Source organism: Myotis myotis, unplaced genomic scaffold (assembly GCF_014108235.1).
Source record: "Myotis myotis isolate mMyoMyo1 unplaced genomic scaffold, mMyoMyo1.p scaffold_m19_p_2, whole genome shotgun sequence".
NCBI classification, from domain to species: Eukaryota; Metazoa; Chordata; class Mammalia; order Chiroptera; family Vespertilionidae; genus Myotis; species Myotis myotis.
This window is the reverse complement of record NW_023416324.1, coordinates 84,935,743-85,079,921: the sequence shown is the minus strand read 5'-3', so window position 1 is coordinate 85,079,921 and position 144,179 is coordinate 84,935,743. Positions and strand designations below refer to the sequence as shown.

General features: G+C 42.0%; 2 protein-coding genes and 1 pseudogene across 3 annotated transcripts in view; 2 read left to right on the top strand and 1 right to left on the bottom strand.

The window, feature by feature from the left end:
- Positions 1-47,258, bottom strand: part of ELOVL2 (ELOVL fatty acid elongase 2) — a 78,237-nt gene extending 30,979 nt beyond the window's left edge. For both annotated transcript variants that reach the window (XM_036351888.1, XM_036351889.1), the window contains exons 1-2: positions 46,979-47,258; positions 7,314-7,377 (exon numbers count right to left, since the gene is read on the bottom strand). In XM_036351888.1, the coding sequence (XP_036207781.1) occupies positions 7,314-7,377; positions 46,979-46,981 (67 nt within the window). In that variant the 5' untranslated portion in view covers positions 46,982-47,258. The remainder of the gene's footprint in view (positions 1-7,313; positions 7,378-46,978) is intronic.
- Positions 47,259-84,431: 37,173 nt separating this feature from the next.
- Positions 84,432-119,273, top strand: SMIM13 (small integral membrane protein 13). The gene is made up of 2 exons (XM_036350032.1): positions 84,432-85,019; positions 114,370-119,273. Exons 1-2 carry the CDS (start codon positions 84,944-84,946, stop codon positions 114,555-114,557), a joined length of 264 nt encoding a protein of 87 aa, XP_036205925.1. The 5' UTR covers positions 84,432-84,943; the 3' UTR covers positions 114,558-119,273.
- On the top strand, positions 96,131-98,254 carry LOC118676317 (annotated as a pseudogene).
- Positions 119,274-144,179: the final 24,906 nt, after the last annotated feature.

Sequence of the window (144,179 nt, the reverse complement as noted above, 5' to 3'; positions counted from 1 at the left end):
AAACGCCAACCGCGCCCTCCGCCGCCAGCCCGCTCCGCACACTCTGCACCTCAGAATTTGACTTCAGCACTGCGCCTCCTCTGAGTGTCCGTATGCGTTTCTCTTTCCTCCTAGTTGTAGGACTTCCACTCAGCCAGCGTTCCTGTGGTTCTGGGTGATGTCCCTTCCGTTTTTTGGTTTCACTTTTGAAGTAGTTGTTCAAAGCAGCAAACTCCGGCGTTAACCTATGCTGCCATCTTGGTTCTCTAATGCCTCCTTTTAAAAAATAAAAAAGGGGGAATTTGCCGGGAGCCGGTCCATGCTTGCTGTTTCAAGGGACCTGGCATATATGGCATACTGTTCTTAATATGTTTGCTCACCTTCTTGGCACTATGTGTTTTAACCAAGGTCTCTGAGAAAGGTTGTTTCCCCAGGTAGGGATTTTCCCCTGAAGTTAGGGAGGGAATAAAACCTCTTAGCTAAGTGCCAGGTGGGTAATTAATCACTTTAACTACGAACAATCATGCTTAAGCTACATAATCTTTACTCCCTGGAATGGAATAAGAAACACCCTAACCTTTGTAATAGAGATTGATAGGATTGAATCAACTGGTATAAATACAGATGTAATAAGACAGCAAGACAGAACTAAGAACACAGAACTTAGAACACAGAACTTAGAATACGGAACCAAGAGAGACAGACCCTAGGCACAGAACCTACACAGAACGTTCTCTAGAGACAGAAGAACTTCGCTGGAGAGAACATGGCAAAAGTTCCTGGACAGAAACTGGCCTCAGAACCTAGAGACAGAACCTAGTGAGAGAACATGGCAAAAGATCCTGGACTGAACCTGACTACAGAAATTGACAAGAGAACCTGACTAGAACCTGGTGACTGAACCTGGCTGGAGAACCTGGACAGAACCTGGCTGAAGAACCTAGCAAGAGAACATGGACACAGAACCTGGCTGGAGATCCTAAGCAGAACTTCGCTGGAGATCGAGACCAGAACTTGGCTGGAGATCCTGGCTAGAGATCCTGGCTAGGCTGCTGATCAACTGAACGCTGTCTCCATGTCATCTCTTCTTCGCCGACTCCGTCCACACCTTTGGGGACCCCTGGACCCGCTGGGGCTGGACCCCGGCAGTCCTGGATCAGGAAGGGGGTCCCCACTGGGGTGCCTGGCCAGCCTAGATGAGGGGATGATGGCTGTTTGCAGCTGGTCACATACCCTTCAGGGTGGGGATCCCCACTGGGGTGCCTGGCCAGTCTGGGTGAGGGGCTGAGGGCTGTTTTCAGGCTGGGACTGAAGCTCCCAACTGCTCCTTTTTTCCTTTTTTTTTTTTAAATTCTGGGCCAGCTTTAGCTCTGAGGCTTGGCTCCAGCTCTGAGGCCTCAGCTGCTGAAAACAGGCATCTGGCTTGTTTCAGTTCTATAATCGAAACTCTGTATTAACTCCAGCTCTGAGATCCCAGCTCTCTGAAAGCTGGTTTCTGGGGTTTTGTTTAGCTTCTATATTTGTTACAATGTTTTTTAAACTGCAAGCTCAGAGGCCGGCAAGGCAGGCGGGGAACGTTGCAGTCCTCCGTCACTGAAGCAAGCAAGCCTCATGTTAGTTTCAAGCTGCCTGGCTGCCGGCCGCCATCTTGGCTGGCAGTTAATTTGCATATCACCCTGATTAGCCAATGGGAAGGGTAGCAGTCGTACGCCAATTACCATGTTTCTCTTTTATTAGATAGGACTAGAGACCCAGTGCATGAAATTCGTGCACTGGCGGGGGGGCAGGTGTCCCTCAGCCCAGCCTGCAACCTGTCCAATCTGGGACCCCTTGGGGGATGTCCAACTGCTGGTTTAGGCCCGATCCCACAGGCAGTTGGACATCCCTCTCACAATCCAGGACTGCTGGCTCCTAACCACTCGCCTGCCTGCCTGCCTGATTGCCCCTAACCACTTCTGTGCCAGCCTGATCACCCCATATCCACTCCTCTGCCAGCTTCATTGACACTAACTGCTCGCCTGTCAGCCCAATCGCCCCCAACTGCCCTCCCCTGCAGGCCTGGTCGCCTCCAACTGCCCTTCCCTGTCGGCCATCCTGTGACAACGTGGGGGCAGCTCTCTTGTGATGATGTGGGGGCAGCCATATTGTGATGTGAGGGTTGATGGTCAATTTGCATATTACCTCTTTATTATATAGGATATATTGGCACATACATTTTGGTGGTACATACCAAATTCAGCAGGAGACACTGTGAGGCAGCATTAAGGAACTGAAGGACAGGAAAATTAACGAATGTGAGAAGTAACAGTCCTTGAATGTCTACTTTGAAATAATTACTATGTTTATTTAATCAGTAAATATGAAGTATGTTTGCCACTTTATGGGTAAAAACACAGCTCAGAAAGCTTTAGTAACCTGCCAAAGGCCATACAATAGTCGGCAGCAGAGTCAGAATTTGAATTCACGCCTGATGCCCAGCCCGCCATACCTTGCTGCTGCCTCCTAGGGAGAAGTCTGGAGGAGACAGGAGAGAAAGCTTATTGACACTGTGTCCTATTTCCTAAAACCCATGCTGGCCAGAACTTGCCCTGGATCACTGTGCAGCAACCAAGAGTGGGTTTAAGTTCAGCTGATCCAAAGAGATCAATGAGATTTCAGAATGACAAGCATGAGAGCTGAGCTAATGAAGGCAAAGCCTTGGAGCTGATGATTCAGAACTGAGAGCAGAAAATAAAGCAAGCACCCAAAGCTTGACCAGGGACTAGGAGTACAAACAGCCAGGAGGCAAGAACCTAGGTACATCAAGTGTCCCTTACTCTGGAGAGTGAAAATTTAAAAACCTAAATAAAACATACATAATAGCCCTGGCCAGTGTGGCCGAGTTGTTTGGAGCATCTTCCTGTACACCAAAATGTTTCAGGTTTGATTCCAGGTCAGGGCTTGTAGGGGAGGCAACTGACTGATGTTTCAGTCTCACATCAAGGTTTTTTTCTCTCTCTCTCCCTCTCCCTTCCTCTTTCTCTAAAATACATAAAAACATATCCTCTGGTGAGGATTAAAAAAAACCACACACATATAATAGAGCTATACTATAATGAGTAACACCTGAAAATAATTATGGACATAAAATGATTTTTGTTCTTTATACTGTTCTTTTTTTAAAAAAATATATTTTATTGATTTTTTACAGAGAGGAAGGGAGAGAGATAGAGAGTTAGAAACATCGATGAGAGAGAAACATCGATCAATGCCTCCTGCACATCTCCCACTAGGGATGTGCCTGCAACCAAGGTACATACCCTTGACCGGAATCGAACCTGGGACCTTTCAGTCCACAGGCCGACGCTCTATCCACTGAGCCAAACCGGTTTCGGCTATACTGTTCTTTTTTGTTGTTTAAATAAAGAAAATTATTTAGCCCAGGATTATAAAAATGGCCTGCTGTAAAGAGTTGTAAGGAGCTGGTTTCTCCAGAGATAATGCCCTTTTCTTGATCTCTGTTGTTCCCTCAGCCTCAGTCTCTCTTTCTGTTCTACCCACCCTGTCCACCAGCCCCTCTTTAAACCACCACCTTCCAGAGTGCCACTTCTAAGGAAAGTGTCTTTTCAAGCTCTGTCCCATCACTTATCCTGCAAACTTTCCCCTTTTGTAATAAGGATAAAAAGGTAAGAAAGGAGCATGCAGGTGACTAACAGGCATTACCTTTCACAGACTAGCTCATAATTATTGGTCATAAAAGGCTTTGCTATGTGCCACTTTCTAATTTGTATCTCAACATCTAAGGCCCTGACTTCTGAAGGAAGCTACTTCCTACTGCTCTTTCATAACACAGCTCCTCATCAGCATCAAATAATCACCACTTCATAATTCATGTTAGTATGGCTATAATACTATTATAACTAACATGTACTGAGCACTAATTCTGTGGCAGACACTGTTCTAAAAGCCTTTTACATGCATTAACTTAACTCTCTATCCATCTTATTATATGTGATAATATTTGTAATAGCTTTACTGAGATATAATTCTGACACAGAATCCTATAAATATTTAATATGTACAATGTGATGAGTTTGGACACACGCACACACTGGTGATGCCATTATCATAATCAGGGTAACAGACACAAGGTGATATTGTTACCCTCAGTTTACACCTGAGAAAAATTGAGCTATAGAGGGTAAAAAATTAACTTGCACTAAACGGCTACCCTTCCTCCTACTATGGTTGAATTGTAGTCCCTAAAAAGACATGCTCTAAGTCCTAACTCCTCATATCTGTGATTGTGAGCTTATTTGGAAATTAGGTCTTTGCAGATGTAATCAAGTTAAGATGAGGCCACAGTGGATTAGGGTGGGCCCTGACCAGGTGACTGGTGTCTTTAAAAGAGGAGCTTTGGATTCAGGGACACTCTGAAGATGAAGCAGAAATTGGAGCGATGCAGCTACAAGCCATGGAAGGCCAAGTATTGCTGGCAACCCCCAGAAGTGAGGAGAGAGGTGGAACAGATTCTTCCCTAGAACCTCGGAGGGAACACAGCCATGCCAACATCTTGATTTGAAACCTGTAGCATCCAGAACTGGAGAAAATAAACTGCTGTGTGGTAAGCCATGCAGTCTGTGGTACTTTGTTACTGCAGCCATAGAAAACTAATACCCATGGTTTACTTGATGGCTCTCCAATGGTTTCAGATGTGCTTTTACCTTCTCAACTACAGTATATGCTCCACGAGACAAAGACTAGATCTTATATTTCAATTGTTTCATTTATAACTTACATCCATGTAGTGCTGAGTTGAGAGGAAATATCCTATATAATAAAAGGCTAATATGCAAAATGACCATCACACCCTCACACAAGATGGCTGCCCCATGTGGTCAAAGATGGCCACCCCATGTGGTCACAAGATGGCCAGCAGGGGCGGGCAGTTGTGGGCGACCGGGCCTGCAGGGGAGGGCAGTTGGGAGCGACTGGCCAGCAGGGGAGCAGTTAGGCATCGATCAGGCTGGCAGGGGAGTGGTTAGGGGGTGATCAGGCTGGCAGGCAGAAGTGGTTAGGGACAATCAGGCAGGCAGGTAGGCGAGCGGTTGGGAGCCAGCAGTCCAGGATTGTGAAAGGGATCCCAGATTGGAGAGGATGCAAGCTGGGCTGAGGGACACCACCTCCCCCCCCCGCCCCCCCCCCCCCCCCCCCCCCCAGTGCACGAATTTCATTCGCCGGGCCTCTAGTACAAATATATAATTAAATGTATTCTAATTGGCATACTGAGTCAAGAATATATTGCAAACCTAATACAGCACCTGAAGTTTTTGTTTATGTCATAGTCCTAGAAATATTTGTCAAAATTGTGACAGAAGATCATAACTGATCTAACTAAAATATGGTATGGGAGCAAATACCTGTTGGAATATTAGTATCTTTGGGACTTGAGAGGTGTCAGCTCAACATCTTCTGACGGTACTGATATGGTGTAGGTAAACTGAGAGAAGACCTGGGGATACTTCGAAGCTTACCAGGTGGCTGTCAGCCAACTTAAATTTGTAAATTTGTGCCACCTTTAGGAAGGGGACAGGGATTCATGATGGTCTAGATGTCATTTTGGGGGTCAACTGATCCAGTTGTCAAATGCCAATCTTACAGTCTCTTTGCTACAAAGGAAACTTCCATAAAAATGACCACAGCTGAGTAAATGACTGTAATACTATCCTTAACTGATCCCAGTCATATAATTCCAGATCACCATGATCTTACCAATGGCAAAGTTCAGTGTGAAGTTGGCTCAGAGAGACTGTTCTTTAACTCTCCAGTGGGAGTGTCAACTACTAGTAGAAAGCCACTGTCACCAAGAAGCCTGCATGTGTAAGTTAGGCATCATGCCCTCTACACTACCCACTACAGCTGTAAGCAGAGACGTATTAACTGAGTAGGTTGCAGACATGGTGTCCCACCCTGCCTGTCCCACGGGGCCATCACAAGGATGAAAAGGAAAAAGCAAAACAGAACCAAAGACTATGGGAAAGTATTTTTTAATGTTCTATACAATCACAGGGTATCAATTCATTAAAACTATATAGTCATTCACTTAGAACAGAAACTGGAGAGTGGTCTAAATAATCTCTAAGTGATTCTGTTTAAAGATTTTGAGAAGCAGAAAATCTCTTTATCCCCTCTCCCCTCACCAATAGTGCTGAGGAAATAATTTGCAGATTTTTTTCACAGCTTTGTGATACAGCAAGGCTCAAGTGAAACAAAACATGTTGTTTAAAATTTGTTCATTTATTTGCAAAATAGATAGTGCCTACTGTGTTCTTGGAGCTGCAATAAGCACTGGAGAGAACAGTCATAGTTCCCGTCCTCATGGGAGAAAGAGCCGTTAATAACAATAAGGCTGTTTATGAAGGAAATAAACAGACTGAAATGGAGTATAAGAAGAAGCCTACTTTAGACTGGCAAATTCCCTGACATCTTTGTTAGAGAAAAAGGTAGCATTTAAGCTGATAACCCGAAGGATGAGAAGGAGCTCACTGTATTAGAGGAGGAATGAGGAGGAATTCTAGGCTCAAGGAACAGCGTATGAAAGAATTTTATATATTTGAGAAAGTAAAAGACTTCTGAGGTCAAAGTGAGTGGGGAAGTAGCACTGAGTGTTGGAGAGAGCTGGGGCTAGATATACAAGGGTGTGCAGTCCATATAAGAAAGCTGGCTTTTACCTGAAAGGGCCCTGAGTGTTAAGCTAGAGCACCACATACTAGGACTTAGGCTTTTAAAGTATTATTCCAGCTGATACTTAAAAAGTGATTGGAAGGGGGAGACTAGTTAGGATAACTTAAAACCACTCAGTGCTGAGCTGAGAGGAAAGAATCACTAAGTATACATCGACTGGCACGTTGCAGTAGTCATAGAGGCTGGTGACAGAGGAATGACTGAGCATTTAGAAGCTCAACCTAAGGGGCCTGGGCAGAGAACGCTCAGAGAGCAAGGGCAGAAAGACTATATATGACTGCATGTGAGGAAGGTAGAAGGTGAATGGACAGTACAGCCAGGAGAGAAGCAGCATACATTTAGAAGGAAAGGTACTACCTACTTTGGTAGCCAGAGAGACACCAAAAGAAAACATTGCACGCACTCTAGTTCTGCTTCCTGCTCCCAGAACTTTAATCCTAGGAGAAATGGGGCCTTTGGATGTTCTGGGAGAAGGATGTCAAAGGTGAGAGAGGTTAAGTCTCTAAACAATAGGTACCATACTATTTTCAAGACACTGGAACTGACATAATCCTCTTCTATAACAAAATACTGTGTTCCTTCCCCATTAAGTTCTCGAGTAACTCACTCACCTCGAGGTCCAAACATATTGACCAAAAAAGCATTGATTTCATCATCAAAGGCCTTTAGAAGCTCCTGAAAAGATAAAGAAAACAATGATTAAAGTGGGGTTTTTTTGTTTGTTTTTTTTTGAAACTCAAAACAAACGACTATTAACAATGTGCAGTTAGGAGAATCTCCAAGGGTCCTGGGTTCAAGGACGTTTGACTGCAAAGATTTCAGGAAACTGAACCAGTAAATGTAGCCTCATTTCTCACATGCTTCGAAAGATGTAGAAGCAAGCAATTCCTCTTTAATTTCCTTAGGCAAGAATAATTCTGAAAAACAGGCATGGTACATTTAAACATTGTAGGGTTGTTGGCCTTAATTCCACTTCCCTCTACAATGCTTAGAGGTATAAGCAGTTCCATAAGTAACTTCCATTGTTGCAGTTAACGGAAGTTGTGTGCAAGCAACAGGGAAGTCTACACCTACAGGATACAGTGTAATTTCTAAATGAAAATTCAGTTGAATTGTATTTCACGTAGCTGATTCTAAAGCTTTAAAGGGCACTTCCTTTTCAAATAAGGAAATTAAACATTACAGTGATTTTTTTCTATTATCTTTACATTTTGTTTTCAAAACTTTTTCATACATTAACATCTATTTAATATTACAATAAACAGTGTCACTAGGGTACAAAGATTAATTATTGCCACTTTAACTGGATTCAGATTGGGACTGGAGAATTTCTGCTAAGAATCTTAAGGTTGATAAACCAGTTTCTGGCACTAGACTAGATTCAGCTCCTATTCATGCTGATCTGCTATAATACTGCTCAAAATATCTGCTGAGGTGTCCTCTACCCCTCTCAAGAGAAGCGAACTAGAGACAGAGTACTCCCCAATGTTCCTAGGAAAGGAATCTTTGATGAGGACTCTGGGCCCATGGGTTGGCCCCTGACTATATGTGAGTTGAGTGTGAAGGCCTTCAGTTCATATAGAACATTCTCTATTATCAATAGCTGGACTGCAGTCAAGAGCATGTCATTCTCAAAGAAAATGTAAGTGCCAGAGAGGAAAATTAATTTACTGGTATCTGAAGAGAAGGTGTACATGTTTAGTGACTGGCACATACCATTTGGGTCTGTTCCTTATTCAGATCCTGAGAGAAATTTCTTTTTTTTTTTTTTTTTTTTTTTTTTTTATTGCTTAAAGTATTACAAAGGGTATTACATATGTGTCCATTTTATCCCCCCGAGTGAGAGAAATTTCAAGGAAACTTAGGTTGTTGGAAATTTCGGAAGGAGGATGAGGATTAGAGACTAACATTCATTAGTACCTACGACTGCTGGCCAGTGTATTAGGAACTTCATTATTCCCTGGTATCGATATGAAGAGTATCTGGGATAAACAAAGCTTGAAGTTTTTTTTTGTTTCTTTTGTATGTGTGTGTGTTTTTGTTGTTGTTTTTAATCGTTATCCGAGGACACTTTTTCATTGATTTTTAGGGAGAATGGAAGGAAAGGTTGGAGGGGGAGAGAGAAACATCAATGTGAGAGAAACATGTCAATTGGTTGCCTCCTGCACGAACCCTGACCAGGGCCGCGGCTGGGGAGGAGCCTGCAGCTAAGGTACGTGCCCTTGGCCAGAATTGAACCCAGGACCCCTTTGGTCCACAAGCCGACACTCTATCCACTGAGCCAAACTGGCTAGGACAAAGCTTGAAGTTTTGTTTTGTTTTTTTTTTTCTCTCTCTTTTTTTTTAAAGCTTGAAGTTTTTAAAGTGTTTTTATCTTTGGCTTCTATGAAGGGCATCTCAGGAGACCCCTAGGCTTGAAGATCAGTTACCTAACATAGTGTGACAGAGTAACTTTTGTTGCCCTTAGAATAGGGCAACTCTGTCTAGATGACTAATTCTTGAGCAAAACCTTACTGACGTACCCACCTTCATAACAAATACCAATGAAATCTCTCTTTCATTGCCACACCTACCCACAAATATTTAAACATTTTCAGTTTGTTTGCTAAGGTTCAAAATCCATTTTCCAACATCTGTAAATCTAAGAACACTCTAATTAAAGGTCACAAAGATTTTATTCTTTCTATAATCTTGCAAAAATGTAGTCACAGCAGAAGAAGAGCGGAAACAAAAGTAAATGAGGGGAACCATGAAGAGAGAGCAGAGTGAAGAAAACGAATGAGAAGGGGCATTTCATTCTTTCAGTCATTAATTCACTGATTCACTGACCAGTTATTTAAACATTACTGTGCTGCCAGCTCCACGTTAGATGCTGAAATACAAAGTCAGATGAGATGGGTCCTTATCTTCACACAGGATAATAGAGAATAAAATCTACAATTACCTTGTGTCTTAAGTATGATGAGAAAGGTTTAAAGGGATGTGCTGTAAGAACCCAGAGGAAGGAAATACCATTCAGCCATAGAAAAGAAGGAAATCTTGTCATTTTGACAACATGAACAGACCTTGAGGGCATTATGCTAAGTGAAAAAAATAAGTCCGAGAAAGACAAATACTGTATGGTCTTACTTACATATGAAAAAAACACACCAAAAAACCTCCGAGGACAGGCTGGTGGTTGCCAGAGGTGGGGCTGTGGTAGGGGTCATAATGGGTGAAGGTGGCCTTAAGGTACACATGCCCAGTTATAAAATAAATAAATCATGAAGATGTACAGTAGAGTGACTAAGGTCATACCCTGTGGTATATCTGCAAGTTGCTAAGAGTAGATCTTCAAAGTTCTCATCACAAGAAACAATATTTGTAACTATGTATATAACTAGACTTATTGCGGCGGTCATTTCGCAATATAGAAAAATATCAAATCATTATGTTGTACACAGGAAACAAAAAAGAGAACATAGCGGCCGGACATTTAATTCAGATCTCTTAAAAGGAGAAGCCTCCCAGGAAAATCGCTGCTGCTGCCGCGTTCGGAAAGAGCCCAGCGTCATCCAGATGGAGAGGAAACGGAGCAGCTGAGGGCGAAGGGCCAGCGCATGCGGATACACGGAGACGGGGCTGGGGAAACGTTATGGCCAGGTCTCTGGGGGCCTGTATGACAGAAACAAAGCCAATGCTGGGAAAATCAGAAACCTGGCAACATTACTTCTTTATTTCTGGGTTACTTAATACAGTTAGTAAGAATGTAATGTAAAAAGACAATGGTGAGATGAGATCAGATCAAAGTTTACCCTGGCTTGGTAAAACGTAAGTATGAGTATGGAGTTTGGGTAGTGGTAGTCAGCTAAGGATGAATGCTTAGCAAAGATGATGAGAAGAGCTTGGGTAATGCATTAGTAGCTACAGACTGGATTCTATAGTATTTGTAAATGCAAAAGCATGCAGGGCAAGCTCTCAAGACGAACCCCATAACCTAGGAGCTAAGCAAAACCAATGAACCACCTGCAGCACTTCCTTCAACCAGCATCTTTAACAGTTGTTGTGTACATAGTACTTCGCTGGACATATGACGAAAAAAAGAACACAGTGGTTGATTCAAAAGCTTATAGACCAATTGGGAAAGTGATAAATACAAACAAAGGTAAATAGAAAACAATCGAGAAGAAAGAGACATACAGAACTGCCACAATGATGGAAGATGCAGTAGGAGGGATGACTTACAATGGGTTTTGAAGATGGTCAGAATTTGGAGAGATTAGAAGAGAGAGGAATAGTACTGCCCTTGGACCTTGGCAAGGGGTGATCTCCTGAGCTCCATACTTCAGACGGCCCCACTCTGGTCATCCTTTGGCCATCCCCCTCCACAAAGGGAAACATCCTTTGAACCCAGGGAAATGCCTGTGTATGGCCACAGCTTCCCACCTCCAGACTATGTTCTAAGTACCCCGGGTCACAGAATTCTCTGCCAAACAACTCTCTGAGCCCACTTCCAGAACAACTTTAGTGATTTCTCCTTGCCCACTTAGTGAAGTCCATGTCCTATGACTGTGGATTCAATTTGTGACTACGTACAGCAATAGGTGAAGGAGAGAAAGACTGGAAGCCAGTTGGGCCTTAGTTGTGTATCCCTGATTGTCTACCACATTTGGTGATAATGTAAAATGGTACGACTACTTGGAAAATAGTTGAGCAGTTTTGTAAAAATAAACATTCCACTTTTGGGTGTTTACCCAAGAGAAAATAAAGCATCTACCCATGCAAAGACCTGTTTACAAATATTCATGGCAGCTTTCTTTGTAATATCTAAAAATGGAAACCTCCCAATTACCCATCAACAGGTGAATGGATAAACAAATTGTGGTACAGTCATACAAAGAAATACTACTCAGTAACAGACAGGAATGAACTATTGATGCACATGAATAGATCTCAAAATTTGATGCTGCATTAAAGAAGCCAGACAGAAAAAAAGAATACATATTATGTTTCCATTTACATTAAATTCTAGAAAATACAAAGTTATCTATGTGACAGAAAGCAAATCCTGGTGGCTGGGGATCTCCAGGGGAGGGAAACAGAATATCCTTCAAAAGTGATGGTGAGATAAGGATATTTTCACATATGCACAAGCCAGCAGAACTGCACCACAAAGTATGCTATAGATGTTCTTCATGCCCAAGGGAAATGATTCTACAGAAAAGAATCAAGAGCACCAGAAATGGCTCTATATCATTGAAGAGTCATATTTCAGAGCAAGCTGGCCTCCAGCCACCTTATCACATCAGCCGTAACTGCGATCATCTCTTCCTCCATGCTCATCCTATTCAGTAGCAGCGATCCATAGCATCTGGGTGATGTCCTGTACCTGCTCCTTCTACCTGGCCATGTGACATGCAACTCCCAACACCGATAGATTGGATCTACAGGTACTCCCCGCCTCAGAGAATACTCGGGAAACAGGACAGCCATGAAGGTTTTGGTTGGGACTTCCACCCAGCTCTAAATGGAGGGCAACATAAAGCAGAGGCATCTAATCGGAGGCCATTTCCTGGTCTGTTCTTGAAGGTACAAACTCTGTAATCACTGTGGGGACGGCTTCATCCTGAGCATCTTGATAACCCACGATTTTCTTTAGCAAAGGCAGTCTCTCAATCAGAATCCTTAGCATTGTGATTAAATAAATTCCACTATGCTTTCTCTGATCTTTAAATGACAGGACTCCAGATTCAGTTTTTTCCCTTTCCTCCTTCCCTTCCTCTCTTCTGTTACTTTCCTTATTCCCTTTCTTACCTCCTTCCACTCCTTTCTTTCCTCCCGTTTCTTCCTTCATTCCACCTTTCCCTTCCTCTTTTCACTTCCCTTACTTCCTTCCTTTCCTCCCTCCTTCACTCACTCATCCTTCTTGGCATTCCTTCTTTTATTTATGTTTTAAGTATTTTCTGGTTTTTAGTATTTATCTACCATGGGCATTTAAAAATCCAGTGATTAGATATCTTGTCCTATTTTGTTGATGTCGTTTTATAGACTATTTAAAAAATATTTTTCAATCAAAATAGTTATTTCCCACCACCAACTCCCCTTTTCACTGCTTTTTAAAATGAGCAAAAGCCATTAAGATGACAAAACTGAGTTAAGTTTGGAAGAAGTCATAGTATCAAAATCCTTAACATCCTTTTTTAGAAATCTATTTCAGAGAAAACGAAATCTGAAGTGCTCAATGTCAGCAGCTCAGGAAATGGGATCTGACCAGCTCTGGAATATATCATATTTCACACTCACCAGACATAGCTCTGAAAATCTCCCAGGAACTTCAGGGTCAAGACTGAGAGACAAGAACATGCAATCTCCCCTCGGGGCAAGGGACACAGACTAGAGCGCCATCCCACAGTGAGTCTCCATGCTATTCCCAGGGCTCAGGATGGATGTCCACTATTGAAAGCTCTTTGGTAGACTCCTGAGGGACTGTTCCCAGCCAGTCTCTCATGAATTTGAAATGTGTTCACAATTGCGAGTGCAACTAGGTTTACAGAATGACTAAATGTGGGCATAAAAAATTCTTTGCTTTCTTGCAGCTGACTTTACACAATGTATTCATTCACATTTAACAGGTACCCCTAAACTGCCTTTGTGAGGTCTACCCACTCAACATCTCGACCTCTCACTACTGTACTCTAGAGGGAGCAAGAGACTAAGTTAGACAGAGTGTAGGCAATAGGGAATTATTATTCATTTATGGAAACTCTAAATCTTATAGAGTAATTTTCATAAGATTGAAAGTAAGGTATTGAAGAATCTGTGGGAACATTTATACTTGGTTACCACATCTTCAGACAGATATAAACTGAAGAAGAACAATATGCTACCCCCGAAATGCCACTTTTTAAATTAAAGTTACTTAAGAAACAGCTGGTGCAGGAAGAACACACTGACCCTCCTTCTCCCCTGAAGGCAGGAAACAAATCTCTTCCTGTACTAGGAGGGTAGCTGGCATCCTTATTGCCAGAGACAGGGAATTCAGGGCAAGAAGGCAGTATAAACAAACCTTGTTACTTCTTCACCAATTTACTACCGCAAGCCCAAACTCTTTGTCTTGCCAATTCTTCACAAATTTATTGTTTCCTTGTCTAAAGGGTATAAAAGCTGCCTGCTTTGGATACTTTTTTGAGTCTCATAATTTTTGTAATTTTTATGGCGCTCCCATTCAATTATTTTTTTTCTTCCTGTTCATTTCTGTTATGCCAATTTAATTATTAGGACAGCCAAAGAACCTAGAAAGAAAAAAAAAGGAAAAGTTTTCTGACCCTACAAAATGAACTAACCACAATGTTGGGTAATAATAGCTCCTGTTTATCCAGGTAATATGTGCCAGGCATTTGAGATATATTTGCTATGATTTTTACAACAGCTTTGCAAATTGGGTATTGTTCCCAGTTTACAGATGTGAAAATTGAGACTGCAAGCTCCAGTGGCACCGCTGTGTGAAATGTGAACTAAATAAAGTTCAGTAACAATTAATCAGTGTTTTTATGACTGCATATTGAAAAGTTTCAGGGCTGGACAGCAGAGGAAGGGCACATGTATATATTTCTTGTGCTATAGTCCATCTCAGGATCCTCAGCTGATGAAGAAAGTGGGGCTGCTTATATTTGCACTCTGGGTAATGCTGACACTGTAGGACAGCATAGTGATTATAATTAATACTATATTGTATATTTGAAAGTTGCTAAAGTCTTAAAAGTTCTCATAACAAGAAAACATCCATAATCACACATAGTTAGTTAACTAGACTTACTGGGGTTATTGTTCCCCAGTACATAGAAATATTGAATCATTATGGTGTACATCTGAAACCGATATAATGTTATATCTCAATTTAAAAAAAAAACCTCAGAGCAAATTCTGACTAGAAGGACATGTCTTTAACTTGGTAAAGATACCAAAAACTGACAGCAAACATTTTATTTAATGTCAAAACTTCAGCTGCATTCTCTAAAAAATCTAAAAATAAGGCAAGGATGTGGACTTTCATTGCTATGTCTAATGTGTACTGAAGATACTGGCCAATACTATGAAGAATGAAAAACAAAAGATACAGGTATTGGAAGGGGAGAGATAATATATTTCTTTTTGCTAACAATAGAATCATCAACTTAAAACAACCAAGAGAATCAACAAATAAACTGTCAGACCTAATAAGAATTCAGTGAGATTACTAGACACAGGACTAAAAAACCCATTATCATCTTTCTACATTAGCAATAACCAATTAAAAACCAATAGTAACAAAACTGTAAAAATCTAGAAGTTAACCAATAATGCATAAATTCTTCATAGAGAAAACTTTAAAATTCTATAAAAGACATAGGCAATGGTATAAATAAATGCAAAGACATTTTGTATTTTTTTCTGAATAAAGATGTCAATTCTCTTCAAGTTAATCTATACATTTAATATAATTCCTATCAAAATTTTAGTGAGCCTCTTAAATAACTTTATCTACTTACTCTAAAAATTTTTTAAAATTTAAATTCTTTATTGTTGAAAGTATTACATATGTCTCCTTTTTCCCCCACTGACCTCTCCCTGGCCAATCCCAACCCCCAGCACTCTAAAATTTTTTGAAATGATCCAGCAATTCCACTTCTGGGGATATGTTCAAAGAAAATGAAATCTGGAAGAGAGACCCGCACCTCATGTTCACTGCAGCATTGTTTACAACAGCCAAGACATGGATGGGACCTCAGTGTCCACTGACAGATGAATGGGTAAAGAAACTATAGTATGTCTATACAATGGAAGATCAGTCAGCAATCAAAAAAGAAGGAAATCCTTCAATTTCCAACAAATCGGATGAGCCTTGAGGAAATTATGCTAAGTGAAGTAAGTCAGAGAAAGACAAATATGTGGGCTGGAAAAAAGTCAAAGTCAGAGAAGGAGAGAGTAGAGTGCCCTGCAGATGTTCTTCCTTTTGCCTGGATGGCTCCTAATCATTTTTTGGTTTACCCTGACAACTCTCCTTTTCCCAAACTTGTCAAGATCCTCTGTACCTGGCACACACTAGACTGTAACTCAATAAAGCATTTGGAGAATGCATTTAGTAATGAATAAATTTGCCAAAATCATACTAATACCAGGAATGGGGCTAGCAAACTTCAGGTGTCCACTTTTGACCTCTTTTTCCTTTGATACTTTGATAGTATTTGTCTTTATACATACACACTAGTGGCCCTGTGAATTCATGCACACTGAAAAGAAATTAATTAGAAGAAATATTTCATGCACTAGAGGCCCAGTGCATGAAATTCATGCGGGGGGGGGGGGGTACCCTCAACCCAGCCTGCACCCTCTCCAATCCAGGACCCCTCGGGGGATATCGGACATCCCTCTCACAATCCAGGACCACTGGCTCCTAACTGCTCAACTGCCTGATCGCCCCTAACTGCCTCCCCCTGCTGGCCTGGTCACCCCCAACTGCCCCCCTGATGGCCTGGTTGCCCCACGCAGCCTGCTGTTCGGTCATTTGGTCGCCCCTCACTGTCCCCCCGCCAGCCTGGTTGCCCTACGCAGCCTGTTCAGTAGTCTGGTCGCCTCTCACTGCCCCCCCCCCCCCCCCGCTGGCCTGCACCCCCTGCCAGCCTGGTCGCCCCACGCAGCCCGCTGCTCAGTCATTTGGTCATCCCTCACTAACCCCCATGCTGGCCTGGTCGCCCCACACAGCCTGTTCGATCATCCATTTGGTTGTTTCAGTTGCAATGGTCACTTAGGCTTTTATATATATAGACTGCTATTTGTCCTTTCTCTATAAAGAAGTATCAACCAAATTCATGATTGACAATGGCAGACATGACAAGTGGAAACACATGCATGCGACTGGTGCCAGCGAGAGTTTTATGTGTATCACGCATATGTGAGTCAACTTAGCCTTTAATAGATATAGAATAAACTTGCTTAATTAGACCTGCTTTCTGATTTAGCTAAACTTTTTACAGCCCAGTGAAGCACCCCAACTTCTTTTTCAGGTAATTGTCAGCAACACAGCAGTAAATATTAACACGAAGCAGATTATTATTGTAGATCACGCAGGGAGAACAAAAGGTAAAATATTGAACTGCAGCAGTGTTTGACTATTTTCTGCGCAGTGAGAAAACCTGAAGTCATTTTTAAGGTCCACCATTTCTTCTTTTCAGTCAGGTCAAGTTTCTAAGCTTTCTAAATCTCCATTTTCTGGCTAATGAAAAGAAAATAGGATTCTACTGAGTCTCCTATCTACCTACTCCAGGACTTCTGAGAAGATCAAACGAGATAAGGCACGTGAAAACGCTTCAGACATTTGGTTACAGTGTGAAATGTTTCCACCTGGCTATAAAGTAAGTCGTGTTCCTGGGCTGAAGAAACTGCAAGGAGGCTAATCGCTAGGGAGAGGAAGCTGGGCGTTGCTACGTGATGTCATTACCTGGATGGTCGGACACTTAGCATATTATCCTTTTCTACACACACACACACACACACACACACACACACACACAAACACACACACAATCTTTTTATTGATTTCAGAAAGAAAGAGAGAGGGAGAGAGAGATAGAAACATCAATGGGAGAGAATCATTGATCAGTTGACTTCTGCAAACCCTACACGGGGACCAAGCCCGGGTTGTGGGAATATAACCACGACCTCCTGGTTCATAGGCTGACACTCAACTACTGAGCCACACCGGCCGAGCTGATACTCATCTTTGACAGGTTTAGAGTGCTTCCAGGATTATGTATATATGAATATATACATGGCAAATAAAGAGCATTGGGGAGTAGGAAGAGAGGACAGAGACACTGAAAGAGCTTTGTTAAATTATAACTGTACTTTACAGAAGAGGGATAATGAGACAGCAGTAATTCCAAAAATGGAGAGCCTTGGCTCAGCAGAAACCAACTAGTAGAACACTTAAAATATCTTTTTTTTTTAGATTTTAAGAGAAAAATACCAATGTTTAAAATTACCAATTTCAATCATGTATTTTATTTTTTTTCAATTATGTATTTTAAATAGTTTTCTAATATGCCAGAGGGAGTGCACACATTCAGCCACCTGCTATAACTATACAGCATGAGATGTCTTCAGAATTCTCTGCAAAATGGTGGGGCAGTCTACTAGTACTTCATGCTAGAGCCAGAGCAACATCTTGGGAGGGAGCCCACCTAAGGAGATGCACTGATGGAGTGGTCAGATACTGACAAGGATGTCTCAGTAACAAAGCTTTGGACATGAGAGGAATAACGTTCAGAGGGTAAAAAGCTTATTGCTTGACATTCTTCATGGCTAGTGATACCTGTGAGTAGTGATGAAAAAGAATGGGATGCACTTAAATTGATATGATACGAGAGGCCCGATGCACAAAAATTTGTGCACTCGGGGGGTGTTCCTCAGCCTGGCCTGTGCCCTCTCACAGTCTGGGACCCCTTGGGGGATGACCACCTGCTGGTTTAGGCCCGCTCCCTGGGTAATTGGGCCTAAGCTGGCAGTCAGACATCAATCTGGCAGCCCGGGAGCCCTCAGGGGATGTCCACTTGCCAGCGGGGAGAGGGCCTAAGCTGCAGTCAGACATCCTTAGTGCTGCTGAGGAGGCGGGAGAGGCTCCTGTACTGGCAGCCGTCAGCCTGGCTTATGGGAGCGTACTGACCACCAGGGGGCAGCTCCTGCATTGAGCGTCTGCCCCCTGGTGGTCAGTGTGTGTCATAGTGACCAGTCATTCCCAGTCTTTCTGCTGTTAGGGTCAGTTTGCATATTACCCTTTTATTATATAGGATAGAGGCCTGGTGCATAGTGGGGGCTGGCTGGTTTGCCCTGAAGGGTGTCCCAGATCAGGGTGGGGGTCCCACTGGGGTGCCTGGACAGCCTGGGTGAGGGGCTTATGGGTGTTTGCAGGCTGGTCACACCCCCTTCAGGATGGGGGTCCCCACTGGGATGCCTGGCCAGCCTGGGTGAGGGGCTGATGGCTGTTTTCAGGCTGGTCAAGCCCCCCCCAGTGGGGACCCTCACTCCATGGAGGTTTGGCCAGCCTGGGTGAGGGGCTGATGGCTGTTTTCAGGCTGGCCACACCCCCTTTAGGGTGGGGGGTCCCCACTGGGGTGCCTGGACAGTCTGGGTGAGGGGCTGAGAGCCGTTTTCAGGCTGGCCAAACCCCCTGGCAACAGAAGCTCCCAGCCTCTCCTTTTTTTCTTTTTATTCTGGGATTTATTTGCCTTCTATAATTGAAACTTTGTTGCCTTCAGTGGAGCTCAGAGCTGGCCAGGAAGCTTGGCTTCCTCCATCACTGGAGCAATCAAGCCTCCTGCTCGCTTCAGCTCCGTGGCTGCTGGCTGCCATCTTGGTTGGGTTAATTTGCATATAGTTGCTCTGATTGGCTGGTGGGCGTGGCTTAAGGCATAGCAAAGGTACAGTCAATTTACATGTTTGTCTTTTATTAGTGTAGATTGGGGTTGCAAGAGAAACTTTATGTGATCTCAACAGAAAAGAAGAGACAGGTATTCTCCTCAACTTTTGCACAAAATCCTGTGTGGAATCTGGTTCCTGCATGCTCCTCTGCATCCACAGTGGTGCCCAGCACAGTCTGGGATACCTGATAAAAGCAACTGTGACCCTCTGCCAAGCAGCAGTGCTCAGCAGGCTATCCGCACTCCACACGTATAGTGCAACATCAGCCTCACCCAGCGAGAGGGTATCTGAACAAGAGAGAGAACTATCTGCACAAATGTATGAACTAACTGACCAGTTATTCATGAACAACCCATAAGAAGTCCTGAAAAGACTGTCTGGGTATGAGTATATGTTATGGGTAGAGCATAGTGCAGGGAATTTGTGAGGAGGTAGGGAAAGAACCTCCCTGACACACAAAACGTATACTAGTATATACAAAGTACAGTGAGCTACTGCTCAGATCTGTCCCTGGTTAACAAAGATATGAGTCAAGTATATCTGACTTAAGTCTCAAAAACAGATTTTAAACACTTTAAAATGTATCCACATAGCTTAAATGATTTGTAAATCTATTAGTTACATAGAAATTTATTAAGTTTAAGGAAACTGAAATCTAACTAAACAAATACGTATTCTTAATAATGAGTATTAGTTTCTTCCCAATCATTTTGCAAGTTATGGCCTTCTCTCCAAGAGTATGGAAATAAAATTCAAAAACATTTCTTTTATAACATTCTGGTCTCATTAAAAGATATTAAATAACTTGCCTTAATTCCACGTGAGTAAAAATGAAATCCGCTGTACAGAAAAACAAAACGTGTCCATTTCAAAATTAGAAAATAAAGTCATTCAGTGACTCAATACTAAATATTTGAGGAACAAAAAAGGCTAACAAGGCTGCTAAGGGCGCAATTCAAGATATTTGTAATGATCATTACAACTTCTACTTCCACAGGAAGTAGGGAGTGAATACAAAACTCCTTGGAGATTTAATCCAAAGCCAGATAGCTCTATTCAGGACACACTGGAACTGTACCAGTTTTTGAATTTGGGGACATGGCGGAGAATAAAGCTCTTTCACAATTAACCACAGTGATGAAAGGAGATTCTGTTTGTATGTGCTTTGGTTATCAAGTACTGACCAGAGGGGAAGCAGGTTGGCTATTCTGCATGTACAAGTGGTATCCTTTTCAATGGAAAAACTAAGGAAAGCTTTTAATGATTTCTTGGAAAAAAACATGTGCCAGGTTTTATTTCTAACCTTTTAAGCAATTATCATACCTATCTAGTCTATTTCTATATATTCTAGTTTACCTATTCTAAAATATTTACAGTATTTTAGTATATTCATGGTAAAATAAAAAATATTCTTTTACTGCTAATACAAAGCAAGAGACAATCTGTGAGTCATACGGATAGGCTATTTTATATTTCCCTTCTTTCAAGTTAATAAGACATCCAACATAGGGATTCACTGAGCAGTCCAGATTATTTCCCTGGTGAATGAAATTATCACATACTTTTTTGTTCGACAGCGCATTATCATAAAGTGACAGTTGATCTATACTTCACTGCTTAGTCTTAAGAGGTAAAAGAAAATTATACCTTCCCCTTAGCATTTTAATCCAGATAATGTCAAATCAAATTGAACATCCTTAGCAGGCTCTAAGAGGAAAAGAAATCATCAAATGGCGAAATGCAGCCTGAGCTGTGTAAAGTGGACTTTTTTGATGGCCACTTGAATTTTATGAGTTTTGGTATTTGGATATCATGTTATTTTTAAATATCTTCTGGGATATCACCATAATTCATGTTAATTAATTCATCAACACTCAATCATCAGCCCAAGTGGTCTCCCAATATACTGGACTGATAGAAAAAAAACAAATTTATGGGAGGGGAGGAGCGGAAAGAAAGAGCTGACAAGTATTATCTATTTTACAGATAGAAAGAGGCAGAGACAAAAACAATTTATTACCATTATACACCACTTGTGACTAAGCCCATTGCCTTTGCCAAAATATTGCATCAAAAGACAATTATGTAAATGTAAGTCTCTGACCCCCGTTTTTTAAAAAAATTATCATTGCATGTTACAATCTGCTCTGGGTTCCTCTTGACTACTGTTTTGAATTCTGCTAAATGAGCACTTTTATGAAGTACTACTATCCTTTTTTCTTATTGATAAATCATTTCTACACGATGGAAAATAGAAAGCATTCTGTTGTATTCTCTCAATTTTCTTTCAAGTGCTAAATAATAGAGGTTTCAAGCCCTTCCCCCTTCATCCCTTCCAACCAGACAGCTGTTTCATTCTTTGCCTATATAAAACTTTTGAAGCTACTACTGGAAATAAATATAAAACAATAATAAAGTGATAACTAAATTAACATTTTTTAGCTTAATACATGGTGCCAATATCTGAAGTATGTACAGCTGATGCATAATTTGGAAATGAACTGGGCAGATAGAACTGAAATCAGTGAAACTGAAATCTTCAGCCTTTTAAATTAACACAGTAATTTCTGTTTGGTAAGTTAGGTTACTTCAGTGATTTCATTTGTTCAATGATTTTTTAGTTCAACTGCATGTAAGCAAGTTATTCTTTTGAATGCTTATCTTCAGTGTAATTCTTAGCAGGGTATAAGAAACATGTTAAAGTGAATAAATGTCTACTTAAAACAATATAAATAAAAATTAAAATGGACTTAGAACACAACCATTTTGTCATATAAATAATTTAAGAGAATATTAGCAAATTTTCTTTTAAAAGCAGTATGGGAGGTAGCCAACCAATGTTGCTCACATGGATGTTTCTCTCTCTCTTCTCTCTTTCTCCACTCCACCTCTCCTCCCTCTAAAAAAAGTCAATGGAAAAAATATCCTCGGGTGAGGATTAACAACAAAAAGTGTGTACATCAATCTATCCTTCTGTTAGAAACTAGTTGACTTCTAGAAAATAAAGAACCATACACAAAGTGTATTAATTGTTCTTTTCATGATCTAATAATTGTAAAATATTTTCTTGGAAGAAGTCTTTACCTAGTTTTAGCCTTTCAGCACTCAAAGATTATTTTTTTTCTTTTAAATATAGATTTTAGAATTGTATCATTATAGAGAATGTTAACTACTATAGCTAATGCATCTATAAACCATTTATAGTGTTTTCTCTCCTAACCTCTAAAAAAGAAAGGATAATTCAGTAACACTATTGGGCAGTGACTCTGGGCAGGAGAAGGAGTGGGTGAGAAACACTTCTGAGTTTTCTTTAAGATACAGATGTTTTCAGGAAGATACAGTGGAAAGAGAAATTGCAATAGTTATGAGAGCATGGCTTCCACTTTGTTAGTGATCTCACTTGATTAGTGGAATTTATCGTTTCTCAAATAATGGCCGAAATTAGTCTCAGAAAATAAAGACTTAAATTTTACTGGTCTGATTATGTGAAAATACGTGTGTGTTGAATTTAAAACATATTACAAAAGTTAAAGAAGGAGATGTTAGACTATGAGTTTTTTGTTTGTTTTTCAAAGGAGAAAGTCTCATTTGCGTAACTTTAACACTGCCCTTCGGATGAAAATGTAAATGACTCCTGAGGCCCATAGCGATCTGGGCAAGAAGGTCAGATAATGCTGAGCAGGGCTCCCAAGATCCAACTGGGCAGCATGTGGCAGGAAATCCTTTGTGATCCTTCTTGGCTGTAACAGGAGGGACAAGGCAACTCATACATTAATCCTGAACTTGGGAAAGAAGTATTATATTACAGATCTCTGGGACAACCACCAAGAAACTGATTCTTAAATAGAGAGCCTCCTTTGTTTCACTAGACAAACTAGGAATTGTGAGGAAATGGAAGCTCTTTATTAGTATTTCTTTATGTCCATTGTCTCATTAGTATACACTCTTAAGTCCACCAAGAGACTTATTAGGTAGCAGCTGGTAAAAATCAGAGGGGAAAACCTTACAATAATAAATTATATATTTTTAATTCACTACTTTCCCTAACTCTTCCCTTTGAAGGACTGGAGTGAGGATCAGTCTTATTTTCACCTTCTTGTTCATTCCAGCTTGCTATTCCTTTAGCCTCTGAAATACTCTAGTTCAGGAGTCACTTAAACATATTCACAGAGAAAGCTATATAACTCGATGACAACGATGGTTATTTTAGCTTTTAGAATAAAACATATTCATGTCACACCCATATGGGTAGCTTGCGTGAACTTAGCAGGATGACTGAAAAGAAACTATTATATGGGGGGCAGAAGTAGCTTTCCATCTATGAGTATGCAAAACAGAGTTTATTCTTGTATTATTATTTATAAACTAGAGGCCCGATGCACAAAATTCGTGCAAGAGTAGGCCTTCCATCCCCCAGCACCTGGGACCTGGGCTTCCCTTGCAGCCCAGCCTTCGTCTGGAAGGTAGTCCAGTCTAATTAGCATATTATGCTTTTATTATAGATTACTGTATTCTTTTCCATACAAACTGTAAACCTACTTTTGCCTCACTCTGTATATTAATTAAAAACCCTATTTAACCAAAATGGACTTTCCCAATTCCCTGGAATCTCTAGAAGGGAATGCCAGTACATTTAGCCACTGTAAAGATTACTGCTTCACTACCAAGTCACTAATCATCATAGTAAGGCTGAAAGCACCAGAATGTAAATTAAGAAACTCAGGTGCATCTTGACTCTGAAACAAGTTTTGTGGCTTAGAACCTTATTTACGGGGGTGGGGTGGAGGATGGGGACGACAAGCTCTCTTCTTATGATGACTGAATTAACTGCTGTTGACTTGTCATTTACCTAGAAACAAAGATTTTTATAAGACAAGTATTATAAATATGACATTAATATGCTCAGGATGCTCAATTATGTTTTAGAATCAGTAAAATAAATATACTTTGGTGCTGTTATTTATGTGATTCCAGCATGATCACTGGATTAATATGAAATTTTGTCATTGGCCATACTCTTCACTCATACAAAAGCCTCTATATGTACTCAGCTTATGAAAAATTGAAGAAGTAACAGGATTTATTGACAGTTTACATGCTGTAGTCTAGTGGACAAAAAAAGGGACCACACATTACACCTGATAAGCTCAGGAGGGGCCCGCATGAGCTTTGGACAAACCCAGAGTCCAAAGTAACCACACAGAGTGGTCTGAATGTAAAAATCCTTCACTAAGAGATGGTCACAGTTATGTCCTAGGCCTATAGCTTCCTTGACAAAGGTCAATCTTTAATTTTGGAATTGTCTATTGTCTTTGTGTATCTAAGATAACATACCTTTGCAATGTCAGAGTAATCTTTTCCAGATCTCTTGAAGGCACACTGCAGGCACCAGAGCATGAGATCACATTGTTGTTGCTCATATACCATCTTATATGCTGCAAATGTTAATTATTAACAATCCTGTACCCACCAATGTAAAAGAAGAATTGATGGGGAATTCAAGAAGTTAAAATTTTTAGCTTTATTTATAGTTAACTAGAGGCCTGGTGCATGAGATTCGTGCATTGGGGGGTGGGGGGGGGCGTTCCTCAGCCCTGCCTGTGCCCTCTTGCAGTCCAGGACCCCTCGGAGGATGTCCGCCTGCCAGCTTAGATTATTTACTCTAAGCTGGCAGTTAGACATCACTCTCACAGTCCGGGCCTCTCACAGTTCGGGACCCCTTGCTCCTTACCGCCCACCTGCAGCGGAGGCAGGAGAGGCTCCTGCCAACACTGCTGTGCTTGCCAGCCGTGAGCCCGGCTTCTGGTTCAGCGGTGCTTGCTCAGCCAGAAGCCGGGCTCACTGCTCCTTAGAGCACACTGACCACCAAGGGGCAGCTCCTGTGTTGAGCGTCTGCCCCCTGGTGGTCAGTGTGCTTCATAGCGACCAGTCGTCCTGCCATTCGGTCGATTTGCATATTAGCCTTTTATTATATAGGATAGGCTTGGTAATTAATGCATTTAGAAAGTTAGTATTCCAGGAACCTTTGTGTCTGTCCCAGGAAGACCGGAAATGATCAAAATGGTATCTGAGCTCTTGGTTGATGTGGCTCAGTTGGTTGAACACTGTCCCACGCACCAGAAGGTCACTGGTTTGATTCCTGATCAGGCACATGCACCTGGTTGTGGATGTGATCCTCAGTAGGGGGCATAAAGAAGGCAGCTGATGTGCTTCTCCCTCCCTCCCTCTCCCTCTCCCTTCCTCTTTCTCTGCAGCTTTTATCTGATTATCCTGTTTCCCTGAATTCCAAATTCTTTACCTACTCTTCTTCTCCTTATAAAAATGGTCGGGTTGAGATAAGATGTAAGACTGTCCTTAGAGCACATAACCCACCATCTTCTTAGATCTCTGCCATCTGAATAAAGTGCCCATTAAGATTCAGTTCTTATCTCACTTACTGGTTCTGGTAGTGACAGGTACCATGAATGCCAACTTTTCTCGTTTCATATTCTGGCAACTCTGGTGGGATAGCTTCAGGACTCTCCAGTGTTTGGCAGAAAGTCCCATTGGTTGCCTGGACTGGGGGGCCCTGGAGTGTGGATTTGGAGACTCCCCAGCATCTGCCAAGTGATTTCATTTGGGAACTCTCTCCAACCCTTGACTTTCAATAAAAGATGTTTTTATTGATTTCAGAGAGGAAAGGAAAGGGAGAGAAAGACAGAAAGATTGATCAGGAGAAACACCAATCGACTGCCTCCCACAAGAGGGGGATTGAGCTGGCAACCAGGGCATGTGCCGTGGCCGGGAATCAAATGGGTGACCTCCTGGTGCATGGGACACTGCTCAACCATGTGAGCCATACCGGCCGGGCTGCCTTCACTTTCAATTGAATTGCTGTGCTTTCTGGTTCAGGATTACAGTCCCGGGTTATGACTTAGGTCAGTCAGCAGGAATTAAGGTCCCTTCTGGTTTGGTTTGTGTGATCTTACAGAGCTCCATCAGGTAGGATGGGGGAAATAGCCCTTTCGGGCATGTTTTGGCTTATAAAACTATGACTAAAAAGAAAATGATTTTTACCATATGTGGTGTGTTTTCTGCCTCCAGATGGTATAACTAGGGTGTAATATTTTATTGGCCTAAAGAAATTAAATACTTACATAGATTAATAAGCAGGATCCTGTGGTCTGCACAAAATATTAATATTAAAACCAGTTTTAACTTAACAAAAGGAAGATAAACAATCCAATCAAAAAATGGGCAAAGGACCTAAATAGACACCTTTCAAAAGAGGACATTCAGAAAGCCAAGAGACATATGAAAACATGCTCAAAGTCACTAACCATCCGAGAGATGCAAATCAAAACAACAATGAGGTACCATCTCACACCTGTCAGACTGGCTATCATCAACAAATCAACAAACGACAAGTGCTGGAGAGGATGTGGAGAAAAAGGAACACTTGTGCACTGCTGGTGGGAATGCAGACTGGTGCAGCCACTATGGAAGACAGTATGGAGTTTCCTTAAAAAACTGAAAATGGAACTCCCATTTGACCCTGTGATCCCACTTCTAGGAATATATCCCAAGAAAACAGAAACACCAATCAGAAAGGATATATGCACCCCTATGTTCATAGCAGCACAATTCACCATAGCTAAGATCTGGAAACAGCCTAAGTGCCCATCAGTAGATGAATGGATCAGAAAACTGTGGTACATCTACACGATGGAATACTATGCTGCTCTAAAAAGGAAGGAACTCTTACCATTTGCAAAGTCATGGATGGAACTGGAGATCATTATGCTAAGTGAAATAAGCCAGTCAATGAAGGAAAAATACCACATGATCTCACTCATTCATGGATAATAGAGACCATTATAAACTTTTGAACAATAATAGATACAGAGGCAGAGCTGCCTCAAACAGATTGTCAAACTGCAGCAGGAAGGCCGGGGAGGGTTGCGGGGCAGGAGGTAGGGGGGTAAGAGATCAACTAAAGGACTTGTATGCATGCATATAAGCATAACCAGTGGACATAAGACATTGGGGGATAGGGGAGGCTAGGGGACTGTCTAGGGCGGGGGGATAAAATGGACACATATGTAATACCCTTTGTAATACTTTAAGCAATAAAAAAAAAAAAAACAGTTTAAGTTTTATTGACACCTTTTAAAGTCACTGCCATAAAATATGTGTTTGTTTTACCCAGGTTTACAATAAGTTTATGTTATGATCTTTTGGTTAAGTTTGGCAACCTTCCCAAAGTTTAAATTTTAAGAGACTTTTTTAAACTGAGAAATAACTTTGAAGTATTCCAATGGGGGCCTGGAATACCTTAAAGATTTGTTCTTTCTCCTTAAAAAAGAGAGGTGTTTTTTTTTGTTTGTTTTTTTTAAAAAACTAATTAGGCCTATTTAATATGCTTGAAATCACACGGGAAGTTTTGCCCAATGAAATAATAATAACTATGTTCTATTTGGAGACATATATTTTTCATGAAAATGGATATTCTAGAAATTCCAGTCTGCTCTAGGAAAGAACTTGCAAAGGTTCAGAGACAAATTCAAACACCAGGCAAGCCAAGAGTGATGGTTATTGTCATACTGCTTGGTTTATGTATAATCTGGACTCAGGAAAGTGCTGGCTGCTGAATGGCTCTTTAAATTACTATACTATACTATACTATACTATACTATACTATACTATACTATACTATACTATACTATACTCAATCAGAGTTGTTTGGTCAAAGATTAGGGAAATAGGATGAAATACCTTATGTGCAAGCTTTAATGGCTTTACATAATCAAGATGCAGGATTAAAAGGAAATAGATTAATGGTCCAGAGAAAAGGGAATTTACCTGTGGTAGAGAGTAGAAGCCCAGAAGACAGGGACCAGGAAGATCTGGATGTTATGACTACTGTGAGCATGGTCAGGGTTCCCACGGCCCCTCCAGCCCCTGGGGGGGGGGGGTGGGTCTTCTTCCTTACTCAGCTACGAGAGCCAGAGGAGGTGAGCCTGAACTGGTCTCTCTGTCCTAAACCCACCAGGGAACCAAATTCGGCAGAGGAAAAGCCCCTACTGGACAGGGCAAAACCCTCTGTGAAGACTTCCAATGGAGGAGGCTAGAGGGCCGGCCTGTAGGATATTATTTTCTACATTAGATCTGTTAAACTGGAAAACACAAGTCTTATAGGGATGATTCTACTAAAATGACTGACTTGGTTGCATCAATTTTTTCCACCCACCATCCTAATTGGGAAGATACACAAACCTTACTGAATATTTTGCTTATGGGGGAATGAGTGGAAGTTGGTATTGGATAAGGCAAATGAAAAGGCTCAGAGACTGCACCAAGAAAATCCAGATGGGGCTCCTGACCCTATTAAGGCAATATCATTACCTGAGCCCAACTGGGACCCTAATGAGAATGGCCTTACTCTCTCAGAACATTATAAGAGGTACATCCCTGAGGAACTGAAGAAAGAAGTCCCTAAGCAGAAAAACGAAGCCAGGGAGGGCTAAACAAACCTCCCCTGTTAAAGTCAGAGGCAGGGACTGCCAATAAGAGGCAGCATCCCTTGTGGAAAGAGACCCTAGAAGGAATATGCCAGATGATTCATGAAAGGCAGGATGTTGCCCTCGGAGTCCTCACCACAGGCTTAGTGACATTCCACAATCCATCCCATACTTGTCAAAGAAACCGGATCACTCTGTCCAGGGGTGGCCAGCCTGCTTGAGAGCTATGGCAGCCTCCTGTGAGCTTTTACAGGAAGCTGGAGAGTTTTCCTTGGGGCAGCCTATCGCCATGCATGCACCCCACCAAGGGCTGACCTGCTAGAGCAAAAAGGCAATTTGTGGCTCACTGCTGGAAGAATGGCGGTACCAAGCAATTCTCAGCAATTCCAATGTCTCCCTCAAAACTGTAAGTGAAATCCTGCTTCCATTCTCCTGACTCGGCCGCGCTAATGCACGCCTGTGCTGAAATAATTGTAGCAGAAATGATTTACAGGACCAGCCTCTAGAAGAGGCAGACTATATGCAGATGGAAGCAGTTATGTGGACAAAAGAAATATAAAGCTGGATATGCGGTTGTGACTCTTGAAGGAATAGCAGAGGCCAAGGCCTTATCAACAGTAACTTCTGCTGAGAAAGCTGAACTGACTGCACTGGTGAGGGCACTAGAACTCTCGCACCAAGAGAGGGAATATATATACTGACTCGAGGGATGCTTTCCTAATTTTGCATGCACATGGCTCCCTTTGGAAGGAAAGAGGACTATTAACCTCCAATGAGAAGGAAATTAGCATGCAGCAGGTATTTTAAAATTATTAGAAGCTGTCCAGGTACCTTTACAGGTGGCAGCTACGTCTTCCCCGGCATCAGAAAGAGGACACTAAAGTGGCTAAAGGAAACAATCTGGCTGATTGAGCAGTGAAAGAGGGGGCTAAAGGAACATTTATAATGCATTTGGTACCTCTTCTAGACTTGTCACAATTTGACCCTGAACATTCGACTGCAGACTTAGAGAAAGCTAAGAGCTGGGTTTTTGGTGAAGAAAATCCCAATGGTGAATAGAGAAAGAATAAGAAAGGAGTTATAGTACTTGCTGAATATTTAGTAGAGCCAATCTGGAAGCATTTCCATGAGGCCACTCATTATGAAAGGAAATTATTAACCACCATATTACACGTGGTTATTTCCTATAATTTCTAAAGCCATATGTAAGGTAATAGGGAGATGTGTTATGTGCCAACAACCCCAACACAGTACCCTACCAAAAGAAAGAAGTGATGAAACCAAGAGCTGATTCTTTGAAAGGATAAACAAGATTGATGAACCTCTAGACAGGCTCACCAAGAAGCAAAGAGAGAGGACCCAAATAAACAAAATCAGAAATTATAGAGGTGAAATAACAACAGACCCCACAGAAATACAAATGATTATTAAAAAATACTATGAGCAACTCTACTCCAACAAACTAGACAACCTGGAGGAAATGGACATATTCCTAGAAAAATACAACATTCCAAAACTCAATCAGGAAGAATCTACAAATCTCAATAGGCAAATAACTATGGAAGAAATTGAAGCAGTCATCAAAAAGCTTCCAGCAAACAAAAGCCCGGGGCCAGACGTCTTCACAGGGGAGTTTTACCAAACATTCAAGGAAGAACTAAAACCTATCCTCCTCAGACTATATTCCAAAAAATTCAAGAGGAAGGAACACTTCCAAGCTCATTCTATGAAGCCAGCATCACCCTCATACCAAAATCAGATAAAGACAACACAATGAAAGAGAATTACAGGCCAATATCCCTCATGAACATAGATGCCAAAATCCTCAACAAAATCTTAGCAAATCGGATCCAGCAGTACATCAGAAAGATCATACACCATGACCAAGTAGGATTTATCCCAGGGATGCAAGGATGGTACAATATCCGCAAATCAATAAACGTGATACATCACATAAACAAATTGAGAGAAAAAAACCACATAGTCATATCAATAGATGCAGAAAAAGCATCTGACAAAATTCAACACCCATTTTTGATAAAAACTCTCAGCAAGGTGGGAATTGAAGGATCATACCTCAACATAATAAAAGCCATATATGACAAACCCACAGCCAACATCATATTCAATGGACAAAAACTAACACCATTTCCCCTAAGAACAGGAACAAGACAGGGATGCCCACTCTCACCACTCCTGTTCGACATAGTACTGGAAGTATTAGCCATTGCGATTAGACAAGAAGAAGAAATAAAAGGCATCCAAATTGGAAAAGAAGTAAAACTGTCCTTATTCGCAGATGACATGATATTGTACATAAAAAACCCTAAAGACTCCATCAAAAAACTATTAGACTTAATAAATGAATTCAGCAATGTAGCAGGATACAAAATCAACGCCAAGAAATCTATGGCATTTCTATACACCAATAGTGAACTTACAGAAACAGAGACTAAAAAAGAAATCCCATTTACCATCACACCAAAAAAATTAAGATACCTAGGAATAAACCTACCTAAAGAGGTAAAAGACCTCTACTCAGAAAACTACAGGACACTGAAAAAAGAGATAGAAGAAGACATAAACAGATGGAAGAACATACCATGTTTGTGGATTGGTAGAATCAACATCATTAAAATGTCCATACTACCCAAAGCAATCTATAAATTCAACGCACTTCCCATTAAAATACCAACAGCATATTTCACAGGCCTAGAACGAACTCTCCAAAAATTCATCTGGAATCAAAAACGACCCCGAATAGCTGCAGCGATCCTGAGAAAGAACAAAGTAGGTGGGATCTCAATACCTGATATCAAGCTGTAATACAAAGCCACAGTTCTCAAAACTGCTTGGTACTGGCACAAAAACAGGCATATAGATCAATGGAATAGAACAGAGAATCCAGAAATTGACCTGAACCAATATGCTCAATTAATATTTGACAAAGGAGACAAGAACATACAATGGAGTCAAGACAGTCTCTTCAATAAATGGTGTTGGGAAAACTGGACAGATATATGCAAAAAAATGAAACTAGACCACCAACTTACACCATACATAAAAATAAACTCAAAATGGATAAAGAACTTAAATGTAAGACGGGAAACCATAAAAATACTAGAGGAATCCAAAGGCAACAAAATCCGAAGCAATTTCTTCACCGATACAGCTCCTAGGGCACTGGAAACTAAATAGAAAATAAACAAATGGGACTACATCAAAATAAAAAGCTTCTGCACAGCAAAAGAAACCATCAACAAAACAACAAGAAAGCCCACTGCATGGGAGAACATATTCGCCAATATTATCACCGATAAGGGTTTAATCTCCAACATTTATAGGGAACTCATACATCTTAACAAAACAATCCAATCAAAAAATGGGCAAAGGACCTAAATAGACACTTTTCAAAAGAGGACATTCAGAAAGCCAAGAGACATATGAAAACATGCTCAAAGTCACTCATCATCTGAGAGATGCAAATCAAAACAACGAAGTATCATCTCACACCTGTCAGAATGGCTATCATAAACAAATCAACAAACAACAAGTGCTGGAGAGGATGTGGAGAAAAGGGAACACTCGTGCACTGCTGGTGGGAATGCAGACTGGTGCAGCCACTATGGAAGACAGTATGGCGTTTCCTCAAAAAGTTAAAAATGGCCGAAACCGGTTTGGCTCAGTGGATAGAGCGTCGGCCTGCAGACTGAAGGGTCCCAGGTTTGATTCTGGTCATGGACATGTACCTTGGTTGCGGGCACATCCCCAGTAGGAAATGTGCAGGAGGCAGCTGATCGATGTTTCTCTCTCATCGATGTTTCTGGCTCTCTATCTCTCTCCCTTTCTCTCTGTAAAAAATCAATAAAATATATTAAAAAAAAAAAGTTAAAAATGGAACTCCCATTTGACCCAGTGATCCCACTTCTAGGAATATATCCCAAGAAAACAGAAACAACAATCAGAAAGGATATATGCAACCCTATGTTCATAGCAGCACAATTTACCATAGCGAAGATCTGGAAACAGCCTAACTGCCCATCAGCAGATGAATGGATTAGAAAACTGTGGTACATCTACACAATGGAATACTATGCTGCTGTAAAAAAGAAGAAATTCTTACCATTTGCAACAGCATGGATGGAACTGGAGATCATTATGCTAAGTGAAATAAGCCAGCCAATGAAAGAAAAATACCACATGATCTCACTCATTTATGGATAATGAAGACCATTATAAACTGATGAACAATAATAGATACAGACACAGAGCAGCATCGAACAGACTGTCAAACTACAGCAGGAAGGCTGGGGAGGGTTGGGGGCGGGAGATGGGGTAAGAGATCAACTGAAGGACTTGTATGCATGCATATAAGCATAAGCAATGGACATAAGACACTGGGGAATAGGGGAGGCTGGAGGAATGTCAAGGCGCGGGGGGGGGGGGGTGAGGAAGGAGACATATGTAATACTCTTTGTAATACTTTAAGCCAGCCGTGGGCAAACTACGGCCCACAGGCCAGATCCGGCCCTTTTGAAATGAATAAAACTAAAAAAAAAAGACCGTACCCTTTTATGTAATGATGTTTACTTTGAATTTATATCAGTTCACACTAACACTCCATCCATGCTTTTGTTCTGGCCCCCCGGTCCAGTTTAAGAACCCATTGTGGCCCTCAAGTCAGTGGGTTCTTTGCCCAACCCTGCTTTAAGCAATAAAACAAAATTAAAAAAAAAGAAAGAAAGAAGTGGAACAATACCAAGGACAATACCCATTTGAGGACTGGCAAACAGACTTTACACCAATGAAGGGTCCGAAGGTGGAAATATTTGCTAGTCTTTGTTGATGCCTGCTCAGGATGGGGACAAGCCTATCCTACTAGAACGGAGAAATCCTCGAGGTAGTGAAAGCCTTTCTGAAGGAAATGATTCCATCTTTGGCCTACCTGGCAGCATCCAGAGCTATAACAGACCTGCTTTTGTTTCAGGAATTATACAGAAGGTTAGTAAATTTTTAGGAATCAAGTGGAGACTCCATATGGCATGGAGACCTCTGGCTTCTGGGAAGGTAGAGAAGATGAATCACACCTTGAAGAAAAATATAACCAAACTATGTCAAGAAACTCATCTCCACTGGGATCAAGTTTTACCTGTTGCCCTGCTCAGGATAAGGGCTCCTCAAAGTGGGATTCAATTGAGTCCGTATGAAATTGCATATGGGCAACCATTTTAGGCTATGGTTGGGGTGGGAGATATGTATGTAAAGAAGTGAAGGTAAAGAACTATTTAAAAAACAACAATGCTATACCATCTCACATTTGTCAGAATGGCTATCATCAACAAATCAACAAACAACAAGTGCTGGAGAGGATGTGGAGAAAAAGGAACCCTCATACACTGCTGATGGGAATTCAGACTGGTGCAGCCACTATGGAAAACAGTATAAAGTTTCCTCAAAAAGTTAAAAATGGAACTCCCATTTGACCCAGTGATCCCACTTCTAGGAATATATCCCAAGAAATCAGAAACACTAATCAGAAAGGATATATGCACCCCTATGCTCATAGCAGCACAATTTACAATAGCTAAGATCTGGAAACAGCCTAAGTGCCCATCAGCAGATGAGTGGATTAAAAACTGGTACATCTACACAATGGAATACTATGCTGCTGTAAAAAAGAAGGAATTCTTACCATTTGCAACAGCATGGATGGAACTGGAGAGCATTATGCTAAGTGAAATAAGCCAGTCGAAGAAAGATAAATATCACATCACCTCACTCATATCCTATCTAATAATAGACAAACATGGTAATTGACTATACCTTTGCTACGCCTCCCATTGGCTAATCAGCATGATATGCAAATTAACTGCCAACAAAGATGGCAGCTAATTTGCATACTGCAGGCAGGGCGGGTCAGCGCCATCCTGCCTGCCCTGCCACCATCCGGGCCTGGTATTTGCCACCCGGGACGGTGGGGTGGGACAGAGCCATCCCGCCTGCCCTGCTGCCATCCGGGCCTGCTATATTCGACCTGGCCCGCCTGGGCGCCCGTGTGCAACCCGACCCGGGCGGCCAGGTGGGGCAGCAGGATTGGCCGGCCTGCTCTGGGAATCCTCAAAAAATCCTGGAATTGAGGCCTAGAAATCAGGATTTTTTAAAGATTCCCAGGTGATTCTAATGTGCGGCCAAGGTTGAGAACCACTGGCTTATAGGAAGGCTGTATCATCCTGCCCCTCAGATAGTGATTATTTTTAGCCAATCCTGTGTCTTGTGTGTGGGGAGGTGGTCACTTAAGGCTATTGCTAAAACAGGTAGCATGGCATTCAGTGTGGTTTGTTGCAAATAATGGTAGTTTCACAAGGATTCTGGTCTTTGCCCTGACAGTAAGTAGCTGAAAATAATGGAAGTTTCACAAGGGTGCTAATCTTGGCTCTGACACTAAATAGCTGCATAACATTGCCATCTATAATAATAAAAACATAATATGCAAATCAACCAAATGACTGAACAGCAGAACGACTGTCTGGATGATCTTCCAGATGACCATGCTATGACATGCACTGGCACCAGGCCAGCCAAGGTGGATGCGATGCAATTGGTTGGGGGGCCCCGCCATCACACTAGATCGCCCCACAGAGGGAGGCTCAGGCCACTGGCCAGTGATGCTGTGGTGGGTGTGTGGGGCTGGCCAACAATCGCCCCGCAGTGGAAGGCCCAGGCCAGCCAAGCGATCGCACCCCAGGCACGTCGCCCAGAGAGGGAGGCAACCAGTGGCGGGAGAGAGGAGGGCAGTGTAGTACAGATGGCAAGCAGTGGCAGGGGCAGGGCAAGCTGCCAGCAGCCAGGAGAAGGAAAGTCCCGATAGGCCGTGATCACCAGCCAGGCCTAGGGACCCTACCCGAGGGGCACAGGCCAGGCTGAGAAACAGCCCCGCCCCCGTGTACAAATTTTGTGCACCAGGCCTCTAGTATTCTATAAAAGGAGAAAAATAATCCTGACTTCACAATATTGTGAAGATTAAATGATGTCATGTTTGGAAAAGCATCTAAGACAGGCCTGTTACTAAGTAGAAACTTACTAGACATCCATTCACTGTCCTGCATTTTTAAACTCCAATTCAGTGGCATATCACCATATCCTTATATCTCCCACTGCCGTCATACTTGGAAAATTTCTAGAGAGGCGACATTATACATTATCTTTTCTTTAATCAGTGCTTGTCTCAATAGTGATTTTTTTTTTTTTAATCAGCAGTGGTGTAAAAAGGAGAGTAGCAAAATTACAGTTTGAGGTGTAACACTGGAAATGGATCCAAAAGATATTCGACATAAATATTTTCAAAGACAACACTGGGTAAACGAGGGACTAGAGAAAGAAAAGTGAGAGTATAGGACATGCAGTGGGTTCAGAAGCTTTTCATAACTGATGTTTGATTGGGAAACACAAATATTTATGGTATATAATTTGAGTAAAAATGCTTTCCTTTTATACTTCTTTCCCCAACTTGCCTCAGTTTCCCTATCTGCAAAAAGGAAATGACAGTACCAACTCCAAAGGTTGCAGGGAGGATCCGTGAATACAGGAAAGGTTTTTACAACAGTACCTGGGACGTACTAAGAATTCAATAAGTGTTATTAAATGTTACTAATTGCTATTATTGTTAGTATTTGCTATGCTGCTTCCACACATGGGAAAATACCCTTATTCCTCTAACTGATGTTGAGAATGACAAACACGCCCGTCTACACTGTCCTTTAGTTCTCCAAAACCGCACAGATGCTCAGTCTGACCTCGTAAGGCCTTTCAAATGTTCAATAACCAAGAAGAAAGGATTAGGGGTTAAGAAAACAGTAGAAGGCCCCCCTGTCCCTCATGTGCTACACCTACCAGATCTCTGACCTGAGACTCTAATGCAGATCCCAAATCTAAACCTATCTTAACTTGGGAAAAAAATGTAAAGGCATAAAAATGTAGAGAATAAATACATCACACGTGTTAAAATTGGGTCATATTTGTTTCAAATATTTTAATATTAATTCCATAAATATCTTTGAATATACCTACTAGGTGCTGGGAACTGAGAAATAAAATCTAACTGATAAACTTGTCATTCCCTTTGTCTATCTCCCTAATCCTGTGTCCCGTGTTCCCTCATCAGATATAACTATTGTAATAAATTTGATGTCAAGCCCTCCTGTCCAGATTTTTATACATCTACATTCACAACAAAAACAGCACTGTTTTGTACATGTGTACACATATACCGGTATATAAATTACATCATACTTATCTTTCTGCAGCTTGACCTACCATGTTGTTACTAGTTCGTTTACTGTAACTGCTGTATCATACCCCATCATGGTATGGAGTATATTGTTATATATCTATTTCCTTACTGATATTTTAGGTTGCTCCAGTTTTTTGCTATTACAAAAAATGTTGCTTTTATACTAATCTCCTTGTGTTTATAAGTGAGAATTTCTCTGGGAATAAATCTAGTTGTGAAATTGCTATGTTGTTTGAGAAATATACTTTTAATTTTAGTAAAAACTACCATATTGCTCTAAAATTTTCATGGGACTCTCTGTCAGAATTTTAAATTTTGCCAAGTTCATGGGTGTGGGATGGTTTTGATTTGCAGTTCCTTATTACTACTGCAGTGGTCCATGTCTGTAAAATGTTTATTGGCTGTGCAGATTTCCTCTTCAGTGAGCTGCCATTTAATAACTCTTATCCACGTTTCTAGTGGATTGCCTGTCTTCTGTTTATTGATTTTAAAAGTTATTTGTATATATAACAACCTATATTGCTATATAGATTGCAAATACCTTCTTTTAGTCTGCTGCCTTTTTTTTAAATCTCCACCTATGGTGTCTTCTGTCATCTCAAAATTTTAAATTTTGATATGGTCAAACCTGTCACTTTTTATGGTCTGTTTTTTCAGTCTTGCTGCAAATGCCTAGGGCAGTGGTCGGCAAACTGCGGCTCGTGAACCACATGCGGCTCTTTGACCCCTTGAGTGTGGCTCTTCCACAAAATACTGACTTCTGCGCATGGGCCACGAAGTTTCAATCGCACTGTACGTGCATGCCCGCATGTGGTATTTTGTGGAAGAGCCACACTCAAGGGGCCAAAGAGCCACATGTGGCTCACAAGCCGCAGTTTGCCAACCACAGGCCTAGGGTATCAGAAAAGACAATTGGTATAATGAAGCAAGCAATGGGGTAGAAGACAAGAGACATGGGTAGAAAGTGGGTCTGAATCCCCAATCCACCACTCACTTAGTTGTATGACTACTAGTAAATAATAAAATCTCTGAGTCTCAGTTTCCTCAAACATGAGAAAGCTAATTTACACATCTGTCCATTTACCCAACAAGTATTCTTTAAGTATCTATGACGTGCCGGTTCATCCTAGTGTTGGAATTACAGTGGAAAATATGATATTCAACATTCTTGCCCTTATAGAGCTTACATTGAGGTGGGAGAGATAGCTTCAGATGCAATACTATTCAAAATTTAACTGATCCATACAATTATCAGTTGGTCCAGAGCCTTCAGAAATGTATTATTGAACACCTAATCTATACTAGGCTCTGTGAAAACATGACCTTGTCTATATATTGCTCATAGTATATTGTTCCTCAAATACATCTGCTATTGCTTTCTGGGTCCTTAACCACTTATTTCCTTAAATGGAATGTTCTGCTCAATTCTACATTCCTCCCTTTTCCTTCATATCAAAATCCAACCTATTCAGATTCAGCATTGATCCCAACTGCTTCATGAAGCATACAATAACATTTTTGCCAGGAAGTAGTCCCTCACTCCTTTGAGCTCCCTGAGCACTATTCAACTTTGTGTGAACTTGATTCCTGGCGTGCAGACTTCTAGGCCCCTCACTCAGAGGTCCTGAGTCAGTAGGTCTGGCTTCCCCGTCTGGGAATGTGCACTGAAACATGTCTAATTCCTGAGTTCATGCTCCTTCTGCCCAGGCTGCCTCTCAGACAGCTGTTTGGATCTTTTCTCCTCTCCCTGAACTGACAGCTTTTGAATACTCCAGTGTAACAACAGACAGAGTCTTGATCTCAGCTTTATCAATCCTGATGATTTTGGCTCTTTAATTACCAACCACCGCCTGGCCCTAACCAATTCTTGGAATGATAAAGAAGTAAAAGAGTTTAGTGTCAGCTTTCTTCTTCTTTTTTTTTTGTAATGGCATCATTAGTCACTTTATTAGACTAAGTTTTTATGTTGGATAAAATGGTACACACATGAAAGCACGTTTACTGCCCTGAGTGACTTGAAGGCTCAGCTACTGCTGACTGACAGCGCCTATTCACTCAATAACTGCCTGTTATTGAGCATGTGTTAAATGAGTAAATCAATGAGTATATTTAATCAAAAGTTTACTGAGGTAATATACAGGGTGTCCTAAAAAAATGTATACACACTTTAACAGCTGACAGCTCAATTTTGAAAATGAAATATATTTTAATCACTGCTTTTATAATTATTCAAAGTGTGTGTATACATTTGGGGGTGGGGGGATACCCTGTATTTTCATGTCTCCTTGGTATCACTTTTATAAAATCTGGTATTCTATGTAGAGAGTATAATTCTTTCCTTCAAAAGAAATAGTGCAAACAATTAATTGCAAACTTTGTACTAAGGACTTATGACTATTACATACCTTATTCAAAGTGAGCACCAATAAGATTAGTGTTTTCAGAAATAGAATACAGCCGGGACATTTCCATTTACTTTTTAAATTGTAAAAAGAAGCCCTGGCAGGGTGGTTCAGTTGGTTGAACGTCGTCCTGTACACCAAAAAGGTGGCAGGTTCGATTCTCGGTCAGGGCACATACCTAGGTTGTGAGTTTGATCCCCAGTCAGCGTATGTACAAAAGGCATCTGATGGATGTTTCTCTCTCATATCAATGTTTCTCTCTCTCTCTCTTTCTCAAAAAAAAAATAAATCAATAAACATATCCTCAGGTGAGGATTTTAAAAACTGTAAAAAGAAAAGGATGATATAGTAAACCTCATTTACAAAAGGGACATGGAAGTACTTTAGTAGCAGCAGCAGGACCTTTAAGGGGGTGATGTAATAACCAGACCATTGTTTAATGAAGAGCAGGGCTTACACAACAGTGAAACTGCTCTGGGCTGGTGAGTTAGAAGCAGACTTCAGGCAATAAATCTAAAAAACAAACAAACGTGTGATACATGCCATTTCCTTTTAGGAATCTGAATAGAGAAAGGGCCAAAGGAAAGCAGATAATGCCTTTCTTAAAACTATAAAAGAATAGCAATGACAATTCCCTAGCCTATGGAGAGAGGGAGGTGAAATAGCCTCTAAGTGCCATTTTGCCTAGGGCAGTGGTCCGCAAACGGGGCTTGTGAGCCACATGCGGCTCTTTGGCCCCTTGAGTGTGGCTCTTCCACAAAATACCACGTGCGGGCACGCATGTACAGTGCGATTGAAACTTCGTGGCCCATGCACAGAAGTCAGTATTTTGTGACTAGGGGAAAGTTCAGCCTAGAGATGTGTCACTGAACAATGCAAACAAAAATCTGTCTTCTCAGAGTTGGCATTCAGGTAGGAAGGGACAAACAAGATCGCATAATAAGTAAATTATTAGAAGATTCCAAGTGTTATGTAAATGAGTCATATTCAGGTTATAAGTGTTACAGGGGGGAAAAAGAGAGCTGTGTAAGAGCTGATGTGTGAATGTGGGAGAGCAGGTTATAGTTTTAAATAGAGGGGTTAAGGTAGGTCTGATTAAGAATGAATTAAGCAGACAGCGGTACAGCTTTCTAAGGGAAGATCCAGCCAGTGTGATGGTCAGCCCCATTTGATTGACAAAATGATCTTACAAAAAACACCCCATTTTGCAGGTAAATAAAGTGTCTCAAAGTGACTGAAGGGAACAGAGCTAGTCTATATATATAAAACCCTAATAAGCAAATAGACTGAACGGTGGAACATCCAAACAACCGGTCGCTATGACGTGCACTGACCACCAGGGGGCACGTGTGGAACATGGCGGGCATCAGCCGCAGTGGGATGGTGGAGCAGGTGAGCGGGGGGGTGCCAGACCAAGGCGGGGCACCGGTTGCTATTATTGGGGCAAGCCTCTGGTGGTTACTGAAAACCTTTGCTCCCATGCGCCACGGTCCCGCCGGGCACTTGCACCTGCTGCCAGTGCCGGCCCTGCTCACACCCGCTGCCCGTGCTGGAGCTGCCGCTTGCACCCGCTACCAGTCCCCAGGCCCCGATCACTCAGCGCTGTCAGCTGGTGCGAGGTGTGGCTGCCTGCTCCGATCCCCCGAGGACTTCTCCACCTCCACCTACTCCTGAGAGTTAATCAGAGCTGGCAGCCCCCTCTCGCACCCACTGCCAGCACCAACCCCACTCGCACCTGCTGCTGACCCCAATCGCCCCTGAGGGCTTCTCCTCCTCCCCCTGCTCCTGAGGGGCGATCAGGGCAGCAGCCGCTGCTCGCACCCGCTGACGGCGCCGGCCCCAATTGCTCCACACTGTCAGCACGTGTGAGTGGAGCCGGTGCTATCAGCGCGTGGGAGCAGTGGTGTCAGTGGGGGCTGCTGGAGGGCTTCAGGGGGAGGGGCCCGGTGCGGAAAATGGGCTGAGATCCACCCACGCCCACCACAGCCCCGCAGCCAACAGTTCCTTTCAAGGTGCACTGGGCCCCTAGTTAATAATAAAGCCACTGCCGAAACCGGTTTGGCTCAGTGGATAGAGCGTCGGCCTGCGGACTGAAGGGTCCCAGGTTCGATTCCGGTCAAGGGCATGTACCTGGGTTGCAGGCACATCCCCAGTGGGGGGTGTGCAGGAGGCAGCTGATCGATGTTTCTCTCTCATCGATGTTTCTAACTCTCTATCTCTCTCCCTTCCTCTCTGTAAAAAATCAATAAAATATATTTTAAAAAAAAAATAATAAAGCCAGGACTAGAAACCAGGTTTCCTGACTTTCGGTCCATTCTTTTGTTTTGTGCCTCTATTTACTAGGTACAGAGAAAGTTCTGTTTCCTATAAAGCGCTGAGTAAATGTCAAGTGTCATACTGTTGTGGTTGTTGCTATCATTATTATTATTATTAATCAGGTACTCTATTTCTTCAAAGTAGATAAAATTCAAATAGTTTCATTTCCCCTTTCCACGGTTTATTTTTTTCCTTCCTTTGTGCTTCTTTATTTGGGTGGATCATTTTAACATCAGATTATCAGTTAAAGTAATTATATGTCTTAACTATCTGATAAAGAAAAGGTGTTTAACATAGACATAAACTATAAAATAGAAAGCATTCGGGCTGGAGCTCCAGTGGCGCAATCAGTTAGCGCGCGGTACTTATAAAAAGCATTCGTGACAACATGAAAAAGGGCTGATGAAAGAGTGGAGAGAATGTGGAACCCAGTGAGTCAGAGGGAGAGAACTACATTTGTCAAGAAAGGAAGGGGGAGAATCTTTGAACATAATAGGAGACTAGAGCCCCCCAGCATTAAGTTACTACATGAAAATGATGAACCTAGCCTTGAAAAAATAACCAAGTAAACAAGTTAAAAACACCGAGATCACAAAAGAGGAAACCTGTAGAAAAGGTAGGAATAGTAGAGAGAGGGCTGGAGAGGAAAGGAGAAGAGATTTAATGATATTTTCAGGTAAAAATATGAGAATATTATACAATAAACAACATAAAAGAAAAAAGAGAGTAAGAATCAGATTTCAGACACAGTAGACTTGAGAGCTGGTGGAATTACTAACAGCAAAAGGGAACAGAGAGGCGAGTCTGAAAGATGAGCTTTCTTTTCGTAATGCGAGGTTTAGGGTGGCAGTGAGTTCTCCCGAGTGGAAAGGGCCTAACAGATAAGAGGTAAATTTGAAAGCTGTGAAGAAAGAGGTAAATTAGAGCTGTTTGGTCCAATACAGTAGCTCCTTACCACATGCGGCTATGGAGCACTTGAAATTGTGGCTAGCATGAACTGAATGTGCTGTAAGTATAAATATACACCAGATTTTGAAGATTTCAGATAAAAAAGAAAATACCTCGCTAACATTTTTCACATTGATTACATGTTGAAATAATATTTGCATGAATTGAGTTAAATGAAATATATTAAAAATCAATTTCATATCTTTTGACTTTTTAATGCAGTGGTTCTCAACCTGTGGGTCGCGACCCCTTTGGTGGTCAAACGACCCTTTCACAGGGGTCGCCTAAGACCATCCTGCATATCAGATATTTACATTACGATTCATAACAGTAGCAACATTACAGTTATGAAGTAGCAACGAAAATAATTTTATGGTTGGGTCACAACATGAGGAAATGTATTTAAAGGGCCAGAAGGTTGAGAACCACTGTTTTCATGTGACTACTAAAAATTTAAAAATTACTATGTGGCTTGCATTCTATTTCTACTGGACACTGCTGATATAGATGTGTATCAGCATCACATAAGGGAAGAGAACTTAGAGGTGAATCACAGACATCATTCTGAGGTCTCTCAACTGAAAACAGATGTGGGAGAAAAAGAACACATCATTATAATAGTTAATATTTATTTACTGAGCACTCAAAGCATTGTTTTTTTAAAACATTGAATTGCTTTTCCTTTTTTAAAAAAATATATATATTTTTATTGATCTCAGAGAGGAATGGAGAGGGGGGGAGAGAGATAGAAACATCAATGATGAGAGAAATCACAGATTGGCTGCCTCCTGCATGCCCTCCACTGGGTATCAAGCCTGCAACCCAGACATGTGCCCCTGACTGGAATCAAATCCCAGACCCTTCAGTCCACAGGCCAACGCTCTATCCACTGAGCCAAACCAGCCAGGGCAGCATAATGTTTTTAAAAAATGCATTATCTTATTTGTTTCTCCCAATAACCTTAGAAATATTGCAGTCTTCTTTTATAAAAGAAAAAACTGAGGTCTAAAGAAGTTAATCTGCCCAAAGTCACAGTTAAATGTTGGCCTTGGGATTCAAACTCATGACTGACCCCAAATCTGAAGCTCTAAATTGCCACATCATCAATTCCAGAACAATTTATACCCTGCAATGGTTAAATTGTTAGATTTTTAAATGGTTGTATTTAAACTAACAATTTATTAGAATGGTTCATTGTCATCTGCAATGACTAAATTGTTAGATTTTTAAATGGTTACATTTAAACTAACAATTTATTAGAATGGTTCATTGTCAGAGTCAGTGATATACCAGCGATGTCCTAAAGTTCGATTAAGAAAAAATACAAATGTGTAAATGTGTAACTTTAGAATTATGATAAGCTACTGATGTTGGCATCTTTTCACCCTGCTGGGCCTAAATAAGAGTCTCCAGGGCAACTTCTTGCCCTTTATCAATATCTGCTCTTAAACCCCCCCCCCCAAAAAAAAAAAAAAAAAAAACAAAAAAACAAACCCAGCCCTAGCCAGTTTGGCTCAGTGGATAGAGCGTCAGCCTGCAGACTCAAGGGTCCCAGGTTCGATTCCGGTCAAGGGCATGTACCTTGGTTGCGGGCACATCCCCAGAAGGGAGTGTGCAGGAGGCAGCTGATCGATGTTTCTCTCTCATCGATGTTTCTAACTCTCTATCCCTCCCTTCCTCCCTGTAAAAAGTCAATAAAATGTATTAAAAACAAAACAAAACAAAACCCAAACCCATCAAGTTAGATGGTACAATGGAGATGATTGTGGACACAATCCTGGACGACAGGGCCCTGTTTTCTGTATATAACTAGATAGATGACATGGACCCACTTAAATTTTAAACAATGTCTTTCAAACTATAAAAGTATCTGAAGCTCCCAAACTGTGATTTAACTGTTTTTGGAGAAAACTGGATTAAATTGCAACATTTTGTTGAAGAAACAAAAATTAAGCTTAACCAACTGGAAAATTTTAAAATGGATTTTGTATTCCTTGAAAATGCAACACTTTAAAGAAATAGAAAAAACGGCTTGATTCTTTGACTGGAATCATAACATAGCAAAATCTCCTAGAAATATAAATTGGACTAAAAAAATAAGGTGTTTTTTAATTTGTTTGTTTGGTTGATTTTAATTTCAAATACAAACTTATCTTCCTTTGCTTTTTACCTGTAATTTCTACCACCTATCTGACTAAACAGCAATCATAGCACTGCTGCACTTGTACAGTGATGGCTATAATTATACCATTTTCAGAAACTAGCCCATGTAAATTTTATCAAGCAGTTTGGCTCAAATTTTATATATACATACATATACATATATATATATATACACACACACACACACACACACACACACATACACACATGCACACACGCACACACAGACACCCACATCCATAGGCTTAACACAAAGATTGCCATCAATTTACATTATGGAAATGGAAAACCAAAAGGGAATTTCAAGGGAAGAATCTGTTTTGGAGTAAAACTATTTAGTACAGACATTGTGAGAGTGTTCATGTCGAACATGAATCCAAAGGGGTATCTCTCTCAACTGACCCACTGATTTATGACTTTCACCCCAGACCCTGTATTTTTAAAAAATCGTGAGATGACTTGGATTTAAAAATAGCTCCTCTGAAGACTCAAAGTTACTGAGAAATGCTTATCTACAGAGAAGTACCACAACTGTATAGAGTAGAGCTTATAAGAGCTTGCCCTTAGTTTTGGCTCTTTCAGATTAATTCCCACAACTCTTCCATCCAATTAGGGGGTTGTCCTTGGACTTGTTCCCTTACTCGCTACAATTCATAATAAGTTGAAACAAAGGTTCAGACCTGGAAGGAGAGAGCCAGTTAGCCCTAAAAATGATTTGTCCACGGAGGGGTCAAGGTGTCCAGAGCATGAAGTTGACAGACCCAGGCATAAATGATGGCCACCCAATACTCCTTTCACGGAGGGTCACCAAATCCACGCTCTTCTTTCCAAGAATGTCCCTCCTCTCAAACTTCACTTGAGATTCTCACCAAGTGTCAGTTGGGTAGATAATCCTTATAGTTGCATAGCTGCTTCCCATTAGCACATTTGCATAAAGTATGCTGCTTTATTGGGTTAATTTAAAAAAATATATATTGAGCACTTACTATGTGCCAGGCACTGTTGCAGCTACTAGAAATATAGCAGTGAAGAACATGACAACAATCTCAGTCATACTGAAACCTACATTCTGGTGGGGAGCATATTCAATCAACAAGATAAACAAAATCTATAGTGAGTTAAATATTAGATGAAGAAAAAAAAATGAAGCAGTTCAGGGGAATATGAACTGTGGTGAACGGGGTGGGAAAGGCTGGCATTTTAGATAAAGTGGACTGAAAAAAGGCTTCAGATAGAATCAGATACATAGTGTGCACCTGCACGGGTAGAGAGGGCAAAAATCTAGGACTGATTAGTGTCAGCTGGAGTGGGGAACGAACAGCGGATGAGCATATTTTACCAGCCCCGAAGTGGCGAGGAAACCATATGGGAGGGAGGAGAGAAGCCAAGATAAAACACGGACCACCGGAGACAAACGTGGTCTCCACGTTTTGCCTGGGGCTGGTGTTGGAGCGCGGCACCACACACTTAATCTTTTCTAGCCACACAACCAGGCTGTGCCGCCAAAACCTCCAGGCAGGTCATGGGACACGGACAGGCACGATCCCCCCACCCCGCGCCCCGCCACCACCTCCTCTCTCCCCAGGCGCGGAGCTCCTGTCCAGCAGAGCCCCGTGCTGGCCGGGGACCGGGGCGGAGAGTTGTTGAAAGAACACACCGGCACACGAATGGAAACCTGCCCGACCCCGCCGTGCAAAGCCAGGGAGGCGCGGGCCAGCGCGCTGACACACCCCCGGGACGGCGGGCACCGCGCGGGGAGACCTGAGTCCAACCGTTTAGAGCCCAAACCCCAGAATTTCCCGACGCGGGGTCGGCACCGCGCGAGGGAAACGCCGTTCGCCACGCCGGGAGCGGAGGGCGGAGGGCGCGAGCGTGTGCGGGAGGAAGCCGGGGCGAGGGAGGCTGGGGGCGGCCGCGGGCATGGCTGCGGGAGCGTGTGCGGAGGGAGGAGAGGGCGGTTTCGTCGGGCGTTCCGGGCGCCGGCCGGCCGCGTGCACCCCACGGGGGGCTGACGCGAGCGGGCGCCTCGAGGGGCCGGGACGGGGCCGCGGACCCGGACCAAGTGCCCGCGACCCGCCGGCCCCCCGACAGCGACGGATTCCAGCGGTCGAACCCGCAGCTCCCGCACGGCCACCCGCTCGGCCCCTTCCCGCCCAGCGCGTCGGTCCGGGAGCGAAAGAAAGAAAGAAAGAGCGGCGGCGGCGGCGCGCGGCCCCACTCACCATGATCCGCGGCGGCGGCGCAGCGACCCCGGCGGGCGATGCGCTGTCCAGGGTAGCCGGCGTCCTCTGCCCGCGCTCCCGGGCGCCGCGCTCCCTACCCACCCACACCCACGTCCAGCGCACGCACGCCGCCCCCGCGCCTCCCCGCCCCCTCGGGCTCGCGCCACTCCAGCGCGGCGCTCCGAGCCGCAGGGCCGTTTCGGGCGCCCGCCGCTCTCCGCCCCCTCCCCTGGCCGGGGCCTCGCCCGCCGCCTCGCGAGGGGGCTGGGGAGGGGCGGGGCTGGCCGGGCGGCCGCTCGGGGCGGCCTCGCGCGCCCCCTCGCGGGTGCCCGGTTTCTCCCGCTCGACCGCGGCGCCCCCTGCCGGGCGGGCGGTGCTTTGCAGGCTCAGCGGGCGCCCACCGGCTCGAGGGCTCCACGTTCCGTGTCCGCTCCCTGGGAGGCTGCGATGCCTGCGGGGAGCAGTGGGAGGACGGAGATGTAGACCGCCAGGGCACTGGTCCTGCTGTTAGCTGGGCTCCGTGGCTTTCAAGCTCATGTTCTAGGGAGAATGGTCTTGCTCATGCAGATTTGCGGGTGTAGGTGGTTTAGAAAGACGAATTAGTGGGGTTCCTTTAGGGATGAGGTCAGCAGTAGGTCAGTCTGAGCAGGAGATTCCGTTTCTGGCACTACGCTTGCCTCCAGATTCCGGGGGCTAATGCCGCCAATGGTTATTTTACCACTTATTTGTGAACAGAGAGTATGGGATTTTAGATCTTGGGCTTTAAATTCCTTCCTTCCTTCCTCCCTTCCTCCCTTCCTCCCCTCTCCTCTCCTCTCCTCTCCTCTCCTCTCCTCTCCTCTCCTCTCCTCTCCACTCCTCTCCTCTCCTCTCCTCTCCTCTCCTCTCCTCTCCTCTCCTCTCCTCTCCTCTCCTCTCCTCTCCTCTTCTCTCTCTCTTATTTATTTACTAAAGTCCTGGTACATGAATTTGTGCACAGGTGGGGGCCTGTCGGCCCTACCCAATCGGGGCTGATAGGGCCTGGCTGGCCGCAGGGGGGGCACAGGCAGTTGGCCAGTTGGCCCCACCCCCTGGTCAAACTCCTGGTCGAACTCCTGGTCAAGGGGACAATTTGCATATTAGCTTTTATGATGTAGGATTTATTTACTAGAGGCCTGGTTCACAAATTCGTGCATGGGTGGGGTCCTGAAGGGGGGGGGGGTGCTATCGGCCCTCTGAGTGGGCAGTGGGATGCTTTGCCACCCGGGATCCGGATCTGTCCCACTGATGTTCGCGCGGTTGTTGGAGAGCCACCTGGTGACCACTTTTATATCCTTTCTTCCTTGTGGAGCGTCTAGGGAGGGGAAGCAGCTGCAGTGCCTGAGGCCGACTTACAAGGAGGCCAGGAGCTTGGTTCATCAGTGCCTGGCCCGTTCTCCGGAGATTGGACCTGGAGGACTACTGAGGGAGTGAGTGGCTGCCACCAGGCTGGTGGGCCGCCAGGATGGGTTGGTCAGCTGAGCGTGCTCCTGCTGTGGGAGCACTCTGACCACAAGGGCGCATCTCCTGTGTTGAGCATCTGCCCCTTGGTGGTCAGTGGGTGTCATAGCGACTGGTCATTCAGCCATCAGTCGCTTAGGCTTTTATATATAGAGAGAGAGATTTTTGTCGCCTAAGGAGAAGATGTTGGGAAAAGTAAGAGTGTTACATGACCTTTCCTTAAGAATGTGTATTTGTTTTATGTGGCCAGTGTGGTAAACTGAAATGCAAGCAAAGTAGACATGTTTATTGGTGGCGGGAACATCACATCTGGATGTGCACAGAGGAACTTGCAACATAAACGGAGTAGTCCACACTTGAAGTGATGCAGAGGTACTTGTAGTTTTGTAAAGTAACAGAGTGAATAAATAAGGTGCCATGTCTGTCTTTTTTTAAATACACTTTTATTTTATTTTTTCAAATAATTCTCTATTGTTGAAAATAATACATATGTCCCCTTTTTGCCCCATTGACCCCCTCCAGCCCACCCTCACCCCAGGCCTTCAGCACTCTATTGTCTGTGTCCATGGGTTATGCATGTCTAAGTCTTAATTGTCATATAATCACATAATATTTAGAGTTTTCTATAGAGTGCTAAACATGTGCATATGGTTAACCTTAGACCACAAATAGGTAGATATTTGTTAACCAAGTCTTATAAAATCTCACTACCTGTGAGCTCAGGAGCCAGTCCTTCCACATACTGGCACTGTGATATTGGATTAGTTATTTAACCTCTCTGTGCTCCAGTTTCCTGATCTATAAAATGGGGGCAAAAATGGCACACAACGTATTGTTGTTAGGATTACATTAACATGAGTAAAACACTAGAAAAACTTCTGGTGCAAGAGTACTAGTTATTGATATTGTTATTGATCTGATGCCCGTAGGAATCAGAAAGTGATATTCTATTTAATGCTGACATCCTATACAATAAAAGGCTAATATGCAAATAGACTGAAAGGCAGAACAACTGGAACAACCCAACAACCTGTTGCTATGACGTGCGCTGACCACCAGGGGCCATGTGTGGAACATGGCGGGTGTCAGCTGCGGTGGGTTGGTGGAGCAAGTGAGCAAAGACAACAGACCAAGGTGGGGTGCTGGTCGCTGTCATGGGCATGAGCCTCTGGTGGTTACTGCAAATTCTTTGCTCCCACACACCGCAGTCCTGCCTGGGGCCTGCACCTGCTGCTGGTGCCCAGCACCAGTCCTGATCGCTCAGCACCATCAGCAGGTGCAAGCGGCAGCTCCCTGTGCTGATTGGCCCTGAGGGCTTCTCCACCTCCCCCTGCTCCTGAGGGGCGATCGGGGCAGCAGCCACTGCTCACACCTGCTGATGGTGCCGGCCTCACTCGCACCCGCTGCTGGCACTGTCCCCAATTGCTCTGTGCCATCAGCAGGTGTAAGCGGGGCAGCATCGTCAGCGCATGGGAGCTGCGGCAGGAGTGGGGCTGCCCGCAGACGGGGGCCATGGTGGGAGGGGCCAGGCGGGGGCATGGAGGATGGGCCGAGACCTGTCCCTCTGCCTACTGCAGCCTCGTGGCCCACAGTTCCTTTCAAGGTGCATGAATTCATGCACAGTGCCCCTAGTCTTTTTATAAAAAGTGTCCATATGACCCAAACTAAGTATACAGTTTGATACTAGTTTCATTCATTCATTAACTTTGCTCATTCAATAATATTTGAGTGCGTCCTATGCCAGACATTGTAGTAAGATCTGGGGATACAGTGACAAATGTACAAACATGGCCCCTGCCTTCATAATCTGTGATGATCCATATTATGACATCCAGCAACTGGAAGGAAATTCACCCAAATATTCACCAAATATTAACTGTTTATTTCCCCAAATAAGAGTGTTATGGAATTAGTTTTCTCCTTTTAATTTTCCAGATTTTTTAAAACATATTTTATACTTTTAAAGCCATAAAAATAGTTTCCACATGCTTTGGATATTAAACTAGCAAATACAGGATCTGAATTTCACTGTGTCATTAATCTGATGTAGTAGCATGTGAATTCTTAATCTGGATAGTGATCCTCAGCCATTTTTATGTGTAAATTGTACCTGAGGATTTAAATGCTGGAAACCAAGATCAACAGTAATTAATATAAATGTGAGGAGTCTGGCAGAAGGCTGACCAGGACTCCTTTTGATATTCACAGGGTGAATATTTACATTTTATTACCTGCTGCTGACTCAATGGCCTAAAGCAAACTCCCCCAAAACCTGACAATCTTACTGTTTAGTAAACATTACCATTGATATGTCTGTTTTCATTCCTAAAGGCAATTGTGTATTCTAGTAAATAAAAGCAGCTGGGAACAGGAGACTCAGGGATAACTTGACTGCTATGGTTGAGTTTTCCTCTGGTTTCCCCCAGTATCAAAATTAATATTTCGTCTTGTGTGTCATGTGTGCGTCAGCTCTTCCTCCAAGCCTTTGAACCCCGAAAGCCACGCTGGCCGTGGACTTTCACATTTAAACAATGCAGACACCTTGGACTCATCCAGTTGATCGCTGGTGTAGGCTAGGAATACAAATTTTGAACAAGTATCACAAATAATGCTGATGCAGGCAGGTGGCCCATGGACTACATTTTAGAACACAAGACTATCATCTACTTAGGGAAAGTGTTAGTCTATCTTTTTAACAAAATTAAAGGGGCAGGAAGTATGACAACCAGCCTCTAAGCACCCTGCTGTTTGCTTGCAGGAATTGTACCATTGATGTTATCTATTCCTTGCAAAGCATACCAGGTTAACATGTGGAAGAAATTCTTAAGATTTGAACTATCCCTATACTCCCCCCTGCCATTTAGCCTGATAATCATTGTTTTACATTTATCTAAGAATGTATAGCAACCCACAGGGCCAGAAGGAGGTCTAAAATGTCACCTATATCTTACCTATTTCTTAAAATACTATTTTATGGCTTTCCTTGTCACTACAATAAAGGAAAAAGATGGTCAGAGGATATTTTTTTCCACCAATATTTCATTAAATAGAAAAGGGAAGTTGTTCTTCCTCTATAAATACAGAACTGGGATAGTACCTTAATGTTCTAAACAGATGTAACATGAATTCCCTCTTATTTATCAATAAAATATTTTACTATGCCATCAACATGATTTTATAATGTTTTCTTTATTATTTGTTCTCTTGTACGGATTGCACAAAAGCTGGAATCTACTTGTGTTTCTTAGCTGTAGGCAAAACTGCTTTGAGGACATGTGTCAGTTATCGTGCCACGATAACAGAATTATAGCCTAATCATGTATTAGAAATAGAGATCTCTTTTCTATGTTTATATTTTATAGGTGAAGGAAGGTTATCTCAGAGAAGTTAGATATGACCAGCCACTAATAGATCATAGCCTAATGCATGATCTACTGACCCCTGGTCCAGTATTCTCATTGTCACTCCTGCCTCTAGAAACGGACTCTGGAAGTCACATCCTTCCCTTGGGCATATACTTTGCCTCTGTGTAAAGAAAGCTCTGTACCTATAAGCTTAAAAAGGAATAAAGCCAGCCCTAATTGGTTTGGCTCAGTGTATAGAGCGTCAGCCTGCAGACTGAAGGGTCCGAGGTTCGATTCTGGTCAAGGGCATGTACCTTGGTTGCGGGCACATCCCCAGTAGGGGATGTGAAGGAGGCAGCTGATCGATGTTTCTAACTCTCTATCCCTCTCCCTTCCTCTCTGTAAAAAATCAATAAAATATATATATTTTTAAAAGTAATAAAGCCATATGACTTGGGTTACCCTCAACAAATTTAGTGCACCTTTTTATTCAATACTAACAGGGCTAAGGATTTATTTATACTGTATAAGTTTATGTCATTTAAGCCATATATGTATCTGCTTTTCATTTGGTTGGGATGGAATAACAAGTGGATAATCATTATCTTGAATTAATCAAGATAAAAATCCTTTACTTTAAAATATTTACTGAGTACTATGTTCCAGTACAATGTTCTAGAGCAGGGGTTGGCAGACTACAGCAACAGGCCAAATCTGGCCGGCTACCTGCTTATTTCGTGTTGTTTTTTTTTTAAAATATATTGTTATTGATTTCAGAGAGGAAGGGAGAGGAAGAGAGATAGAAACATCAATGATGAGAAAGAATCATTGATTGGCTGCCTCCTGCATGCCCCCTACTGGGGATCAAGCCCACAACCCCAGGCATGTGCTCTGACTAGGAATGAAACTGTGACCTCCTAGTTCATAGGTAGATGCTCAACCACTGAGTCACACCGGCCAGGCCAGCTGCCATTTACATTTTTGTAAATAAAATTTCATTAAGACACAGCCCATATCCATATATTTCCATATTTTTTTTCTTTGGCAGCTTTCACATTGCAATGGCACAGCTGAGAAGTTTTGACAGAAACTGTATGGCCTGCAAATCCTCAAATATCGACTGTTTGACCCTTTATTAGGAAGATGTATGATCTCTGTAGAATCTAGATCAGGGGTGGGCAAACTTTTTGACTCAAGGGCCACAATGGGTTCTTAAACTGGACCGGAGGGCCGGAACAAAAGCATGGATGGAGTGTTTGTGTGAACTAATATAAATTCAAAGTAAACATCATTACATAAAAGGGTACGGTCTTTTTTTTTTTAGTTTTATTCATTTCAAATGGGCTGGATCCAGCCCGTGGGCCGTAGTTTGCACACGGCTGATCTAGATGTTATGAACAGGCTTTGAGCAATATAGATAAATCCTGTTCTTTTATAAAGCTTACTAGAGGCCCAGTGCATGAAATTTATGCACTTGGGAGGGGGCGTCCCTCAGCCCAGCCTGTGTCCTCTCACAGTCTGGGAGCCCTCGAGGGATGTCCAACTGATGGCTTAGGCCCACTCACCATGAGGAACGGGCCTAAGCCATTAGTTGGACATCTTTAGTGCTGCCATGGAGGCAGGAGAGGCTCCCGCTACCACCAGGGTGCTCACCAGCTATGAGCCTGGCTTCTGGCTGAGTGGTGCTTCCCCTGTGGGAGTGCGCCGACCAGCAGAGGGCAACTCTGCATTGAGTGTCTGTCCCCTAGTGGTCAGTGAGCATCATAGCAACCAGTCGTTCCATCATCGGGCTAAAACTGGCTCTCTGACATCCCCCAAGGGGTCCCAGATTGCGAGAGGGTGCAGGCAAGGCCGAGGGACCCCACTGGTGCACGATTGGGGCTGAAGAGGGATCACAGGAGGGTTCCAGGGCGTTCCCGGCCTGTCTTGTTCAGTCATGATCGGCTGGACCCCAGCAGCAAGCTAATCTACTGGTTGGAGCATCTGCCCCCTGGTGGTCAGTGCACGTCATAGCGAGTGGTTGAGCAGCTTTAGCATATCATTAACCTATTACACTTTGATTGGTTGAATGGCTGGCTGGACACTTAGCATATTAGGCATTTATTATATAGGATACTTTAATGGGAAGGAAGAAGACAATAAACAAAATAATTTTAGATAGAGAAGTATCATGAAAAATCCTCTATAATAAAAGGCTAATATGCAAATCAACCAGAATGACTGGTCGCTATGACACACACTGACCACCAGGAGGCATACTCTCAATGCAGGAGCTGCCCCCTGGTGGTCAGTGCGCTCTGTGGGAGTGCCGCTCAGCCAGAAGCCAGGCTCATGGCTGGCAAGTGCAGTGGCAGTGGAGGGGAGCCTCTCCCGCCTCTGTAGCAGTTGGGCATCCCCCAAGGGCTCCTGGAGCACGAGAGTGTGCAGGCTGGGCTGAGGGACACCCCCCCTCCCCCCAACCCGAGGTTACAAATTTCGTACACGGGGCCTCTAGTAGGATTATGATAGAAGTTGATGTGGTGGGAAGATGCAGTTTAGACAGAACACTCAGGAAAGGCCTCTCTAAGCAGATGATAGGTGACCTGAGATATCCATGGTAAAACAAGCCAGCTGTAAAGCCATGAGAAAATCTAAGGGAAATCTTTCTAGGTGGAAAAACATCAAGTGAAAATGCACTGAGACGGAAAAACTGGGCTTGTTGGAGGAAAGGAAGGTGGCTGTTATGGCTGGACATGTGAGTCAGGGGTTGTAGTTGGATGCAAGACCATATTTCTCTCACCCACTCTTGTGAATAGAGGTCCATGGCCATCAGCCTCTACCTTGATGCCCTACCTTTGAGATGTTAACAATGTGAATGTATTTGATGATTAAATTTGCATGAACACATAAAATGTAATAGATTGCTCCCTGACTTTTTCCTTACTTTAGACTGATTTCTCCTGCATATTTGAGGACCTCAGCCCTAGGGAGCCTGGTACTACATGCTCATGTGATGTCCGCTGGTCAGCTGCAGCCTACCTAGTTCAAGGAACTCCAGCGGGCCATCACTTCATACTCTTATAACCATATGACTTTCCCTCTTTTTGTTATGCTCATTTTATAGAACTTATTTATGCGAAGCATTCATTCACTTTACCACTTTGTCTTTCTTGTGTGCTATTTTAGTTAAATTACATTTATTTTTTAATATTCTTTTTAAAAAAGATTTTTTATTGATTTCTAGAATAAGAGAGAAAAAGAGAGGGAGAGAAGAAGGGAGGGAGGGGGAGAGAGAAAGAGAGAGAGAGAGAGGGAGAGAGAGAGAGAGAGGGAGAGAGAGAGAGAGAGAGAGACATCAATGTGAGAGCAAAACATTGGTCGGCTGCCTCCTGTATACCCCATACCGAGGATAGAGTCTGAAACCCAGGCATGTGCCCTGACCAGGAATCAAACCAGCAACATTTTTGGTGCATGGGATGACACCCAACCAACTGAGACACACCCGCCAGGGCTTCCTTTTAATATTCTTTTAAAAATCATTTTGTAAATGTCAAGTGGCACAAGCATACAATGGTGCATCAGTTCACATGGAAGGTGAGATGTCACAGTTCCTCCAGGCAACCTGAGAGCATCTTCCTGCCCCATGCCATAGAGTGCTGCTCCTTTCTCAGGTGTACCCTTGGAGATTAACCCCAGGCAGTAGTCCTCCAGCCTGTTTTTGTTATAAACCTACCACACTGAACTTGAGGCCCAGAAATAAACTGAGAAAAGTGAGAAATTGCTGATTAAAATCCAACCATTTAGGTTTCATGGAGGGACGCGTTGCATGGACTCCCCTTGCCCATTCCCCCTGTAAGTGTAAGCATGTGTGTCGAGGAAAGAGGGATGTGTAGTCACACATCTTTCTCTGCCAGAAATACTCATGTCTGGAATGGGAGTGGTAGGAGTAGAGACTATGTCCTCATAATGAATCATTCTGAAGTTTCTGATCTTGTGACCAGTGGTAAAATTTGGTCAGAAATAGTTGATCTATAACAAATCATGTGTAAAACATTGTTGTAAATTATTGAGATGTTAACAATGTGAATGTATTTGATGATTAAATTTGCATGAACACATAAAATGTAATAGATTGCTCCCTGACTTTTTCCTTACTTTAGACTGACTTCTCCTGAATATTCTTTCCATCCTCATCCAGAAAAAAATACAGTCAACAATAAAATCATATTTGTCAACAAAAAACTACTCAAAATTTTTGTTGATTCCACCAAAATTAAAGTAAGGAATTTGAATCTTTCTAGATGACAAGCTAATAAAAAAAAAAAGAAGAGTATAGTTTTATTAAAGATTAACATATTATATTTGTTCTCTTTGTAATTGAGTGAATAACAATTCCTGAATAGTTAACATTTTATTTTACCATAATATCTGTGAATGAGCCTCTGAAGCAGGTATAGATGAGGAACCTAAATGACTTTTAGAAGTTTGAAAAGCCTTTTACTTGACACAAGTTTCAACCATGTGCATTGTTGCAACCCAAGCAACTTCTTCAACATCTGGGAAAAGACCAAAGAAATCCTAAGATTAATCCAGAAGTCATAGCAGGTAGCCTCAGTTTATAACCTCATCATTCTTTTAGCTCATCATTTTTTATATGTAGTATTTGCAGTTAACTATTGGATATCTCTATATATAAAAGCTTAAGCAACCGTTATGACTGAATGACTGGAATGACCAGAATTACTGGTCAACCAGTTGCTATGATATGCACTGACCACCAGGGGGCAGATGCTCAATGCAGGAGCTGCCCCCTGGTGGTCAGTGTGCTCCCACAGCCAACCTTCCCCAGCAGGCAAACCTCCTGCAGCCCCTCCCCCCATCTGACAGGCCCTGTCCTGCAGGCCCCAGCTGGCCTGGCCCTGATTGGACTGGGTGAGACATCTCAATAGGCCCTGATCACCGGCCAGGCCTAGGGACCCCTCCCATGCACGAATTTCATGTACTGGGCCTCTAGTCTGATATAAACATGTTAAGTGGCTTAGAATAGTAGCTCATGTAATCCTCACAATAGTTCTGTGACCAGCCCCACTGTACAGACGAGGAAACTGAGGCTCAAAGAGATTAGGTAATACACTGTATAAATTTCCAAAAATGTTTTAACATTACAATTGATGCATCTTTTAAGTCTCTTTTAATCTCTACTTCCCCTTCCATCTCTTTTATTTTCTTGCAATTTATCTGCTTGTACTATAGAATTTCCCACAGTCTGGAATTTGTTAATGGCATCCCCAGGGTAAAGGTTAACATGTGCTTCTGACCTCTGTGCTTTGTAAATTTGTAACTAGTTCTAAAGGCTTGGGATTCAGACTAGAAATTTTTTGGCAAGAAAACTTTCATAGGTGGTATTGTGTGTTTCCATCGGGGGCACATAATATCTTACTGTTATTCTTTGTGGTGTTTAGGCATCAGTTGGTGCTCAGTGCCTACATCCAGTGATTCATTAGGGCTTGCAAAATTGTGCTATTCAATCTCTATCATTCCTTCTTCATTTATTAGCTTATTTATTTCCAGAAACTTTCCTTTATACACTCTTTGGTTAGCCACTGCACAGTTTGGATAAGAAAGTCAGAATAAATAACAGTTTTAAAATGAAACATTGGTTCAGTAGCAATGCAGAAATTCAGGGAGAAGGGTGAATATTTTGATATGGAGATAAGAACATGTAGGATTTGGAAATACTGAGGCTAGCTGCCAATATCAACAATGCCACATTAATTGTTGTTGCCCAATTTGTTTTTTTACATCTACCATGTTCTTTCTGAAAATAGAGTGACTTTCAAAGACTTTTTAAAATTTACATAAGCTCTGAAAAGAAAAAAAATTAACTGGAGGCTTTATGTAATGTTACTGGTCCTTTTCAATGAGACAGGTCAGAATTCAAGAGGAGAAAGAGTGTGAATAATTTTTGAGTAAAATATTACATGGTTCTCTCATTAAACTAGTTGAATAGAAAAGTATATATGACAATAACTTTGATATAGTCTGTCACCATTCTATAACTAGCTCTTAAAGGTAATTTATAATTAATTTGGTTATACAAATACTTCAGTTTACATGAGAATTTTACTTAAGATGTTAATTCCAACTGTCTTTATAGTTTTTGTCACATAGTAGACATTCAATTTACATTTAAGACAGACCTACCTTTATTTTTTTAATCCCATGCCACCTAAGGTTTTCAGACATTTTAGTGATAATCTCATTAGATACAAAAGTCTTTGAAAAGTATATTAATACTATTAACAGGGAAATGTAATCCCTGAACAAATGCTAACTTAATGATATCCTATATAATAAAAGCCTAATATGCAAATTGCCCCCTTGACTGGAAGTTCGACCGGGGTGGGGGCTGGCTGGCCAACCACCCGTGGCACCTCCCCCTGGCCGGTCCTGCCTCAGCCGGCGGCAGCAGCAGGCAGCTGGGGGAAGGGAGGCTCTGGCCGGCAGCCGGCAGCTGGCAGCCGCTAGGGACCCTACCCATGCACGAATTTCATGCACTGGGCCTCTAGTAATTTATATAAGCACTAGAGGCCCAGTGCACGAATTCATGCACCAGTGGGGTCCCTCAGCCTGGCCTGAGGGATTGGGCTGAAACCAGCTCTCTGACATCCCCCGAGGGGTCCCAGATTGAGAGAGGGTGCAGGCCAAGCTGAGGGACCCTATCAGTGCACGATTGGGGCTGGGGGGGACACAGGAGGTTGGCCAGCCGGGGAGGGACCTCAGGAGGGCTCCAGGGCATGTCCAGTGCATCTCGGTCCCGATTAGCCAGACTCCAGCAGCAAGCTAACCTACCAGTTGTAGTGTCTGCCCCCTGGTGGTCAGTGCACATCATAGCGACTGGTCGACCAGTCTACTGTCTGCCCCCTGGTGGTCAGTGCATGTCATAGTGAGCGGTTGAGTGGCCTTAGCATATCATTAGCATATTATGCTTTGATTGGTTGAATGGATGACCGGATGACTGGACACTTAGCATATTAGGCTTTTAGTGTTTAGGATTATCATGAAAAATATGGTCATTACTCTTGCAAGGCCTGCACTTGGGAGACATAGTTCCAGCCATTTTCTATTAAGCATGATGGCTGTGTTAGGTGTTTGTATTTCATAGCATTATGTCCACGTTTCTGATAGGGGAGCTGGACATGGCACGAGCAGTGAAGAAACCTCACCAAGGGGCCTGTAGAATTCTAATATTAGTTGCAATTCAGAAAAGTAGGAATTCACTTCTAGGAAACTTTCAAGTTAGAGCATGAGATAAAGTTACCTAGTAAGTGTGCAGCCAAATAACATTTCTGTTTTTGTTTTGTTAATCCTCATCTGAGGATATTTTTTCCATTGATTTTTAGAGAGAGCAGAAGGGAGGGGTAGAGACAGAAAGAAGCATAGATGTGAGAGAGACACATCAATTGGTTGCCCTCTCCCTCCCAGGGCCTAGGGATTGAGCCTGAAGTACTTGCTCTTGACCGGAATCAAACCCAAGACCCTTCAGTCCGGTGCTCTAACCACTGAGCAAACTGGCTAGGGCCAAGTAAGAAAGAAGCAAAAATTTTTTTTTTTAATTTTTTTTTTAATTAAATCTTTATTGTTCAGATTATTACATTTGTTCCTCTTTTTTTTCCCCCCATAACTCCCCTCCTCCCAGCTCCCGCCCCACCCTCCGCCCTCACTCCCCACCCACTGTCCTCTTCCATAGGTGCACGATTTTTGTCCAGTCTCAGAAAGAAGTAAAATTTAACTCCTTTTCACTTTTCTGTGTTTTTCTGTTTTTAAAAAGACACATCAATTTACATGTGCTTATGCTGATCATCTATCCTCCCTGCATTGAAACAGAATGAAGTGTGGTAATGCTTTTAGTTGAATTTGTACTCACCTGCTCTTTTACATTAAGGTCTGCAACAGCATTAAAAGGCATGACACCACCCTGGCCAGGTAGGTACTCAATTGGTTAGAGCGTTGTCCTGGTAACCAAGGTTGTGGGTTCCATCTCTGGTCTGGCACATACAAGAAGCAACCAATGAATGCATAAATAAGTGGAATAACAAATTTCTCTCTCTCTTTCTAAAAAAAAATCAATTTTAAAAAAGGCAATACACCAATAACTCGAATTCTTTGTGCAACAATTTGTATCATTTCTAGTAAACTGAAGTCACTAAATTCTTGAACTTTGGCACACAGTAGTCACTAAGGACCCCACTTTGGAGGATGACCTCTTTTACCATGCTCCCCTCCCCCATACTCACTTGACCTCCAAACTCTCTAGTAAGTACTATATAGCTTTGGATGGTGCTATATGAACTTCTGCTGCTGACTATACTGTTTATCCTCCAAACTAAGCTGTCTCCAGTAGCCAGACTATCTCTTGACACTTCAGCATGCTCTCTCAGTAGTACCCAGAGCACAGGAATAAATGCAAAGGACTCACCACCTTTGGAATTCCTTAAACAAACAGTTTAAAACAAACTGATGTCCTTTGGAACTGGCTGAGGGGCAGGTCAATAACCTTTACTCCACTTCAGGAAAAAAGAAAAAACAGGGGGAAAAACACCCGAACTATGTTTTAATGAGACTAGTTAAGATCCTTTATTCTCCCAGAAGATAGGTTGCAAACCAAATTTTAAATATGAAATAATGGAGACCAAGAGAGAAGCACATGATTTCAGAGGTTTCTAAAGGTCCTCTGACAAAGTCTTCATGAAAAAGGTAATAACAGCTTTTAATTCTTAGCTACTTTCTGCAAATGAGGATTGCTGAGGAAATAAGCTGTTAGCATTGAAAAAAGCAGAAACGCCCATGACAGCCAAGTTGTAGTGGGGCGGTCTTTCACACACAGAGCCTGCTAGGGTCGTTAATGGATGTTCATCGCACTGTTTGTCTAGTAGTACTATCTGGAACTCACTGATAGTGAGTATCAAAAGCCAAATTGAGAGAGGAATTTTTGTGCAAATTTGTCATTTTTGTAATCTTATCTGTTTAAATTCACCCCTGCATTAAGCCAGATCTTTGGAAAGCTGAGGACCTGGGCCAAATAAAATTGACCCCCACTAAAAATGGATCGACTCCAAAGAACTTTGCACAATACCCTCACTTGATGTTAAGATATACCATAACAGCCCTGGCTGGTGTGGCTCAGTTGGTTGGGTGTCATCCTGTGCAAGGAGAGGTCACTAGTTGATTCCAGGTTAGGGCACATGCCCAGCTTCTGGACTTGATCCCCAGTGCAGGTGAGCAGGAAGCAGCCAATCGATGTTTTTCAATCTCTCTTCCTTTCCTTTCCTTCCTCTCTAAAATCAACAAAAGCATATTTTAAAATAATAATAATAAATAAACAAAAGCTAGAAAGATTTTTAAAAAGAAATATCATAACAGGCAGCATTGTGAGATACTTTTTTATCTGAATGTACCTAAGTTTTAAAAAATTACTTGCCCTACTAGGAGGGACCTGAGATAGGCATACTCACAAAGCATCTTTAAATGGCTTTAGTATGTGTTTTTGTATATATTTCTTTTATATATACCATAATGCTATAATTTAATAGAATAATTTTCACTTGCTCTAGTTACTAGAATAATCATCAAAATGACTTCTAAAGAGTTAATCAAGTAGGAAAGACCAAACCTCATTCATTCATTCATCCATCTATTCAACAGGTTTTTCTGAGAACTTTTCATGTGTGTACTTGCCACCAGCACGTTTCTTCAGTAGAGTATCTTCAAATCTTTTGCCCATTTTTAATTGGGTTATTTTTATTATTATTGAGTTTTGAGAGTCCTTCATATGTTCTGGATATAAGTTCTTTATCAGTTATGCATAGTGCAAATATTTTCTTCTGGCCTACAGCTTATTTTTTCTTAAAAGAGCCTTTCAGAGTTTTTAATTTTAATGAAGTTCAACTTTTAATTAAAAAATATGAATTGTGCTTTTGGTGTTTGTTGTATATAAGAAATATTTGCCTTGGGAGGAGGGAATAGGGGGAGATGTGGGAGGTATAGGAAGGATAAATGGTGATGGGGAAAAATAAAATAAATATTTGCCTTCCCGAAGTCACAAAAATTTCTTGCTATATTTTCTTCTAGAAATTTTGTAGTTTTATGTTTATTTTATGCCTATGTGGTTCATTTTCAGTTAGTTCTTGTGTTTGGTTCAAGGGAAGAATAAAAGTTTGTGTGATTTGTTTGTTTGTTTTTGCACATGCAATCATTCCAGCACCATTTGTTGAAAAGACTTTCTTATCTTTGAGTTGACTTTGTACCTTTGTCAAAAATCAATTGACTGTCTATGTGTGGGTCTGTTTCTGGACTTTCTATTCCGCTCCATTGATCTATGTATTTATCCTTTCACCAGTACCAGGTTGTCTTGATTACTGTTTTCTTTAGGATAAGTTTTGAAATCAAGTTTTATAAGTTTTCCACTTTCTCTTTCAAAATTGTTTTGGCTCTTCCAGCTAAATTTTAGAATCAGCTTTCCATATAAGTTTTAGAATCAGCTTATCAACATTCCTTCAAAGTTTTTGCAGAATGTTTGATTGGGATTGTGTTGAATCTGTAGATCAATTTTGAGAGAATTGACATCTTAATAATATTGTTTTTCAACCCATGAACTAGTATTTCTGTTGTGCTGTTGTTGGCATACATTTTTCTTTTATATATACACACACCACTAGAGGCCCGGTGCACGAATTCGTGCACAGGTGGGGTCCCTTGGCCTGGCTGGCGATCAGGGACAGCCAGCCGGGGGTGGGGGGGTCGCTATGATGTGCACTGGTGGTCAGTGCACATCATAGCGACCAGTCAACCGGCTGTTTGGTCAACTGGTTGTAATGGTCACTTAGGCTTTATATATATAGATAATGCTATAATTTAACAATTTATTGCTACTATTTTTTGCTTTAGATAATCAATTATCTTTTAGAGCAATTAAAAACAAAATATCTCTTATGTTTTACTTTTGGTTGAACTTTTCTGGAGATCATTTCTTTGTGTAGATCCAATTTTCTGTCAAGGGTCATATTCCTATGCCTGTAGAACTTACTTGACCTTTTTGGTTTTCTGTGTGGAATAGGTCTTCTGGTAATGAATTCACTTAGTTTTTCTCATATTTATGTGAAATTTTAAATATTGTACCTGAGGTAGATGTTGTTGTTCATCCTTTTTTTCCCATAAGTACATCAAGAGCTGAAATCAATTTCCCTTCCCTTAAACCTGGGCTGTTTTGTGACTTGATGTGGCCAATAAATATAGTTGTAGTAATCACATTCCAGTTCTGAGTCTAGCCTTTATTGACTGGCAGGTTCTGCATTTGCTCAATGAAACCAGACACCTGGATGCAAAGAAGCTAAAGCATGCTGCTGAAATATGAGACACCATGTTAAGAGGAAAAAATACACATGGAGGAACACCAAGCACCGGGCATGTAAGTGAAGCCCGCTGGACCTTCCATCCCAGCCCAGCTATCTGCTAAATTCAGGTGAGAGAGTGAATGTCAGCTGATTCCACACAGAGCACAAGAGTCCAGATAGAATTGCTCTCCCTCCACTGATGTGCCACTGAGTAAGAGTGAAACACTTAAAATTCCATAGGGCTAGGCCTACTTTTTAGTTTAGGATTATTAGTTCTTTACTAGCTGATTGTGTGGACTAGTAGTAATAATTTTTCTCTGTACAGTCAACTAATAGAAGTTTGAAAATATAGTTCAAACCTCTCTTCAGTTACATTCACCAAGGCTTCAGATATTCAGGATCTACTAACATTTTTATTCAATTAAAAAAAAAAAATCTTGCAGCCCTGGCCGGGTAGCTCAGTTGGTTAGAGAATTGTCCCAATATGCCAAAGTTGTGAGTTTGATTCTCTGTCTTCCTCAGACTAGTAACTGGTAGATAGAATAATGAGGAGAAAGTTGACTTGCTAAAATACAAAAATAAAATACCCACTATCAGAAAGTCTTTATTAAGGATATGAAAAAATCCAGTCTTTGTACTTCAGATGGAATAAATAAGGTTTTCTTTTCTTTTTTCTTTTTTGTGAGGGTTTTTGCTATTGACCAACATTTACTATTATTCATGTCCACTTATTCCCCCAGTTCCTGCAAGTGTTGGCTTCAGCCAGCCAATTGTGTTTCTGGATCTACTCCAGGCTACAGAGCCTTGCAGCCTTGCTCAAAACGACACTTCCTCTTTTGCCCAGGTTGTGACCATATCCAGTGACCGGTCAAGTGAGGATAGAAAGGCCCAGTTCCCTTGACCTAATTCAGGACCACTCTGAAGGGCGATCCTGCCCCTGAGTGCCCAATAGGATTGAATGAGTCCTTCTCCCCCGGCCTAGTCCTGCTTCCTTCATTCCCTCACAGATGCTGATTCCCAGTGCACCCCCAGGAAATTTTCTTCATCTCAGAGACTGCTTCCCACGGGGGAACTGACCCAATAATATATTCAGAGAGCTAAATTTTTAGAGCATTGTTAGAGCATTGTCCCAATATGCCAAGGTTGATGAATGAAACTGCCATGCACCCATTATCCAGCTTCAGTAATTAGCAACTGACAGCCAGGTTTTGTTTCATGCAAACCTTCACTTGCTTCCCCCAGTCCCACACTTGCTTATTTTGAAGCAAACACCAGATATTATAAATCTTAATTAGTGAATGTATCAAGATGTATCTCTAAAAAATAAGAACTCTTCTTTTTTAATATATTTTTATTGATTTCAGAGAGGAAGGCACAGGGATAGAAAAATCAACGATGAGAGAGAATCATTGATGGGCTGCCTCCTGTATGCCCCCTAGTGGGGATCAAGCCCACAACTAGGGCACGTGCCCTTGACTAGAATCGAACCCAGGACCCTTCAGTCCACAGGCTGAAGCTCTACCCACCTTGCCAAACCAGCCAGGGCAAGAACTCTTCTTCTTTCTCGTTTTTTTTTTTTAAAAAATAAATTTTATTGATTTTTTACAGAGAGGAAGGGAGAGGGACTGAGAGTTAGAAACACTGATGAGAGAGAAACATCAATCAGCTGCCTCCTGCACATTCCCTATGGGGATGTGCCTGCAACCAAGGTACATGTCCTTGACCGGAATCAAACCTGGGACCCTTCAGTCCGCAGGCCGATGCTCTATCCACTGAGCCAAACCAGTTAGGGCAAGAACTCTTCTTTTTAATAACCACAACTTCAATGCAATTATCACATCTTAAAAATTAATAAAAATTTCTTAATACCAACAAAATTGGTGTTCAGTTAATTTCAGTTAGGGTCTATGTAAGGTCCCCACACATTGCAACTGATTGATACATCTTAATTATCTTTGGGTCCACAGATTCTCTTTCTCTCATCCATTTTTAAACAGTATCCTTTTGGACTTTTATGGTTATTGTGCTTGAAGCCATGGGAGCTTGTGGGAATGTGCATGATACTAACAAAAAGGTCTTTTGAGGCCTTTTTATGAGCCAAGCACTATGGCAAGTGCTTTGCATATTTTATCTCATTTAATCCTTAAAACAGCCATTGATTTAGGTATTAGCAGCCCTATTTTATAAACAGAAAGCTAAGGGTTAGGGAGATGAAATAATTTGCTTGGAAGAGAGCTGAGATTCAGAACCAGGTAACTGATTCCAAAGTCCACGTTCTTCATTCACATCAGGCTATACTGTCTGGGTAAATGCATTAGGAAAAATTAATGCCATCCTGAATATGGGCTTTATTTATTTTTAAAATATATTTTTTATAGATTTCAGAGAGGAAGGGAGAGGGAGAGAGAGATAGAAACTTCAATGATGAGAGAGAATCATTGATTGACTGCCTCCTGCCTGTCCCCCACTGGGGATCGAGCCAGCAACCTGGGCATGTGCCCTGACCTGGAATTGAACCATGACTTGGTTCATAGGTCGATGCTCAACCACTGAGCCATGCTGGTTAGGCTGGGCTTTATTTTTATTGGTACCTTTATGGGTGTTTGAGATATATCTTCGATTAACAAAGGAAATTGAATGCCATCATAAAATGTCCATGTTGCCCATCTAAATAAACAGGTATGTATTGAGCACCTTCTGTGTACAAAGAACTGGATAGGAGCTGAGCAAAATCAGCAGAAAAACTATATTTGATCAATGCTTCTAAATGCTCACAACCCAGAGGTGAGGGTGAAGAAGACAGACAAATACACAAGCAGATGCAATGGAAAGAGGACTGTGGTGAGCGCTATCATAGAGCTACTGATAAAAAGTGATGCAGAACAGAGAGAGAGAGAGAAAGAATTCTAATTCGGGGGGATTAGAAAAAGTTGTTGGAGAACATGGAAGCTGAAAGGCCCTTGAATGATAAATAGGATGTTAGTGAACAGAGCTTAGGTGGATGGAAAGTGAAGATGATGAATATTAAAATGTAATGCCACATTCTGATGAGGTTTATTTGCGGCTTCTTTTTCCCCCTGTTGATTCTCTGGAAATGCACAAAGTATTCTTTGCAGCTTTCTCCACAACTCAGCAGCTTGCACCATAGGCAAGAGGGGCTAACACTTCACCCATCTCCAGCAGGACCCAGGTTGGGGTGGCATGTTGACCATCCATAACTACCAATTGTCTCTTTGCCGGTCCCTTTTAAAAGGCCTGGGGTTGTTTTTGAATCACTAGTGGCCACGGTCCCTGTGGTCCCTGCCGCCATTCATCTCACCAGACTGCTTCTGACCTAACGCTTCCTTAGGCTTTGTCGAGGTCAGGCAGCTTGCCAGCCCCAGCTTGGCAGAAGCCTCGGTTCCTGAGATAACTAGCTTTGTGCCTCTCTGATTACAACCTGATTACAACCCTGGATTGTTCTTGGGGAGCAGCGAGGGCTATCAGTGCAGGAGGCGGTCAAACCCCGGGTGCTTAGCGGAGATCCATCTGAGATTTTTTAAGTCTGTTACATTGAGAAAAGAAGCTCTTCTTTCCAGTGCTTTACAGGACTATTCCATTTTACATCTTTTTTAGAGACACCTGTTTCTCTGGCTTTCTGCAGTTAAGCAAAAAGGGAATGCTGAGTGGCAAATTTTTCATTTTTATTTTGTCACCCATCAGCAGCAAAAGCTTAACCTCTGGCTGCCTGAACCTTTCCCCTAAGACCAATTGTTCCCTTCCCATCTCTGTACGCACACAGCAGTTACTGTGTTCTCAGAAAAGACAAATAGGCTTCAATAGTAATCGAAGAAAAACCTGAGTAGAGAAGTAAATCTAATATTCACTGCTCCCCTCCAAACCATATATGACAATAAATGTAAAAGCCAAAGGCAAAATATGTTAATTATCCATGCAACAGTTCTTACAACTAGGGAAGAAAGTTGGGTTAATAATACAGCCTACAGACCCTTACTTGGAAGATATAATGATAACTTCAAAATCAGCATTTCTATATTATGATGTATTATTATTATATTGGTTGTATGTGGTAGTTACTAGGTCTATCCTTCAAATATTTCTGGTTTTCCTCCCAGATGCACCATCCACACTAATAATAGAAGAATATGCAAATTGTTGGCACACCCTCACACAACAACTGAACATCAGGCTGCGTGGGGCGACCAGGCTGGCAGTGGGGGCAGTGAGGGGCGACGAAACGACCGAACAGTAGGCATGAAGTGCCCTTGTATTTAAGATTTAATATTAAAAATTTCACATATTAAAAATTTTGGTTCTAAGATTCCCATGCCCATATTGTACAAGACTAGTCCTTTTAAGATACATTTGCTTTAAGAACTTGATGCTCAAGACTGAATAGGCAAATCTATTAGTTAACTAAACAAACTTTTGCTAGGCTTCACTGTGCCAAATTTCTATTTTAGCGACCTCTGCTGGAATAATGTGCACCTCTGATAAATATAGGTGATTTTTGACGTGTGCTTTTCAAGTATAGACTCTGAAGAATGTCTTACTTGTAATCTGTACTAAAAGAATTTTCTCCTTTAAGCAAACATCTTTTTGACCAACTATTAATCTACAATTGGTATTTGTCTCCTGCATATGCTACAGAAGAATACAGATGCACATGCATTTATGTATGTATAATTTACACATTCACAATGTTAAAAAGTACTAAGTACAAATTAGAAATTTGTAAGACCATAATCCCCTGCCCCATGCCCACACATGCCTGTGCTTGCCAGTGTCCAACTCTCTACAATGCCTTCTGATTTGTATGCCAAATCTCAGTCCAAATATGTCATTCATTCAATAAACTATGTGGCAGGCTCATTGCTAAGGGCAGGAGTTCCATTTTGAGCTAAAAGGATGTTAAATCTGTCTTCAGGGAATTTATAGTCTTATTGGGCAGCGGAATTTCACCAAAAGAAGAGATCAGTAAGTGTTTAATTACGAACTATGAGATGTGCTTTGAAAGGATATGGTTTTCTGTGAATAACAGAGAGCTAACTTAGGTTGATTAAGTCAGAAAGCAGTAACTGAGCTGAGATAAACTGTGTTGATAGACAGGTGCTAACCAGATGAAGAGCAGGATGGGTGGGAGGAGGAAGAGTGTTCTAGGCCTGAAAGCAACAAGTTGAGAGGAAGCCTGGGTGGTCCCAGGAGTGAAAGACAGCAAGGTTCCAGTGAAGAGATCAAGGGGAAAGGGAAGGGAGGGAAGGCAGAGCCAGACCAAAGGGCTTTGTGTGTCATAGGAGGTAGTTTTGCTCTTGTACTTAAGAATTATGGGAGCTGTTGAAAAGGGGGACTGGAGGGTAGGGTAGATGCTATAGGCAGGACACCATCAGCTCTGTGTTTTTAAACAAAATTACTCCTCTGGGTTTTTGAGCAGAAATAATTAATTGGATATAACAAGAGTGGTTTCTTTTAGACCCTAGAATTGAACCTAGTGCCTGAGCATGATATTGAGTTCTGTACAACTAGGCACTATCTATCCTTTCAATCTCACTATTCCATAGGTTCTATCAATTGGTGTTTATTGTTCCCTGAGAACATCATCATGCTCACTTGAAATGCCCTTTCTTTATCTCTTCTCCTTTCTCCACCTATCGAAATGCCATTTATTTTTAAAAGACCAATGAAAAACCACCTCCTTTGGGAACATTTCTCTGAGTCTCTAAATGAATTCTGCTTCCTCGACACCCTCTTAACATAGAATCTGCATTTCTACATGTTTTATCTCTCTCCCATGACATTGTAAAAAAAACAAGAGGACAATATTCTCTTCATCTTTGTACTCCATCCCCATAATTCCTAGATCATTGGAATAAATAAATGCATTTTAAAGTCAAATTTCACTATACAATTCATTGTATCCCCTAATAAATTTCATTAAATCTATCATAGACACAAACTAAGAAGGATATGTCCACACACATACATCCATTTAGATGGGCACTCCTAAGAGCAGAATGGGAAAAATGTTAATGTTTTGCTTGGGTTGAGAGAGAGTATAGCAGAAAATATATAGAGAAAGAGAAAGGAGGGGTGAGAAGGAATAAGGAGGTGAATTACGGCAGATGGGCAAGCAGGTGAGAGACGGAGTAGTTGGTGACCAGAGAATGAAGACATAAATAACCATGCTTATCTATAAAGCTGAAGTCTTGCTTCACAAAACTTACATTTTTCGCATACATTTACACTGAGTTGGCAGAACACATTTGTAATAGTCTCAAAGAAACTATTATACATACATACATACTACATACATACATACATACATACATATACATAGGTATATATAAATATGTGCACCGATTCATATGTACACACACACAACTTTTACTTACTATTCTCCCTTGTCATTTTATAGTTTTGGGAAAAACTCTATTAAATCTAATTTGATGATGTTGTTCCCCTTGCTAATACCTAAAGTCTGATTGTAGGGAGGCAAAGGATGAGATCAGTGCATAAGTATCAGCTATGGATCTTGCAGATCCTGACTGAGTCAACTGGGGTGGAGCCTGAACTTCTCTTTGGGTGCTGCTGAGTCTGCTGGCCTGTGTACCACACTTTGAGCAGCAATAGACTGATGATTTCTGTTAGTTCTTTGACAAAATTTTTTGTTGGAAAAATTCTCCACTTTTGGAAGTATTCACCTGTAAACCGCCTATAAATCACTTATGCTTAAGCTATATAGTTTTAGATGAAAACAAAATAAGACATTGCAAGGCCAAGGATTCAAAAGTTAAGTAGTGATCTTAAATATAATCTAGAGTTATTCTTTTTAAAAAAATATATTTTATTGATTTTTTTACAGAGAGGAAGGGAGAGGGATTGAGAGTTAGAAACATCGATGAGAGAGAAACATCCATCAACTGCCTCATACTCGCCCCATATGGGGATGTGTCCGCAACCAAGGTACATGCCCTTGACTGGAATCGAACCTGGGACCCTTCAGTCCACAGGCCAACACTCTATCCACTGAACCAAACCAGTTAGGGCTAAAGTTATTCTTAAGGCAACAAAAGCTGTCAAAGTAAGTTGTAAGTGCTAGACTTGAAATTTTAAAGGTGCCCTTAAGACCAGATGTACAACCGTTGTTGAGTGAAGGTTTGGTCCCAGTCTCACCGGAATATAGACTAGATCAATAGATATCAAAGTTTTTTGTTTGCAACTTATAGTAAGAAATGTATTTTAGGTTGGGATCATGTACAAAATAAAAGTTTCATAAATAAGACAATGTCTTACTCTATGAAATATGCTCTGATATTTTTTATTCTATTCAGTCACTAAAAATGCTTTTCACAATTCATGAATGCATGGTGGCTTGAAGTTTGAAATATCTGAACTAGAGGACACTTTCAGCTTTTTTTCTTTTTCTTTTTGGTCACTATTCATCGAAAGGAAGTCATGAGACTATGTTGCATTGTCTTTCTTATGGTGGAGATGGAATGTTGGAAGGTGGGCTTCCAGGGTAGGCTGGATGGCAGAAAAGACCTGCTATGTCTTCCAGGAGCCATGTATATTGTAGGTGCCAGTTGTTTGATTCTCCCCAATGTACAACATAACTATGTTTGATTCCTGGAGTTTTATGGAGGCAATCTGGAGTATCTCCCACCCCTTTCCCAACAATAACCACTTACCTTTTACTTGAGCAGGCAGAATAGGAGAATGGTTAGGAGCATGGCCTCGGGGCTGACTCTCTGGGTCTGAATCTTGACTCTCCCTTTTATTAGGTATGTAAATTTGGTTAGTCCTTTACCCTCTTGTGCTTCAGCTTCCTCATCTGTAAAATGAAAATACTAGCCCTGACTGGAGTGGGTCAGCTAGTTGGGCATCCTCCTGTGCACCGAAAGGTTGCCAGTTCAGTTCCTGGTAAAGGCACATGCCTGGGTTGTAGGTTTGATCATCAATTGGGGTACATGGGGGAGGCAACCAATCTCTCTCTCTCTCTCTCTCTCTCTCTCTCTCTCTCTCTCTCTCTCTCTCTCCCTCTCCTTTCCCCTCTCTCTAAATCAATAAAAACATATTTTAAAAAACTGCTAAAATGGAAATAATAATTCCTACCTAATAGAATTGAGATGACAATTAAATGAGCTAACACAGTAGGATGCTAGGTCGAAAGGGGGTCCAGGAGCTGATGCATGCCCCCGCTGGGCAGATGGTGACGTAGATCCTGGGCCCTTCCTAGAATCCATAACAGGCCAGTGCACCAGGCAGATGGTGACGCAGATACCCATCCGGCCCTGGAATTCCTAACAGGTCAACTACCAGACAGATGACGTCACCTGGAAACCATGACGACCCTCCCCTCCCCCCCCCCTCCCGAACTCCCACAGCTCATGCTCCCCTGCCCTCACTGAACAGCTGTATAAAAAAATGCCCCTACTCCCTCTCGGCGTGACTCCACTGGCCCAACCCCAGGACCTGTGGACCTCGCCCGGGGAGCGCAGAATAAATTCCCCTCCTTCAATCTGCCTCTCTGACTCAGTTTCCTGCGCCGCAAACCTCACAAAGACAAGTTGTACTACAGGAATGTTATTAGCCACTGTTAGCCAGACTTTAATTAAGTTACAATGTAAACTTTGAGCTTAACTTTACATTTTCATGATAAGGAGGAAAAATACTTTATTGATAAGTACATTCTAAGCCAGTGATGGCGAACCTTTTGAGCTCGGCGTATCAGCATTTTGAAAAACCCTAACTTAACTCTGGTGCCGTGTCACATATAGAAATTTTTTGATATTTGCAACCATAGTAAAACAAAGACTTATATTTTTGATATTTATTTTATATATTTAAATGCCATTTAACAAAGAAAAATCAACCCAAAAAAATGAGTACGCGTGTCACCTCTGACACGCGTGTCATAGGTTCGCCATCACTGTTCTAAGCAGTGGTCTGAAAATAGTGGCTTGAACTGCAATATTAAATACAATTAAAGTGTTTCTGGTAATCTCCAAATGCAAGCTTTCCCCAGTCCTGATTCAAATGGATATGAAATAACTTAGTTATTGAACTGATTAACTTCCTAAAACTAAAGTGGGGGAAAAAGAAATTAAAATCTTTATATTAGAAAATAAAGATCCAGTAAAGCACCACATTTCCTTGGAAATGTAAGAGGCTTTATTGTTCAAAAGGATGGATGCAGATTCCATTCTGTGTATCACCAAAGAAAACATGACATGATTTAGTAATTTTTTCTTTTTGATTAGTGCCTCCCTTCCCCCATTGTTACCTAATTTGTGTGTGTGTGTGTGTGTGTGTGTGTGTGTGAGTTAGAGTTTGCTATGGTACCTTAGAAATAAGATAGGTTGAGCTGCTAAAGGAAATAAATATGATTATGTTATAGACCAAATGTTTGCCTCCCCCAAGTTCATATGTTGAAATCCTAACCCTCAATATAATGGTATTCGGAGGTGAGGCCTTTGGAAATAATTAGGACATGAGGGTAGAGCCCTCAGAAATGGGATTAGTACCCTGGTATAAGGAACCCTGAAAATCTCTCTCAATCTCTCTCTCTCTCTCTCTCTCTCTCTCTCTCTCTCTCTCTCTCTCTCTCTCTCTCTCTTCCCTTCCTCCCTCTCCCTCTCTCTCTCCTTCTCCCTCTCCTGCCATGTGAGGACACAATGAGAACTTGGCCTTCTATAAACCAGGAAGTGTTTCTTACCAGACACTGAATCTGCTGGTGCCTTCATCTTGGACTTCCAGCCTTCAGAACTGTGAGAAATAAATGTTTGTTATTTAAGCTGCACAGTTTATGGCGTTTTTGTTGTAGCTGCATTTTATGGCACAGACAATATCCACTATAAATGTTCAACCTATTAAGTTGTGAAAATAATAATATAGCTATCTCTTAAAATTCTAAATTAGTTTAACTTTTCCTTATAACACTAACAAATTAAACTAGCCAGCTACAATAAAAACTTTTATACATATGGTCTACAATTAAATATTCTACCTTTTATGGGAATAGTTAGCCCAAGAGGGAAAGTGAGTAGCAGCTGTATGTGCTTTCTTGCTCACAACAGTTGTTGCTATCTGTGTAGATGAAAAATCCATTAATACAGTTAGTTGTTTAAGTTGTTATGGGAAAATGGTGTGTGTTCAGTGCATAACTGTAATTTAACCAAACCACTTCCAAGACATAAGCCATATTTTTGTGGATTTCCATCAGTTCAAAATGAGAGTAGAGGATAGTAGTGTATTTGAAATAAAAATATTTTTCCAAATAAGGTCTGAAAGGAAAGTTTGAACTCTTCTCCCTGGTTTCTCACTCCTGTTAGTCAGAAAGCTCACCTTTCTTAGTGATATCTCTCCCCTTCCATCCCTCTGCCCTCCCTGTGCGCTTGCCTAGGACTTTGTTAGCCTGCATCTGCACCCCTGTGGCCTCCTGAAGATCCCCTAGAGACTGTAGGTGAAGTACAACGTCTCCTCTACTCTCCAGCTGGGCCTAAGAGTGAAACTGACATAAGACATTTCAACAGGAGAAAAGCGTACACATTTGACTTGGTAATTTTCACATGCACATGGGAGGCTTCACAAGGAAATGAAGCCCTGAAGAAGCAGCCAGGGTCCAAGCTTATATTATAGGTTGAACAAGAAATAGTAAATTGTGAAAATGTGACAAGACCAAGGGGTTTGGACTAAGGCAGTTAATCATGGAGACGTGGCTAGGAAGATCAGGGTAACACAAGAAGGCTGGCCTCGATTCCCCATCTGTGGTGATAAGAATGTCTTCCTTCCTCCTGGCACAGGAAGGGCACCTTTGACAGGGCAGTTATCTCCTGCTTTCAGGAAGAAAAGGGAGGTCAGAGTGCCCTTCTTGCATATACTATTTTTTTTTATCAATATGCCTAAGTGGCATATTTTGAGGTAACATGTTCAGAACCCCTATAAGGCCTAAGATTTTTCCAACATATCCTCGACTCCACTGCTAGGCCTAATATTTTGTGTGTGTTTTGGAATGTTCTTTTTTTGTTATTCCAAGATGTCTTTGTACTTTCTTTTTAGGCCTAATTTTTTTAAAATCCTCACCAAGGATATGTTTCATTGATGATGATGATGATGATGATGATGATGATGATGATTTAGGGAGAGGAAGGGGAAGAGAGAGAGAGAGAGAGAGAGAGAGAGAGTCATCAATCAGTTGCCTCCCCCACACACCCCAACAAGGGATTTAACCTGCAACCAAGCATGTGCCCTGATGGGGAATGGAACCAAGCTAGGCCTAATCTTTTTTAAACACTATGTCAATCTTGTTCTATCCTTATACTTCATCACTCTTTTAACTTTAACACTCCCAAATATGCAGATGGCTACTTGAGTCCTGACTGCTCTCTTGAACAACCTCCAGACACCCACTAAGAGCTTTCTGCTGAACATCTTTATCCAGGTGTCCCACCATCATATCTAAATACAGCAATGCCAATATTACCTATTCCCCAACTCACGGCAATATTACCTATTCCCTAACTCAAAGAATTCTGTCCAGCACAACGACTTTCAATCAGTCACTGGGGCTAACGATCTGGAAGTTATTGGCTCTCTGTAGCCTCAGTAGAACAGACAACTCCTTGGTCCACCCTTCATAGTGTTGTTCCCTCTGCCCTTCCTTTGCCACACTCAATGTCTAGGTCTTGTGTCTTTTTGCCCAGATGAATAGAATGTGAAATATTATACATTGAGAATGTTGACCTTTAACAAAAAGATAATAATATATCTAGCCAGCAAAAATAGGTTTATTTAAGAACAACAAAAATTTGCAATTCAGGATGCATGGTCTAATGGTGAACCTCTCAAAAGTCCAAAGAAACAAAGAAGATGAATTTTTTTTTCCTATGGACTGGGGGGGCGGGGGGGAGTATTATAAACAAAGAGTTCATTGTAGGAAATAAAGTTTAAAGTATAGTGACTTTCCATTGGCCGAGTTATGGCAATCTCCCATTGGCTAAGCTCTTACTGGATGAGGAGGAATCTTTTCTTCTTCCTGGTGAGTATCACTTCTTTTAGAGGATGTCTTAACGATAAATGAGAAAATAATGGCTTTTTCCTGTTGGGGTCAGTATTATGTATTGAGTGTCATGTGCATGAGAGTCCTCTTCTCCATTTTAAATGTGGTTTCTGTTTATTAATTTTCATATGAACATAACAAGGAAATATGAGAAAAATGTATATTTTTATTTTAAAAGGCAAGAGAATAAGCATGCCTAACATTTGCTATAGCAAATTGACCCTGTGGCTCTCACTTGGCCCATATGCTTTATGGCCAGATGTGAAAGAGAATAATAGGAAGTATCCTGAGGCCATAGTAAGAGTTCCACTTTCGTTGTATCACAATGCATTGCTGTTTCCTTGTTATGAGTTGATTCCAATGGGCTTAATTTTGTAAAAGCAAGACCTTAACATAGTAAGTCATTACTACACTGGCCAGGCAGCCCTTTTGTACCACACAGGAGTTTTCTGTTTTCTTCTTGGCAAAGCATGTACAGACAAGTTACATTTTTTTCCTCCTCTTAAAAGATGGTGTTGCAGGTTGGGTTTCTGAGAAGGAAATTCTGAGACACAGCCTGCAAGATGATTATGAAGGCATGCCCTTGTTTCAACATGAGTAAAAGGAAGGAGAAGAAGGAAGCAGGGCCGAGAAGAAGAAAAAGACAAGCTGCATTGCAGGCCAAAGGCAACCTTGGCTGACCCCATGGGAGCTCTGGGGCTAGTTTGACCTTCCAAGTTGTGCTTAGGCTGAGCTGGCCAGATCTTTCTTTTCATGCATGGGCCAATCCCTGGTGTAGGCCGCCACAGGACAGGGTGTGGAGGAGGCAATCCCTGAAGTACCACCAGAATTCCCTACAGGGAGAGCCACTCTCTGACATTGAGGGGGGCACATAAGGATGGTCCATCCAAGAAGAGAACTATACAAGGTTTGCTGGCCTTTTCTGCAACAAAATGATAGCGTGGCTCTTTAAAGCATACTACATAGCAGGCAGTTCTGGGGGGAAAAACACATTTGATCTGTTTCCTCAAGATAAAGAGGATGGCTTAACAATAAATGAGAAAGTAATTGCTTTTGAAAGAAATGCAGCCTATTGAGAGAATATTTTGAAAACATTCCCATTATTTTATGACTTAATTGTCAAAAACCACACACTTGCGTGCCTATCTGCTCACATACTTGGAACTAGATTTTTTTTCACTTGTTTAAAAATGTTCCAACAAATAGTTCCCATGGATTTATTTTAGAGAGAAAAGGGAAGGGAAAGGGAAAGAGAGAAAGAGAGAAATGTGAGAGAGAGAACATTTGTTGTTCCATTTATGCGTTCATTGGTTACTTCCTGTATGTGCCCTGACCTGGGAGCCAACCCGAAGCCTTGGTGTATCACGATGATGCTCTAACCAAGTGAGCGTCACAGCCAGGGCTCCCGTGGATTTCTAACCTATTTATAAAAACAGTAAAAATGCATCATCTTCCAATTAGTGTTTGAGAACAATTAACACAGGAGAGATGGAAATTTACTAGCTAAATATCAACAAAAATCTTTTTATAGTAAGTGGATTGGGATTGAAACAACTTGTATCACAATGTAGGAAGGTGGTCAGGAATGCCCTGCTTTAATTTGCATCCCTGGATATTTTGAGTAATTTTTTTACAATTCTGACAAACATTAAAATTAAGCATTAAGATAAACCAAACTTAAATCATTGAGCTGCTGAATTTCAAAGTATTAATCAGCTTCAAGAGATTTTTTAAGTAATAGAGCCTATTTTGTGATTGTTATGGGTTGACTTGTATCCCATGAATATATCAGTGGAAATCCTGACCTCCAATTCTCCAAGATGAGTGACTTGGAAATAGGATTGTTGCAGACATTCAGGTATTGCCCCCTTTTCAAAATTTTGCCTTACCCCACAAAAGACCTACATTAGTGCCTCTTTTCACTATTTGGAAGAAATCCAAAGCGTTTTTTGCTTTTACATATAAAGGGGAAAAACGAAAATAGCATCCAATGCGTGTTTTGCAGAGGCAGCTCGGGGCAGCCCACACCCTGAGCAGCGAGGGTGGCCCTTTCAAGCTCCTTCCCCACAAGCCAAAATCAGCATTTCAGCAAATTCGCCAGGGCTGTGGACTGTGTCTGTGCCCCCTGCGCTTTATCTCAATGTACTCTGTGCATCTATCTGTTAGCAAGATGTGTCCTAAAGGTAACAGAGCTCACAAGGTGCTTAGTGTAAAATGGGCGTAATTAAGGGTATTTGGTATAATTTGGTCCGTTATCTTTGGGGTCTGGGAACAATAAAAATTTTTTCCTTATAAAGTAATGATAATTGCTTCTTCGTTTCTTTGTTTATGAAAGATGTCATAGGAACATTCTAATTTCAGATAGTGGGCGAAACCTGGAATTAGTTAAATTAACGACTGTTGATCTTTTAAAAAGAGAAGACAGTGGCACAGAGGGAAAATAGTCATGTGAAGAAGAGGCAAAGATTGGTGTATGCTGCCAGAGGTCAGGGCATGTTGGGGTTGGGGGAGGCAGTGTCCAGAAACTAAAAGAGCCCAGGGCGGATCCTCCCCTAGAGGCTTTAGCGATGTCATGGCCCTGCCATCACTCTGATCTTGTACTTCCAGCCTCCAGGACTGTGAGAGAATACATTTCTGTCATTTTAAGTTACCCAGCGTGTGGCACTTGTTACCCTGGCAAACTAAACATGAGTATGAATATTGTTATCTATCATTAAAATAAAAACTTACTTTATTTCATTTCTAGCTCTTTTTTTTGTAAGCAAAAAACCATGTATTAATGTGTGTGCTCAAAAAAATATTTTAACAAGAATGGCAAGCAACAAAAAACTGTTTGCATTTGTGCTGAAAATTTTGAAAGGTCATTTGTAGCAACAATTTGAGGTGTAGGTTGTTGAGCTTTTTCATTTGTTTCAGCCAAGCCTTGGAGCTGTAGTAATCCAGGATTCCCTTAATCCAATTTCAGGATTTGAACTTTTAGGGGTCAGCTAGATCAGGCAAAGCTGACCAGGCTGCAGGTTTATTTTTGGTTCCCCCTTTCTCCTGTGGTGCAGCCCTCTGGTGTCTCAGTCCTATGTGCCTGGTAGTCTCCAGGCACCCGAGCCCGGGCCAGCTTCACCAAAATCCCCAGTATGCTGGAAAGCACTGCTCAGCCTTCTCTTCAGGACCTTCCAGTGCTCCCCTGGGTAAACGAGCCCCCAAATGCCAGCTCACTAACATCGCTGGATTTCCATTTCTGCCTATTCCCCAGTCTTGGCCCAGTTATCACTCATTATTAGTTTTTTGACACTTAGAAAGATTTATTATCCTATCTAATAATAGACAAACATGGTAATTGACCGTACCTTCCCTACGCCTCCCACGGCTAATCAGTGTGATATGCAAATTAACCACCAACAAAGATGGCGGCTAATTTGCATACTGCAGGCGGGGCTGGAAGCGCACGACACTGCCCGTGGGAACTGGGACTGGACCACTGACCCTGCGAGGTGGGGTTGGCAGCGCATGACCCTGCCCGCGGGCCCTGGGCCCCAGACCCGTGACCTGGTGAGGCAGGGCTGGCAGCGCGCAATGCTGCCCGGGGGATCAGGGCCTTGGATCTGTGACCTGGCGAGGGAGCAAAGCTGCGGAGAAGGGAGAGAGCCCAGGTGGCAGAGAAGGGAGGGAGCCAAGGGCTAAGTGGCAAAGGGAGGGAGCGAGGCAGCGGAGAAGGGAGCGAAGCCCGCCTCGGTGGGCTTCATTCCCTTCTCTGCTTTGCTGCGGTCTCAGGAAGCCCTATTCTTGCAGGAATCTTCCTGTAAGGGGCCTCTAGTGTATATGCATGTGTGTATATATATATATATATATATATATATATATTTGATTAATATATATATTTATATATATATTATTGATTTCAGAGAGGAAGGGAGAGAGAAAGATAGAAATATCAAGGATGAGAGAGAATCATTAATTGGCTGCCTCCAGCATGCCGCACACTTGGGATTGAGCCCAAAACCCAGGCATGTGCCCTGATTGGGAATCGAACCTTGACCTCCTGGTTCAAAATGTTACAGAAAAACTGGAGAAGAACCAAGCAATGCTTAGAGAGATGGAGTTACATTTATTACGCGTGGGCCCAGAGGAAAATGTCTCTCAAATTCTGGGTGCAATCACACAGGAAGTTTCCTGTATTTATACTATCTTGCCCTCTTTGTCTCCCAAATATGGTTTTTTTCCTGTTCCCTTTGCAAGTTCTTAAAGGACCCTATGTGCTGGCGCTTTGAGACCTTGACCAAAGGCGTGGCCTGACGCCAGCACTGATGACTTCGTCTGGGGAAGGTTTAATGGCCTCTCTGAAATGGGAGTAGTCTTATTTTCCTTATTATTTAAGACAGCAAGCATCTAGAGAAGCCAAAATAGCAGGGTTAAAATTTCAAACAGCAGTTTTTATATAAGATGGATGCTTCTTCAATAGGTTGACACCCAACAACTGAGCTACTCCGGCCAAGCTAGAAAGATTTTTTAAATTCAGATTTTTAAGTTGTATTGAGACAGAGGCTTGGCCCCACTTATGTAGTCTACCTTTACCAAAAGGACAATAAAAAAAGGTCCGGAGACCACTCTTCTGGACTATGCCAATGATGTCTTTCCTCACCTCCAATCTCACCTCTACTCTGCTGAGACATCTATGTTTTTAAAATATTTTCATCAAGTCATTTCCTTGCTAAAAAAGAAAAAAAAAGAAAAAAAAGAAATAAAAAAGTCTTAGTGACTCTCACTGTGTGGTGGCTTTTACTGTGTCAACTTATCCTGTGTGGTTCTGGATCAGTGTTGGCCATTAGAGACATTTTGGATGCTATTTGGGAGATAGAAATGAAGCAACTGCTAATTATTTTTTCAATGTTTTAATGGCTGGTGGAAGGTGCCAGGCACAGTGTCTCTGATCTGCAGCTAGCCCACCTCATGCGAGCAGCTCCATGGTGAAGGGTTCCAGCATCGTCACCCAAAGCATCGAGGTTGGAGGTGAGACGAGGCAGATGTGGGTTCCAGTTAGTAGGTAACAGTTGTCCCCTTAGTCCTAGTTCACTCTTGCTCTTGTCCACATCCAACTTTCCTTCCCTAATTCCACTATAGCCACTATACGCTCGGCACTAGACCTTCAGGCAATTGCCTGTATGGACTGCCCTGCCTTCTTTCTTATAATAATTGCCTTTACTTCTTATAATTACTGCTTTTAATTCACACAATTTCCTTTGATTCTTAAAATAATTCCCCTATTACCTTATGTGCGCATGGTGGTTCTGCTTCTCTGATCAAACCCTAACAGCCTGTATTCCAAATTAACTAAAAATGAATTGAATAACACCAATCCTGCTACCCAGTTCCTCCATTGTATATTAGAATATATTAGGTTATTGAGATTTGTAGCTAACATTTATTGAAGACCTCCTAGGTGCAGGGCGCTTGTTAAGTAAGCTTTCTATTGCATCTTATTAAATTCTCAAAACAATCCTCTGAAGAAGATACTAGTATTATACCTTTTTTACAAATGTTTACAAATGTCACACAGGCTTAGTAATTCAATCAAGTCAGAAGTCACAGCCACAGCCTAATTATAAAACAGGAGTTCTCAACCACCTGTACTCCAAATTCATTAGAACTGAAAGAAATTGTGTCTTTTCCATGGACTCTTAAGGACCCTCACCCTTCCTCCACATACATACACAAAATGCATGTTCATTACTTTAGGACTTTTCCCTTAATCTTCCCCTTTTCTCAAGAACTTTCCTAATGTCATAGCCAGTCTTGTGGTAAAACAGAAACAAAATTTCAAGCCAGACTGACCAGGGGTTGAATGTCAAATCTATCCATTACCTACTACCAAATTTTTTAGATTCCCTAAGCCTCGATCTCATCTATAAAATTTCTATGATATATGTGTAAAATAAGATTTAATATTGTCATTTATGTACAGTAAATAAATAAAAAATTCCTGAATCCCCTTGCTGGAGTATGGATTTTCAACTTTTAAAAACTATAACCCACAGTAAGAATATATTTTGCTTTGCAACTGAATTTACACATACACATACACACACAAATAACTGAAACAAGTTTCATGAGTACTGCTTGCCTTTACTACTTGTAGTACACAGTGATCTATTATTCTATTCTATTCTATTCTATTCTATTCTATTCTATTCTATTCTATTCTATTCTATTCTATTCTATTCTATTCTATTCCATTCTATTCCATTCCATTCCATTCCATTCCATTCCATTCCATTCCATTCCATTAGTGGCTGGTCATGACTCACTTAATTGATTTCGTGAACCACAGATGGGTCAATATTGAAAAAATGCTGAGCCGTTTGGATTCTTTTATGTAAGGAGGCATATTTTGTTTATTTTTGTATTAGTTTTGGCACAGAGTAGGCATTTGGTAAATATTTGCTGTAGAACTGGGTTTCCTTGAGGACAGGAGTCTTGTCTTAGTTACCTTGTATGTATCCCATATTTAGTATAATTCTTTCCACAATACTTAGAGAACAAATGACTAAAATTCAGGCCTATTTCCAGGCTTTAGAGACCAAATATTTGGATCAATCAATATGTGACAAGCACCTACTATGTGGCAATACCTAAATGCCAAATTCCTGGCTCCTTCTGTTAATTATCTTAAAAGCAGTGTGGGATCGCTGAGGGGGAATAATGAATACATGCTGCCCAACTGAGAAATTTAAAAAATGAGTAAGACATATGGAGGGCATAATATCACCTTTATTAATAATGAAGACTAAGTCAGAGAACGCATAATAATGTGAGAGCCAGTCAGGCCTGTTAATTAACCCCTAATTTGAGGCATTGCTGAAGTGGGGTGGCCCTCCCTCATGCCCAAGCAGAATGTGGGAGGAAATGAGCTCAGCAAACCCAGTTTGTTTTTTCTAAATGTACTAATTAGATAAGTCACTCCTCCCCTGACCAGTGACAGAGGGAGTAAAAGCATAGAGAGACCAGACATATTATTACCAATTGAGCTTCCTCTTTTATGGAAGGAAATAGCAAAGTAGATGTTCCCTTTAAAAAATCATATTTTGGATACGACATATATAGGTGAAATGCTAAATAATATATATGTATATATAAATTACTACATAATATAAAACAACCCAAGGAATATCAAAGGTGATACCTAATTAATTTTTAAATATAGTTGGTACTAGTGTTTCTCAAGTCTGACTGTTTATCAAAACCTGGAGGACACTATCAACAATAAAAAATATATTTAAAGTGTGTCGGGGTGTGTGTGTGTGTGAGTGTGTGCGTGTATTTGTGTATCAGTGGTCCCTCAGGTCCTGGATGTTGCGAACAGTATGAGGCAAGCGCAGGGGGATGGGGACCAGTTAAAAAAAAAATATATATGTATATGTTATACTAGTGTGTATATATATATCCTATATAATAAAAGGCTAATATGCAAATCGACCAAACAGTGGAACGACCTGTTGCTATGATGTGCACTGACCACCAGGGGGCAGATGCTCAGTGCAGGAGCTGCCCCCTGGTGGTCAGTGCACTCCCACAGCGGGAGCGCTGCTCAGCCAGAAGCTGGACTCAGGGCTGGCAAGAGCAGCGGTGCTGGTGGAAGCCTCTCACGCCTCCACGGCAGCGCTAAGGATGTCCAAAGGCTCCCAGACTGCAAGAGGGCGCAGGCTGGGCTGAGGGACCTCCCCGTCCCAAGTGCACAAATTTTGTGCACTGGGCCTCTAGTCTAAAATAACACCCCTATCTTTATCACCTTGTCTTGCTTGTTTTCAATATAGGAATTAACAGTTCCTGAGATTTCCTTATTTACACTTACTGTCTGTATCTTCCAACTATAATAATGATCTTGAGCATAAACACCTTTGCTTGTCTTACTGACTGCTGTACCCCTAGCACTTACAACAGTGCTTGGCATATGTGAAGAATAGAGAGAAAAGCCTTTAAAATAAATTCTTCCAGTTCTGTTTTTTCAACTCTTCAACTAGGTTTTAATAAAATGTGTTTTATTTATGCAATAGAATTGAACCATCTATTAAAAAGGCATCAATTGATTAAAAAATACATCTTAGTTGCACTGGGCTCATTCTCCCCTCATAGAAAATTGTGTTAAATCTTCTGCAGAGTCATTATCCCTTAATATTTTCATATACCAGTATAGTATGGATTTGTTCATAATACTGTTGTATAGGGAATACACAATTATTTTCAAATGTATCCTGACATGGTGAGGATATATTTAATAAATCTAGGGATTGCTGCATAGATTCTGTTTTTTGTTTTTGAGAGAGAGGAGAGGGTAAAGGAATTTGTAGAATGGAAAGGTATTGCAAGGGAGCAAGAGAGTCATAGGAAAACATGAAGGCTTTATCTGGTTCTTTCTAAAAGTGGACTATACATTTATTCTCTCCTCTTTTGGGGGCACCTCCTTAATGAGTGAATGTAATCTGGCGGAATTGAAGACTTTTAATTGCAGGTGCAGAGAGAAAACTTGAGCTTATGAAAGTGTCCTGTTTCACAGTGGTTTGTTCAAGCCAGTGCGGCAAAATCTTCAGTTGTGGGTCATCTGTCGCTTGGTCTCAAGGGAGCAGCATGGATTAAACTGACAACTGAGGTGAATTAAGGGCAAAGCAGATGTCCTTAAGTCCCCCGCGGAGCATTTCTAAAATACATTATCTTTGAAAACATACAACATCTGTTACAGGGAGAAAAGGAAGATTCCGTGCCTCAGGCCGGTGTCTTCGGCAGGGATGTGAGGACTTGCTCAAAAGTCCCAAGAATACAGCCAGCGCCCCCAGCTATAAAGCTAGGTTCATAGGCAACCAGTTTTCAGGCAGCTGCCACCCCTTTCTTTCCTCTTCGTGCTTCGTCAATCATGATTTTAAACAAAACGGCTTTGTATGTGGAGTACTGGTTGAACTAACTCCGGCGCTTTGGCACAGACAACTGCGCGGGTATTGGGAATACAAAACCCGCAGTCTGAAGACAGAGGTTGTGGCTTGAGAAAAACCAAAGGCAGAGAGGGGGAGAGAGGGAGGGAGAAGAAACGCTGCTGAGTCGGTGGTGCATTCTGGGAGTTGTAGTCCATGTGGGACAGCTTTCTTAAGCCTCCACGGGGCTCTGGACTCCATCTCCCAGCCGCCCCTGCGCCACGGAGGAGGCCAGGGGTGGGGACTACGGGGGTTGAGCTGCCGCAGGGGGAGGGGGCCTGGGGCTGAGAAGCAGCTGTTAGCGGCTGCCAGGAGACGTTATCGGCCGTTCGTTAGGGCCGAGGAAACCCTCGGGAGGGCGGCGACGAGGGCCGTGTGATCGCCGCGCGTCCCTGTGCCTGTCCTCTCCTTCCACGGGCGCGTGGGGTCCGCCATGGAAGCGCATCCGGTCGCCGCCGGGGTCTCCCGGCACCGCGTCCCAGGCTCCCGGGAGCGATGAGGGGGTAGACTAGAGGCATTCCGCGACCCGCCTCTGCCCGCGCTCCGCCCGCCGGGGCGTGAAGAAGGGTCGGCCGGGTTGGCCCGCCGGCCGCGGTGTCTGCCCCGCGCCGCCCCGCCCCGCCCCCTGGGGGCGCCCGCCTCCCATGCCGCCCCGGCGCCGCGCTGCGCCCGGAGCCCGCCGCTGAAGCCCCGGACCCGCCCGCCGGCCGCGCGCGCCCACCGCCCCGCCGCTCCGAGCCGGACGCCCCTCCACCCGCAAGATGTGGCACAACGTCGGGCTGACCCTGCTGGTGTTCGTGGCCACGCTGCTGATCGTCCTGCTGCTGATGGTGTGCGGTGAGTGGGGCATCCGCCGTGGGGCAGTTGCACGCTGCGGTGCACGCGCCAGCGCTCCTCGTGTTGCTGACTGGCTTGTTCTGTCTGGTTTAAAAAAAAAAAAAAATAAGGCGTGAATGGACAAGTGTCTGAAAATCATCTGTTGTCCAGTTACCTCTCAGGGGTGAGCTCAGCGGAGATGTGCCCCTGACCTGTGACCGCCGCTGGCATCCCGGAGAGGGAGGGAGAACGGGATCCAGGGCTGGGCATCTTCACTCGGGGCTAAACCAGATATTGCTTCACCGGCAGCGTCTGCTCTTGATTGCCATTCTTACCACACTCTGCCCAGATTTTAACCTTGGCCTGTATTCGAAGGTGAAGTGACTGGCTACTCCTTTTTCTTTCTTTACCGATTCTGACCCTAAAGGTAAATTCAAATCAGGAATAGGATCAGAGTTGGCTTTGACGCCCATGGGAAATTGTTTGTTTACTTGGAGTTTCAGGCTTCAACTAAATTCCAAACAGAAACGTTGAGACGAGGCAGAACTTGAAAACGCTGGCTGCGTTAAACTTCCAGGGTTGGGTAACCCGCTCTTAGTTCTGTGATAATGGTGCTGTTTTGTTTGCTGTGAGTTTTTTCCTTCTTGGAAGGACAGGACATAAACTTTCTTCTCAAGGTGCTATTAGCTGAGTTTTAGATCTTTTGGAGTTTTCTTTTTATACACAGTAACTGATAGCCACAAATCTCTTAGCAGAGTGGCTCAACAACTGTGAAAATTTGGGAAGTATTTCAGTGTCATTGAGTTTATTTTTTCATAATTGCATTGACGTATGGCTTCAGATTAATGCAATAACTGGTCAGAATTCAAAATAAATACTATAGGATGTATTCATTACATGAAAAATGTACTAACTGAGTTGGGTTTGGAGAGGATATGTGTGTAAAGTGTGTTTGTATGTTCCTCCACCACCCGCGTGGTTCAGGGTTCAGGATCTGGAAGAGGGGCCGCACACAAATGGAAGAGACTAGACAAACAGATAATTTGGAAATTGGGGGGCCAGGCGAGAGCACATCCCAAGAGGATGGACTCTGCTTGTGCTCAGGCCTTGCCTTTTATTGAGTTTGGGATCCACCTATAGCCCTTAAGCAGGCAAGTTCCAGTAACAGGCAGACTATCTTATCAGTAAGGATTTACATGACTATCTGGTGGGAAGTTGCTTCAGCTACCATTGTCTTGACTGAACAGTGGGTGCATAGCCCTCACCTCTGCCAGGGCTTCAAGGGTCACCAGCCTTCCGGGCTCCCTGTCCACACCTCTCTGCTAGAGAAGACAGTAGGCGGCTTCCCACAGATATGGGTGTTTGTGCATATGCATATATATGTGTTTGTATTTACAAACTTGTATGTATATATTTTAAATTTTTAATTATTTTCTCGCTTTACTATGGCACCAGAGTACAGCCTTTCTTTTCTGATGATAAAACAATTGAAAAGACTTTCTCAATTTCCTGCTTTTGAAGTCAAGATTTTGGGCTAATTGTAGGTATTTAGGATACTTGAAGTAAGGAAAATCAGACCTTTGTTATTTGTTTGGCTATGAAGAAGGAAGAAAGCATATACTTTCTTTTCTAATTTGAAGATGCAGGCTACCTGGAGATGGCAGTGAAACACGTAGACTGCGTGATATGTGGCAACACCTTTGATAGAATATTTGCCAAACTTGCCTTTGGGACATTAAAATTCCTAATTGCTACAAATATCAGTCTTTCTCTTGAGACGGACTAGTAAGCCCAGGACAAGTGAAATAGGGAAACTGAGACAAATAGTTAAAAAATCTTGATGCCAAGCAGTTTGTAGACATCTAGCAAATCATGTCTTCCCTAAACCAAGGACACTTAGGAGTAAATGGTTTACACTTCTCCCCAAACAGAGGGTAAATAGCTTAAAACACCCTACTCAGGGAGACAGATAGTGGAAATCCAATTAGTGCTATTTGCCAACCACACCCAAGGACAGATGCAGTTGAGACCCTCCCCTAGACACCTAGCATTTTCTTTTTTTAAATTTAAATTCTTTTTTATTTTATTTAAAAAATTATTTATTGTTTAAAATATTACATGTCTCCTTTTCCCTCCATTGACCTCTCCCTGGCTATTCCCACCCTCCAGCACATGCCCTCACCCCCCTGCTCTCTGTGTCCATGGGTTATGCTTTATGCATGCATACAAGTCCGTTGGTTGATCTCTTACACCTCCTCCCCCTCTCACCCCCACCTCCCCTCTGAGGTTCAAAGGTCTGTTCGATGCTTCTATGTCTCTGGATCTATTTATTTGTGTTCATCAGTTTATATTGTTCATTATATTCTACAAATGAGTGAGATCATGTGATATATATCTTTCTCCAACTGGCTTATTTTCACTTAGCATAATGCTCTCCAAGTCCAACCATGCTGTTGCAAATGATAAGAGGTCCTTTTTTACAGCAGCGTAGTATTCTATTGTGTAGATGTACCATGGTCTTTTAATCCACTTATCTGCAGATGGGCACTTAGGCTGTTTCCAAATCTTAGCTATTGTAAATTGTGCTGCTATGAACATAAGGGTGCAAATATTCTTTCTGATTGGTGTTTCTGATTTCTTGGGATGTACGGTATTCCTAGAAGTGGGATTATTGGGTCAAATGCGAGTCCCATTTTTAATTTTTTGAGGAAACTTTATACTGTTTTCCACAGTGGCTGCACCAGTCTGCATTTCCAACAGCAGTGCACAAGGGTTCCTTTTTCTCCACAATCTTGCCAGCACTTGTCATTTGTTGATTTGTTGATGATAGTCATTCTGACAGATGTGAGATGGTATCGCATTGTTGTTTTGATTTGCATCTCTCGGATGATTAGTGACTTTGAGCACGTTTTCATATATCCCTTGGCCTTCTGTATGTCCTCTTTCAAAAAGTGTCTGTTTAGGTCAGGGGTGGGCAAACTTTTTGACTTGAGGGCCACAATGGGTTCTTAAACTGGACCGGAGGGCTGGAACAAAAGCATGGATGGAGTGTTTGTGTGAACTAATATAAATTCAAAGTAAACATCATTACATAAAAGGGTACGGTCTTTTTTTTCAATAGTTTTATTCATTTCAAACCGGGCCGTAGTTTGCCCACGGCTGGTTTAGGTCCTTTGCCCATTTTTTGATTGGGTTGTTTATCTTTTGTTAAGTTGTATGAGTTCCCTATGAATTTTGGAGATTAAACTCTTATCAGATATAACATTGGCAAATATGTTTTCCCATGCAGTGGGCTCTCTTGTTTTGTTGATGGTTTCTTTTACTGTGCAGTTTTTTATTTTGATATAGTCCCATTTGTTTATTTCTTCCTTAGTTTCCATTGTCCTTGGAGCTGTAGTGGTAAAGATATTGCTATGACATATGTCTGATATTTTGCTGCCTATTGGTTCTTCTAAGACTTTAATGGTTTCCCGTCTTATGTTTAAGTCCTTTATCCATTTTGAGTTTATTTTTGTGTATGGTGTAAGTTGGTGGTCTAGTTTCATTTTTTTGCATGTATCTGTCCATTTTTCCCAACACCATTTATTGAAGAGACTGTCTTGACTCCATTGTATGCTCTTGCCTCCTTTGTCAAATATTAATTGAGCATAATGGCTTGGGTCGATTTCTGGGTTCTCTGTTCTGTTCCTTTGGTCTGCGTGTCTGTTCTTGTGCCAGTGCCAGGCAGTTTTGAGAAGAGTGGCTTTGTAATATAGCTTGATATCTGGTATTGTGATCCCTCCAACCTTGTTCTTCTTTCTCAGGATTAGTGCAGCTATATTTTTTTATTCCACATGAATTTTTGGAGAGTTTATTCTAGGTCTGTGAAATATGCCAATGGTATTTTAATGGGGATTGCATTGAATCTGTAGATTGCTTTGGGTAATTTGGACATTTTAATGATGTTGATTCTACCAATCCATGAACACAGTATACTGGTATTCTTCAACTTGTTTATATCTTCCTCTATCTCTTTTTTCAGTGTCCTGTAGTTTTTAGAGTACAGGTATTTTACCTCCTTAGTTAAGTTTATTCCTAGGTATCTTAATTTTTTTGTTGCAATGGTATATGGGGTTATTTTTTTAGTTTCTCTTTCTGAGAGTTCATTATTTTTATATATATAAAAAGCCAGCAACTGGAGCACTGTAATGACCAGAACGACCAGTCACTATGACGCCCATTGTGGCCAGCCAGCCTGCTGATCGTGGGTGGGGCTGGTGGCCAACCTCCTGCAGCCCCTCCCTCCAGCCGGCCCTGCCCACGATTATCCCTCCTACTCCCTCCCCAGATTAGGGGCGTGGCCGGCCAGCTCACAGCCCCTCCCCACAGTCGGCTCCGCCCCTAATCAGCCCCACACCCCATTCAGGGGTGGGGCCTGCTGGCCAATCACCAGCGGCCTCTCCCCCCACACTCCCCCCCTCCCCCCGCTGAGCCCTGATTGGGCCCTGATTGGGGCGGGCTGGCTGGCCAACCGCCTGCCATCTCCTCCTCCCTACAAGCCTGGTCCGGATCCACCCCGATCAGGGCCAGGCTGGCCGGACCCCATCCATGCACGAATTTGTGCACTGGGCCTCTATATAAAAATACTGTAGATTTCTGGGTGTTAATTTTGTATCCTCCTATGTTGCCAAATTCATTTATTTAATTTAGTAGTTTTTTGATGGCGTCTTTAGGGGTTTTTTTATGTACAATATCATGTCATCTGTGAATAATGACAGTTTTACTTCTTCTTTTCCAATTTGGATACCTTTTGTTTCTTCTTCTTATCTGATTGCTATGGCTAGCACTTCCAGTACTATGTTGAACAGGAGTGGTGAAAATGGGCATCCCTGTTTTGTTCCTGTTCTTAGGGGAAATGGTTTTAGTATTTTCCTGTTGAGTATGATGTTGGCTATAGGTTTGTCATATAAGGCTTTTATTGTGTTGAGGAATGATCCCTTTTTATCTTATCCATTCAGCCATCCTTTGTCTTTTGATTGGAGTATTTAAGCCATTTACATTTAAGGTTATTATTGATAGGTACTTGTTTGTTGCCATTTTTATACTTCACGCCTGTGTTCCTTCTTCCCTTTCTATTTCTTCTTGTTTACAACAGTCCTTTTAGCATTTCTTGCATTGCTGGGTTGGTGGTATTAAACTTTCTTAGCCGTTTTTTGTCTGCAAAGCTCCTGATTTCATCTTCAATTTTGATTCATAGCCTTGCTGGATAGAGTATTCTTGGATTCAGTCCCTTGTTTTGTATCACTTTGTATACTTCATTCCATTCCCTTCTGGCTTCATGTGTTTCTGTTGAGAAATTATTTGATAGTCTAATGGGAGATCCCTTGTAGGTAACTTTCTGTCTCTCTCTTTCAGCCTTTAGGATTCTTTCTTAGTCATTAACGTTTGCCATTGTAATATTGTGTCTTAGTCTGGGTCCTTTTGGGTTCATCTTGTTTGGGGCTCTCTGTGCTTGTGTGACTTTTCTTCCCCAAGTAAGGTAAATTTTCTGTCATTATTTCTTCAAATAGGTTTTCTATTCCTTGCTCCTCTTTTTTACCTTTTGGTGCACCTATTGTGTGGATGTTGCTTCGATTCATGTTGTCCCAAATCTCTCTAAAACTTTCCTCCTTTTCAGATTGTTTTTCTGCCCTGTCTTCTAACTCACTGATTTGGTCCTCTGCTTCTTCTAGTCTACTTTTGAAACATTCCATTGTGTTTTTTATTGCCACTATATCATTCTTCATTTCCTCTTGATTCTTACATATGTGATTGATTTTCTCATCTAGCCAGTTAAGGAACTTTATGACCCTTACTTGAATACTTTCTCTGACATATTTCTTGCTTCCATTTCATTTAGTTCCCTTTCTGGTGATTTCTCCTTTTCTTTCCTTGGGGGTTGTTTCTTTGTCTCCCCATTTTTGCTGTCTCTTTCTGGCCCTGGGCACCCTGTTTGAGGTTTGAGAGGTTGAAGACCCTATCTGGCCAATGGTCCGGATATCGTTAGCCCAAAGGCTTTATTGTCTCTGCTCTGAGTTGTATCCCCTTCTCCCATGGATCTGGTCCCTCAGTTGTCTTCTTCAGATGCTTGGGGTGGTGGGAGCATTTGCACAGTTCCTCTCATGTGCGACTTTCTGTGAGGACCCAGAGGCCTCTGGCATGTAATTCGCTGTGTGGTCCCAGCACTTGTGGCAGGGTGGTGCCCTAAGTCCCTCTGGCAGTACGCTTTCATCACAGTCCTGTTGCCCCTGGCTGGGCACACTGTATTGCTCCAGACTGCCCTAGCAGCACTTTCCTGTGGCCCAGAGTGGGGCATGTTCTTGGTTGCTCCGGGTAGCCCCAGCAGCAAGTCCTTGGGCTCAGGGTGGATCGTGCATGGGTTGCTCTGGGTCACACAGTCCTTGCTTTCCTGTGGGTGGAGTGAAGCGTGAGCTGGGTTGTTCCAGGTTGCTCCTCCCCAGTATGGAGTGGGCGCAGGTTGCTCTGGGTCACAGTCCGCGGTCTCCTGTGGCCCAAAACACCCAACCTTTTTAAAACCCCCTCAAAACGAGGTTCAGTGTGTTCTCTCCCTCTCACGAGAATCCCTAGCCTTTTGCCTTCCCTCCCCTTCCTCTTGCTACACAGGCATGCACCTCCTAAACTCTAAGGGAACCCATGACACTTGCAACCAGGGCAGCAATGGGCAGTGGCAGTTCATCCTGGGCAAACCCCCTGACTCTGTCCCAAGATTCCCCTTTAACCTGACTTCTTGAGTGAGCCAAAGTAGTCTCATTTCCTCAGCCCTTCCTTGTTTCATTGTCCCCAGTTTTAGTAAACATTCTCTAAAACTCACCTGGACTTGTGTTGTGAAATTTTTCCTGCACAAAGTCCAGAAGCCACACACTACCAGCTGGCCCTAGGCAGACCCACTCAGGGCCAGGTCCTCTTTCTAGTAACACTCTCAGCTCTCAGTAGCTATTTGACTTTGGAGAAGTAATCCAAGACTTTCTGTTGGAAGAACTAATGATGGTGGTGTAGGTGGCAGAAATGACACTGTATGTTAGACCCATGGGGTCAGAGTGGACCTGGGTTCAGCAGTCTCAGTACTTGAGTTCTGGGTAGGAAATAATTCAGAGCCAAGACTCAAACTGTAATAGAACATTTATTTATAAAACACAGAGGTTGTTATAGAGGTAAAGGAAGAACCCTTGGAGCCTGGGAGTGAGGAAGCTAATGGTAGCTGTGTGTCAATGTGGGGGGAGATAAAAGAGGGGAAAAGGAAAGGCCTGGCTGGCTCCTAGGAGGGAGAGCAAGCTAGGTCCTACCTCCTAAGGGTTTTAAGGGTGGAAATTTTAGGTGAGGCTCCAAGAGAATATCTCAGCAGTTTTCCAGGTTGCCCTTTTAGGGTTGTGGTCTCCACTGATTAATTGGCTGGCATCAGGGGAGGGGGTCATTATTCAATGCAGCTGGTCCTGAGTATAACTGTGGCTGGTTTTGTTGCTTATCTGGGCCTCAAGCTAAAATACAACTGAGGCCTAGATGTTATCTCTAGGGTGGAAAGGTCAGGGGGTCCAAACTGCATGACCAGCGATATGCTAGGGGAGGAAAGGTCACTCTGGGGGTCAGGGTGGGGGAGATCCCACCCTACAATTGTCTGTTGCTAGGCAATCAGGGCTTTCCATCCCGGTGACCTTCTGTACCTGGCCCATCATCCTTGCTCTGCTCATGTTTATCTAACTGCCTACTGCAATGGGGTAGCTTCATGTTTTGACTTGGGTGGGCCTGGGGCTTGTGAAGAGGAGGGGAGGATCCACCCAGACTTGAGGGAGAAACTAGGGCCTTGTATTACTTTGCTAGGGCTGCCATAACAAAATACCACAGACATTAAACAACAGAAATTTATTTTCTCACAGTTCTGGAGGCCAGAAATCTGAGATCAAGGTGTCAGTAGGGTTAGTTTCTTCTGAGGCCTCTCTCCTTGGCTTATAGATGGCTGCATCTTCCCTGTGTCTTCACATGGTCTTTTCTCTGTGTGGCTGTGTCCTAATCTTTTCAAATAAGGACAACAGTTATATTGGATTAGGGTCCCATCCTTATTAATTTATTTTACCTTAATTAACTGTTTAAATGCCCTATCTCCAAATACAGAACTACAGTTGACTTTGGGGGTTAGACATCTATGACACAGGTCTGCCCCATGGAAATCATAGCAAGTTTATTTTAGAACTCTGATTGGGCTCTTTTACCCAGTGAATTGATTTTCAAATTTCAAATTCCTGGGGAGGTTTTCCTTCTACTGTCTATATTGATTGTGTCCACTTTGTCAGTCTCTCATTCAGTCTAAAATGTTTTGCACTCGCACCATTTACTGAAGCTGCCTTTGTCAAGGTCAGTAACAAATGGCTTCCATATTGCCAAGTCTGTGGTCACTTATTAGTCCCAATTGTACTCAATCTTTTATACAAGTGAGCATTCTTTCCATGAAACATTTCTCGTGGCTTTAGTACATATACTTTCATGGTGTTCTTTCTACCTTTGTGGCTAATTATTTGTCTTTTTCTGGCTTCTCATCCCATGGAATTTTTAAAGTGTTTTTTTATCACAATTTATGGTAGGAAATACATTTTATGTTATCCTAGTACATTCATAAGTATGTAAATTATATATATACTAGAGGCCCGGTGCACAAAAATTTGTGCACTAAGGAGGGCAGGGGGAGTCCCTCAGCCCGGCCTGTGCCCTCTCGCAGTCTGGGAACCCTCAGGAGATAACAACCTGCTGGCTTAGGCCTGCTCCCAGGTGGCAGAGGGCAGGCCCAATCCCTAGGTGCAGCCCCTGGTCGGGCTCAGAGCAGGGCCGATTGGGGAGTTGGGGCGCCGCCCCCTGTCATGCACAGAGCAGGGCGGATTGGGAGGTTGCGATGCCACCCTCAGCCATGCTCAGGGTATGGCCGATTGGGGGTTGAGGCACCGCCCCCTGTCACACTCAAGGCAGGGTCGATGGGCAGGTTGCGGTGCCACCTCCTGTCACGCACAGACAGGGCCAATCGGGGTTGGGGCACTGCCCCCTGTCACACACAGAGCAGGGCCCATCAGGGGGGTTGGGGCTCCGTACCCTGCACGCACAGAGCAGGGCCCATCAGGGGGTTGAGGAGCTCCCCCCTGTCACGCACAGAGCAGGGTGGATCAGGGGTTTGGGGCGCTGCCCCCTGTCACACTGATCCCGGTGCCGGGAAGCCTCTCAGCTCTGCTGATCCCGGTGCTGGGAGGCATATTACCCTTTTACTATATAGGATAGAGGCCTGGTGCATGGGTGGGGGCCAGCTGGTTTGCCCTGAAGGGTGTCCTGGATCAGAGTGGGGGTCCCCACTGGGGTGCCTGGCCAGCCTGGATGAGGGCATGATGGCTGTTTGCAGCTGGTCACACACCCTTCAGGGTGGGGGTCCCCACTGGTGTGCCTGGCCAGCCTGGGTGAGGGGATGATGGCTGTTTGCAGCTGGTCACACACCCTTCAGGGTGAGGGTCCTCACTGGGGTGCCTGGCCAGTCTGGGTGAGGAGCTGAGGGCTGTTTTCAGGCTGGCGGGTGACTGAAGCTCCCAGCTGCTCCTTTTTTTTTTTTAAATTTTATTCTGGGCCAGCTTTAGGTCTGGCTCCAGCTCTGAGGCCTCTGCTGCTGAAAGCAGGTATCTGGTTTTTTTGTGTTCTATAATCGAAACACTATCAACTCCAGCTCTGAGATCCTGGCTGGCTGAAAGCTGGTTTCTGGGGTTTTGTTTAGCTTCTATATTTGTAACAATGTTTCAAACTGCAAGCTCAGAGGCCGGCAAGGCAGGCGGGGAACGTTGGTTTCCTCCGTCACTGAAGCAAGCAAGCCTCATGTTAGCTTCAAGCTGCCTGGCTGCTGGCCGCCATCTTGGCTGGCAGTTAATTTGCATATCTCGCTGATTAGCCAATGGGAAGGGTAGCAGAGGTACAGCTAATTACCATGTTTCTCTTTTATTAGATAGGATATCCATCAATTTATATATATCTTTCTATCTATCATCTCTCTATGAAATAAGAATTTATTGCTCTTTCTCCTTGAGATGCATGCTATTTTGTATTATCATACCTAATAAAAGGGTAATATGCAAATTAACAGTCACTCTATCACAAAGATGGCGGTGCCCAGTCCCCTCAGCCCCTTTGGAGTCCCCGAGTCCTGGGGGAGCGGCCACTGAGAGCAGGCAGCGTGAGCGGCCTGGCGGAATGCTTGCTTTGTCACTGTGGCGACGAGGCAAGCGTCCCGCCCTGGCTGTGGAGGGCCTCTGGGCCATGGAGAGCCTCTGAGCAGTGGTTGTGGAGAGGCCAGGCCCCGCAGAGAGCAGGGAACCACAGGGAGTGGGCCTAAGCCATCAGGGCTACCAGATTGGATAGGGTTCCCCTGTGGGCTCCCAGACTGGAGAGGATGCAGGTTGGGCTGTGGGACCCACCCCCTGTGCACGAATTTTGTGCACCAGGCCTCTAGTATTTCTATAATATACTATGTTGTAATGCAAACATATTTCTGCTTTCAACTTCTTTCCTTTCGTTCATATCTATATAATATACTAGAGGCCCTATGCATGAAATTTGTGCAAGAGTAAGCCTTCGCAGCCCCATCTGCCTTGGCCCTCGCAGCCCTAGCTTCATCCGGAAGGTCGTTCTGCTGTTTGGCCATTTGGTCAATTTGCATATTATGCTTTTATTATTATAGATTATTATAGATTATTATAGATTATCCAGTCCTAGAGACTTAAATATAAACTAACTCTAACTAATGACTAAAATTAATAACTTCAGCTTCCACTTCTCTCCTCTATCCCAGCCATGTGCATCAAACTTTTTTCCTTTAAAAAAGTTTTTTTTTATTGATTTGATAGAGAGAGAGAGAGAGAGAGAGAGAGAGAGAGAATTGATTTGTTGTTCTGCTTATTTATGTATTCATTGGTTGCTTCTAGTATGTGCCCTGACCAGGGATCAAACCCACAGCCTTGGCATATCAGGATCATGGTCTAATCAGCTGAGCTGCCTGTCCAGGAAAATATTTTTTATTTTTTTTTAATATACCCACTTGGAGATCTAATAAGCATCTCACATATAATACAGGTGGTCCCTCACTTACAATGATGGTTCAATTTAGGATTTTTTGACTTTTTTCATTTACGATGGTTGCAAAAGCCATATGCATTCAGTAGAGACTGTACTTTAGATTTTGAATTTTGATCTTTTCCTGGGCTAGCAATATGCAGTTGGATACTCTTGTGAAGTTGGGCAGCACAGTGAGCTGCAGCTCCCAGTCAGCCACAAGAGCATGAGGGTAAAAACTGATCACAAGGGTAAACACCACTGGTACTCTACAAGTGTGCTGTGTTGTGTTTTTTGGATATTATATTTTGACATCCCATCATGTCTATAAAACGCCCATTTGTGTCTCCTGTTACTGGAAGAAGAGGAAGGCTATTACCCTTAGCACATTTAAGGTAGCTGGGCTATGATGTTTGGTAGGTTAAGTTAATTAAATGCATTTTCAAGTTACTATGTTTTTGTTTTGTTTGTGTGTGTGTGTGTGTGTGTGTGTGTGTGTGTGTATGTTTTGCATAACCCCATTGTAAGTTGAGGAGCATTTATATATCTAAAACAGAACTCTTGATTTATACCACCTGTCCCTCCTGTCCATCTCAGATGTTACCGGCAGCTAAGGATTTGGGTGTAATTCTAGGTTTTACCTTTTATTTACTTTCTATCCATCTTCTTTACAAATAGCCACTCCATCTGGAAGTCCAATTTGATCTCTTTAAAAAATCTGATATAGGTCGAGCACAGTGTGGGATGGCGGGGACTGCCGACTGAGGACAGCAGCCTCAGTGGCCGACAGAGTGCTTATGATTTCACGTATTTTTGCTGAATTTGTAAAAGAGGCATGTCAATGATGGATTAACAAGAACATTGAAATTCTATGCACAGTTACAAATTGGAGCATATTGAATATTCACCCTAGTTCAGCAGCTTTGCTGCTCACTTAAATGCAGATGAATGACGACCCCATTTAGGAAGACATCTGGCCAGCGATCCAGAGCTGATGCAGGCCATGCTGGTGTATCTGCAAGCATGATGAAGAAAAGGATGTCCCACAAAAAACACCGGAGCAGCGTGGGACTGAGCAAACCCGTGTCCCAGCCTCGACAGAACATCATAGGCTGCAGGATTCAGCATGGGTGGAAGGAGGGCAGTGGCCCTGTTACCCAGTGGAAAGGAACCGTTCTGGACCTGTAAACCCTTCTTTGTATCTTAAAAAATACCATGGATTTGACTGTGTTGATGGACTAGAACTTAATAAAGATGAAAGAGTTTCTGCACTGGATGTCCTCCCTGATAGAGTTGCAACATCTCGAACTGGCAATGTACACTTAGCCGACACAATGATTGACAAAGCTGTAGAGCACATGCTTGAGACTGAGGATAGTTCTAAAGATGAATGGAAGGGAATGATCTTAGCACGTGCCCTTATAATGAACGCATGGTTTTACATCATCTATGAGAAAGACCCTGTGTTGTACATGTACCAGCTCTTAGATCAGAGGTCCTCAAACTTTTTAAACATGGGGCCAGTTCACTGTCTCTCAGACATTCCACACATGCACACTGCGGGCCCGGGACGAGTCGGCTGCTAAGCAGGACAGGCAGCGGCAGCAAAAACACCCGGCGGGCCGGATAAATGTTTTCGGCGGGCCGTAGTTTGAGGACCCCTGTCTTAGATGATTATAAAGAAGTTGACCTACACATTATGCCTGATTCTAATGATTCACCTCCAGCAGAAAGGGAACCAGGAGAAGTTGTGGACAGCCTGGTAGGCAAACCAGTGGAATATGCCAAAGAAGATGGCTCTAAAAGGACTGGCATGGTCTTTCATCAAGTTGAAGCCAAACCATCTGTCTATTTCATCAAGTTTGATGATGATTTCCATATTTATGTCTATGATTTGATGAAAACATCCTAGATTTTGTCATGAACTTTGCCAAATTTGTGGAACTATTGAATGTGTAATTTGTAGACATAAAGACTCTGCTTGCCATTTTAATGAAAGTTTTAATGTCCCTGCGAACCCACAATCTCTGCCAGCAGAACGGGTTTTGTTTTGAATAGTACAGATTTATGTGAACACAAAGCATTTTGTGTAAGGAACTCCTTCCTCTTAAAAGAAGTCTGTCTGTTTGGAGGGGAGTTACAGGTAAAAGTTAAGCTAGTATCATTGTCAATTAAAAGTGTAATAGATTAAAAAAAAAAATCTGATATGTTTTCTTTTCCATGTCTGCCACCACCACCACCTTAATTTTTGGCTTGTCTTGGTTTCCTAACTAGTGTTTTTCCACTCCCTCTTTTCTTTATAACCTACGTTTCACATGCTGGTCAGACATTTTTATTCAGAAAACATTTTCTCAAAAGTTTTGAACAAGCCCGCTGGCATGGCTCAGTGGTTGAGCATCGACCTATGAACCAGGAGGTCGCAGTTCGATTCCCAGACAGGACACATGCCCTGCCCAGGTCGTGGGCTTTTTCCCCCGTGGTGGGCATGCAGGAGGCATCTGACCAATGATTCTCTCTCATCCTTGATGTTTCTATCTCTCCCTCTCCCTTCCTTTCTGGAATTTTATTTTATATATATATATTAAAGGTTTGAACAAAAGAAATCAAGTTAAAAAGTCAGTAGTGTTACTGGAGAGGGGAATTGGCCCTGAGTGGGCCTGCCTAGGGCCAGCAGGTAGTGTGTGGGTTCTTGAGTTCATGCAGGAAAAATTTCACATGAGTTCAGGTGAATTTTAGAGCAGCAATCACCAACCAGTGGTCCGCGGACCATTGGTGGTCTGTGAGGTCTGATAGGTTGGCAACTGCTGTTTTAGAGGACGTTTATTAAAGCAAGGACAATGAAACAAGGAGGACTGGGAAAATGAGCCTAGGCTGGGTGCTTTGACTCACTAAGAAGTGAGAGAAAAGGGGGCTTTGGGGATAGAGTCAGGGGTTTACCTGGGATGAACTGTCACTGCCCATTGTTGCCCTGGTTGCAAGCCTCATGGGTCCCTTAGAGTTTAGGAAAGGCATGCCTGTGGGGAAAGATGCTGGCATGCACCTGGAAGGGAGAGCATGTGTTAGGACCTGTGTTTTGGAGGGTTTTAAAGGCGGGGCACTTAGGGGAGGTTCTCAATAGAATATTCATCAGATTTATGCTGATGTACTAAAATGTGGTTTATTCTCTTAATCTGTCTTTGGGGGTGGTTGACAAATGGCACTAATTGGATTTCTGCTCTCTGTCTCCCTGAGTAGGGTGATTTAAGCTATTTACCTTTGGTTGGGGAGAAGTGCAAATCATTTACTCTTAAGTGTCCTTGGTTTAGAGAAGACATGATTTGCTAGATGGCTGCAAACTGCTTGGCATGCAGATTTTCTAGATGGCTGTAAACTGCTGTTTAACTATCTGTTTCATTTTCCGATTTGGCTTGTCCTGGCTTACTGGCCTGTCTCAATAGTACTAGGGAAAATGCAGTTCTCACTCTCAGTTTCAGTTTCCCCTAGTTAATTACTTCCATATTCCTGAATACTTTATTCATAGTTATTTCTTGATTTTTGCAGTTTTAGACATTAGTAACCATGGTAAAGTCCCCATTTCTTTTCCTGCATCCCATTAATAATGATTATTTGGCTAACTTGATAGTCAAAATTTATATTTTGACTCTGTAAATTATCCCTGCTGGTCAAATAGTATAATTTGACTACACTTCCTTTATTATATGGCTCTCTCTCTCTCTCTCTCTCTCTCTCCAATTATAAGGGAAAGTTTATTTAGAAGATTACAGAGGCAATAGACAGGCGCTTGGAGCTTAGGAGAAAGAGGGAGAGAGACACACCCCTTGAGGGATGAAAGAGGGAGGAGAGGCCCAGGTGTGCTCCAGCAAAGAGAGGGAGAGCACGGTGATTCTCCATTTTTCTTGAGGTTAATAATTGCATTTTTAATTTACCTTGTATTACTGTTTTGTATATACACATTATTTGTCACCCTCCCCTATGTTCCATACTCTTACACACATCCATTAGTAATATTTGCCATATGTTCAAAGAAATTGTTCCTTTCTTCCCCTGTCCCTACCTCCAACTCTCCCACCCAGTCCCAAAGCCCTTCTTCCTTCTCAACAGCTTTTATTCTCTGCCTACCCTTTACCCGCTCTGCTGGAAACTGCTTTCAGATCTCATGTCACCATCTTTCTCAGTTTATACTCTTGTTTTGTTGGAGCACATTTTTCAGTAGCTCTCTAAGAAAGAATTCATGGAAAATAATTTTTTGAGCTAATGTCTGCCTGAAAATGTCTCTTTATTTATTTTATTTTCTACCTTTATACTTGATCGATAATTTGAATAGATTTCATGTTGCAAATAATTTCATCCAGAATTTTAAAATATTACTCCATTGATTTCTAGCTTCCTAGGTCTGATTTTGAGAAATGTAATACCTTCTCTTTCTCCGTCCTTATTGCTATTCTGAAACATCGTAATGATATGCTTTGGTATGTTTTTTCATTTTTCTGGTTCCTTCGATTCAGGGTTTATTCTGCATTTCTGGGAAATTTTTCTGTTATATTTTTGATAATTTTCTCCCTTCGTTTCTTCATCCTTTCTGCAACTTCCGTAGGTTGGATGTTGGATTTCTTGGGCTGCTTGTTTAATTTTATCTTTTTAGCTTTTATTTTCTACCTTACCTTCGTCCTCTCCCTTTCTTTTGGAAGATATTTGGGGTTTTATTTTCTACCTCTTAATTTTTTATTTTAGCTATCTAATTTTTAATTTTAGAGCTTTCTTGTTTTCTGATTACTCCTTTTATGGCAGCTGTGTGTAATATCTTATCTCCATAAACATATTAGTTATAATTGTTTTGTTGTTTTTAATAAAGTGTTTTTCTTTTCCTTGTATTTTTGCTTGTTTTTAACACATATTTCTTTTTGCTTGTTTACTTTGGATCTTTTTGTGACTGGAGGTTTTCTGCAAATGTTTAGTGATCTGTTTTCTGTTCATGTTTAAGGGTAAGGGAGTAAAAGATGGTGATAAATTCTCAGTGTCTGCTTTGGGCTCACTGCAGGATAATAGGGTTTCTTCTTTAGAGGAATCTCCAATTGTAAGTGTCTGGAGGTCTATTCTCTGGGTATTCCATCTCTCCAGGGAGACATCCTCTTATTTCCCTCTTGGGTGTTGTAAACTTGGCTGCCTACAAGACAGTTCTGTAAGTGGGCTTTGAACTCTTCCTTTTTTTCTTCCCTCCCCACCCCTCTTCCCATCTCAAGACTTTTTTACTGGTCCTTATAGAATTTTGGCTCCAATTAGTCTTCCCCTTTCCTGCCATCCAGAGTTTTCTTTCTTTTGCTTTGATGGATCAGTTACCACTCTTAAAAATATCCCTCTGTTAATGGACAGGGCCTGGTCCCGGAGCCTGTCCACCTTGGGCCGGCCTGAAGTGTGTGGGTTCTTGACTTTGTGGAGGAAAGATTTCACAACAGAAACCCAGGTAATTTTGAGAGTACATTTATTAAGGCTGGGGACTGTGAAACAAGGGAAGGCTAAGGACTCAAGAAGCAACGGGAGAGACTAGGTGGGACTGCTTTGGCTCTTTAGAAACGTTATGGGAAAGAAGTGAGCAAAGGTGGGACTGCTGTCAACGCAGTGGAAAGTCAGAGAAAAGGGGGCCTTGAGGAGCTGCTGCCCATTGCTCCCTTGGTTGCAAGTCTCATGGGGTCCCTTAGCGTTTAGGAGATTCGTGCCTAAAGTGAAGAAGAGGGGGAAGGGGAAGTACCTTTGTGTTCTTGGGAAGCATTCTGGGTCCTTTGTCTTAAAGGCTGGGGTTCAGGGGAGGTCTTAGGGGAGGATCTCAATAAAATATTCATCAGCTTTATGTTGATGTACCAAAATGAGATTTATTTCTTTATCTGTCCTTGGGTGTGGCTGGCAAATGGTATTATTGGATTTCTACTATGTATCTCTCTGAATAGGGTGATTTAAGCTATTTTACCCTCTGGTTGTAGAGAAGTGTAAATCATTTACTCTTAAGTGTCCTTGGTTATGGAAGATAGGATTTTTGATTCACTAGATGGCTGTAAACTGCTTAGCCATTTAACTATCTGTCTCAGTTTTCCCATTCCATTTGCCAAGGAATATTCTTAGCTTCTTACTGCCCTGCCTCAACTCCTTGCTTAAAATCTATTCTCTGATGGTTTCTCATTTCCCTCTAAATACAGTACAGCTTAAATTTTTTACTATGGCCTTCAAGGATCTGTGTGATGTAGCCCTCTGCTTCATGCACCTTTTCTTTTTTCTTCCCACTATTCTCAACAGCCCACCAACAGGCCGACCTTGTACTTTCCTGGGTCTTCCATTGGCTCTTCACATGGCCAGTTCCTCTCATCGTTCAGGTTTTCACATCAACTGACCACATAGGTAGTCCAGCCAGTCACTCTATCTCATTTAACCTTAGTTTTCAGAGCTCTTAGCACTCTCTGAAATAAGCAATTTCATTTGTATGTTTTCCCAGTTTTGTAAGTCTCACTTATTGTTTTGTTTTGTATTTAATGGTTTTTGAGTCCTATCTAAGAAATAATTACTTACCTGAAGGTCACAAAGATTTTTCTCCTACAATTTTTTTCTAGGCGTTTTATATTTTAGGTTTTACCTATAGGTCTGCGATCTACTTTGAGATCATTTTTGTGTATGGTTTGAGTTAAGGATTGGGGTTCTTATTTTTTACATAATTACATCCAACTGTTTTTATTTAAAGGGCAATTGTTGCAAATCAATTCACTCTATATGTATAGGTTTATTTCTGGACTATTCTGTTCCATTGACCTGTATATGTCTATTTTTATGTCAACTGTATAGATTATATAGTGTTATTAATTTCAAAATGTTTGGGCTATTTTAGTTTCTTTGCATTTCCGTATAAACATCAGAATCAGCTTGTCAAAATTGATATATTGACTCTATAGGTCAAGTTGGAGAGAATTGACATTTAATGTTGAGGACTATGACCATATTATATCTTCATTTCTTAAAGGACTTTAATAGTTTATCTTAGCAACATTTTGCATATTTTGATATGTAGTCTAGTTCTTGCACTAATTTTGTCTAATTTAACTGTAAAGGTTTCATATTTTTGATGCTATTGTAAATGGTATTCTTTTAATGTTTGCTGCTAATATGTAGAAACAAATGATTTTTGTATACAAAAATATATTTTGTATATTCTGCAAAACTGCTAAATTCATTCAAATCATTGTCATGCATTCATGTATTTGCATATTGCCTTTATATCCTGCAATCTTGCCAAATTTCACTGTTCTGTAAGATTTGGGGAGGGGAGAGGAAGCAGAGAGAATTCCTTTATTTTTTGTAAATTCTACAGGATTTTTAACCCAGAGTCATGTGAACTGTAAATGAAGATTGTTGAACCTATTGTTTTTAATTTGTATGTCTTTTAATTTTTGCCTCATTGCACCTCCAGTACAGTTTTGAAAGAAAGGGTCATCAACAGATGGTCCTTAGCACCAATTCAGTGCCAACAGGAATCCCCAATTTTGGGTATGGTGTAAGAAGAAAACTTTATTATTCATTGTAAATAGCTCAATTGTGATTCAGCATGGGTGTCAGGACATCATGGCTGTGGAACAGCATAGCTGTGAGGTGACCCTGGAGTGAGGTCCCTCTCTGGCTAGACAGCTCTGCTCTGCTCTGCTCCACTTGCTTAGGTCTGGTCTGCCCCACCTTGCCCTGCCCAGTCTGCTCCGCAGACATTAGGAAAGCAATCTTCAGTCTTTGATAGAAAGGGAAAGTGAGTGTGCTCTTGGAGTCAGAGGGGCCTCTAGTTTTCAGTAACAGCATTAGTAGCCTCATGTCTGGAGCCGAGGAGATAGTAACTGTGACTAACATTTGATGAGTGTTTACTATGTGCCAGGCATTCTTTTTAGCGTGTTACATGTATAATTTTTGTTACCATATTGACTCTGAGAGTAGGCACTGTTATCTCTGTTTGATAGAAGAAGAAACTGAGACGCATAGATGTTAACCTTCCCAAATTGCAAGTAAGTTGTTGAGTTAGGATTCATGGCCAAGCAGTGTGGTTCCCACATGCTTCTAAGATATAAGAGGTTATGGTGATAATCTAGTTGACAGATAATAAGGATTTGATCTAGGGTAGAGAATGGCACTAGGAACATACAGAAGGAAACAGATGGGTGATGGTTTATTAAGGTGGAATCTGTAGCACTGAGGGGGCGGGGCAGTGTGCCCACTAGAGAGATGGGGAGAGGATACAGTCCCTAATACATAAATATAAAATCAAAAGAAGAAGCTATAAGGTATGGATGAACAATTTGATTGTTATTTGTAATAGAGGTAATATTTGGACCCATGGGAGTGTTGTGACCCCCAAAGGGAGAAGAAAATTGACAAGAGGAGAGGTTTTAAAAGGCAACTTTAAAAATGTCTTAGAGGTTTTGGATAAAAGAGTTTTGGATATGGAGGTATTATGGTTCCACATTGTGTTGATTCAGTAATAGTATCTCTAGTGGCTTATCTTCTGGTGTTGCCCAGTGTGTCATTAAGAACGGACAGTAGAGGGAGCAATAGAGGAAGTGTCATGGTAGGAATTGGAAGAGCATGGCTCTATTTTTACTTAGCTTATATTGTCTTAGAAGTGAGCCCTAGCTGCCTTTAGAGTAAAATGAAAATAAGGTAATAGGATTGAAAATGGAAAAGAGCTTTATACAAATTGAGATTGATAGAGTGCCAGTTAGTTAACAATTTAGATACCATCATGAAGGTGGGATTATGTAAAACTCCATTGGGATGATTCCACAAAGATAAGAATTTGTGATTATTCTGTCTCTAGGCTTTTGACTTAAAAAAATCTTGAGTAATGAAATCAAATTCTCATTCCCTAATTACCTTACTTTCACCATGAAAATCTAAGAAATCTGATACAATTTTTAAATTCATTGCTTTGTTTTGCCTGGCTGGCCTTCTTCAGTGGTTATGAGTCACTTTTGAGCCTTTATTTTATCTAGAAATTGGGGATGATTCTGAGTCCAGTTAATTCAGAGGCTTAAATGGAATGTTGAATGTAAGAGCATTTTGTGAACTGTGAACTCTGTTAGAACTATTCCTCTATGTTTGTGGTGTGTTGATGGTGAGGATTCATCACTCAAGTTCATTACTACCCTCCTGCTGCCAGCCCATTTATCTTGCATAGAAAATGTATAGTGTAGTTCATTTTTTTGAGCCAACTCTTGGCATACACAAGTGAATGCTCCTTTGCTTATCCCAGAATACATACCCTCTGTTACAAGCCAGTTTTTCTGATAAACAGTGCTTATTCGGTATGAGCTTATTAGGTGATCTGGTCACGTGTTGTTTCATCTCTTCCCCACTGGTGCTCCATTGCTAATCCTTTCATCCTGGAGCAAGGCACAGACTTGCCTTAATTTAAACTATAAAAAACTGCAATACTTGTTTTAACAGTCTAAATAATTGGACAGAGTATAAATTTCTGATTAATTCTGGACAGTCCTTCCCCAGACCTCCACACTTCTCCTTTTTTTTCTCTCTGTTCCCATGTTTTCATACTAAATCCTAAGACAAGCTATAAGACACATGCCTCATAGAATAAGGACAAGTAAGGAGTTTCTGGTCTGCATATTAGGTTTTGGTGGGAGGAATTTTATGAGCCATCTATATATAAAATAGAAATATGCTAATTAACCGGGACACCATAACGGGTGGACCAGACAGGAGGAGGTTGCGCGCAGCTTTGGGGGTGAGGTGGCAGGGGCCTCTGCGTGCCTGTGCTGGGGGAGGGCCTGATCAGCAGCGGCCGTGGCTGCTTCAAGGGCTGGAGAGGGAGGCAGGGCCAGACTGGCAGCGGCCGCGGCTGTTATGAGGCTTGGGGAGCGAGGCAGGGCCGGACCAGCGACTTGAGGGTGGGCGGCTCTGCGCGATTCAAAATCTTGTGCTGGGCTCCTAGTACTTCGATAAGAGGTTCTCTCTGCTATAGGCATGTAGGGTACTGCAGGAAGGTCCCTTTTAGTAAGAGGTAGCCTGAGTTTTATTTAGTGGTATTATTTCTCCTATCCTGCTTCCCCCTAAAGACACATATACACACCTGGGAAAAGTTAGTCATTAAAGCCCAGAGTCCAAGTTAGGTTGGTCTATTCCAGTGGTCGGCAAACTCATTGGTCAACAGAGCCAAATATCAACAGTACAATGATTGAAATTTCTTTTGAGAGCCAAATTTTTTAAACTTAAACAATATAGGTAGGTACATTGTTATTAACTTAATTAGGGTACTCCTAAGCTGGCCTTTGCTAAAAACGTCCTCAGTCTGATTGAGGTACGTTCGCTGAGGTCGACCCCTTCCAACTCTCCCATCCACACTCGTCTTGTATACTTGTTTTGTCTATCTTTTGTCACCCGCACGCGATTTGCGGACGCAACTAGCACTAACCACTGCACAATGAGACTGCTGACTGACTGGCTCACTCAACTCGTGCATGAATCGCGCGTGCCTCCCCCGCGCTGCGTATCCTGCGGCCCGCCTGCACCCCATCTCCCGTGGCCTGACCGGCCGACACCCCCCACTTCTTCTAATGCCACTTCTTCAAAATAGCCTCGCCCAGGCCGAAAACCAACTTCTGTGCATGGGCCACGAAGTTTGAGTCGCACTGTACGTGCGCCCGCATGTGGTATTTTGTGGAAGAGCCACACTCAAGGGGCCAAAGAGCCGCATGTGGCTCGTGAGCCGCAGTTTGCCGGCCATGGGTCTATTCTTATGGTAAAGTCAGAGTGAACTGGTGATTCTATCCCTTGGGTCTGTGGTACCTCTCCCCCTCCCAACACACACTCCACAACATATTCCTCTCTCCTTATTTGATGATCTCTTACAACCAATAACATGTAGATAGAATGTGATGCTTCGTTTTATATTATGTATCTTTCCGCATGTTTTCTCTTATATTCATAGTATACAAAAGAATGAACTCTGACTACATAAATGTTATAATAAACCATTCTGTTTAACCAGACAATACAATTTTACTTGGAACAAAGATATTTAAAAAAAATATTTTCATTGATTTCAGAGAGGAAGGGAGAGGGAGAGAGAGATAGAAACATCAATGATGAGAGAGAATCATTGATCAGCTGCCTTCTGCATGCCCTCTACTGGGGATTGAGCCTGCAACTGGGCATGTGCCCTTGACTGGAATTGAACTGAGGACCCTTTAGTCCGCAGGCCGATGCTCTATCCACTGAGCAAAACTAGGTAGGGTGGAACAAAGATATTCTTTATGTCCAACTTCTGACCATCCATTGCATCATTCATCACACATCCATTGTCTCCTTGCAGCTTTGCCCCACCCATCAGCAATATCTGGGCAGTGTCTTTATAGCTCCCCTTTATATACTCTGTCCAATTACTAATACTAAGGTGGCTTTTCCTGCCTTTCTGAAGTAGGATCTTCTCAAATAGGTGATCTGGTCAGTTGTTGTTTCATCTCTTCCCCACTGGTGCTCCATTGCTAATCCGTTCGTCCTTTTCCTTGGCCAATCTTTGTAATTGATCTGCAACAGTACTCATGGTTCTTCTTAACTCCATTTGTCTTTTCCAAACTTGTGTGTGCGTCAGAATCATCTAGGGGACTAAAAAAATGAGTAAACACAATTTCTGGAGATTAATTTGGGAATTCAGGGAGAAGTTGCTGGGAATCTGCAATTTTTCGAAGCTCCGTAGTAGAATAAGATGAGTACCCAGTCTGAGTGATTCTTCCTGTAAATGGCTGTAATGTGGTAACCACATTATCTCCAACTGGGGTAATTTCGCTGGATATTAAATGCTTTTGAACTTCCCTTGCATTTACATGTGCCCCTTTCTCTAAAAGAGATATATGACTCTCATCTGATGCCATCTCCACCACTACCCTAAGTAGTTCTTCTGCTACAGAGGTTGAGGACCTCTTGCCGTGTGAATATTCATCAAAGGTCACATATGTGTTGAGATTTTAAAGGAATTGAGGTAGATCCCAAGAAAATTGAAGGTTTGGGTTACACCTTACCCATTAAAAGAATTGCCTGCCAGCTCAGGGATTTGGGGCGTGAGTCCCTCAGTGGAGAACATCCTCCAGGAGCCTGTTCCCTAATAAAAGTAGAGGAGACATTTTACTGGAGTTCTTTCTCTAGAGTATTTTACCCACTCCCCTCCAATCTCTAAAATCACTTGAACTTTTAAGAGTAGGCCCTACAGCCATGTTCACAATAGCTAACCCAGGTAATGCACATTGGTCTTGGGGCTTACACCTGACCCAAGTTGGGACAGAGATTCCAGGTTGCTTTTTTGAGGATATGAACTAAAAAGTCACATAGAGCTTGGAAAAAGCAGCCATGTGCAAGAGAAGCCTAGGAGAAAATGAAGCAAGCTTGTAGAAAACACACAATGCTGAGAGAATGGTGTCAGTTCAGAATAGCCTAGTACGAGTGCTTCCTTCCATGTGTTCTATGAGACACTTCTGTAAGCTGTAGCAGTTTTCCCCTTTTTGGTTAAGCTAAGTCAGGGTTTCTGTTACTAGAACTAAAAGCTGTTTTATTAAAGTAACAGGAGATGGACTATGTCTGCAATTTTCTGCTTTGTGTTTATCATAAGATCAGAACAATAAAATACTGTAGGTGAATAAGTCAAGGCCCTACTAACTAGCCACAGGGAGTGTGACATACCAGGCGTATGTGAAGGGATGTTAGTTAAATTACAATTTGGTCATTAAATGGTATGTACAAAGCATTTCCTCACAGTACCTGTCCCAAAGTTAGCTATTATTATATTTCCATGTCTAATTAAAATAGCCAGTGAATCTTTTATTAGCAGTTTTATCTGGTGCTGTACTATATCCTTTGTTTTTTTTCTAAGTCATGCTTTTCATGGTATATACCCACTGGAGTTTTAGAAATGGTACTTTTTCCAAAATACAGGGTGGGACAAAAGTAGGTTTACAGTTGTTCATATGGAAAATAATACAAGAATTAATAAATAAAATATAAGAATAAGTAGTTTTACATACTCACAACTGTAAACCTACTTTTGCCCCACCCTGTACATATGTAGTGTATAGTTCTTCCATTCAAACTGCCTGGCATTTTTATTTTAATATGTTTTATTGATTTTTTTTTTTTTTTTTAACAGAGAGAAAGGGAGAGGGATAGAGAGTTAGAAACATCAATGAGAGAGAATGAGAGAGAGAAACATTGATCAGCTGCCCCCTGCACACCCCTCATTGGGGATGTGCCCGCAACCAAGGTACATGCCCCTGACTGGAATCGAACCCGGGACCCTTTGGTCCGCAGGCCAACACTCCATCCACTGAGCCAAACCGGCTAGGGCTGCCTGGCATTTTTAGTATTGTCCCTAGTTCAGACTCTTAACACTGATAAAGAATCTGTTGTAGAAGCATTAGATTTTACTAATTATAGATACTGTGATATGGAAATCCCCCTCTCCCACATCTTCCTTCCACCTCTCTCCCCCAAATTACAGCTATGTAAGACTTAGTCATTTTACTTAGAGGACAACTTGTTGAACTTCCCTTAATGTAGTGAACACTACAGCAATTCTTATCAACACTACAATTTATCCCTTAACGTTGCCTTCCCAGCCTATCATTAGAGTAGCCATTGTAAAAACCAAGCACAGTGGGTATTTGTTCTTTGTGGCTGCCCCGCAGATGAACTCCATATGTATATTAGGGGAATTCTCTATCATGATTTTTTTTTTGTGGGAAACAGTGTCACTGTCCACAGGCTCCCTTTCCACCCTACCCTTGCACACCTTATATACCCAGGGAGAATAGGGGGAAATAAGCATACTTTTCAGGGTTGCTTAGCTCCATATTTGGGGGTAAAAATGAAAGAGATGTGGAGTCGAGTGGTGTAGCTGGTGTGGAGGGCAGTAGTAAGTGTGGAGGTAGTGGTCTTAACGTGCTGCTCCACACTGGAGTTTCTCTCATTGGCCATCACCTTCTCAATTTTGACTTTACGATCGAATCCCTTATATTGTTTGGTTGTTACAGTGATTAAAAAAATTGGGGGGGTTTGTTGTTTTATTAAAATTGGGAAAGAGAGTTTGTGATCTAATTGAGTGCTCTTATATCTCCCTGAACTGACTCCTACAGCTATCATCAGTTCCTTGTTTTTATAGATTTCCATGCTGGGAGACTTTGCTTTCTCATAATCATCCCAAGGGCACTACGGTATTTTATGGTGGGAACTCCAGTGGCGACAGCCCTTCACCGTAGTTTCTTTTTAGTCAAAAGACCTTTGGTAACCTCCCTTACTTTTCTTTGTGGTCATTTTATGCCTTGTAGCCACTTTTGCAATCTTTCATCTTTATGAGGTTAAGACTCTCATCTTTGAGCTTGACTATAATTTCCTTCATGGTAAATTCACTTTCATGATCTCTGTAGCACAACACCTTGGGCAGATGAGTTCTTTTAACTTTTAGATTGGGTTCTCAAAACTAACCTAAGAGTTAATAAGGGTTTTCCTTAGTATATGTTGACATTAATTGGCTTTATTAATTTAAGCCACTTAATGGCATTGGGCTATTTAAAACATAAGTCTACAGAGTATTTATTATTTAGTTATCAATTTCTGATTTTTCTCCTGATTTTCCTGATTATCAAAACCACATGTGTCCATTGTGGAAAAATTTGGTAAGTACAGAGAAGTATTTTTAAAAAAAGTATAGATCCCCACATTGATCTACAGATTCAGTGCAGTTCCCTTCAGAATTCTTGCTGCTTTGTTATTTTTTTTTTTTTTTTTGCAGAAATTGACAACATAATTCTAAAATTCACATTGAAATGCAAGGGACTCAGATTAGTCAAAATAGTGTAGTAAAAGACAAAGTTAGTGGGCTTATACTTGATTTCAAAACTTAACACAAAGTTACTGTAATCAAGATGGTGTGGTGCTGGCAATAAGGATAGACATACAGATCAATGGAATAGAATTGAGAGTCCAGAAATAAACTATAACATTTATGGTCATTTAATTTTTTGACAAAGTTTCTAAGAGAATTTAATGGGGTTGGGAGGAAGAACAGTGTTTTCAGCAAATTGTTTGGGAACAACTTGATGTCTGTGGGGAAGCACCGGACTTGGGTGGAATGTCTGTGGGGAGGATTCTCCGAAAGGTCGGGGCCTTTGAGAGGACCTTGCTGAAGGCAGCAGCCCCTACCTTGACTTTTCCAAACAAGCCTGACCCCCCTCCCCCCCGTGGTGTTTTGCTAGGATTTCAATGTTTAGTCTTTAAAGACCCGACCTTGTAAAAGCATATACTTTCTCAAGGATGTTTACCTTGCTAATTATATCTAAAGATTAATTTTAGTTCAAGCTGTTATGACAATAAAAGCTAAAGAAGACAGGCGAACAGGGCTACTTGGAGGCGATAGCCAAGTAGTGCCTTAGCCCTCTCTTTCACAGAAACGTATATTAGAATAATCATTCATTCATCGTTCAGTGTCTGCCGGTCAGCCCCAGCAATATCCACATGCAAAATAATGAATTTGGAACTCTCTCTCACACAGCGTTAACTAAAATAGATAAGAGACCTAAATGTAAGAGCTGAAACTATTAGAAGAATACATAGGTATTCATGACCTAAGTTTAGTCAGTGGTTTCCTACATATGGCACAAGCAACCAAAGAAAAAATAGATAAATTAGATTTAATCAAAGAAGAAATGATAAATTATGCTTTATGATAATTAAAATCTTTTGTAGTTCCAAGGGCATTATCAAGACAATGAAAAGATAACCCACAGAATGACAGAAAATATTTGCAAAATCATACATTTGTTAAGGTTCTAGTGTCAAGAATGTATAAAGAACTATTACAACTTAATTATAAAAGAAAAACAACCCAATTTTAAAAAAATGGACAAAGGAATTAAAGAGACATTTCTCTAAGAAAATAAACAATAAACACATGAAAAAATGTTCAAATCCCTAGTCATTAAGGAAATGCAAATAAAAGCCACAAGGATAAACAGTTCACACCCACTAGGATGGCTATGATAAAAAAGGGTGGACAATAAAAGTCTTGGTGAGGATGTAGAGAAATTGGAATTTTACATTTTGCTGGTGGGAATGTAAAGTGATGCAGCTGTTCTGAAAAACAGTTTCACAAATTGTTAAGCACAAAGTTACCACATGACCCAGCAGTTCTCATAGATATATACCTAAAAGAAATGAAAGTATGTCCATGTGAAAACTTACACACAAATTGTCATTGCAGCCAAAAGATGGAAACTTTGTTTTTTATAATAGCCAAAAACTAGACATTAGCCTTATGTTCATTAATTGGTGAATGGATTAAAAAAAAGTGATTTATCCATACAACGGAATAATATTCAGCAATAAAAACGAATGAAGCAATGCAAGCAATAACATGGATGAAGAATCTTGATGATCTGAGTGAAAGAAGCCAGACACAAAAGAAAACATCTTTGTTCCATTTATAGGCATACATCAGATATTGTGGGTTTGGTTCCAGACCACCACAATAAAGTGAATAGTGTATTAAAGCGAGTGACACAGATTTTTGGTTTTCCAGTGCATATGGAAGTTAGTTACAGTATACTGTAGTCTATTATGTGTGCAATAGCATTACTATATATATAAAAGTCTAAGTGACCGTCGCAACCGAAACAACCGAATGGACGACTGAGCAGGCTGCATGGGGCTGCCAGGCTGGCAGGGGGCTTACTGAGGGACGATCAAATGACTGAGCAGCAGGCTGTGTGGGGTGACCAGGCCGGCGGGGGTGAGGGAGCAGTGAGGGGCAACCGGGCCGGCAGGAGGGGGAATTAGGGGCAACCAGGCCAGTGGGGGGGGCAGTTGGGGGTGACTAGGCTGGCAAGGGGGGGCAGTTAGGGGTGACCAGGCCATCAGTGGGGGCAGTTAGGGGTGATCAGGCAGGCAGGCAGGCAGGCAGGCAGGCAGGTGAGCGGTTAGGAGCCAGTGGTCCCGGATTGTGAGAGGAAGTCCGACTGCTGGCAGTAGGACATCCCCTGAGGGGTCCCAGGTTGGAGAGGGTGCAGGCTGGTCTGAGAGGACCCCTGCTTCATCCCTCGTGCATGAATTTCATGCACCGGGCCTCTCGTATCTAATAAAACAGTGTACATACCTTAATTGTAAAATACTTTATTGCTAAGAAATGCTAATCATCATTTGAGCCTTCATCAAGTCATAATCTTTTACTGGTGGAAGGTCTTTCCTTGAGGTTGATAGCTGCTAACTGATCATAGCAGAGGCTGTTGAAGGTGGGGGTGGCTGTGGCAATTTCCTCAAATAACAATGGAGTTTGTCACATCAATTGACTCTTCTTCTCATATACGATTACTCTAGAGTGTGATGCTGTTTGATAGCATTTTCCCCACAATAGAATTTACTTCAAAATTGGAGTCAGTGCTCTCAAACATGCTGCTGCTTTGTCAACTAAGTCCATGTGATAGTCTAAGTCAGCGGTTCTCAACCTGTGGGTCGCGACCCCTTTGGTGGTTGAACGACCCTTTCACAGGGGTTGCCTAAGACCATCCTGCATATCAGATATTTACATTATGATTCAGAACATTAGCAACATTACAGGTAGGAAGCAACGAAAATAATTTTATGATTGGGTGACAACATGAGGAACTGTATTTAAAGGGCCAGAAGGTTGAGAACCACTGTAATCTAAGTCCTTTGTTGTCATGAGAAAGAAACACCAATCGGTCTCCTCCTGTACATGCCCTGCCTGGGAATTGAACCCGAATCCTTTTGGTATACGGGATGATACTCCAACTGAGCCACACTGGCCAAGGCTGTTTCTTTTGTATTCTCATTGAAGAAAATTTGCTTTTAGTCAATATTAGTATTGAGGTATGAATTTCCAAGTGAATAGCAAAGTGTATTATTTCTTCCCAAGAAAAATGCTCTCAAATATTTTATTTTAATATAATAAACACTTTTACTTAGGTATCAAAGCTCATTATAATTTTAATGTAGATGGACTAAGCTTGGATTCTAAATTCTATTAAGGTAGAAACTGTTTCTGCCATCCTTTATAAATTCAGAGTTTATCTGTATGCCTTGTCCGTAGTAAATGCTTAGAAAATACTTGTTTTATAAATGTGTATTTGTAATCACTTTTATGTATAATAATGTTTTGTAATATACTCCCCACAATTAACTGGAATGTTGTCAATAACATATAATAATTATTCTTAATGTTTTTGTCTCTCTTTAGGTTGGTATTTTGTGTGGCATCTTTTTCTATCGAAATTCAAGTTTCTGCGGGAACTGGTGGGAGACACAGGATCCCAGGAGGGAGATCATGAACCTTCAGGGTCTGAAACTGAAGAGGACACTTCCTCATCTCCACACAGGATCAGATCTGCTCGCCACAGGAGGGTGCCTGCTGAGGAAGGCCACTGACCCCCACCGTCATCCTGTGGGAGTGGCTGATGAGAGGCAGCGGTCCTCAGTCTTTGCAGTTGCTAAAATATGGAAGAGCATTTGTACTTGGACTTCGAGTCCAATTCAAAAAAAGATTTACATGTAAGCCATATGAACATAAAGGGAATTTAAACCAAATTGGACCATTACAAATTTTATGTTAAAGATAATCTTTTGCTTTACTAGCTTTTACTTATATACTTATTCCTTGGCTCTTGGGCTTATTGTTTTTGCACTATTGTGAATCTGTTAAACATTACAGGCTTGAACACTGTATTTTATTAGTTCTATAATGTACCCCCCCCCCCGCCACATTTTAACTTTTCTGAACTTGGGCTACATCTCACTATTCCTGTCAACCAGGCAATAGTTGATGTAATTATCCTAGCCTGTGTGTGTGTGTGTGTGTGTGTGTGTGTGAGTTCACAGGTTGTCATAGTGTCATCACTGTGTCATTGCTATCAAATGTGTCAGATTTAATTGGCACTTAAAAATGTCTTCTAAAAGATTTCACTATGATTCAGCACTGAAATGACGTTGTGTATGCAGGCAAGCATGGAAGCAGAGCAGTGGGGCATACATTTGATAGTAGCGAAGCAAATATCCGTCGCTAGAGGAATGACTGCAATTCCATATTTTCTTGTAAAGCAACAGCAAAATGCTTTATAGGCCCTAAGAAGGGAAGACACCCACAAGTAAAGTTGTACGACATTCTGTCACTGAGACACATGCAGAAGGATTGCCTGTCACACGCTGAGTGCTGCAGTGAAGGTGGGAGAAATTGCCAAAATCTTGGAATTAATGAAACACAACTCAAAGCAGCGAGAGGCTGGTTTGATCGATTCCTGTCAGGCAGGACCGTTGTCGTTAAGGTGTCAAACATGTTTGTCCAAAGCTTCCTGCTGTCATTAAGCAGAAGACAGTGGTAGAGCCTCCTTTCCAGAAATGCTTTTGAAGACGCCAAGGGGGCTGTTGTGAGGAGAAGGCAGGTTTCAGTGACTGATGTAAGAAGTGATTCAGAAAAGTTGCACTCAGAGTATGAAGTTATAGTATAACGTAACCAGTTTATTTCATAATACTTACATATGCACAAGACTGTGATAAAAGTCTGTTTAATTCAAAAAGTTCTGTTTCAGTAAATATAAAATAAACATTCTATGTGATACGAAAGCATTGTGTCATAATTTGATGGCCTGTGTTTTTTCCTTAGTGATAAATATGGTGCATCTGACAAGTGATGGTATCTTAGCTTAAATAAGAAACAGTTTGTACATTTATTTTTTTCTAGGATAGCAGTTAATTACTAACTTAATTCTAACTCTTATAATGTTAAAATAGCTATCCTCTATGAGACATTTTTTTGGCAACCTATTCAAGACTTGAGTAGCTTTGGAATCTGAAAACTGTCTTCTACTTTAGGGAGGTAGGATTAGTCACTCCCTTTGTATGGAAGGACTTCATGCTCAAGGCATGTGTTGTGGAGAAAACACTTCTTCACAAATAGCAATTGAGTGGCGAGATCCCAGAGACAGGATTGAGGGAAAGTGGAGAGTGGGTGGAAATGCCTGCTTTACTGTAAACTGACTTGCCAGGTCTGCATGTTTGTCCTCATTGAACTTTGGACTGAGGGTTTACTGGGGAAGAGATATGGATTAAAGAACATTTCTGTTTACTGTTACCTGCTTTGTACAAGAGTGAATTGTAAAGCCAACTTATTTTACTAATTCAAGTTATTTTTATATGTTTAACCTTCATTTCTAAAGAACTAGTCACCACTATTTTATGATGGTGTGTAATTATGTTTGGTACCTCATACTTCATGCTGACAGTTTTGTTAATTAACAGTTTACTTGCTTTGACCCAAGTGATATTCCTGGTGCACACTTCTGTTGTCATTGTAGCCTTTTGTATATATGGAAAGGGAAAGATCCCTAGCAGCTGAGAGTGGGGCATAATCTTTCTATTTTCATTTCCTTATTGGATGTCGTTTTCTATTTTTATGTAGGGATTAAAAACAATGACACAAGTTTCATGCATTAATTTTAGTGCTTCCTACCAGCTAAATATTGCATTAAAATGATAATCAGTTAGGGGGAAAAAAAAGCCTAAAAATCTTCTTGGTACTGGGAGGATTCAATTAGATCTTTCATAGTCTAGTATTTTGAACTGTGGATTCTGCTTTATAGTGGACTAGAGGCTCAGTGCATGGATTTGTGCACTGGTGGGTTCCCTCGGCCTGGCCTGCAGGGATCAGTGGACTTCTGCGCCGCCTCAGCCCTGCCTCACCTGCCAGCTCGTCAGGCTCCAGCTTGCTGTCTGTATCGATCCTGCACAGCATGAAGTAGTGTGAGAAGTGGCAAGCGGCAGGGGAGGGGCCTGAGCCCGGACTGGGCGCTGCGCCGCTCCGGCTCATCCTGGCCCTGCTGAGCCCACCACTGTGGCCACACTTGGGCATGCAGGGGGAGTGCCCACAGGAGAGGCTCACACCACCCCAGCTGCACTCACCAGCTGTGAGCCTGGCGGCTGGCGCCCGTTTATCAGCTGAGCGGTGCTCCATTGTGGGTGTGCACTGACCACCAGAGGGCAGCTCCTGCGTTGAGTGTCTGCCACCTGGTGGTCAGTGCGCATCATAGCTGCCAGCCAGTTGTCCGGTTGTCTGGTCGCTTAGGCTTTTATATATATAGATATCTTAGGTTTAAAGAATAATTGCTGACAACTTTTAAGTAGTTGGCCGAGCTTCTATACTGTATCAGTATTAAAAACTGATGGCTGACGTAATCCCCCAAAACCTACAAGTGTCATCCACAAATTAATTTAATCCATGTAAAGGTATATATCTTGGTATTAATATTTATGCTTCAAAAATGTCTTTTTAAAAATAATTGTAAGAAATGTTCTGCTTTATTTTTGGGGGAAATATAGTCAAAAGCATACTAACAGCTCACACCCTACCATGTTTTAACTCTCAAGACAGTAAAATCACTGATGCCAATATGAAAATCCTCCAAACTAATTCCTTTGTTTAAAGCCTTTTCCTCCTCTGTACTCCTCTGCCCCCAATATTCTCACTATAGTACATATTTCTAAGGCCACTGAAAGAGGAAAGAGAAATAGTTGTTAGCAGAATTATTTGTGTGATATAGTGTTCGTTTTTTTACCCGTTTTAGAGCTTTTGTAGCTGAATTTAGCGGAACTTCATAAGGGCATTTTCAGTTTCTCAGTAGAAGATAGACTGGCCTGTGGTTAATTTTAAAGTTCAGAAGTTCTGAGCATTAAAAATGTGGTCAAGTGTTAGTCGTGTCTAAATAGTCATTAACAATGTTGTTGATCAGGTATACCATCTTTTGAGGAGTAATTCTAAAATTGAGGACTGGTCAGTTGTTTTTATTACCTTCCCAACTAACCATTCCCAAGTCTTTCTCTCTGCCTCTGAAACTCTTGTGAAAATTTCAGGTATCAAATATATTGGTAGCATTACTCTGACTTAAATGCCAAAAAACACTAAATATTTGTGTAGCACTATTAAGTGAGGCTTTTAATATTTATGTCCAGTTAAAAATAGAATTCATTCAGTGGATTTTATAGTGTTGTTTTCATGGTGGAAACATAAATATGTAATTTGGAGGCTAGCCAATTCACAGGTGTGCCGACCCATTTCTTTAGATATTACTGGGTTTTAAAACAGCTTCAAACTGTTACTTTGTTGAAAGTTGAGAATATATTAAATAATGTTTTCACAAATACGGCATTTTAAAGCAAAACAGGTTAAGTGATTTGAAAGTAGTGCATTTTTACTTTTAAAAGTAACATTTAAAAAATTATTTTAAGTCAGTGATACAGTACTTTTTGAAGTCAGTTTTTCTGAAGTTATGTTTTAATGTAACATCATGTAACCAATGTAACTTTAGATTTTCACTGTAAACGTTTATATTTGAAGTTCACTTAAAAAGCCAATGAAGCCTGGTTGGTGTGGCTTAGTGGTTGAGCGTTGACCTATAAACCAGAAGGTCATGGTTCCATTCCTGGTCAGGGCACATGCCTGGGTTATGGGCTTGATACTCAGTGTGGGGCGCACAGGAGACAGCCGATCAATGATTCTCATCGTTGATGTTTCTATCTCTCCCTCTTCCTTTCTCTCTGAAATCAATAAAAATATATTTTTAAAAAAGCCAATGAACAGTACTAAAATATTATAGACTCAAGCAGCTAATGGAATAGTATTTTGTTATGGGGTCTAGAATGAAAGCACCTTGTATTGTCTGCTTCTAAAGTATCTTACAGCTTTTAACTTACAGCATAAAGAGTAACATTTTTTTTCTTAATAAAAGTTACATTTTCCATGTGTTAATGTACATGTGCTTCCTGTTTTATGGCCAATGTTGAATATTACCCTCCAAGTCAGTTCTATGCATAACCACTCACCAAATACTGCTTCTGTGGTTTCTTAAAGGAGACATTCTGTGCTGTGCTATGACGCATTGTCATCTTGCTGCTTGACAAATAAGTTTATAAGGAATTAAAATTGTGTTAATAGTCCTTTGTATAATAATATGTAAAATTAGAGATGAGGAATGATCATTCACTGTTTTTGTTTTAAAACTGGTCAATACTATACCTAAAGCCTCTGTGGTTTGTTTATATGATGTTTTAATTGTTACTTTAAATCGCACAGAATAAATTAAAATGAACACAAAAGTTGTGTATGTTTCATTGATAAAGTATAACTATAAAGGGTACCTTGGACATAAAGAGATTTGAAAGCAGCCATTATTCCCAGTGCTCCATCTTTTACCTCATTTTTCAAATTCTAAAAAGCTCTAGGAATTAAGACAGCAGTAATAGTTTGAGTGTCATGAAAGTAATTGACTTAGAACCTGAGGGATATATAGCATTACAGCTAAATTACATTTACCATATTTAGCCTTTTTATTTCTTCTCATAATATCATAGATCATGTCTTATATTTTTATTAGTATTAACCACCAGCAAGACTGAGTGAGAAAACTGACCAAAACCAAGAAAAAAGATTGAGGAATACCTTTGAAAACTACTTTGAGATAAGAAACCATTAGTTGTAGTGGCTGGAGGCCAACTTTTCCTTTTGCTCCAGCAGTGCTGAGCTGCCAGGAATGAAGGATGGTAAAAAACAGATTGTGCCAGGATCCATCTTTGTAAGATAGGGGCGTTCTAAAGGGCAGGTCATTCGAGATTGTCAGAGAGTGGCTTTGGGATATGGGCTGGGTTGTAAGAGAAGTCAGATCATTAAGGCACTGATTAATTGGATGAATGGGAAGGGGTTGAGATTAAGGATAAAATGAGTGTAACATTTGTGTATATGGATAGAAGGAAGTTTGGGGCGCAGACTAGGATTTTAGAGGTGAAGCAGTTCTGAATAGTTGACACTACAGCCAGAGAAAATGGGAATCTGAGAGCCACTCACTCTAGGGCCATGGTGTGGACTGTCAGCATGGCCACTAATACATGATAGCTGAAGTTAGGATGGAGAAGATGACATGCCCTGGAGACCACGTCAGGGACTTGAAGACTTACCTCAAGTTCTTGGGATGACCAGGAGGAAAGAGCCAGAGTTTTGGCTCAGTGGATAGAATGTTGGCCTGCGGACCAAAGGGTCCCGTGTTCGATTGTGGTCAAGGGCACGTACCTCAGTTGCAGGCTCCTCTCTGGCCCAGGCCCTGGTCAAGGTGCATGTAGGAGGCAACCAATTGATGTGTTTCTCTCACATCAATATTTCTGTCTTTCCCTCTCTAAAAATCAATGGAAAAATATCATCAGTGAGGATTAAAAAAAAAAAGAGTTCCCTGAAAATGAAAGAGGAATGTTGGGAGCTGTGAGAATATTTTCAGCTTGCCCTCCAACCCCAGCTCTATAGGTCAGTGTATGATTGTTAGGTACAAATAAGTACTTCAATTATAAAAACGATGCTATTTATGGAGAACTTTGTTGGGGGGAGAAGAAAAAAAGAGAAGAACAGCAAAAGTTTCTCTAAAAATCTTAAAGGGAGAAGTAGGCATTTTTCTGGTAGAGATGAGAAGGGGATTCCAGAGAGAAGAGAGAACATATGCAAAGTCAGTGTCATAGGAAGGTGACTTGTCTGGAGAACTGTAGATAGTTGATTATTCCTGGAATAGTGATGTTATGGGAGACAGTGGTTTGAGGCTGGAAAGATCTAAAGTACAATGGCAAAAGCTGTGAAGTGTTTGCCATATGTGATGGAGAGCATTGCAATATTTTAAATTGAGTGAGAGCATTGAATCACTTGTTTAACATGTATCAAGTGGCTACTCATGCAGGCATCTGGACTGGGTGCAGATGGCTTAGGAAGTTCACAATAACTGCAGCAAAGAGGATTGATTTGTAGGCTCTCACTGTAGTCCAAGCAAGAAAATAGCTAGTGGCAGACTGGAAATGAGTGAGAACCATGGGAGATTTGAAGACATGAAGAATCAGTAAGACTTGAGATTGGAGTGTGAAGGAGAAGGATAGGTGACGGGTGATTTGAACGTATCACTTTGAGATTGATAACATTGAGGGATGCATAGAGAAAAGAAGTAGGTTTGAGGTTGGTCTCGGGGATTGAAGGTGGAGAGTCCAGTTTGGGGCATATCTACTTGAATTTGAGGTGCTTATAGGCCACTAGGTAGAAATACTAAACAGTCGCAAAGTTAATGAGGGGCATGGTTGAAAGCAGAGTTGGTGAGCATCAGTATGTGAATGTAGTTGAAGCTGTCGGCAAAAAATAGGATCTGCTGAGAGGTGCTAGAATAAGAGACCTAAGGAGTGGCCCCTAAGGAGCATGGAAATTTAAGAGGCTGGTAGAAGCAAAACAGGCTACTAAGGACACTGAGAAGGACTAGAAAGAGAACCAGGGACTTATGTGGAAGAAAGGTGCTAGAAGCAAAATGAAAAAGGAACGTGAAGGAGGAGCCAAGTGTTCAACTCATACAGAGTGAAGAATGAGGCTGCCCAGAACTGACCCTGGAAGAATGTGGCTGCGGGAAGTTTGGAGCAGTCCATGCAGAAGGTGATGTGGATCTGTGCAAGGCTGGCAGTGAGGGGAAACTGAGTAGATATTGATGGAAGCCAACTTGACAGATTTGGTGATTGATTAGATAAGGGAGGTGAAGGACGAGGATGAATCATGGATGGGTGGCTGGTGGAGGACATGGAGGTGGAACATGTTTGAGGATACGTCCAAGTGTAGTAAGGCTAGCGGAAATGGCCAATTTAGATATGAGGATAAAAAATGTCAGGAAAACTGAATTTCTACCCAAGTTCTAGAACTTGGTAGTTGGCAATTTATTTAACCTCTCCGTTTCTTGGTCTGCTAAAGGAGAATGATAATGCCTAGGGTTGTTATAAGGAGTAAAATTTTAAATATACCTGTCAAATAGCAAATTTCTTACTATTAGTAGGCAACCCATAATGTAATCTCCCTCTCTTTTTTCTTTTTAAAAAAAATATTTTTATTGATTTCAGAGAGGAAGGGAGAGGGAGAGAGACATAGAAACATCAATGATGAGAGAGAATCACTGATTAGCTGCCTCCTACATGCCTCTTACTGGGAATCGAGCCTACAACCCAGGAATGTGCCCTGACCAGGAATTGAACCGTGTCTTCCTGGTTCATGGGTTGATGCTCAGCCACTGAGCATGCAGCCGGGCCTTTCCTTCTTACTCACCTTTGTAACCATAGAAGCCTTCTTAACGACAACTTAGTCTAGAAGTTGCTCAGTTCATATTCATCCTACACTGAGGTAGGGAAGGCTTTTATTCATTCCTTCCTTCATTCATTCATTTACTGCATGCAGATCCATTAGCGTTCAATCTTATTTTTTTTTTTTTTGGTAAAAGTCAGACTTATAATTCTGTGATTTCCTGTTTTGTTCTCTTAAAATTGGGTCAAGAATAGAATAGAACCTTGCAGAGCAAAAATTTTTACTGTATTTTTCCATCTTTTACAGTTGCTCATTCATCCCTAGATGCACAGGAATTTTTAGCATCTTGCCTTTTATACAATTTTCCCAAAACCTTCAACCTAAATTTTCATAGAAACAGCAGTTCTTTTGAAAGCAGATTTGAAAAGTTGGAATACTCATATTTCATTGTAATGTTTAATTATGTATTTATAATATCAGGGACCACCAAAATAAGCAATTCTGGGAACCATTTCAATTAAACAAGTGATTTGGTGAGGACAGAAATACGTGAGCATACGAGGCAGCAATCTCTGCCCACCCAGGCAGGTACTGTGCACCTTATCACAGAGCTAACGGAAGCCTCAGCCTGGAGTCCCCTCACCCTTTTGCACTTGCCCTGCTGATGCGTGAGAGTACAGGCCCATCTGCCTGTCTGAGACGCATCCCCCTCCCCCTGCTTTGCTTCCTATCTTCCTACCTTTTTAGCAAATTAACAGTCAGTTATTTCTTCTATATACCCAGTCACTCTGTCAATTAGATAATTCTCTTCAACATTAAAAAAAAATCTCATTAAATATATTCTATCTTGAAAGAAAGACTTCCTTCTACTCTGCTGCCTCAGCTGCCCTCAACTCTTCACTTCACACCAGACTCCTCTAAGTAATTATTTCTGTGACCCTGACACAAACTTTGAAGGACATTTTGCTGCCCTCACCTTTGCCTCTCCCCTGACAGCATTTGTCGTGGTTGCTCAACCCTTCCTTGAAACATTCTTTTCCTTTGGATTTAATGATACTAACTTCTGGCTTTACTGGTTTTAATCCTGTCTGTCTGGCCACACCTTCTCATTTGCAGGCTTATCCTGCAATTAAATGCCAGAGTTTCCAGGGAGGCAATCCTATCTGTGACTTAACCACCCTCTCTCTTCACCAGTGGGGCCCCATTCCTATCTCCAACAGTCTCCTCAGTTTCTCCTCTTGGTTTTCTTACATGCCGGTCAAACTCAACATCTGCAAAGGCAAATTTGTAACTCATTCTGAACCTGATTTTCTTCAGTTTCCCTGTATGGTTGCTAAAGTCCCATATTCAACACATCATCTTGTTAATTTTACTTCCAAAAAGCTTTTGAACCCACTTTCTCCATTTTTAAATAACCACCTGCAGGCAATGCAGTATAGTGGTCATGAGGGTGGCCTCTGGAATTAGACTTCTGGGTGCTTCGATTTCCATCTGTAAAATAGGTGTAAAATAGTACCTATCTCATAGGGTTTGTGTAAGGATTAAATGGATGAACACACACACACAGCACTTAGAATAGTGCCCCGCATATCGAGCATTCCCTACCATTCCACTCACCTGGGTGACTGCAGTAGTGACTGTCTCAGATCTGTTAGATAGAGCTCCTTCCAGTCTTTCCTCCTCATTGCTGCCAGAATGATCTTTTTGAAACTCAAATATGACCCTGTCATCTCCTTACTTGTAACATATGAATGGGTCCCCATTGCTACTAGAAAAAAGGTAACAAATCCTTAACAGGCCCAGTGACATGCCACAGGATTTTGTTTCCCAGCCTCTTCAGCTCATTCATACCACAGCACCATGTGAGCACCCCCAGTTACACAAGCCTGTGGTGCTCACCCTGCACTCCCATCACTGGTTCTTCCCCCTGACTTGAACACTCGCCATCCTCCTCCCCTGATCAGATTTCAGCTCATAAGTCACCAGTCAGGGAAGCTTTTCTGAACCCACCCCACCCCCTTTCCAAGCAGTTCCATTGTTACATTGCACACAGCCTTCTTTTCCTTCAGTCGTGCGATCCCCCGACAAGAATCGAACATTTGTTGGTGGATTTATTTTATCAAACACCATCATCCCCACTATACTGAATTAATGTTTCAATGTAAGGTAGAATTTATGTCAAATAACATTCTAATCCACAAACTACATATATTTAACCTTTTAGTCAGAATCTGAGTCTCAAATCAGAGTCCTTATCAGCATCTCCAGAAAATGGTTACCATTTTATTTAATAAATGAGCACAAAAGTGTATGTTAATGAGATACTTTGCAAGCCCCTTAGTATTTCTGTGTATTCTGTGTCTCTTACTACATTCTGCCTGAAAAGATGAAACGGTCCTGTCAGCTCATAACCACTAGATGGCGACAGATTTCAAGAGTTAGCAGGTGAGCAGCTAGGGTGAGCATATCAATCATTGATCAAACTGTACTATTTTGACAGTGAAGGGGTGAGGGTAGATTATTCATCATTGGGCCAGGACAACAGGGCTGTTCTGGCCACATGGGAAAGTTTTTCCCCTTCATCTGAAGCTGAGGTGAGCCAGATGATACTATTTGTAGTCCTAATTCCTGCTGATGTGAATTTAAAGTCAGAGAAAGGAGTGCTCACAAAAAAAGACCCCGGATAGCCACAGCAAACTTGAGAAAGAAGAACAAAGTTGGAGGGATCACAACACCAGATATCAAGCTATATTACAAAGCCACTGTTCTCAAAACAGCCTGGTATTGGCATAAGAACAGGCATATAGACCAATGGAACAGAACAGAGAACTCAGAAATTGACCCAAGCCATTACTTTCAATTAATATTTGACAAAGGAGGCAAGAACATACAATGGAATCAAGACAGTCTCTTCAACAAATGGTGTTGGGAAAATTGGACAGATACATGCAAAAAAATGAAACTAGAACACCAACTTACACCATACACAAGAATAAAGTCAAAATGGATAAAAGACTTAAATGTAAGTTATGAAACCATAAAAATCCTAGAAGAAACCATAGGCAGTAAAATCTCAGACATCTCAAGTAGCAATATGTTTGTGGATACATCTCCTAGGGCAAAGGAAACTAAGGAGAAAATAAACAAATGGGACTAAATAAAAAGCTGCTGCACAGCAAAAGCAACCATCAACAAAATAAAAAGGGAGCCCATTGTATGGGAGAACATACTTGGCAATGCTACATCTGATAAAGGGTTAATATCCAAAATATATAAGGAACTCCTACAACTTAACAAAAGGAAGATAAATAACCCAATGAAAAATGGGCAAAGGACGTAAATAAACCCTTCTCCAAAGTGGACATACAGATGGCCAAGAGACATATGAAAAATGCTCAAAGTCACTAATAATCAGAGAGATGCAAATTAACATGACAATGAGCTATCGCTTCACACCAGGGAATGGCTACCATCAACAAATCAACAAATGACAAGTGCTGACAAGGATGTGGAGAAAAGGAAACCCTAGTACACTGCTGATGGGAATGCAGACTGGTGCAGCCATTATGGAAAACAATATGGAGTTTCCTCAAAAAATTAAATATGAAACTGCCATTTGACCCAGTGATCCCACTTCTAGGAATATATCCTAAGAGACTTGAAGCGCCAATCAGAGAGAATGTATGCACCCCTATGTTCATAGCAGCACAATTTACAATAGCTAAGATCTGGAAACAAACTAAGTGCTCATCAATAGACTAGTGACCCGATGCATGAAATTCGTGCAAGAGTAGGCCTTCCTTTCCCTGGCTGCCAGCACTGGCTTCCCTCTGGCACCCGGGACCCAAGACCCGTGCTTCCCTCCCAGCCCTGGCTTCATCCGGAAGGTCGTTTGGAAGGATATCCAGAAGGTCATCTGCAAGGATGTCTGGTCTAATTAGCATATTGTACTTTTATTATTATAGACTAGAGGCCCGGTGCATGAATTTGTGCAAGGGTAGGGTCCCTCTGGGTGGCCTGCAGGGATCGGGCCAAAACCTGCAGTCCAATGCTGCCTGCAGCTCCTGTGGGATCAGGCTGAAACCAGCTCTCTGACATCCCCTGAGGGGTCCTGGATTCTGAGAGACTGCGGGGGGGCTCTAGGGCATGTCTAGCCCATCTCGCTCAGTCCGGATTGGCCGGACCCCAGCAGCAAGCTAACCTACCAGTCGGAGCATCTGCCCCCTGGTGGTGAGTGCACGTCATAGTGACTGGTAGAGCAGTTGACTGACTGCTCACTGGTGGTCAGTGCATGTCATAGCCAGTGGTTGAGCAACCTTAGCATATCATTAGCATATTATGCTTTGATTGGTTGTTCAGTTGTCCTGCTGTTTGGTCTATTTTCATATTACCCTTTTATTATATAGGATGAGTGGATAAAAAAGCTGTGTTACATTTACACCATGGAAAACTATGCGGCAATAAAAAAGAAGGTTCTCTTACTCTTTGAGACAGCATGGAGGGACCTGGAGAGTATCATGCTAAGTGAAATAAGCCAGTCAGAGAAAGACAAGTATCACATGATCTTATTCATATGTGGAATCTAAGTAACAAAATAAACTGTTGATCAAAATAGATCCAGAGACATAGAAGCATGGAACAGACTGTTGAATCTCAGAGGAAGGCAGGGATGGGTGGGTGGGTAGTTGGGAATTGATCAACTTTTATGCATATATGCATAACCCATGGACACCAACAGTAGTGTGGTGAAGGCCTGGGGCAGGCTGGTGGTGATGGAAATGGGCTAGAAGAGGTCAATGGGAGAGGAGATATTTGTAATATTTTTAACAATAAAGATAAAAAAACCCAAAACAACGAATGCTCACAAATAGCATTTGAACTTCACCACCCAGAGCACAGCTCCAGAAACTGGACAATTTGAGAAAAAGTGATGAAAGGATGATTGCTCCAAAGGCCCCTGCGTTTACTTGTGGGAGGAATCTCTGTCTCTGCTAGGTGTCATGAAAATAATAAATTTTGGTGTTGAATAGTGTCTTCAGTTTGCAAAATTCTTTTCTTATATTGCCTTCCCCAAACCCCACAGCTTTGTGAGGTGCAGGAAGGCAGGGAAAATGTGATCCTTACTTTACAGGTAAAGACACTGTAGTTTCAAGAGTTAACTGCTTGGCTGAGGATATGATAAGTGCCAAACCTTGGGCTTCCGCCTGTTGATTAGAGATGGGAAACACATTTTTTTCTTTTTTATGCTTATTGATTTTTAGGGAGAGAGAGAGTGAGAGAGAAACATCAATGTGAGAGAGAAACATCTATTGGTTGCCTCTTGTACACACCCCAACTAGGGATCGAACTCGCAACCTGGGTATGTGTCCTGACGGGTAATGGAACCTTTCAGTGTATGGGAGGACACTCAACCAACTGAGCAACATCGATCAGGGTAGGAAACACAGTTCTTTTTTACTTAAAGTATCCAAATTGCCTTCTGTCATTCAACACAAAGGAAAATAAATACATGCTCAGATACAAGCACAAGATGAAGCCCTAACTTACATGAGCATACATGTCAGGGTGAGCCAACTGAGAAAGTCATCGTGTTTATTTTCTCGTTTCCTCCTCATGCCCAATAGAACTGCCGGTCGGTCCGAGTGTCCTGTAACTTGGCCTCTCCCTCACTTAGGAGGAACTCAACTGGTGTGGTTACTGGGGATCTAAGGCTGATTTTCCCACAGGGAGAAGGACTTGCAAGGCTTGGGGAAAAGGGACATTTAGGGAAAGTGACTCGATGCCCTGTGGGGAATGCTGCTGAATTCCCAAGGATTGAAAGCAGAAACTTGCACCTGCTCTCACAGCCCAGAGGTGGCAGGTCTCTGAAGGGGGTGCCTTGCTGATAGTGGGATCTTAATGCTCAGCTCCAGCTTTGGGAGCTGCAGCCAGGTTTTCTGTGACCACACTGGGCCCAAGGAGTGATGCTGTGAGTGGAGTTCAGGGGTCGAATGTCAGGCCTCTCAAAGGCAGCCCTCGTGGCCTGAAGAGCAAAGGCTTTTGCTAAGGTTTTGGATTGTGTATGACCCTTTCAGCTCTTAGGAAGGGACATGTTTTTGCCAATGATGATTAATATTGAATGTCTCACCTGGTGAATAGACTCAGCATTACAGTTCATTTGCTTTAGACACAAAACAAGGCAAAACAAAATACCTAAGTCTTGCACTGAGTATTGTTAATTCATACTCAGTAATGACCACATGTAAAAACAAGCTCTTAGTGTTCTCCCGGACCAAAGGAGAAAAACAGAAAGAAACCCAGGCCCTGGCCTTTCTCGCCTTCCTCCTCTCCACCCCACACCTTGGGTTCTTTAGAGGCGAATACCGTGCTGTGCTGCTGCAAATGCGCGTCTCCTTGCCTGATGACCCTTTCAATCCGCCCCCAGTGGCCGCCTCTTCCCTGCAGCCTTCCCTGCATGCCTATAGCCCGTGCTCCTGTGACCTGTGCTGGCACCTCTTGTAGAGCAATTCCCACTTATCACCAGGATGCTTGATAAATGCAGATTTTTGGCCTTTCTTCAGTCAACTGAATCAGAATCTCGGAAGGTCAAAATAAATATCTGTATTTTTAATGTTTTCTCCCAGGTGATTACTATCCTCCCCCCCCCCCCCCACCCGTACTGGGTTGCATAGTGTCCCTCCAAAATTCAAAATTCATGTGCACCTGGAACCTGTAAATGAGACCTTATTTGGAAATAGAGTCATTGCAGATGTAATCATATTAGAATGAGGTCCTGCCAGATCAGTGGTTCTCAACCTTGGCTGCACATTAGAATCACCTGGGAATCTTTTTAAAATCCTGATTTCTGGGCCTCATCCTCCAGAACTTGTTTCTTTGTTACTAATGTGGCCCCACCCCATAACAAAGAAACAGAATTTCCGGAGGATGAGGCCCAGAAATCAGGATTTTAAAAAGATTCCCAGGTGATTCTAATGTGCAGCCAAGGTTGAGAACCACTGCACTAGGTGGAGTTGGGCCCTAATTCAGTAACTGGTGCCCTTGTAAGACGAGGGAAGTTCAGACACACAGAGGCAGAGCCATGCGAAGGTGGAGGCAGAAACTGGAGTGATGCATTTAGCAGATGTAGGATGCCAAGGGTTGCCGGCAGCCAGCAGCCACTGGGAGAAGGGCCTGGAACAAATTCTCCCTCGGAGCCTTCAAAAAGGAATCGAGCTGCTGACATCTTGATCTTATACTTGTAGCCCCCAGAGCTGTGAGAGAATACATTTCTGTTGTTTTAAGCCATTCAGTTTGTGATACTTTATACTGCAGCCCTAGGAAGCTAGTGACCCCCCACCCCTTTCCTGCTTCTATTGTCTTGGGTTATCTTTATTTCCCCCTTCCTTCTACAGGAAGTATAACTTCCTATTCAAATTCCTTTAGTGCTCTAGTGCACATATGTACATTTTTGTAGTGGTCCAGTGGGTGATCTCATTGGGGTGTTCCCTGCTACTTCTTGCATCTTTGGGAAGCTGAGCCTGCTTCTCTCTGTAAAAGTGAAAAAGCTCGCTGCTTCCTGTGACCTTTCGAGGCTCTAGGAGGGTGCCAGGGAGCACTAGCTGCAGGGTCTGATTCCGGGGCAGCTCTGGCAAGGGTTCTGGGGTGGCCTGTCTGAGGCCACGGCCCATGAGGGTGGTGCAAGCTGTGCGGGCAGCGGTGTCCTCAGCAAGCTAGCCCTTTCCTGCTGAAATCAGCACATTGGTTTCTGTCGCCAGCTACTAAAAAGCCTCCTGTCATGGGCGGGCTTTTTTTCTTCTTTTTAAAACAAAGATGCTTGCACAGCAAAATCTAAAGATAGGCAATAATGTTCCATCCTCACTGCCAGGACCTTATGAGATAGTAAGTATTCCATGCTGTCCATCTTTTATTAGAGTTGAGGGTTTTTTTCCCCACCTTAATTTTTAACAAAGTCATTAATTATTCTGCATTTTCATTATTACTAGTGGCCTGGTGTACGAAATTCGTGCACATTAAAAAGGAATTAATTAGAGGAAATATTTTAATGTTGCTATTTGCCCTTTCTCTATCATAGAAGTGTCAGAGATGAAAGAAAATTAGTAAAATGTATATGAAAATCTCCCTCCTGTCAGAGTCTGGGGTACGCCGCAGGACACAGAGTCAAGTCCCTGCCCACCTGTGTGCGCCTCAAAATCGCATGAGACCCAGACGCAGCCAGCCCCACCCCCATCAAGCCCCGCAGGATGGGGGGGTGCAGCCTCAGGTCCCCCATCAAGCCCCACTGGGTGGAGGGTGCAGCATTAGGTCCCCAAGCCCAAAGCCAGGGTGGGGGGCGTGGTCTCAGGTCCCCCGGCCTGGCCTCAGGTCCCCCTGGTCCTGGTGCAAGGGCACAAGAGCACGATGACCATTTGCATATTAGCTCTTTATTATATAGGACTAGAGGCCCGGTGCACAAAAATTTGTGCACTCGGGGGAGGGGGGGTCCCTCAGCCTGGCCTGTGACCTCTCGCAGTCTGGGACCCCTCGGGAGATAACGACCTGCTGGCTTAGGCCTGCTCCCGGGTGGCAGAGGGCAGGCCTAATCCCTAGGTGCAGCCCCTGGTCGGGCTCAGAGCAGGGCCGATTGAGGAATTGGGGCGCCGCACCCTGTCATGCACAGAGCAGGGCGAATTGGGAGGATGCGATGCCACCCTCAGTCACGCTCAGGGTAGGGCCGATTGGGGGGTTGTGGCCCCGCCCCCTGTCACACACAGAGCCACAGGGCAATCAGGAGGTTTGGGCTCTGCCCCCTGTCATGCTGATCCCGGTGCCGGGAGACCTCGCGGCTCCGCTGATCCCGGTGCTGGGAGGCATATTACCCTTTTGCTATATAGAATAGAGGCCTGGTGCATGGGTGGGAGCTGGCTGGTTTGCCCTGAAGGGTGTCCTGGATCAGGGTGGGGGGCCCTACTGGGGTGCCTGGCCAGCCTGGATGAGGGGATGATGGCTGTTTGCAGCTGGTCACACACCCTTCAGGGTGGGGGTCCCCACTGGGGTGCCTGGCCAGTCTGGGTGAGGGGCTGAGGGCTGTTTTCAGGCTGGGACTGAAGCTCCCAACTGCTCCTTTTTTTCTTTTTTTTTTTTATTCTGGGCCAGCGTTAGCTCTGAGGCTCCAGCTCTTAGGCCTCTGCTCCTGAAAGCAGGTATCTGGTTTGTTTCGGTTCTACAATCGAAACTCTGTATCAACTCCAGGTCTGAGATCCCGGCTAGCTGAAAGCTTGTTTCTGGGGTTTTGTTTAGCTTCTATTTTTGTAACTATGTTTCAAACTGCCAGCTCAGAGGCCCGCAAGGCAGGCGGGGAACGTTGCAGTCCTCCATCACTGAAGCAAGCAAGCCTCATGTTAGTTTCAAGCTGCCTGGCTGCCAGCTGCCATCTTGGCTGGCAGTTAATTTGCATATCTCCCTGATTAGCCAATGGGAAGGGTAGGGGTTGTACACCAATTTCCATGTTTCTCTTTTATTAGATAGGATAGTTTTTGAAGTTTATGCTTTTTTAGTTATACAAACATATTTACTGATTTTTTTGCTCTCTTTGTTTCTTGAGATTCAGTTCTTCCTTCTGGCTTCAATTTCTTTTTCACCAAATTAGTAGTTCTTTTTTTCTTTTTTTAAACCTGAGGATATTTTTTCCATTGATTTTTTCTTTTTTTTTTACAGAGAGTGGAAGAGAGGGAGGGTGAGGGAGAAAGGGAAAGAGAGAGAAGAAGAGAAAGAGAGAAAGAGATCCACATGTGCCAGGGGTTGAACCTACAACCCAGGTACGTGCTCTTGACCAGGAATTAAACCCAAAACCCTTCATTGTGCAGGCTGACGCTCTAAGCATTGAGTGACACCAGCAAGGCTAGTAGTTCTTTTGGCTCAGATTTTCATTGGGTGTACTTTCAGTCTTGGTCTGAACATATCTTTTACTTGCCTGCTTTAGTGGGAAGAGCTGGTTATAGAATTTTAGAATGTAGTTATTTTTCCTTAGCATTTTTAAAACTTAAATCTTCATTGTTGGAAGTATTACATATGTCCCCTTTTTTTCTCCCATTGACCCCTGTAGCCTGCCCCTGCCCTCCACCCCAGGCCTTCACCACCCTGTTGTCTGTGATATATGTTCTTTGGTTGATCTCGTCCCACCTACCCATCCACCCCCATCTTCCCTCTGAGATTCAACAGTCTGTTCCATGCTTCTATGTCTCTGGATCTACAGTGGGGCCTTGACTTACGAGTTTAATTCGCTCCAAGACCGAGCTCGTTAAGGAGCTTGTTAACTCAAATTACTCTATCAACTCAATGCAAAAAATTGGCCGAGAGACAGCTGGTATCTCAAAAAACTCATTAGTCGGGACACTCGTAAGTCAAGGCCCCACTGTATTTTGTTCATCAGTTTATCATATTCATTAGATTCCACATATGAGTGCGATCATGTGGTACTTGTCTTTCTCTGACTGGCTTAGCATAATACTCTCCAGGTCCCTCCATGCTGTCTCAAAGAATAAGAGACCCTTCTTTTTTCCTGTTGCATAGTATTCCGTGGTGTAAATGTACCATAGCTTTTTTATCCACTCATCTACTGATGGGCACATGGACTGTTTCCAGATCTTAGCTATTGTAAATTGTGCTGCTATGAACATAGGGGTGCATACATTTTTTCTGATTGGTGCTTTGGGTCTCTTAGGATATATTCCTAGAAGTGGGCTCACTGGGTCAAATGGCAGTTTCCTATTTAATTTTTTTGTGGAAACTCCATATTACTTTTCATAATGGCTGCACCAGTCTGTATTCCCAGTACAATGTGCTGGGTTCCCTTTTCTCCACATCCTTGACAGCACTTGTCATTTGTTGATTTGTTGATGGTAGCCATTCTGACAGGTGGGCAGTGATATCTCATTGTCATTTCAATTTGCATCTCTCTGATGATTAGTAACTTTGAGCATTTTTTCATATGTCTCTTGGCCATCTGTATGTCCACTTTGGAGAAGTGTCTATTTAGGTACTTTGCCCAGTTTTTAGTTGAATTGTTTGCCTTCCTTTTGTTAAGTTGTATGAGTTCCTTATATATTTTGGATATTAACCCTTTATCAGATGTATCATTGCCAAATATGTTCTCCTATACAGTGGACTCCCTTTTTATTTTGTTGATGGTTTCTTTTGCTGTGCAGAAGCTTTTTATTTTGATGTAGTCCCATTTGTTTATTTTCTCCTTAGTTTCCTTTGCCCTAGGTCCTAGGGGCCTAGGAGATGTATCCACAAACATATTGCTACTTGAGATGTCTGAGATTTTATTGCCTATGGTTTCTTCTAGGATTTTATGGTTTCATAACTTACATTTAAGTCTTTTATACATTTTGAGTTTATTCTTGAGTGTGGTGTAAGTTTGTGGTTTAGTTTCATTATTTTGCATGAATTATCCTAACACCATTTATTGAAGAGACTGTCTTGATTCCATTGTATGTTCTTGCCTCCTTTGTCAAATATTAATTGAGCGTAATGACTTGTGTCAGCCACTTCAATTTTATATCTTCTGTGAGTTATCTTCATGTCATTTGTCCATTTTCTTTTTTCTGTTCTCTTCTTGTCAATAAAAGGAATCCTATATAATAAAAGCCTAAAACACTAAGTGTCTGGTTATCAGGTCATTCGTTCAACCAATCAAAGCATAATATGCTAATGATATGCTAAGGCCACTCAACCACTTGCTAAGATGTGCACCGACCACCAGTTGGCAGACGCTCTGACTGGTAGGTTAGCTTGCTGCTGGGGTCTGGCTTATTGGGACTGAGTGAGATGGGCCAGACACACCCTGGGGCCCTCCCTCAGTCCCTCCCCATCTGGCCAACCTCCTGCGTCCCTCCCCAGCCCTGATCATGGAGTGGGGTCCCTTGGCCTGGCCTGCATCCTTTCGCAATCCAGGACCCCTCAGGGGATGTTGGAGAGCCAGTTTTGGCCCAATCCCACAGGCCAAGTTGAGGGACCCCACTGGTGCATGAATTCGTGTACTGGGCCTCTAGTATTTATGTATTACAGATACAAACATTTGCTCTATTGTCTGCATTGACACGATTTTTTTGAATAATTTTTGTTTCTGGTATCTTTTGACATGAAGCTTTTAAAAAGACTCTTTATAGAGGCAAATATATCAATCTTTCTTACACAGCTTCTAGGTTTTCAGTCTTGGTTAAGAAGGTCCCCCCAGATTTTCTTGCAGAATTTTGATGTTATTTTTTATATTTAATTCTTTAATCCATTTGAATTTATTTTTATGTGATATAAGGTAGTGATCTGGATTTATATTCTTTCATACTCCCATATGGCAGATGACTAAGGTTTTGATTTCACAAGGATAATTTTTCCCCCCTTCCTAAGATGCATATATAACCAAATCTCTTGTCTCTTTCTTGGGCCAGTTCGTAGAACTTTCTAAACGTGGCTCATTGATTCATGCCTGGGCTTGGTTCCAGTACCTCTGCCCCCTGCAGTGTGGAGGCCATGTCTCCTGCACACGAGTGGCCTTCATTCTCAGGTCCCAGTGCATTTGAAAGAGCCCAGCTTCAACATTGCACCCAGGTGGTGCCTAAGTTCCCTTTTTCTGCTCTAGTTTTTATTTCTCTCTTTCTTCCTGGTCCCTGGTATTCTCCCATTCTTTTTTTTTTTTTAAATTAAATCTTTATTGTTCAGATTATTATGGTTGTTCCTCTTTTTCCCCCCCCCATAGCTCCCCTCCACCCAGTTCCCACCCCACCCTCCGCCCTCACCCCCCCACTGTCCTCATCCATAGGTGCTCGATTTTTGTCCAGTCTCTTCCCACATCCCCCACACCCCTTTCCCCCCCCAAGAATAGTCAGTCCACTCCCTTTCTATGCCCCTGATTCTATTATAATCACCAGTTTATTCTGTCCATCAGATTATTTATTCACTTGATTTTTAGATTCACTTATTGATAGATGTGAATTTGTTGTTCATAAGTTGTATCTTTACCTTTTTCTTCTTCTTCCTCTTCTTAAAGGATACCTTTCAGCATTTCATATAATCCTGGTTTGGTGGTGATGAACTCCTTTAGCTTTTCCTTATCTGTGAAGCTCTTTATCTGACATTCACTTCTGAATGATAGCTTTGCTGGATAAAGTAATCTTGGTTGTAGGTTCTTGGTATTCATCACTTTGAATATTTCTTGCCACTCCTTTCTGGCCTGCAGTTTCTGTTGAGAAATCAGCCAACAGTCGTATGGGTATTCCCTTGTAGGTAACTGGGTTTCTTTCTCTTGCTGCTTTTAAGATTCTCTCTTTGTCTTTTGCTCTTGGCATTTTAATTATGATGTGTCTTGGTGTGGTCCTCTTTGGATTCCTTTTGTTTGGGGTTCTATGCGATTCTGGACTTGGTAGAAGTAGGGGAAGTTTTCTGTCATTATTTCTTCAAATAGGTTTTCAATATCTTGCTCTCTCTCATCTTCTGGCACCCCTATAATTCGGATGTTGGTACACTTGAAGCTGTCCCAGAGGCTCCTTACACTATCTTCGTATTTTTGGATTCTTTTTTCATTTTGCTTTTCTGGTTGGGTGATTTTTGCTTCTTTGTATTTCAAATCTTTGCCTTGATTCTTGCGATCCTCGTCTGCTGTTGGAACATAATATCATTTATTTCAGTCATTGTATGCTTAATTTCTAGTTGGTCCTTTTTCATAACCTCGAGGATCTCACTAGATTTCTTGAGTGTCTCACTACATTTATCAGCGGTATCACCAGACTTTTTGAGTGTCTTACTAAATTTATTGGTGGTTTCTAGAAAGTTCTTGAAAAACCTTAAAAGTGTGGTTTTGAACTCTATATCCAGTAGTTTTCTTTCCTCCATTTCTGTCATTTGTGTCCTGTTTCTTTGTCTCCGCATTTGTTATGCTTCCCTGTGTTGATAGAGTGGCTTTGTGTGCTAGGTGTCCTATAGGGCCCAGTGGCTCAGCCTCCCCAATTACCTGAGGTGGACACTCTTGGTGCACCCCCTTGTGGGCTTTGTGCACAGTCTTGTTGTAGTTAAGCCTTGATTGTTGTAGGTATCACTGGGAGGAATTGATCTCCAGGCCAGTTGGCTGTGAGAATCAGTTGTGTCTGCAGTGGGAGAACTTCTGTGCTGGAGACACCCCTCCTGGGCAAGACTTGCTTCAGTGGGGCTTTGGTGCTCACTGAGTCTGCCCCCTGAGTGTGTCCTTTATGGATCCGAGGAGCTGCAATCTGGATGGTCCCACTCTGACCACTGGGCACACTGGCTCCTGGATCTCTAAGGAGGTGCTAATCTAGCCTCTGCCTGAGGCTACCCAGCAGGAGCCAGCTGTGAAGCAATGCGAGTTGCCTTGGGGCCTTGGGCCAGCTGCAGTTTGTTAGGTAATTTTCAGATTGCAAAGGGCCAGGCATTTCATATACAAAAGCCTCTGTGCATGGCTTGGGGGCAGGGGCGGGGTCCCAGGGGATCAACAGGGTGGAGCAAGCAGCTATGGCTGCCCTCAGAGGCCCCGCTTCTCAGTGTCCCGGCAATCACTGCAAGCACCTACGAGAGAAAGCTGCCCTTGAGTTCCAGCTGATGCCAGACAGTTCAGTTTCTCCCGTATGAGTCTGGGTCCCCAGAGACTTGCCCAGAACTGGAGCTCAGAGCTTGAGACTCCTTCCCAATTGAAAAAGACAACCGTGTCCTCAGCTGCCAGCCCTCTCCACGTGCGCCTCCGTACCTCTGTACTTTACTTCCGCACCACAGCTCCTCTGAGTCTTGGTATGCTTTTCTCTTTCCTTCTAGTTGTAGAATTTCCACTCAGCCAGCCTTCCAGTGGTTTTGGATGATGTCTGTTCCGTCTTTTAGTTGTATTGTTGAAGTGGTTGTGTGAGGCAGCAATCTCTGGTGTTTACCTATTCATCTCCCATTCTTTTTTTTTTTAATCTGGATTATAAAATATTGCAATTAGAAAAACTGCTTTACATCCAACTCTTCTATGTGTGTGCAGTTGAAAGGAAGGCCTGTCTGCATTACCTTAGCCTGTTGTGTTGCTGGAAGAGATCCCTAATAATGGATATTGTGCTTGAACATTGGAAATCAAATACTGCACTTCTGGGCCCTCCATGGAATGGGCCCACCTCTCCATCATTCCTGAGATTCTCTAAACTTGCCACCTTCAGGTGCTGCTTCAGCACTGCCAATTCCCATTAAATCTCATATTCTGTTCCAAATATATTAGCCAGACACCTGCTCAGGGGACTCACAATCTCCTTTTTAAACCGTAACAAAAGTAGTTGGTTCAAATTCTTAAGTATTCTTGTTAAACCTACGAGGCATGCTTTTGAGTGACCTTAATGTGCATGAAAGAAATCAGATTGCGTAACTGTGGGAAAGAGCCCCATAAAAGTGTATGGTGCGGGCAAAACTCCCACATCATATTCTGTTTGGTGAGATGATAAAGGAGCCTCAAGCGTTTTCTTTAAGTACAAAAATAAAGGTGCCATATGCTTTTAAAATTTCTTTTGTAGTTTTGTTTTGTTATTTTTTTTTAAATGTTTTTGCTTGTGTGTGTGAGGAGAATGAGTTCCCTGTAAAAAAAATTGCTTAGGCAACAGGTAAGAATCAAGGAATAGAGCTTAGCATTTTCCTAGGAGAGAATAACATTTTCTGCGCCATAAAGAAAATCCTAGGAAAGTTTAGATAATACACAGGGTGTCCCCAAAACCTGTCTACACACTAACAGCTGATACCTCATAGCTCAACTGATGTTTCTTTCTTTTCCGCCAGACTAAGCTTTGAACAAAGGAAATTCATCCTAAAGTGCTACTGGAAGTTTGAAAACGCAGTTGAAGTACAGACACTACCTTTATAATTATTCAAACTCTGTATACATTTTTTGGGGGATACAATATCCCCCCAAAAGTATACACACTTTAACAGCTGACAACTCACTTAATTTTCACTCCTTTTCAGTTTTAACTGATTTGAAGTAATGGGTGAAGCCAGACCAAGCTTTGAACAAAGAAAATTTATCCTAAAGTGCCACTAGATTTTTTTTTATGGGAATACATAAAAGACAAAGTTCACAGTACAAAATTGGCAACAGTCGAAGAATTGAGGGCATATAAATACTGAATGAAATTATTCTTGATGTTTGTGATTCCATTGCTTTGCATTATCAGCAGTGCCTGGACCAGAATGGTCAACAGTTTGAAAATTGGCATTGATGCCTGGCCGGTTTGGCTAAGTGTTTGAGTGTTGACCTGTGAACCAAGAGGTCCCCGAATCAATTTACTGGTCAGGGATCCCCATTGGGGAGGTATGAAGGAGGCAGCAGATCAATGTATCTCTCTCATGTCTCTCTCTTTCTCTCTCTCTCTCTCTCTCATTGATGTTTCTCTCTATCCCTCTCTCTTCCTCTCTCTCTAAAAATCAATAACAGCACATTAAAAAAAAAAGAATATGGGCATTGATAAAAATTACTCATTTCTGGAGATTCTCTTAAATTTTGAAAATGAACTGTACGTTAATAAACACTGACTTCATAATTATTCAAAGTGTGTACACAATTTTTGGGGACTCCCCATATATACTGGGTAAAATATCAAGATGTGACTATAAAATTATGCTACTTTGTGGGGGCATATGGAAATAAACTTCATTATTTTTATTAGTTTTTAGTCATAAGAAATTTATGCTGTTACCTATTTGTGGAGAAGTACCTGTTTCTGAATGATAGTTCAAACATCTGGAAATCTTCACATATTGAAAAATGTGACTTCAAAAAGTCTGCTTCTTTTCTTTGTTCTTTTCATTGATTTTGAAATTTATCTTTAACCCGTTGTCATCAAATAGGAATGCTGCTTTTGGTAACAGAAGACCAGGTGATTTAGACCAACCCTCTTGCTAAAAATAAATCTAAAGCAAAGCTCAATAAAACATAAAATTCATTTTTTAAAATCATCAAATAATTAACAAGGTAATGAGAAATTACTGGTCAAAGTCTGGGAGAAGACAGAAATAAGAGAGTGAGCCTAGCATTTGGGGCTGCCCTTGTCCGGGGACATTTACAGTTCTTGAAAGGGGAACTGGATTATTGAGCTGTACTTTTAAAAGTCTCTGAGGCTAGAGAGAGAAAGCTATGGTCCAGGCCTGCTAAGGTCAGGGGCCTGGGTGCATCCCAACTTGGGATTGGAACCCTAAAAATAAGAGTGGTCTAGAACTAAATGAGTCCTCCTCTGAACTGCAGCCTCTCTTCAAGATATTTGAAAGGCCTAGAAAACCTAAAACCTTAGTGTTAGAGTAGGATTAGTCTGGATTGCTAATAGCATCCCCACGATTATGATATAAGCAGCAAACGTCTTCTCTGGAGAAAGATATGTCATCCAGGCCTCTATTTCTACAAACAGTTTTTTCAAATACAAATGTATAGCATGCAATGAAAAATTAACATGAAAATGCTTTTTTAACCTAATAAAATCTCTCTCTCTCTCCCTCTCTCTCTCTCTCTCTCTCTCTCTCTCTCTCTCTCTCTCTCTCAGTGTAACAGTCCAAAGCCTGCATCTTATCTGACTGTCAAATCTCAGACAGTTTAGGGAGTCATCCCCCTGAAGTCGGGAATAAGACAAGGATGCAGATACGGCTGCAGCTATTTCCCAGTGCACTGGGATGTTTGCTAATAGAATTAAGCAAGAGAAAACAATTAAACTTGTAAGCATTGGAAAGGAGGAGGCAAACTTTGTTGATAATATAATTGTATATCTGAAAAAACCAAAAGAATCAATGGAAAAGTATGACAAACCATAAGATAATAAAATAGCAGGACATAAAATTAGCATTCTAAAATTGTTAGCCTTCATATATATAAACTACAAGCAGTTTGAAGATATAATGGAAGAGATGAGCCTGCATACAATAATAAATTTAAATACCTAGACGTAAAACTAATAAGAAATATGCAAAATAAAAGAAAAACTGGAGAACACTCTTAAAAGATATAAAAATAGCTTTAAACAGATTGAAAAATACTATATTCTTAAATAGGAAAACTCAATAGCATAAAAATGTTACTTCTCCCCAAATTAGTATAAATTTATTACAACCTTATTAAAAAATTTCTCAAAAATTTCCCCAGAACTAAGCAAGTTAATTGTAAACTTTACATGAAAGAATAAAAAACTGAGAATTGTCAGGAAATATTTGGAAAAAATATTTAATGTATGGTTAATCCTATCAGAATATAGTAAAACATTTTAAAATCCTTCAAATTAAAGCACTGATGTGCTGGCTCAGGAAAAGGCTTATAAACCAATGGAGCAGAATAGGTGCCCAGAAATATAACTAAGGAAAATTTAGCATATGACAACACAGGCATTGAATGAGAAGGAAGCATCGATGTGAGAGAGAAACACCAATCAGTGGCTTCCCATGTGCACCCTGACCGGGGATGGAATCTGCAACTTAGATATATGCCCTAACTGGGAATCAAACCCACAACCTTTTTTTTTTTTTTTTTAATTCTTTATTAGTTAAGGTATTACAAATGTGTCCTTATCCCTCCCATTAGCCCCCATCCTCCCTCCCTGCCACTCATGCTCTCATACCCCTGTTGTCCATGTCCATTGGTTTGGCTTATATGCATGCATACAAGTCCTTTAAACCCACATCCTTTTGATGTATGGGACGAAATTCTAACCAACTGAGCCCCCGGGCCAGGGCATATGGGTGAATCTTATTTTTATAAGCCAAGAGTGGGCATTTTTAACTGACTAAAAAAAAAATCTGAACTTAATAAAAAGAAATTTGACACGATAACGTGTAACAAAATAAGCAAAATCTCAAGAAAATTACAAATTGGGAAAAATTTTGCAACTTATATCAGAAAGTATTAATATACTTAACATAACAAAGATTTCCTAAAAATTAAGAAGGAAAAATGCCGGGGTCCAACCCCAGCAGGTCCAGGGGTTCCCCAAAGGTGTGGACGGAGTCGGCGAAGAAGGAAGGACACGGAGACAGTGTTCAGTTGATCAGCAGCCTAGCCAGGATCTCCAGCCAGGATCTCCAGCCAAGTTCTGGTCTGGATCTCCAGCGAAGTTCTGCTGTTTATTGTCTTGTTACATCCACATTTATACCAGTTGATTTTAATCCTGTCAAGTTCTATTACAAAGGTTAGGGCGTTTCTTATCTCCATTCCAGGGAGTAAAGATTATGTAGCTTAAGCATGATTGTTTGTAGTGATTAACTACCCGCCTGGCACTTAGTTAAGGAGTTTCATCCCCTCCCTAACTTCAGGGAAAAATTCCTACCTGGGGAAACAACCTTTCTAGGAGAGGCATCCCCTCCCTGACTTCAGGGAAAAATTCCTACCTGGGGAAACAACCTTTCTTGGAGAGGTGACCTTGGTTAAAACACACAGCGCTAAGGGGAGCAAACATATTAAGAACAGTATGCTATATACGCCAGGTCCCTTGAAACATATGCTGTGCAGATGTTTCTTTCCTGCAGCGACTGTGTCAAGCAGCAAGGATGGACCGGCTTCCGGCAGAAAAAAATCCACAACCTGATTTTAAAAGTAAGCAAAGTTATGAATAAAGAGTTTACAGAAAAGGTCAGCTAATAGCTTTCAGTCACAATAAAAGAAATACATGTTAGAGCTACTGAGATACTCTCTCATCAGATTGGGAAAAAAAATCTCCAAGTTTGACAGTGTAAATTTTGGCAAAGCTATGTGAAAAACAGGCACTTTTATATACTGCAGGTGGTGACACAAAATGGTACAATTTCTATGAAGTGAAATTGACCATAACTAGCAAAATTACATGTGCATTCATTCTTTGATCTGGCAATCATACTTCTACTCTAAAACTCTAACTCAAATATTCAACAGTACATATATAAAGGCGTATGCAGAAGGCTATTTATTGTGGCCTTGTTTTTTGCAGCAAAGGCTGGAAACAACCCAAACGTTTCTTAGTTGAGAACTGGTTAAACTATAGTATACCTACAAAGTGAAGTACTTTGCAGTTGTAAAAAGAAACAAAGAGAGAACTACCATTTCCAGATATAATAGTGAGTAGAAAACTGCTGGTTCCACTAAAAACAACTAAAAAAGATGGATACAATTAAAATTGATGTGTTTGAAATTTTCAGAGAGCTACCGAGACAGCCTGGAGTTGAAGGGTCAAGATACACAGAGAAGGGAATCTCACTGAAGTGAGCCCAACATTCTGAAAGCCGCCTTTCTCCTTTTGGAACCTGAGGTATATGTTGAGAAACTTGGGTGAGGGTGGACACTATGAGGCAGAGAAGCAGCACAGCTCTCAGCAGTCTCATAGGTCTGAGTGTGGGGTTTCCAGGTCAGCCAGGATTCAAAAAGCCAAGGTTCCAGAAAAAAAAAAAAAGGAGGTGCAGAGGAGTAAGCCTGACATTTGATGGTTTTTGTCTTTGAAGTCTTTGGTAATTCTTAGTCATGTAAAGTGAAAGACTAAGAAGCTACAAAAAGCAGTTGGAAAGCACAGTGGAATTTTTGGCAGTCTTTTGTTGTTGTGGAGATAAAAATTGGAAATCAGGAACTGACTAGGAAGCAGCACTTAAATGTCCTAGGGTTTTAGTTGGGACCCTTAAGAGGGGGTTGATTAGAGTAGATAAAGCCTTACTATAACTCAATTTTGAGTCATCTTAGTCCCTGATAGGGTTGTGATAAATTGTCTCTAATGTAGCTGTCTGCCAGGCCATAAAGTAAATCCTTTCTGGAGGAAATGAACTTCATCCAGAGCCTTTATACTCTTTCAGGCACAGTGACCAAAGTTATTAGGATCCAAGAAAGAAGGCCAGGTGAAAAAACACAATAGAAATATACTCATGATGTCCGAGATTATTGCAGTTATCAGATGGAGATTTAAAAGTAATAATAATTAGTTTCCCCCTGCCTGCGTGATCCCCCCGCCCCCTTTTCCCTCCCCTCCCCATCCCCTGGCCCCAGGCCCAGAGGCTCAAAAAATAAAAATAAAAATAATAGTAATTAATGTGATCAAGAAAATAAATGAAAATATAATTTTATTAGAGAATTGAATCTATATATATATATATTTTAAAAAGCAAATAGAAATTCTAGATCTGAAAAATATAGTAATTAAAATTAGAACTCAATAAATGGGGTTGAACAGCACTTGGACATAGCTGAAGAGAGAACTGGTGAGCTGGTGATAGGGCAGTAGAAAACATTTTGACTATAATACAGAAAGAAAAAGGATGAAAAATAAAGAAAATAGTGTAAGAGGTATAAGAGACATAGCCTATCATACGAAGCATTCTAACATGTAATTGGAGTTCAAGAAGGGAGGAAAGTGAGAATGTGGCACAAGCAGTATTTGAAGAGATAATAACCAAGAATTTTCCAAAAAGGATAAAAACATTTGAGTTACAGAATGAAAAATCACTAAGAACTCTAAGTAGGATAAAAACAGCAAAACTGTACATAGGCATATCATAATGAAACTGCTGAAAATCAAACACAAAGAAAAAATTACAAAAGCAAATAGAGAAAAAAAAAGATGTATTACTTTCAAATAAGCAACAATAAGACTGAAAGCTAAGTTCTCAGTAAAAATTATAGAAACCACATGAAGGAATAACACCTTTAAAAGGCTGCAAGGAAATAACAACCAGCCCAGAATTCTATAACTAGTGAAAATATCCTTCTAAAATGAAAATGAAATAAAGATATTTCCAGAAAAATAAAAATGAGTATATATCATATATGTCATCAGGATACATATTAGAAGAAATATTAAATGGAGTGTTGTATGTGTGTGTGAGTGTGTGTGTGTGTGTGTGTTTGTTAATCCTCACCATAGGATATATTTTTAAAAAAATTATTTTTATTGATTTCAGAAAGGAAAGGAGAGGGAGAGAGAGATAGGAACATC

Coding starts and splice junctions, on each gene's coding strand:
- SMIM13 (XM_036350032.1), top strand. CDS start 84,944: ATGTGGCACAACGTCGGGCTGACCCTGCTGGTGTTCGTGGCCACGCTG. Junction 85,020..114,369: donor CCTGCTGCTGATGGTGTGCG/GTGAGTGGGGCA, acceptor GTCTCTCTTTAG/GTTGGTATTTTGTGTGGCAT.